Here is a 144,179-nt window from a genome sequence, read left to right on the forward strand (position 1 = left end):
TAATTCCGATGCAATTTCTGTGTTTCATCGTCAGTAAGAAGGTCCAAGGGATGCAGTAAACCTGGAGTGAGGCATCGGAATCTATAACTTGTGTCACAGGATTGGTTCAAAACATAGACAGTAAGAAGAGTCAGTCTTCGTGTACTTAAGTCGGCATTTTGCCTTTTGTATTTAATTCCGATGCAATTGCTGTGTTTCATCGTCAATAACAAGGTCCATGGGATACAGTAAACCTGAAGTGAAGCATCGGAATCTATAACTAGTGTCACAGGAATGGTTCAAATCATAGTCAGTAAGAAGAGTCAGTCTTCTTGTACTCTACTCGGCATTGTGCCTTTTATATTTAATTCCGATGCAATTTCTGTGATTCATCGACAATAAGTAGGCCGAAGGATTACAGAAAACTGGAGTGAAGCATCGGACTCTATAACTAGTGTCACAGAAATGGTTCAAAACATAGACAGTAGAAGAGTCAGTCTTCTTGTACTTTAGTCGGCATTGTGCCTGTTGGATTTAATTCCGAAACAAAATCTGTGTTTCATCGTCAATAAGAAGGTCCAAGAGAAACAGTATACCTGAAGTGAAGCATCGGAATCTATGACTAGTGTCACAGGAATGGTTCAAAACATAGTCAGTAAGAAGAGTCAGTCTTCTTGTCCTTAAGTCGGCATTGCGCCTTTTGTATTTAATTCCGATCCAATTTCTGTGTTTCATCGGCAATAAGATCAGAGGGATACAGTAAATCTGAAGTGAAGCTTCGGAATCTATAACTAGTGTCACAGGAATGGTTCAAAACATAGACAGTAGGAAGAATCAGTCTTCTTGTACTTAAGTCGGCATTGTGCCTTTTGTAATTAATTCCGATGCAATTTCTGTGTTTCATCGACAACAAGAAGGTCAGAGCGATACAGTAAACTTGAAGTGAAGCATCGGAATCCAAAACTAATGTCACAGGAATGGTTCAAAACATAGACAGTAGGAAGAGTCAGTCTTCTTGTACTTAAGTCGGCATTGTGCATTTTGTATTTAATTCCGATGCAATTTCTGTGTTTCATCGTCAATAAGAAAGTCAGAGGGATACAGTAAACCAGATGTGAAGCATCAGAATCAATAACTAGTGTCACAGGAATGGTTCAAAACATAGTCAGTAAGAAGATTCAGTCTTCTTGTACTTAAGTCGGCATTGTGCCTTTTGTATTTAATTCTGATGCAATTTCTGTGTTTCATCGTCAATAAGAAGGTCCAAGGGATATAGTAAACCTCAAGTGAAGCATCGGAATCTATAACTAGTGTCACAGGAATGGTTCAAAACATAGACAGTAAGAGGAGTCAGTCTTCTTGTACTTAAGTCGACATTGTGCCATTTCTATTTAATTCCGATGCAATTTCCGTGTTTCATCGTCAATAGGAAGGTCCAAGGGATACAGTAAACCTGAGGTGAAGCATCGGATTCTATAGCTAGTGTCACAGGAATGGTTCAAACATAGGCAGTAAGAAGAGTCAGTCTTCTTGCCCTTAAGTCGGCATAGTGCCTTTTATATTTAATTCCGATGCAATTTCTGTGTTTCATCGTCAATAAGAAGGTCCAAGGGATACAGTAAACCTGGAGTGTAGCATCGGAATCTATAACTAGTGTCACAGGAATGGTTCAAAACATAGACAGTAAGAAGAGTCAGTCTTCTTGTACATAAGTCGGCATTGTGCCTTTTCTATTTAATTCCGATGCAATTTGTGTGTTTCATCGTCAATAAGAACGTCCAAGGGATACAGTAAACCTGGAGTGATGCATCGGAATCTATAACTAGTGTCACAGGAATGGTTCAAAACATAGACAGTAAGAAGAGTCAGTCTTCTTGTACTTAAGTCGACATTCTGCCATTTCTATTTAATTCCGATACAATTTCCGTGTTTCATCGTCAAGAAGATGGTCCAAGGGATATAGTAAACCTGAGGTGAAGCATCGGAATCTATAGCTAGTGTCACAGGAATGGTTAAAACATAGGCAGTAAGATGAGTCAGTCTTCTTGCACTTAAGTCGGCATAGTGCCTTTTGTATTTAATTCCGATGCAATTTCTGTGTTTCATCGTCAATAAGAAGGTCCAAGGGATACAGTAAACCTGGAGTGTAGCATCGGAATGTATAACTAGTGTCACAGGAATGGTTCAAAACATTGACAGTAAGAAGAGTCAATCTTCGTATACTTAAGTCGGCATTTTGCATTTTGTATTTAATTCCGATGCAATTTCGGTGTTTCATCGTCAATAAGAAGTTCCAAGGGATACAGTAAACCTGAAATGAAGCATCGGAATCTATAACTAGTGTCACAGGAATGATTCAAAACATAGTCAGTAAGAAGAGTCTGTCTTCTTGTACTTAATTCGGCATTGTGCCTTCGTATAGAATTCCGATGCAATTTCTGTGTTTCACCGTCTATTAGAAGGTCAGAGGGATACACAAAACCTGAAGTGAAGGATCGGAGTCTATAACTAGTGTCACAGGAATGGTTCAAACATTGACAGTAAGAAGAGTCAGACTTCATGTTCTTAAATCGGCATTGTGCCTTTTGTATTTAATCCCGATGCAATTTCTGTGTTTCATCGTCAATAAGAAGGTGAGAGGCATACTGTAAACCTAAAGTGAAGCATCGGAATCTATAACTAGTGTCACAGGAATGGTTAAAACATAGTCTGTAAGAAGAGTCAGTCCTCTTGTACTTAATTGGGCATTGTGCCTTTCGTATTGAATTCCGATGCAATTTCTGTGTTTCACCGTCATTAAGAAGGTCAGAGGGATACAGTAAACCTGAAGTGAAGCATCGGAATCTATAACTAGTGTCACAGGAATGGTTCAAACATAGACAGTAAGAAGAGTCAGTCTTCTTGTACTTAAGGCGGCATTGTGCCTTTTGTATTTAATTCCGATGCAATTTCTGTGTTTCATCGTCAATAAGAAGGTCAGAGGTATACAGTAAAAAGGAAGTGAAGCATCGGAACCTATAACTAGTGTCACAGGAATGGTTCAAAACGTAGACAGTAAAAAGAGTCAGTCCTCTTGTACTTAAGTCGGCATTGTGCCTTTTGTATTTAATCCCGATGCAATTTCTGTGTTTCATCGTCAATAAGAAGGTCAGAGGGATACAGTAAACGTGAAGTGAAGCATCGGACTCCATAACTAGTGTCACAGAAATGGATCAAAACATAGACAGTAGGAAGAGTCAGTCTTTTTATACTTAAGTCGGCATTGTGCCTTTTGTATTTAATTCCGATGCAATTTCTGTGTTTCATCATCAATTATAAGGTCCAAGGAAAACAGTAAACCTGAAGTGAAGCATCGGAATCTATAACTAGTGTCACAGGAATGGTTCAAACATAGACAGTACGAAGGGTCAGTCTTCACGTACATAAGTCGGCATTGTAGCTTTTGTATTTAATTCCGATGCCATTTCTGTGTTACATCGTCAATGAGAAGGTCAGAGGGATACAGTAAACCTGAAGTGAAGCATCGGAATCTATAACTAGTGTCACAGGAATGGTTCAAACATAGACAGTAAGAAGAGTCAGTCCTCTTGTACTTAAGTCGGCATTGTGCCTTTTTTATTTCATTCCGATGCAATTTCTGTGTTTCATCGGCAATAAGGTCAGAGGGATACAGTAAACCTGAAGTGAAGCATCGGAATCTATAACTAGTGTCACAGCAATGGTTCAAAACATAGACAGTAGGAAGAGTCAGTCTTCTTGTACTTCAGTCGGCATTGTGCATTTTGTATTTAATTCCGATGCAATTTCTGTGTTTCATCGTCAATAATAAGGTCAGAGGGATACAGTAAACCTGAAGTTAAGCATCGGAATCAAATCTAGTTTCACAGGAATGGTTCAAAGCATAGTCAGTAAGAAGAGTCAGTCTTCTTGTACTTAAGTCGGCATTGTGCCTTTTCTATTTAATTCCGATGCAATTTCTGTGTTTCATCGTCAATAAGAAGGTCCAAGTGATACAGTAAAATAGGAGTGAAGCATCGGAATCTATAACTAGTGTCACAGGAATGGTTCAAAACATAGACGGTAAGAAGAGTCAGACTTCTAATACTTAAGTCGACATTGTACCTTTTCTATTTAATTCCGAAGCAATTTCTGTGTTTGATCGTCAATAAGAAGGTCTGAGGGATACAATAAACCTGAAGTGAAGCATCGGAATCTATAACTAGTGTCACAGGAATGGTTCAAAACAAAGTCAGTAAGAAGAGTCAGTCATGTTGTCCTTAAGTCGTCATTGTGCCTTTTGTATTTAATTCCGATGCTATTTCTGTGTTTCATCGTCAATAAGATGGTCCAAGGGATACAGTATACCTGGAGTGAAGCATCGGAATCTATAAATAGTGTCACAGGAATGGTTCAAAGCATAGTCAGTAAGAAGAGTCAGTCTTCTGGTCTTAAGGCGGCATTGTGCCTTTTGTATTGAATTACGATGCAATTGCAGTGTTTCATCGTCAATAAGATGGTTCAAGGGATACAGTAAACCTGAAGTGAAGCATCGGAATCCATAACTAGTGTCACAGGAATTTTTCGAAACATAGACAGTAGGAAGAGTCAGTGTTCTTGTACTTAAGTCGGCATTGTGCCTTTTGTATTTAGTTCCGATGCAATTTCTGTTTTTCATCGTCAATAAGAAGGTCCAAGGGATACAGTAAACCTGGAGTGAAGCATCGGAATCTATAACTAGTGTCACAGGAATGCTTCAAAACATAGACAGTAAGAAAAGTCAGTCTTCGTGTACTCAAGTCGGCATTGTGCCTTTTGTATTTCATTCCGATGCAATTTCTGTGATTCATCGTCAATTAGAAGGTCCAAGGGATACAGTAAACCTAAAGTGAAGCATCGGACTCCATAACTAGTGTCACAGAAATGGATCAAACATAGACAGTAGGAAGAGTCAGTCTTTTTATACTTAAGTCGGCATTGTGCCTTTTTTATTTAATTCCGATGCAATTTCTGTGTTTCATCGGCAATATGGTCAGAGGGATACAGTAAACCTGAAGTGAAGAATCGGAATCTATAACTAGTGTCACAGCAACGGTTCAAAACATAGACAGTAGGAAGAGTCAGTCTTCTTGTACTTCAGGCGGCATTGTGCCTTTTGTATTTAATTCCGATGCAATTTATGTGTTTCATCGTCAATAATAAGGTCAGAGGGATACACTAAACCTGAAGTAAAGCATCGGAATCAAAACTAGTTTTCACAGGAATGGTTCAAAGCATAGTCAGTAAGAAGAGTCAGTCTTCTTGTACTTAAGTCGGCATTGTGCCTTTTCTATATAATTCCGATGCAATTTCTGTGTTTCATCGTCAATAAGAAGGTCCAAGTGATACAGTAAAATTGGAGTGAAGCATCGGAATCTATAACTAGTGTCACAGGAATGGTTCAAAACATAGACGGTAAGAAGAGTCAGACTTCTTATACTTAAGTCGACATTGTGCCTTTTCTATTTAATTCCGAAGCTATTTGTGTGTTTGATCGTCAATAAGAAGGTCAGAGGGATACAATAAACCTGAAGTGAAGCATCGGAATCTAACACTATTGTCACAGGAATGGTTCAAAACAAAGTCAGTCTTGTTGTCCTTAAGTCGTCATATTGCATTTTGTATTTAATTCCGATGCAATTTCTGTGTTTCATCGTCAATAAGATGGTACAAGGGATACAGTATACCTGGAGTGAAGCATCGGAATCTATAAATAGTGTCACAGGAATGGTTCAAAGCATAGTCAGTAAGAAGAGTCAGTCTTCTTGTCCTTAAGGCGGCATTGTGCCTTTTTTATTTAATTACGATGCAATTGCTGTGTTTCATCGGCAATAAGGTCAGAGGGATACAGTAAGCCTGAAGTGAAGCATCGGAATCTATAACTAGTGTCACAGGAATGGTTCAAAACATTGACAGTAGAAAGAGTCAGTCTTCTTGTACATAAGTCGGCATTTTGCCTCTTGTATTTAATTCCGATGCAATTTCTGTGTTTCATCGTCAATAAGAAGGTCAGAGGGATACAGTAAACCTGAAGTGAAGCATCGGATTCTAAAACTAATGTCACAGGAATGGTTCAAACATAGACAGTAGGAACAGTCAGTCTTCTTGTACTTAAGTCGGCATTGTGCCTTTTGTAATTAATTCCGATGCAATTTCTGTGTTTCATCGTCTACAAGAAGGTCAGAGGGATTGAGTAAACCTGAAGTGAAGCAACGGAATCCATAACTAGTGTCACGGGAATGTTTCAAATCATTGTCAATAAGAAGAGTCGGTCTTCATGTACTTAAGTCGGCATTGTGCTTTTTGTATTTAATTCCGATGAAATTTCTGTGTTTCATCGTCAATAAGATGGTTCAAGGGATACAGTAAACCTGAAGTGAAGCATCGGAATCCATAACTAGTGTCACAGGAATTTTTCGAAACATAGACAGTAGGAGGAGTCAGTGTTCTTGTACTTAAGTCGGCATTGTGCCTTCTCTATTAAATTCCGATGCAATTTCTGTGTTACATCGTCAATAAGAAGGTCAGAGGGATACAGTAAACCTGAAGTGAAGCATCGGAATCTATAACTAGTGTCACAGGAATGGTTCAAAACATAGTCAGTAAGAAGAGTCAGTCTTCTTGTACTTAATTCGGCATTTAGCCTTTCTTATTGAATTCCGATGCAATTTATGTGCTTCACCGTCAATAAGAAGGTCAGAGGGATACAGTAAACCTGAAGTGAAGCATCGGAATCTATAACTAGTCTCACAGGAATGGTTCAAACGTAGACAGTAAGAAGAGTCAGTCTTCATGTACGTAAGTCGGCATTGTGCCTTTTGTATATAATTCCGATGCAATTTCTGTGTTTCATCGTCAATATGAAGGTCAGAGGTATACAGTAAACCGGAAGTGAAGCACCGGAATCTATAACTAGTGTCACAGGAATGGTTCAAAACATAGTCAGTAAGAAGAGTCAGTCTTCTTGTCCTTAAGTCGGCATTGTGCCTTTAGTATTTAATTCCGATTCAATTTCTGTGTTTCATCGTCAATAAGTAGGTCCAAGGGATACAGTAAACCTGGAGTGAAGCATCGGAATCTATAATTAGAGTCACAGTAGTGGTTCAAAACATAGACAGTAAGAAGAGTCAGTCATCATGTACTTATTTCGGGATTGTGCCTTTTGTATTTAGTTCCGATGCAATTTCTGTTTTTCATCGTCAATAAGAAGGTCCAAGGGATACAGTAAACCCGGAGTGAAGCATCGGAATCTATAACTAGTGTCACAGGAATGGTTCAAAGCATAGACAGTAAGAAAAGTCAGTCTTCGTGTACTTAAGTCGGCATTTTGCCTTTTGTATTTACTTCCGATGCAATTTCTGTGTTTCATCGTCAATAAGAAATTCCAAGGTTTACAGTAAACCTGAGGTGAAGCATCGGAATCTATAACTAGTGTCACAGGAATGGTTCAAAACAGAGTCAGTAAGAAGAGTCAGTCTTCTTGTACTTAAGTCGGCATTGTACCTTTTCTATTTAATTCTGATGCAATTTCTGTGTTTCATCGTCAATAAGAAGGTCCAATGGATACAATAAACCTGGAGAGAAGCATCGAAATCTATAACTAGTGTCACAGGAATGGTTCAAAACGTAGACAGTAAGAAGAGTCAGACTTCTTGTACTTAAGTCGACATTGTGCCTTTTCTATTTAATTCCGATGCAATTTCTGTGTTTCATTGTCAATAAGAAGGTCAGAGGGATACAATAAACCTGAAGCTAAGCATCGGAATCTGTAACTAGTGTCACAGGAATGGTTCAAAACAAAGTCAGTTAGAAGAGTCAGTCTTCTTGTCCTTAAGTCGGCATTGTGCCATTTACATTTAATTCCGATGCAATTTCTGTGTTTCATCGACAGTAAGAAGGTCCAAGGGATACAGTAAACCTGGAGTGAAGCATCGGAATCTATAACTAGTGTCACATGATTGGTTCAAAACATAGACAGTAAGAAGAGTCAGTCTTCGTGTACTTAAGTCGGCATTTTGCCTTTTGTATATAATTCCGATGCAATTGCTGTGTTTCATCGTCAATAACAAGGTCCATGGGATACAGTAAATCTGAAGTGAAGCATCGGAATCTATAACTTGTGTCACGGGAATGGTTCAAAACATAGTCATTAAGAACAGTCAGTCTTCTTGTACTTTACTCGGCATTGTGCCTTTTATATTTAATTCCGATGCAATTTCTGTGATTCATCGTCAATAAGAAGGCCCAAGGGTTACAGAAAACTGGAGGAACCGTCGGACTCTATAACTAGTGTCACAGAAATGGTTCCAAACATAGACAGTAGAAGAGTCAGTCTTCTTGTACTTAAGTCGGCATTGTCCCTTTTGTATTTAATTCCGATGCAATTTCTGTGTTTCATCGTCAACAAGAAGGTCCAAGAGAAACAGTATACCTGAAGTGAAGCATCGCAATCTATAACTAGTGTCACAGGAATGGTTCAAAGCATAGTCAGTAAGAAGAGTCAGTCTTCTTGTCCTTAAGTCGGCATTGTGCCTTTTGTATTTAATTCCGATCCAATTTCTGTGTTTCATCGGCAATGAGGTCAGAGGGATACAGTAAACTTGAAGTGAAGCTTCAGAATCTATAACTAGTGTCACAGGAATGGTTCAAAACATAGACAGTAGGAAAAATCAGTCTTCTTGTACTTAAGTCGGCATTGTGCCTTTTGTAATTAATTCCGATGCAATTTCTGTGTTTCATCGACAATAAGAAGGTCAGAGCGATACAGTAAACTTGAAGTGAAGCACCAGAATCCCAAACTAATGTCACAGGAATGGTTCAAAACATAGACAGTAGGAAGAGACAGCCTTCTTGTACTTAAGTCGGCATTGTGCCTTTTGTATTTAATTCCGATGCAATTTCTGTATTTCATCGTCAATAAGAAAGTCAGAGGGATACAGTAAACCAGATGTGAAGCATCAGAATCAATAACTAGTGTCACAGGAATGGTTCAAAACATAGTCAGTAAGAAGATTCAGTCTTCTTGTATTTAAGTCGGCTTTGTGCCTTTTGTATTTAATTCTGATGAAATTTCTGTGTTTCATCGTCAATAAGAAGGTCCAAGGGATACAGTAAACCTGCAGTGAAGCATCGGAATCTATAAGAAGTGTCACAGGGACGGTACAAAGCATAGACAGTAAGATGAGTCAGTATTCTTGTACTTAAGTCGGCATTGTGCTTTTTGTATTTATTTCCGATGCAATTTCTGTGTTTCATCGTCAACAAGAAGGTCCAAGGGATACAGTAAACCTCAAGTGAAGCATCGGAATCTATAACTAGTGTCACAGGAATGGTTGAAATCAAAGTCAGTAGTAAGAGTCGGTCTTCATGTACTTAAGTCGGCATTGTGCCTTTTAGTATGTAATTCCGATGCAATTTCAGTGAATCATCGTCAATAAGAAGGTAGAAGGGATACAGTAGACCTGAAGTGAAGCATCGGTATCCATAACTAGTGTCACAGGAATGGTTCAAACATAGACAGTAGGAAGAGTCAGTCTTCTTTTACTTAAGTCGGCATTGTGCCTTTTCTATTTAATTCCGGTGCAATATCTGTGTTTCATCGTCAATAAGAAGGTCCAAGGCATACAGTAAACCTGAAGTGAAGCATCGGAATCTATAACTAGTGTCACAGGAATGGTTCAAAACATAGCCAGTAAGAAGAGTCAGTCTTCTTGTACTTAAGTCGGTATTGTGCCTTTTGTATTTAACTCCGATGCAATTTCTGTGATGCATCGTCAATAAGAAGGTCAGAGGGACACAATAAACCTGGAGTGAAGCATCGGAATCTATAACTAGTGTCACTGGAATGGTTCAAAATATACACAGTAAGAAGAGTCAGTCTTCTTGTACTTAAGTCGGCATTGTGCCTTTTGTATTTAATTCCGATGAAATATCTGTGTTTCATCGTCAATAAGACGGTCCCAGGGATACAGTAAACCTTAAGTGAAGCATCAGAATCTATAACTAGTGTCACAAGAATGGTTAAAATCATAGACAGTAGGAAGGGTCAGTCTTCTTGTACTTAAGTCGGCATTGTGCCTTTCGTATTTAATTCCGTTGCAATTTCTGTGTTTCATCGTCAATAAGATGGTCCAAGGGATACGGCAAACCTGGAGTGAAGCATCGGAATCTATAACTAGTGTCACAGGAATGGTTCAAAACATAGACAGTAAGAGGAGTCAGTCTTCTTGTGCTTAAGTCGTGTTTGTGCCATTTCTATTTAATTCCGATGCAATTTCTGTGTTTTATCGTCTATAAGAAGGTCAGAGGGATACACAAAACCTGAAGTGAAGCATCGGAATCTATAACTAGTGTCACAGGAATGGTTCAAACATTGACAGTAAGAGGAGTCAGTCTTCATGTACTTAAATCGGCATTGTGCCTTTTGTATTTAATCCCGATGCAATTTCTGTGTTTCATCGTCAATAAGAAGGTCAGAGGGATACAGTAAACCGGAAGTGAAGCATCGGAATCTATAACTAGTGTCACAGGAATGGTTCAAAACATAGTCAGTAAGTAGAGTCAGTTTTCTTGTGGTTAAGTCGGCATTGTGCCTTTTGTATTTAATTCCGATGCAATTTTGTGTTTCATCGTCAATAAGAATGTCCAAGGAATACAGTAAACCTGAAGTGAAGCATCGGAATCTATAACTAGTGTCACAGGAATGGTTCAAATCATTGTCAATAAGAAGGGTCGGTCCTCATGTACTTAAGTCGGCATTGTGCCATTTGTATTTAATTCCGATGCAATTTCTGTGTTTCATCGTCAATAAGAAAGTACAAGGGATACAGAAACCTGTAGTGAAGCATCGGAATCTATAACTAGTGTCACAGGAACGATTCAAAACATAGACAGAAAGGAAGAGTCAGTGTTCTTGTACTTAAGTCGGCATTGTGCCTTTTGTATTTAATTCCGATGCAATTTCTGGGTTTCATCGTCAATAACAAGGTCCAAGGGATACAGTAAACCTGAAGTGAATCATTGGGATCTACAACTAGTGTCACAGGATTGGTTCAAGCATAGACAGTAAGAAGAGTCAGTCTTCTTGTACTTAAATCCCCATTGTGCCTTTTCTATTTAATACCGATGCAATATCTGTGTTTCATCGTCAATAAGAAGGTCAGAGGCATACTGTAAACCTAAAGTGAAGCATCGGAATCTATAACTAGTGTCACAGGAATGGTTCAAAACATAGTCAGTAAGAAGAGTCAGTCCTCTTGTACTTAATTGGGCATTGTGCCTTTCGTATTGAATTCCGATGCAATTTCTGTGTTTCATCGTCATTAAGAAGGTCAGAGGGATACAGTAAACCTGAAGTGAAGCATCGGAATCTATAACTAGTGTCACAGGAATGGTTCAAACATAGACAGTAAGAAGAGTCAGTCTTCTTGTACTTAAGTCGGCATTGTGCCTTTTGAATTTAATTCCGATGCAATTTCTGTGTTTCATCGTCAATAAGAAGGTCAGAGGGATACAGTAAAAAGAAAGTGAAGCATCGGAACCTATAGCTAGTGTCACAGGAATGGTTCAAAACGTAGACAGTAAAAAGAGTCAGTCTTCTTGTACTTAAGTCGGCATTGTGCCTTTTGTATTCAATTCCGATGCAATTTCTGTGTTTCATCGTCAATAAGAAGGTCCAAGGGACACAGTAAACCTGAAGTGAAGCATCGGAATCTATAACTAGTGTCACCGGAATGGTTCAAAACATAGACAGTGAGAAGAGTCAATCTTCTTGTACTTACGTCGGCATTGTGCATTTTGTATTTCATTCCGATGCAATTTCTGTGATTCATCGTCAATAAGAAAGTCCAAGGGATACAGTAAACCTGAAGTGAAGCATCGGACTTCATAACTAGTGTCACAGAAATGGATCAAAACATAGACAGTAGGAAGAGTCAGTCTTTTTATACTTAAGTCGGCATTGTGCCTTTTGTATTAAATTCCTATGCAATTTCTGTGTTTCATCATCAATAAGAAGGTCCAAGGGAAACAGTAAACCTGAAGTGAAGCAGCGGAATCTATAACTAGTGTCACTTTAATGGTTCAAAGCATAGACAGTGCGAAGAGTCAGTCTTCATGTACATATGTCGGCATTGTAGCTTTTGTATTTAATTCCGATGAAATTTCTATGTTACATCGTCAATAAGAAGGTCAGAGGGATACAGTAAACCTGAAGTGAAGCATCGGAATCTATAACTGGTGTCACAGGAATGGTTCAAAACATAGTCAGTAAGAAGAGTCAGTCTTCCTGTCCTTAAGTCGGCATTGTGCCTTTTTTATTTAATTCCGATGCAATTTCTGTGATTCATTGGCAATAGGGTCAGAGGGATACAGTAAACCTGAAGTGAAGCATCGGAATCTATAACTAGTGTCACAGCAATGGTTCAAAACATAGACAGAAGGAAGAGTCAGTCTTCTTGTACTTCAGTCGGCATTGTGCCTTTTGTATTTAATTCCGATGCAATTTCTGTGTTTCATCGTCAATAATAAGGTCAGAGGGATACAGTAAACCTGAAGTGAAGCATCGGAATCAATACTAGTATCACAGGAATGGTTCAAAACATAGTCAGTTAGAAGAGTCAGTCTTCTTGTACTTAAGTCGGCATTGTGCCCTTTTTATTTAATTCCGATGCAATTTCTGTGTTTCATCGTCAATAAGAAGGTCCAAGTGATACAGTAAAATTGGAGTTAAGCATCGGAATCTATAACTAGTGTCACAGGATTGGCTCAAAACATAGACAGTAAGAAGAGTCAGTCTTCTTGTACTTAAGTCGACATTGTGCCTTTTCTATTTAATACCGATGCAATTTCTGTGTTTCATCGTCAATAAGAAGGTCAGAGGGATACAGTAAACCTGAAGTGAAGCATCGGAATCTATAACTAGTGTCACAGGAATGGTTCAAAACATAGTCAGTAAGAAGAGTCTGTCTTCTTGTACTTAATTCGGCATTGTGCCTTCGTATAGAATTCCGATGCAATTTCTGTGTTTCACCGTCTATTAGAAGGTCAGAGGGATACACAAAACCTGAAGTGAAGGATCGGAATCTATAACTAGCGTCACAGGAATGGTTCAAACATTGACAGTAAGAAGAGTCAGTCTTCATGTTCTTAAATCGGCATTGTGCCTTTTCTATTTAATCCCGATGCAATTTCTGTGTTTCATCGTCAATAAGAAGGTGAGAGGCATACTGTAAACCTAAAGTGAAGCATCGGAATCTATAACTAGTGTCACAGGAATGGTTAAAACATAGTCTGTAAGAAGAGTCGGTCCTCTTGTACTTAATTGGGCATTGTGCCTTTCGTATTGAATTCCGATGCAATTTCTGTGTTTCACCGTCATTAAGAAGGTCAGAGGGATACAGTAAACCTGAAGTGAAGCATCGGAATCTATAACTAGTGTCACAGGAATGGTTCAAACATAGACAGTAAGAAGAGTCAGTCTTCTTGTACTTAAGTCGGCATTGTGCCTTTCGTTTTAATTCCGATGCAATTTCTGTGTTTCATCGTCAATAAGAAGGTCAGAGGGATACAGTAAAAAGGAAGTGAAGCATCGGAACCTATAACTAGTGTCACAGGAATGGTTCAAAACGTAGACAGTAAAAAGAGTCAGTCTTCTTGTACTTAAGTCGGCATTGTGCCTTTTGTATTTAATCCCGATACAATTTCTGTGTTTCATCGTCAATAAGAAGGTCAGAGGGATACAGTAAACCTGAAGTGAAGCATCGGAGTCCATAACTAGTGTCACAGAAATGGATCAAAACATAGACAGTAGGAAGAGTCAGTCTGTTTATACTTAAGTCGGCATTGTGCCTTATGTATTTAATTCCGATGCAATTTCTGTGTTTCATCATCAATAATATGGTCCAAGGAAAACAGTAAACCTGAAGTGAAGCATCGGAATCTATAACTAGTGTCACAGGAATGGTTCAAACATAGACAGTACGAAGGGTCAGTCTTCATGTACATAAGTCGGCATTCTAGCATTTGTATTTAATTCCGATGCAATTTCTGTGTTACATCGTCAATGAGAAGGTCAGAGGGATACAGTAAACCTGAAGTGAAGCAACGGAATTTATAACTAGTGTCACAGGAATGGTTCAAACATAGACAGTAAGAAGAGTCAGTCCTCTTGTACTTAAGTCGGCATTGTGCCTTTTTTAATTAATTCCGATGCAATTTCAGTGTTTCATCGGCAATAAGGTCAGAGGGATACAGTAAACCTGAAGTGAAGCATCAGAATCTATAACTAGTGTCACAGCAATGGTTCAAAACATAGACAGTAGGAAGAGTCAGTCTTCTTGTACTTCAGTCGGCATTGTGCATTTTGTATTTAATTCCGATGCAATTTCTGTGTTTCATCGTCAATAATAAGGTCAGAGGGATACAGTAAACCTGAAGTTAAGCATCGGAATCAAATCTAGTTTCACAGGAATGGTTCAAAGCATAGTCAGTAAGAAGAGTCAGTCTTCTTGTACTTAAGTCGGCATAGTGCCTTTTCTATTTAATTCCGATGCAATTTCTGTGTTTCATCGTCAATAAGAAGGTCCAAGTGATACAGTAAAATAGGAGTGAAGCATCGGAATCTATAACTAGTGTCACAGCGATGGGTTCAAAACATAGACGGTAAGAAGAGTCAGACTTCTTATCCTTAAGTCGACATTGTACCTTTTCTATTTAATTCCGAAGCATTTTCTGAGTTTGATCGTCAATAAGATGGTCCAAGGGATACAGTATACCTGGAGTGAAGCATCGGAATCTATAAATAGTGTCACAGGAATGGTTCAAAGCATAGTCAGTAAGAAGAGTCAGTCTTCTTGTCCTTAAGGCGGCATTGTGCCTTTTGTATTTAATTACGATGCAATTGCTGTGTTTCATCGTCAATAACATGGTTCAAGGGATACAGTAAACCTGAAGTGAAGCATCGGAATCCATAACTAGTGTCACAGGAATTTTTCGAAACATAGACAGTAGGAAGAGTCAGTGTTCTTGTACTTAAGTCGGCATTGTGCCTTTAGTATTTAATTCCGATTCAATTTCTGTGTTTCATCGTCAATAAGAAGGTCCAAGGGATACAGTAAACCGGAAGTGAAGCATTTGAATCTATAATTAGAGTCACAGTAGTGGTTCAAATCATAGACAGTAAGAAGAGTCAGTCATCTTGTACTTATTTCGGGATTGTGCCTTTTGTATTTAGTTCCGATGCAATTTCTGTTTTTCATCGTCAATAAGAAGGTCCAAGGGATACAGTAAACCTGGAGTGAAGCATCGGAATCTATAACTAGTGTCACAGGAATGGTTCAAAACATAGACAGTAAGAAAAGTCAGTCTTCGTGTACTCAAGTCGGCATTGTGCCTTTTGTATTTCATTCCGATGCAATTTCTATGAATCATCGTCAATAAGAAGGTCCAAGGGATACAGTAAACCTGAAGTGAAGCATCGGACTCCATAACTAGTGTCACAGAAATGGATCAAAGCATAGACAGTAGGAAGAGTCAGTCTTTTTATACTTAAGTCGGCATTGTGCCTTTTTTATTTAATTCCGATGCAATTTCTGTGTTTCCTCGGCAATAAGGTCAGAGGGATACAGTAAACCTGAAGTGAAGCATCGGAATCTATAACTAGTGTCACAGCAACGGTTCAAAACATAGACAGTAGGAAGAGTCAGTCTTCTTGTACTTCAGTCGGCATTGTGCCTTTTGTATTTAATTCCGATGCAATTTCTGTGTTTCATCGTCAATAATAAGGTCAGAGGGATACACTAAACCTGAAGCAAAGCATCGGAATCAAAACTAGTTTCACAGGAATGGTTCAAAGCATAGTCAGTAAGAAGAGTCAGTCTTCTTGTACTTAAGTCGGCATTGTGCCTTTTCTATATAATTCCGATGCAATTTCTGTGTTTCATCGTCAATAAGAAGGTCCAAGTGATACAGTAAAATTGGAGTGAAGCATCGGAATCTATAACTAGTGTCACAGGAATGGTTCAAAACATAGACGGTAAGAAGAGTCAGACTTCTTATACTTAAGTCGACATTGTGCCTTTTCTATTTAATTCCGAAGCTATTTCTGTGTTTGATCGTCAATAAGAAGGTCAGAGGGATACAATAAACCTGAAGTGAAGCATCGGAATCTATAACTAGTGTCACAGGAATGGTTCAAAACAAAGTCAGTGAGAAGAGTCAGTCATGTTGTCCTTAAGTCATCATTGTGCCTTTTGTATTTAATTCCGATGCAATTTCTGTGTTTCATCGTCAATAAGATGGTCCAAGGGATACAGTATACCTGCAGTGAAGCATCGGAATCTATAAATAGTGTCACAGGAATGGTTCAAAGCATAGTCAGTAAGAAGAGTCAGTCTTCTTGTCCTTAAGGCGGCATTGTGCCTTTTGTATTTAATTACGATGCAATTGCTGTGTTTCATCGGCAATAATGTCAGAGGGATTCAGTAAACCTGAAGTGAAGCATCGGAATCTATAACTAGTGTCACAGGAATGGTTCAAAACATTGACAGTAGGAAGAGTCAGTCTTCTTGTACTTAAGTCGGCATCTTGCCTTTTGTATTTAATTCCGATGCAATTTCTGTGTTTCATCGTCAATAGGAAGGTCAGAGGCATACAGTAAACCTGAAGTGAAGCATCGGATTCTAAAACTAATGTCACAGGAATGGTTCAAACATAGACAGTAGGAACAGTCAGTCTTCTTGTACTTAAGTCGGCATTGTGCCTTTTGTAATTAATTCCGATGCAATTTCTGTGTTTCATCGTCTACAAGAAGGTCAGAGGGATTGAGTAAACCTGAAGTGAAGCAACGCAATCCATAACTAGTGTCACGGGAATGTTTCAAATCATTGTCAATAAGAAGAGTCGGTCTTCATGTACTTAAGTCGGCATTGTGCCTTTTGTATTTAATTCCGATGAAATTTCTGTGTTTCATCGTCAATAAGAAGGTCAGAGGGATACAGTAAACCTGAAGTGAAGCATCGGAATCTATAACTAGTGTCACAGGAATGGTTCAAAACATAGTCAGTAAGAAGAGTCAGTCTTCTTGTACTTAATTCGGCATTTAGCCTTTCGTATTGAATTCCGATGCAATTTATGTGCTTCACCGTCAATAAGAAGGTCAGAGGGATACAGTAAACCTGAAGTGAAGCATCGGAATCTATAACTAGTGTCACAGGAATGGTTCAAACGTAGACAGTAAGAAGAGTCAGTCTTCATGTACCTAAATCGGCATTGTGCCTTTTGTATATAATTCCGATGCAATTTCTGTGTTTCATCGTCAATATGAAGGTCAGAGGTATACAGTAAACCGGAATTGAAGCATCGGAATCTATAACTAGTGTCACAGGAATGGTTCAAAACATAGTCAGTAAGAAGAGTCAGTCTTCTTGTCCTTAAGTCGGCATTGTGCCCTTTAGTATTTAATTCCGATTCAATTTCTGTGTTTCATCGTCAATAAGAAGGTCCAAGGATACAGTAAACCTGGAGTGAAGCATCGGAATCTATAACTAGTGTCACAGGAATGGTTCAAAACATAGTCAGTAAGAAGAGTCAGTCTTCTTGTACTTAAGTCGGCATTGTACATTTTCTATTTAATTCTGATGCAATTTCTGTGTTTCATCGTCAATAAGAAGGTCCAAGGGATACAATAAACCTGGAGAGAAGCATCGAAATCTATAACTAGTGTCACAGGAATGGTTCAAAACGTAGACTGTAAGAAGAGTCAGACTTCTTGTACTTAAGTCGACATTGTGCCTTTTGTATTTAATTCCGATGCACTTTCTGTGTTTCATCGTCAACAAGAAGGTCCAGGAGAAACAGTATAACTGAAGTGAAGCATCGCAATCTATAACTAGTGTCACAGGAATGGTTCAAAACATAGACAGTAGGAAGAATCAGTCTTCTTGTACTTAAGTCGGCATTGTGCCTTTTGTAATTAATTCCGATGCAATTTCTGTGTTTCATCGACAATAAGAAGGTCAGAGCGATACAGTAAACTTGAAGTGAAGCATCGGAATCTATAACTAGTGTCACAGGAATAGTTCAAATCAAAGTCAGTAGTAAGTGTCGGTCTTCATGTACTTAAGTCGGCATTGTGCCTTTTAATATGTAATTCCGATGCAATTTCAGTGTTTCATCGTCAATAAGAAGGTAGAAGGGATACAGTAGACCTGAAGTGAAGCATCGGTATCCATAACTAGTGTCACAGGAATGGTTCAAACATAGACAGTAGGAAGAGTCAGTCTTCTTTTACTTAAGTCGGCATTGTGAGTTTTCTATTTAATTCCGATGCAATATCTGCGTTTCATCGTCAATAAGAAGGTCCAAGGCATACAGTAAACCTGAAGTGAAGCATCGGAATCTATAACTAGTGTCACAGGAATGGTTCATAACATAGCCAGTAAGAAGAGTCAGTCTTCTTGTACTTAAGTCGGCATTGTGCCTTTTGTATTTAATTCCGATGAAATTTCTGTGTTTCATCGTCAATAAGAAGGTCCCAGGGATACAGTAAACCTTAAGTGAAGCATCAGAATCTATAACTAGTGTCACAAGAATGGTTTAAAATCATAGACAGTAGGAAGGGTCAGTCTTCTTGTACTTAAGTCGGCATTGTGCCTTTCGTATTTAATTCCGATGCAATTTCTGTGTTTCATCGTCAATACGATGGTCCAAGGGATACGGCAAAACTGGAGTGAAGCATCGGAATCTATAACTAGTGTCACAGGAATGGTTCAAAACATAGACAGTAAGAGGAGTCAGTCTTCTTGTGCTTAAGTCGTCTTTGTGCCATTTCTATTTAATTCCGATGCAATTTCTGTGTTTCATCGTCAATAAGAAGGTCAGAGGGATACAATAAACCTGAAGTGAAGCATCAGAATCTATAACTAGTGTCACAGGAATGGTTCAAAACAAAGTCAGTAAGAAGAGTCAGTCTTCTTGTCCTTAAGTCGGCATTGTGCCTTTTGTATTTAATTCCGATGAAATTTCTGTGTTTCGTCGTCAATAAGAAGGTCCAAGGGATACAGTAAAACCTGCAGTGTATCATCGGAATCTATAACTAGTGTCACAGGAATGGTTCAAAACATAGACAGTAAGAAAAGTCAGTCTTCGTGTACTTAAGTCGGCATTTAGCTTTTTGTATTTACTTCTGATGCAATTTCTGTGTTTCATCGTCAATAACAAGGTGCAAGGGATACAGTAAACCTGGAGTGAAGCATCGGAACCTGTAACTAGTGTCAATGGAATGGTTCAAAACATAGTCAGTAAGAAGAGGTCAGTCTTCTTGTACTTAAGTCGGCATTGTGCCTTTTGTATTTAATTTCGATGCAATTTCTGTGTTTCAACGCCAATAAAAAGGTCGGAGGGATACAGTAAACCTGAAGTGAAGCATCGGAATCTATAGCTAGTGTCACAGGAATGGTACAAAACATAGACAGTAGGAAGAGTCAGTCTTCTTGTACGTAAGTCGGCATTGTGCCTTTTTGTATTTAATTCCGATGCAATTTCTGTGTTTCATCGTCAAAAAGATGGTCCAAGGTAAACAGTAAAACTAAGGTGAAGCGTCGGAATCTATAACTAGTTTCTCAGGAATGGTTCAAAACATAGTCAGTAAGAGGAGTCAGCCTTCTTGTACTTAAGTCTTCATTGTGCCTTTTCCATTTAATTCCGATGCTAATTCTGTGTTTCATCGTCAATAAGAAGGTCCAAGGGATACAGTAAACCTGGAGAGAAGCATCGGAATCTATAACTAGTGTCACAGGAATGGTTCAAAACGTAGACAGTAAGAAAAGTCAGACTTCTTGTACTTATGTCGACATTGTGCCTTTTCTATTTAATTCCGATGCAATTTCTGTGTTTCATTGTCAATAAGAAGGTCAGAGGGATACAATAAACCTAAAGTGAAGCATCCGAATCTATAACTAGTGTCAGAGGAATGGTTCAAAACAAAGTCAGTAAGAAGAGTCAGTCTTCTTGTCCTTAAGTCGGCATTGTGCCATTTGCATTTATTTCCGATGCAATTTCGGTGTTTCATCGTCAGTAAGAAGGTCAGAGGGATACAGTAAACCTGAAGTGAAGCATCGGATTCTAAAACTAATGTCACAGGAATGGTTCAAAACATAGACAGTAGGAACAGTCAGTCTACTTGTACTTAAGTCGGCATTGTGCCTTTTGTAATTAATTCCGATGCAATTTCTGTGTTTCATCGTCTACAAGAAGGTCAGAGGGATTGAGTAAACCTGAAGTGAAGCAACGGAATCCATAACTAGTGTCACGGGAATGTTTCAAAACATTGTCAATAAGAAGAGTCGGTCTTCATGTACTTAAGTCGGCATTGTGCCTTTTGTATTTAATTCCGATGAAATTTCTGTGTTTTATCGTCAATAAGATGGTTCAAGGGATACAGTAATTCTGAAGTGAAGCATCGGAATCCATAACTAGTGTCACAGGAATTTTTCAAAACATAGACAGTAGGAAGAGTCAGTGTTCTTGTACTTAAGTCGGCATTGTGCCTTTTGTATTTAATTCCGATGCAATTTCTGTGTCTCATCGTCAATAAGAAGGTCCAAGGGATACAGTAAACCTGCAGTGTATCATCGGAATCTATAACTAGTGTCACAGGAATGGTTCAAAACATAGACAGTAAGAAAAGTCAGTCTTCGTGTACTTAAGTCGGCATTTAGCCTTTTGTATTTACTTCCGATGCAATTTCTGTGTTTCATCGTCAATAAGAATTTCCAAGGTTTACAGTAAACCTGAGGTGAAGCATCGGAATCTATAACTAGTGTCACAGGAATGGTTCAAAACATAGTCAGTAAGTAGAGTCACTCTTCTTGCACTTAAGTCGGCATTGTACCTTTTCTATTTAATTCTGATGCAATTTCTGTGTTTCATCGTCAATAAGAAGGTCCAAGGGATACAATAAACCTGGAGAGAAGCATCGAAACCTATAACTGGTGTCACAGGAATGGTTCAAAACGTAGACAGTAAGAAGAGTCAGACTTCTTGTACTTAAGTCGACATTGTGCCTTTTCCATTTAATTCCGATGCAATTTCTGTGTTTCATTGTCAATAAGAAGGTCAGAGGGATACAATAAACCTGAAGTGAAGCATCGGAATCTATAACTAGTGTCACAGGAATGGTTCAAAACAAAGTCAATAAGAAGAGTCAGTCTTCTTGTCCTTAAGTCGGCACTGTGCCACTTGCATTTAATTCCGATGCAATTTCTGTGTTTCATCGTCAGTAAGAAGGTCCAAGGGATGCAGTAAACCTGGAGTGAGGCATCGGAATCTATAACTTGTGTCACAGGATTGGTTCAAAACATAGACAGTAAGAAGAGTCAGTCTTCGTGTACTTAAGTCGGCATTTTGCCTTTTGTATTTAATTCCGATGCAATTGCTGTGTTTCATCGTCAATAACAAGGTCCATGGGATACAGTAAACCTGAAGTGAAGCATCGGAATCTATAACTAGTGTCACAGGAATGGTTCAAATCATAGTCAGTAAGAAGAGTCAGTCTTCTTGTACTCTACTCGGCATTGTGCCTTTTATATTTAATTCCGATGCAATTTCTGTGATTCATCGACAATAAGTAGGCCGAAGGGTTACAGAAAACTGGAGTGAAGCATCGGACTCTATAACTAGTGTCACAGAAATGGTTCAAAACATAGACAGTAGAAGAGTCAGTCTTCTTGTACTTAAGTCGGCATTGTGCCTGTTGGATTTAATTCCGAAACAAAATCTGTGTTTCATCGTCAATAAGAAGGTCCAAGAGAAACAGTATACCTGAAGTGAAGCATCGGAATCTATGACTAGTGTCACAGGAATGGTTCAAAACATAGTCAGTAAGAAGAGTCAGTCTTCTTGTCCTTAAGTCGGCATTGCGCCTTTTGTATTTAATTCCGATCCAATTTCTGTGTTTCATCGGCAATAAGATCAGAGGGATACAGTAAACCGGAAGTGAAGCTTCGGAATCTATAACTAGTGTCACAGGAATGGTTTCAAAACATAGACAGTAGGAAGAATCAGTATTCTTGTACTTAAGTCGGCATTGTGCCTTTTGTAATTAATTCCGATGCAATTTCTGTGTTTCATCGACAACAAGAAGGTCAGAGCGATACAGTAAACTTGAAGTGAAGCATCGGAATCCAAAACTAATGTCACAGGAATGGTTCAAAACATAGACAGTAGGAAGAGTCAGTCTTCTTGTACTTATGTCGGCATTGTGCATTTTGTATTTAATTCCGATGCAATTTCTGTGTTTCATCGTCAATAAGAAAGTCAGAGGGATACAGTAAACCAGATGTGAAGCATCAGAATCAATAACTAGTGTCACAGGAATGGTTCAAAACATAGTCAGTAAGAAGATTCAGTCTTCTTGTACTTAAGTCGGCATTGTGCCTTTTGTATTTAATTCTGATGCAATTTCTGTGTTTCATCGTCAATAAGAAGGTCCAAGGGATATAGTAAACCTCAAGTGAAGCATCGGAATCTATAACTAGTGTCACAGGAATGGTTCAAAACATAGACAGTAAGAGGAGTCAGTCTTCTTGTACTTAAGTCGACATTGTGCCATTTCTATTTAATTCCGATGCAATTTCCGTGTTTCATCGTCAATAGGAAGGTCCAAGGGATACAGTAAACCTGAGGTGAAGCATCGGATTCTATAGCTAGTGTCCCAGGAATGGTTCAAACATAGGCAGTAAGAAGAGTCAGTCTTCTTGCCCTTAAGTCGGCATAGTGCCTTTTATATTTAATTCCGATGCAATTTCTGTGTTTCATCGTCAATAAGAAGGTCCAAGGGATACAGTAAACCTGGAGTGTAGCATCGGAATCTATAACTAGTGTCACAGGAATGGTTCAAAACATAGACAGTAAGAAGAGTCAGTCTTCTTGTACATAAGTCGGCATTGTGCCTTTTCTATTTAATTCCGATGCAATTTGTGTGTTTCATCGTCAATAAGAACGTCCAAGGGATACAGTAAACCTGGAGTGATGCATCGGAATCTATAACTAGTGTCACAGGAATGGTTCAAAGCATAGACAGTAAGAAGAGTCAGTCTTCTTGTACTTAAGTCGACATTCTGCCATTTCTATTTAATTCCGATACAATTTCCGTGTTTCATCGTCAATAAGATGGTCCAAGGGATACAGTAAACCTGAGGTGAAGCATCGGAATCTATAGCTAGTGTCACAGGAATGGTAAAAACATAGGCAGTAAGATGAGTCAGTCTTCTTGCACTTAAGTCGGCATAGTGCCTTTTGTATTTAATTCCGATGCAATTTCTGTGTTTCATCGTCAATAAAAAGGTCCAAGGGATACAGTAAACCTGGAGTGTAGCATCGGAATCTATAACTAGTGTCACAGGAATGGTTCAAAACATAGACAGTAAGAAGAGTCAATCTTCGTATACTTAAGTCGGCATTTTGCATTTTGTATTTAATTCCGATGCAATTTCGGTGTTTCATCGTCAATAAGAAGTTCCAAGGGATACAGTAAACCTGAAATGAAGCATCGGAATCTATAACTAGTGTCACAGGAATGGTTCAAAACATAGTCAGTAAGATGAGTCAGTCTTCTTGTACTTAAGTCGGCATTGTGTCTTTTGTATTTAATTCCGATGCAATTTCTGTGTTTCGTCATCAATAAAAAGGTCGGAGGGATACAGTAAACCTGAAGTGAGGCATCGGAATCCAAAACTAGTGTCACAGGAATGGTACAAAACATAGACAGTAGGAAGAGTCAGTCTTCTTGTACGTAAGTCGGCATTGTGCCTTTTGTATTTAATTCCGATGCAATTTCTGTGTTTCATCGTCAAAAAGATGGTCCAAGGTAAACAGTAAAACTAAGGTGAAGCGTCGGAATCTATAACTAGTTTCTCAGGAATGGTTCAAAACATAGTCAGTAAGAGGAGTCAGCCTTCTTCTACTTAAGTCTTCATTGTGCCTTTTCCATTTCATTCCGATGCTAATTCTGTGTTTCATCGTCAATAAGAAGGTCCAAGGGATACAATAAACCTGGAGAGAAGCATCGGAATCTATAACTAGTGTCACAGGAATGGTTCAAAACGTAGACAGTAAGAAAAGTCAGACTTCTTGTACTTATGTCGACATTGTGCCTTTTCTATTTAATTTCGATGCAATTTCTGTGTTTCATTGTCAATAAGAAGGTCAGAGGGACACAATAAACCTAAAGTGAAGCATCCGAATCTATAACTAGTGTCAGAGGAATGGTTCAAAACAAAGTCAGTAAGAAGAGTCAGTCTTCTTGTCCTTAAGTCGGCATTGTGCCATTTGCATTTAATTCCGATGCAATTTCTGTGGTTCATCGTCAGTAAGAAGGTCAGAGGGATACAGTAAACCTGAAGTGAAGCATCGGATTCTAAAACTAATGTCACAGGAATGGTTCAAAACATAGACAGATAGACAGTAGGAACAGTCAGTCTACTTGTACTTAAGTCGGCATTGTGCCTTTTGTAATTAATTCCGATGCAATTTCTGTGTTTCATCGTCTACAAGAAGGTCAGAGGGATTGAGTAAACCTGAAGTGAAGCAACGGAATCCATAACTAGTGTCACGGGAATGTTTCAAATCATTGTCAATAAGAAGAGTCGGTCTTCATGTACTTAAGTCGGCATTGTGCCTTTTGTATTTAATTCCGATGAAATTTCTGTGTTTTATCGTCAATAAGATGGTTCTAGAGATACAGTAATTCTGAAGTGAAGCATCGGAATCCATAACTAGTGTCACAGGAATTTTTCAAAACATAGACAGTAGGAAGAGTCAGTGTTCTAGTACTTAAGTCGGCATTGTGCCTTTTGTATTTAATTCCGATGCAATTTCTGTGTCTCATCGTCAATAAGAAGGTCCAAGGGATACAGTAAACCAGAAGTGAAGTCATCGGAATCTACAACTAGTGTCACAGGATTGGTTCAAGACATAGACAGTAAGAAGAGTCAGTCTTCTTGTACTTAAGTCGGCATTGTGCCTTTTCTATTTAATTCCGATGCAATTTCTGTGTTTCATCGTCAATAAGAAGGTCAGAGGGATACAGTAAACCTGAAGTGAAGCATCGGAATCTATAACTAGTGTCACAGGAATGGTTCAAAACATAGTCAGTAAGAAGAGTCAGTCTTCTTGTACTTAATTCGGCATTTAGCCTTTCGTATTGAATTCCGATGCAATTTATGTGCTTCACCGTCAATGAGAAGGTCAGAGGGATACAGTAAACCTGAAGTGAAGCATCGGTACCTATAAGTAGTGTCACAGGAATGGTTCAAACGTAGACAGCAAGAAGAGTCAGTCTTCATGTACCTAAGACGGCATTGGTGCCTTTTGTATATAATTCCGATGCAATTTCTGTGTTTCATCGTCAATATGAAGGTCAGAGGTTTACAGTAAACCGGAAGTGAAGCATCGGAATCGATAACTAGTGTCACAGGAATGGTTCAAAACATAGTCAGTAAGAAGAGTCAGTCTTCTTGTCCTTAAGTTGGCATTGTGCCTTTAGTATTTAATTCCGATTCAATTTCTGTGTTTCATCGTCAATAAGAAGGTCCAAGGGATACAGTAAACCTGGAGTGAAGCATCGGAATCTATAATTAGAGTCACAGTAGTGGTTCAAAACATAGACAGTAAGAAAAGTCAGTCTTCGTGTACTTAAGTCGGCATTTAGCCTTTTGTATTTACTTCCGATGCAATTTCTGTGTTTCATCGTCAATAACAAATTCCAAGGTTTACAGTAAAACCTGAGGTGAAGCATCGGAATCTATAACTAGTGTCACAGGAATGGTTCAAAACATAGTCAGTAAGAAGAGTCAGTCTTCTTGTACTTAAGTCGGCATTGTACCTTTTCTATTTAATTCTGATGCAATTTCTGTGTTTCATCGTCAATAAGAAGGTCCAAGGGATACAATAAACCTGGAGAGAAGCATCGAAACCTATAACTGGTGTCACAGGAATGGTTCAAAACGTAGACAGTAAGAAGAGTCAGACTTCTTGTACTTAAGTCGACATTGTGCCTTTTCTATTTAATTCCGATGCAATTTCTGTGTTTCATTGTCAATAAGAAGGTCAGAGGGATACAATAAACCTGAAGTGAAGCATCGGAATCTATAACTAGTGTCACAGGAATGGTTCAAAACAAAGTCAATAAGAAGAGTCAGTCTTCTTGTCCTTAAGTCAGCACTGTGCCATTTGCATTTAATTCCGATGCAATTTCTGTGTTTCATCGTCAGTAAGAAGGTCCAAGGGATGCAGTAAACCTGGAGTGAGGCATCGGAATCTATAACTTGTGTCACAGGATTGGTTCAAAACATAGACAGTAAGAAGAGTCAGTCTTCGTGTACTTAAGTCGCCATTTTGCCTTTTGTATTTAATTCCGATGCAATTGCTGTGTTTCATCGTCAATAACAAGGTCCATGGGATACAGTAAACCTGAAGTGAAGCATCGGAATCTATAACTAGTGTCACAGGAATGGTTCAAATCATAGTCAGTAAGAAGAGTCAGTCTTCTTGTACTCTACTCGGCATTGTGCCTTTTATATTTAATTCCAATGCAATTTCTGTGATTCATCGACAATAAGTAGGCCGAAGGGTTACAGAAAACTGGAGTGAAGCATCGGACTCTATAAACTAGTGTCACAGAATGGTTCAAACATAGTCAGTAAGAAGAGTCAGTCTTCTTGTCCTTAAGACGGCATTGCGCCTTTTGTATTTAATTCCAATCCAATTTCTGTGTTTTCATCGGCAATAAGATCAGAGGGATACAGTAAACCTGAAGTGAAGCTTCGGAATCTATAACTAGTGTCACAGGAATGGTTCAAAACATAGACAGTAGGAAGAATCAGTCTTCTTGTACTTAAGTCGGCATTGTGCCTTTTGTAATTAATTCCGATGCAATTTCTGTGTTTCATCGACAACAAGAAGGTCAGAGCGATACAGTAAACTTGAAGTGAAGCATCGGAATCCAAAACTAATGTCACAGGAATGGTTCAAAACATAGACAGTAGGAAGAGTCAGTCTTCTTGTACTTAAGTCGGCATTGTGCATTTTGTATTTAATTCCGATGCAATTTCTGTGTTTCATCGTCAATAAGAAAGTCAGAGGGATACAGTAAACCAGATGTGAAGCATCAGAATCAATAACTAGTGTCACAGGAATGGTTCAAAACATAGTCAGTAAGAAGATTCAGTCTTCTTGTACTTAAGTCGGCATTGTGCCTTTTGTATTTAATTCTGATGCAATTTCTGTGTTTCATCGTCAATAAGAAGGTCCAAGGGATATAGTAAACCTCAAGTGAAGCATCGGAATCTATAACTAGTGTCACAGGAATGGTTCAAATCATAGTCAGTAGTAAGAGTCGGTCTTCATGTACTTAAGTTGGCATTGCGCCTTTTAATATGTAATTCCGATGCAATTTCAGTGTTTCATCGTCAATAAGAAAGTAGAAGTGATACAGTAGACCTGAAGTGAAGCATCGGAATCTATAACTAGTGTCACAGGAATGGTTCATACATAGACAGTAGGAAGAGTCAGTCTTCTTGTACTTAAGTCGGCATTGTGCCTTTTCTATTTAATTCCGATGCAATTTGTGTGTTTCATCGTCAATAAAATGGTCCAAGGCATACAGTAAACCTGAAGTGAAGCATCGGAATCTATAACCAGTGTCACAGGAATGGTTCAAAACATAGCCAGTAAGAAGAGTCAGTCTTCTTGTACTTAAGTCGGCATTGTGCCTTTTCTATTTAATTCCGATGCAATTTGTGTGTTTCATCGTCATTAAGAAGGTCCAAGGGATACAGTAAACCTGGAGTGATGCATCGGAATCTATAACTAGTGTCACAGGAATGGTTCAAATCATAGACAGTTAGAGGAGTCAGTCTTCTTGTACTTAAGTCGACATTGTGCCATTTCTATTTAATTCCGATGCAATTTCCGTGTTTCATCGTCAATAGGAAGGTCCAAGGGATACAGTAAACCTGAGGTGAAACATCGGATTCTATAGCTAGTGTCACAGGAATGGTTCAAACATAGGCAGTAAGAAGAGTCAGTCTTCTTGCCCTTAAGTCGGCATAGTGCCTTTTATATTTAATTCCGATGCAATTTCTGTGTTTCATCGTCAATAAGAAGGTCCAAGGGATACAGTAAACCTGGAGTGTAGCATCGGAATCTATAACTAGAGTCACAGGAATGGTTCAAAACATAGACAGTAAGAAGAGTCAGTCTTCTTGTACTTAAGTCGGCATTGTGCCTTTTCTATTTAATTCCGATGCAATTTCGGTGTTTCTTCGTCAATAAGAACGTCCAAGGGACACAGTAAACCTGGAGTGATGCATCGGAGACTATAACTAGTGTCACAGGAATGGTTCAAAACATAGACAGTAAGAAGAGTCAGTCTTCTTGTACTTAAGTCGACATTCTGCCATTTCTATTTAATTCCGATACAATTTCCGTGTTTCATCGTCAATACGATGGTCCAAGGGATACAGTAAACCTGAGGTGAAGCATCGGAATCTATAGCTAGTGTCACAGGAATGGTTAAAACATAGGCAGTAAGAAGAGTCAGTCTTCTTGCACTTAAGTCGGCATAGTGCCTTTTGTATTTAATTCCGATGCAATTTCTGTGTTTCATCGTCAATAAGAAGGTCCAAGGGATACAGTAAACCTGGAGTGTAGCATCGGAATCTATAACTAGTGTCACAGGAATGGTTCAAAACATAGACAGTAAGAAGAGTCAATCTTCGTATACTTAAGTCGGCATTTTGCATTTTGTATTTAATTCCGATGCAATTTCGGTGTTTCATCGTCAATAAGAAGTTCCAAGGGATACAGTAAACCTGAAATGAAGCATCGGAATCTATAACTAGTGTCACAGGAATGGTTCAAAACATAGCCAGTAAGAAGAGTCAGTCTTCTTGTACTTAAGTCGGTATTGTACGTTTTCTAATTAATTCCGATGCAATTTCCGTGTTTCATCGTCAATAAGAAGGTCCATGGGAAACTGTATACCTGAGGTGAAGCATCGGAATCTATAGCTAGTGTCACAGGAATGGTTCAAAACATAGGCAGTAAGAAGAGTCAGTCTTTTTGCCCTTAAGTCGGCATAGTGCCTTTTGTATTTAATTCCGATGCAAGTTCTGTGTTTCATCGTCAATAACAAGGTCCAAGGGATACAGTAAACCTGGAGTGAAGCATCGGAATCTATAACTAGTGTCACAGGAATCGTTCAAAACGTAGACAGTAAGAAGAGTCAGACTTCTTGTACTTAAGTCGACATTGTGCCTTTTCTATTTAATTCCGATGCAATTTCTGTGTTTCATTGTCAATAAGAAGGTCAGAGGGATACAATACACCTGAAGTAAAGCATCGGAATCTATAACTAGTGTCACAGGAATGGTTCAAACATACACAGTAAGAAGAGTCAGTCTTCTTGTACTTAAGTCGGCATTGTGCCTTTTTTATTTAATTCCGATGCAATTTCTGCGTTTCATCGGCAATAAGGTCAGAGGGATACAGTGAACCTGAAGTGAAGCATCGGAATCTATAACTAGTGTCACAGTAATGGTTCAAAACATAGACAGTAGGAAGAGTCAGTCTTCTTGTACTTCAGTCGGCATTGTGCCTTTTGTATTTAATTCCGATGCAATTTCTGTGTTTCTACGTCAATAATAAGGTCAGAGGGATACAGTAAACCTGAAGTAAAGCATCGTAATCAAAACTAGTTTCACAGGAATGGTTCAAAGCATAGTCAGTAAGAAGAGTCAGTCTTCTTGTACTTAAGTCGGCATTGTGCCTTTTCTATATAATTCCGATGCAATTTCTGTGTTTCATCGTCAATAAGAAGGTCCAAGTGATACAGAAAAATTTGAGTGAAGCATCGGAATCTATAACTAGTGTCACAGGAATGGTTCAAAACATTGACAGTAGGAAGAGTCAGTCTTCTTGTACTTAAGTCGGCATTTTGCCTTTTATATTTAATTCCGATGCAATTTCTGTGTTTCATCGTCAATAAGAAGGTCAGAGGGATACAGTTAACCTGAAGTGAAGCATCGGATTCTAAAACTAATGTCACAGGAATGGTTCAAAGATAGACAGTAGGAACAGTCAGTCTTCTTGTACTTAAGTCGCATTGTGCCTTTTGTAATTAATTCCGATGCAATTTCTGTGTTTCATCGTCTATAAGAAGGTCAGAGGGATTGAGTATACCTGAAGTGAAGCAACGGAATCCATAACTAGTGTCACGGGAATGTTTCAAATCATTGTCAATAAGAAGAGTCGGTCTTCATGTACTTAAGTCGGCATTGTGCTTTTTGTATTTAATTCCGATGAAATTTCTGTGTTTCATCGTCAATAAGATGGTTCAAGGGATACAGTAAACCTGAAGTGAAGCATCGGAATCCATAACTAGTGACACAGGAATTTTTCGAAACGTAGACAGTAGGAAGAGTCAGTGTTCTTGAACTTAAGTCGGCATTGTGCCTTTTCTATTAAATTCCGATGCAATTTCTGTGTTTCATCGTCAATAAGAAGGTCCAAGTGATACAGTAAAATTGGAGTGAAGCATCGGAATCTATAACTAGTGTCACAGGAATGGTTCAAAACATAGACGGTAAGAAGAGTCAGACTTCTTATACTTAAGTCGACATTGTGCCTTTTCTATTTAATTCCGAAGCTATTTCTGTGTTTGATCGTGAACAAGAAGGTCAGAGGGATACAATAAACCTGAAGTGAAGCATCGGAATCTATAACTAGTGTCACAGGAATGGTTCAAAACAAAGTCAGTGAGAAGAGTCAGTCATGTTGTCCTTAAGTCGTCATTGTGCCTTTTGTATTTAATTCCGATGCAATTTCTGTGTTTCATCGTCAATAAGATGGTCTAAGTGATACAGTATATCTGGAGTGAAGCATCGGAATCTATAAATAGTGTCACAGGAATGGTTCAAAGCATAGTCAGTAAGAAGAGTCAGTCTTCTTGTCCTTAAGGCGGCATTGTGCCTTTTGTATTTAATTACGATGCAATTTCTGTGTTTCATCGGCATAAGGTCAGAGGGATACAGTAAACCTGAAGTGAAGCATCGGAATGTATAACTAGTGTCACAGGAATGGTTCAAAACATTGACAGTAGGAAGAGTCTGTCTTCTTGTACTTAAGTCGGCATTTTGCCTTTTGTATTTAATTCCGATGCAATTTCTGTGTTTCATCGTCAATAAGAAGGTCAGAGGGATACAGTAAACCTGAAGTGAAGCATCGGATTCTAAAACTAATGTCACAGGAATGGTTCAAACATAGACAGTAGGAACAGTCAGTCATCTTGTACTTAAGTCGGCATTGTGCCTTTTGTAATTAATTCCGATGCAATTTCTGTGTTTCATCGTCTACAAGAAGGTCAGAGGGATTAAGTAAACCTGAAGTGAAGCAACGGAATCCATAACTAGTGTCACGGGGATGTTTCAAATCATTGTCAATAAGAAGAGTCGGTCTTCATGTACTTAAGTCGGCAGTGTCCTTTTGTATTTAATTCCGATGAAATTTCTGTGTTTCATCGTCAATAAGATGGTTCAAGGGATACAGTAAACCTGAAGTGAAGCATCGGAATCCATAACTAGTGTCACAGGAATTTTTCGAAACGTAGACAGTAGGAAGAGTCAGTGTTCTTGTACTTAAGTCGGCATTGTGCCTTTTCTATTAAATTCCGATGCAATTTCTGTGCTTCATCGTCAATAAGAAGGTCAGAGGGATACAGTAAACCTGAAGTGAAGCATCTGAATCTATAACTAGTGTCACAGGAATGGTTCAAAGCATAGTCAGTAAGAAGAGTCAGTCTTCTTGTACTTAATTCGGCATTTAGCCTTTCGTATTGAATTCCGATGCAATTTATGTGCTTCACCGTCAATAAGAAGGTCAGAGGGATACAGTATACCTGAAGTGAAGCATCGGAATCTATAACTAGTGTCACAGGAATGGTTCAAACGTAGACAGTAAGAAGAGTCAGTCTTCATGTACCTAAGTCGGCATTGTGCCTTTTGTATATAATTCCAATGCAATTTCTGTGTTTCATCGTCAATAAGAAGGTCCAAGGGATACAGTAAACCTGGAGTGAAGCATCGGAATCTATAATTAGAGTCACAGTAGTGGTTCAAAACATAGACAGTAAGAAGAGTCAGTCATCTTGTATTTATTTCGGGATTGTGCCTTTTGTATTTAGTTCCGATGCAATTTCTGTTTTTCAATGTCAATAAGAAGGTCCAAGGGATACAGTAAACCTGGAGTGAAGCATCGGAATCTATAACTAGTGTCACAGGAATGGTTCAAAACATAGACAGTAAGAAAAGTCAGTCTTCGTGTACTAAAGTCGGCATTTAGCCTTTTCTATTTACTTCCGATGCAATTTCTGTGTTTCATCGTCAATAAGAAATTCCAAGGTTTACAGTAAACCTGAGGTGAAGCATCGGAATCTATAACTAGTGTCACAGGAATGGTTCAAAACATAGTCAGTAAGAAGAGTCAGTCTTCTTGTACTTAAGTCGGCATTGTACCTTTTCTATTTAAGTCTGATGCAATTTCTGTGTTTCATCGTCAATAAGAAGGTCCAAGGGATACAATAAACCTGGAGAGAAGCATCGAAATCTATAACTAGTGTCACAGGAATGCTTCAAAACGTAGACAGTAAGAAGCGTCAGACTTCTTGTGCTTAAGTCGACATTGTGCCTTTTCTATTTAATGCCGATGCAATTTCTGTGTTTCATTGTCAATAAGAAGGTCAGGGGGATACAATAAACCTGAAGCTAAGCAACGGAATCTATAACTAGTGTCACAGGAATGGTTCAAAACAAAGTCAGTTAGAAGAGTCAGTCTTCTTGTCCTTAAGTCGGCATTGTGCCATTTACATTTAATTCCGATGCAACTACTGTGTTTCACCGACAGTAAGAAGGTCCAAGGGATACAGTAAACCTGGAGTGAAGCATCGGAATCTATAACTAGTGTCACAGGATTGGTTCAAAACATAGACAGTAAGAAGAGTCAGTCTTCGTGTACTTTAGTCGGCATTTTGCCTTTTGTATATAATTCCGATGCAATTGCTGTGTTTCATCGTCAATAACAAGGTCCATGGGATACAGTAAATCTGAAGTGAAGCATCGGAATCTATAACTAGTGTCACGGGAATGGTTCAAAACATAGTCAGTAAGAACAGTCAGTCTTCTTGTACTTTACTCGGCATTGTGCCTTTTATATTTAATTCCGATGCAATTTCTGTGATTCATCGTCAATAAGAAGGCCCAAGGGTTACAGAAAACTGGAGTGAACCGTCGGACTCTATAACTAGTGTCACAGATATGGTTCAAAACATAGACAGTAGAAGAGTCAGTCTTCTTGTACTTAAGTCGGCATTGTGCCTTTTGTATTTAATTCCGATGCAATTTCTGTATTTCACCGTCAACAAGAAGGTCCAAGAGAAACAGTATACCTAAAGTGAAGCATCGGAATCTATAACTAGTGTCACAGGAATGGTTCAAACATAGTCAGTAAGAAGAGTCAGTCTTCTTGTCCATAAGTCGGCATTGTGCCTTTTGTATTTAATTCCGATGCAATTTCAGTGTTTCATCGTCAATTAGAAGGTCCAAGGGATACAGTAAACCTCAAGTGAAGCATCGGAATCTATAACTAGTGTCACAGGAATGGTTCAAATCATAGTCAGTAGTAAGAGTCGGTCTTCATGTACTTAAGTCGGCATTGTGCCTTTTAATATGTAATTCCGATGCAATTTCAGTGTCTCATCGTCAATAAGAAGGTAGAAGGGATACAGTAGACCTGAAGTGAAGCATCGGAATCCATAACTAGTGTCACAGGAATGGTTCAAACATAGACAGTAGGAAGAGTCAGTCTTCTTTTACTTAAGTCGGCATTGTGCCTTTTCTATTTAATTCCGATGCAATTTCTGTGTTTCATCGACAATAAGAAGGTCCAAGGCATACAGTAAACCTGAAGTGAAGCATCGGAATCTATAGCTAGTGTCACAGGAATGGTTCAAATCATAGACAGTAGGAAGAGTCAGTCTTCTTGTACTTAAGTCGGCATTGTGTTTTTGTATTTAATTCCGATGCAATTTCTGTGTTTCGTCAGCAATAAAAATGTCAGAGGGATACAGTAAACCTGAAGTGAGGCATCGGAATCCAAAACTAGTGTCACAGGAATGTTTCAAAATATAGACAGTAGGAAGAGTCAGTCTTCTTGTACGTAAGTCGGCATTGTGCCTTTTGTATTTAATTCCGATGCAATTTCTGTGTTTCATCGTCAAAAAGATGGTCCAAGGTATACAGTAAAACTAAGGTGAAGCGTCGGAATCTATAACTAGTTTCTCAGGAATGGTTCAAAACATAGTCAGTAAGAGGAGTCAGTCTTCTTGTACTTAAGTCTTCATTGTGCCTTTTCCATTTAATTCCGATGCTAATTCTGTGTTTCATCGTCAATAAGAAGGTCCAAGGGATACAGTAAACCTGGAGAGAAGCATCGGAATCTATAACTAGTGTCACAGGAATGGTTCAAAACGTAGACAGTAAGAAGAGTCAGACTTCTTGTACTTAAGTCGACATTGTGCCTTTTCTATTTAATTCCGATGCAATTTCTGTGTTTCATCGTCAATATGAAGGTCATAGGTATACAGTAAACCGGAAGTGAAGCATCGGAATCTATAACTAGTGTCACAGGAATGGTTCAAAACATATTCAGTAAGAAGAGTCAGTCTTCTTGTCCTTAAGTCGGCATTGTGACTTTAGTATTTAATTCCGATTCAATTTCTGTGTTTCATCGTCAATAAGAAGGTCCAAGGGATACAGTAAACCTGGAGTGAAGCATCGGAATCTATAACTAGTGTCACAGGAATGGTTCAAAACATAGACAGTAAGAAAAGTCAGTCTTCGTGTACTTAAGTCGGCATTTAGCCTTTTGTATTTACTTCCGATGCAATTTCTGTGTTTCATCGTCAATAAGAGATTCCAAGGTTTACAGTAAACCTGAGGTGAAGCATCGGAATCTATAACTAGTGTCACAGGAATGGTTCAAAACATAGTCAGTAAGAAGAGTCAGTCTTCTTGTACTTAAGACGGCATTGTACCTTTTCTATTTAATTCTGATGCAATTTCTGTGTTTCATCGTCAATACGAAGGTCCAAGGGATACAATAAATCTGGAGAGAGGCATCGAAACCTATAACTAGTGTCACAGGAATGGTTCAAAACGTAGACAGTAAGAAGAGTCAGACTTCTTGTACTTAAGTCGACATTGTGCCTTTTCTATTTAATTCCGATGCAATTCCTGTGTTTCATTGTCAATAAGAAGGTCAGAGGGATACAATAAACCTGAAGTGAAGCATCGGAATCTATAACTAGTGTCACAGGAATGGTTCAAAACAAAGTCAGTAAGAAGAGTCAGTCTTCTTGTCCTTAAGTCGGCATTGTGCCATTTGCATTTAATTCCGATGCAATTTCTGTGTTTCATCGTCAGAAAGAAGGTCCAAGGGATGCAGTAAACCTGGAGTGAGGCATCGGAATCTATAACTAGTGTCACAGGATTGGTTCAAAACATAGACAGTAAGAAGAGTCAGTCTTCGTGTACTTAAGTCGGCATTTTGCCTTTTGTATTTAATTCCGATGCAATTGCTGTGTTTCATCGTCAATAACAAGGTCCATGGGATACAGTAAACCTGAAGTGAAGCATCGGAATCTATAACTAGTGTCACAGGAATGGTTCAAAACATAGTCAGTAGGAAGAGTCAGTCTTCTTGTACTTTACTCGGCATTGTGCCTTTTATATTTAATTCCGATGCAATTTCTGTGATTCATCGTCAATAAGTAGGCCGAAGGGTTACAGAAAACTGGAGTGAAGCATCGGACTCTATAACTAGTGTCACAGAAATGGTTCAAAACGTAGACAGTAGAAGAGTCAGTCTTCTTGTACTTAAGTCGGCATTGTGCCTGTTGTATTTAATTCCGATGCAAAATCTGTGTTTCATCGTCAATAAGAAGGTAGAAGTGATACAGTAGACCTGAAGTGAAGCATCGGAATCTATAACTAGTGTCACAGGAATGGTTCAAACATAGACAGTAGGAAGAGACAGTCTTCTTGTACTTAAGTCGGCATTGTGCCTTTTCTATTTAATTCTGATGCAATTTCTGTGTTTCATCGTCAATAAGAAGGTCCAAGGCATACAGTAAACCTGAAGTGAAGCATCGGAATCCATAACTAGTGTCACAGGAATTTTTCGAAACGTAGACAGTAGGAAGAGTCAGTGTTCTTGTACTTAAGTCGGCATTGTGCCTTTTCTATTAAATTCCGATGCAATTTCTGTGCTTCATCGTCAATAAGAAGGTCAGAGGGATACAGTAAACCTGAAGTGAAGCATCTGAATCTATAACTAGTGTCACAGGAATGGTTCAAAGCATAGTCAGTAAGAAGAGTCAGTCTTCTTGTACTTAATTCGGCATTTAGCCTTTCGTATTGAATTCCGATGCAATTTATGTGCTTCACCGTCAATAAGAAGGTCAGAGGGATACAGTATACCTGAAGTGAAGCATCGGAATCTATAACTAGTGTCACAGGAATGGTTCAAACGTAGACAGTAAGAAGAGTCAGTCTTCATGTACCTAAGTCGGCATTGTGCCTTTTGTATATAATTCCAATGCAATTTCTGTGTTTCATCGTCAATAAGAAGGTCCAAGGGATACAGTAAACCTGGAGTGAAGCATCGGAATCTATAATTAGAGTCACAGTAGTGGTTCAAAACATAGACAGTAAGAAGAGTCAGTCATCTTGTATTTATTTCGGGATTGTGCCTTTTGTATTTAGTTCCGATGCAATTTCTGTTTTTCAATGTCAATAAGAAGGTCCAAGGGATACAGTAAACCTGGAGTGAAGCATCGGAATCTATAACTAGTGTCACAGGAATGGTTCAAAACATAGACAGTAAGAAAAGTCAGTCTTCGTGTACTAAAGTCGGCATTTAGCCTTTTCTATTTACTTCCGATGCAATTTCTGTGTTTCATCGTCAATAAGAAATTCCAAGGTTTACAGTAAACCTGAGGTGAAGCATCGGAATCTATAACTAGTGTCACAGGAATGGTTCAAAACATAGTCAGTAAGAAGAGTCAGTCTTCTTGTACTTAAGTCGGCATTGTACCTTTTCTATTTAAGTCTGATGCAATTTCTGTGTTTCATCGTCAATAAGAAGGTCCAAGGGATACAATAAACCTGGAGAGAAGCATCGAAATCTATAACTAGTGTCACAGGAATGCTTCAAAACGTAGACAGTAAGAAGCGTCAGACTTCTTGTGCTTAAGTCGACATTGTGCCTTTTCTATTTAATGCCGATGCAATTTCTGTGTTTCATTGTCAATAAGAAGGTCAGGGGGATACAATAAACCTGAAGCTAAGCAACGGAATCTATAACTAGTGTCACAGGAATGGTTCAAAACAAAGTCAGTTAGAAGAGTCAGTCTTCTTGTCCTTAAGTCGGCATTGTGCCATTTACATTTAATTCCGATGCAACTACTGTGTTTCACCGACAGTAAGAAGGTCCAAGGGATACAGTAAACCTGGAGTGAAGCATCGGAATCTATAACTAGTGTCACAGGATTGGTTCAAAACATAGACAGTAAGAAGAGTCAGTCTTCGTGTACTTTAGTCGGCATTTTGCCTTTTGTATATAATTCCGATGCAATTGCTGTGTTTCATCGTCAATAACAAGGTCCATGGGATACAGTAAATCTGAAGTGAAGCATCGGAATCTATAACTAGTGTCACGGGAATGGTTCAAAACATAGTCAGTAAGAACAGTCAGTCTTCTTGTACTTTACTCGGCATTGTGCCTTTTATATTTAATTCCGATGCAATTTCTGTGATTCATCGTCAATAAGAAGGCCCAAGGGTTACAGAAAACTGGAGTGAACCGTCGGACTCTATAACTAGTGTCACAGATATGGTTCAAAACATAGACAGTAGAAGAGTCAGTCTTCTTGTACTTAAGTCGGCATTGTGCCTTTTGTATTTAATTCCGATGCAATTTCTGTATTTCACCGTCAACAAGAAGGTCCAAGAGAAACAGTATACCTAAAGTGAAGCATCGGAATCTATAACTAGTGTCACAGGAATGGTTCAAACATAGTCAGTAAGAAGAGTCAGTCTTCTTGTCCATAAGTCGGCATTGTGCCTTTTGTATTTAATTCCGATGCAATTTCAGTGTTTCATCGTCAATTAGAAGGTCCAAGGGATACAGTAAACCTCAAGTGAAGCATCGGAATCTATAACTAGTGTCACAGGAATGGTTCAAATCATAGTCAGTAGTAAGAGTCGGTCTTCATGTACTTAAGTCGGCATTGTGCCTTTTAATATGTAATTCCGATGCAATTTCAGTGTCTCATCGTCAATAAGAAGGTAGAAGGGATACAGTAGACCTGAAGTGAAGCATCGGAATCCATAACTAGTGTCACAGGAATGGTTCAAACATAGACAGTAGGAAGAGTCAGTCTTCTTTTACTTAAGTCGGCATTGTGCCTTTTCTATTTAATTCCGATGCAATTTCTGTGTTTCATCGACAATAAGAAGGTCCAAGGCATACAGTAAACCTGAAGTGAAGCATCGGAATCTATAGCTAGTGTCACAGGAATGGTTCAAATCATAGACAGTAGGAAGAGTCAGTCTTCTTGTACTTAAGTCGGCATTGTGTTTTTGTATTTAATTCCGATGCAATTTCTGTGTTTCGTCAGCAATAAAAATGTCAGAGGGATACAGTAAACCTGAAGTGAGGCATCGGAATCCAAAACTAGTGTCACAGGAATGTTTCAAAATATAGACAGTAGGAAGAGTCAGTCTTCTTGTACGTAAGTCGGCATTGTGCCTTTTGTATTTAATTCCGATGCAATTTCTGTGTTTCATCGTCAAAAAGATGGTCCAAGGTATACAGTAAAACTAAGGTGAAGCGTCGGAATCTATAACTAGTTTCTCAGGAATGGTTCAAAACATAGTCAGTAAGAGGAGTCAGTCTTCTTGTACTTAAGTCTTCATTGTGCCTTTTCCATTTAATTCCGATGCTAATTCTGTGTTTCATCGTCAATAAGAAGGTCCAAGGGATACAGTAAACCTGGAGAGAAGCATCGGAATCTATAACTAGTGTCACAGGAATGGTTCAAAACGTAGACAGTAAGAAGAGTCAGACTTCTTGTACTTAAGTCGACATTGTGCCTTTTCTATTTAATTCCGATGCAATTTCTGTGTTTCATCGTCAATATGAAGGTCATAGGTATACAGTAAACCGGAAGTGAAGCATCGGAATCTATAACTAGTGTCACAGGAATGGTTCAAAACATATTCAGTAAGAAGAGTCAGTCTTCTTGTCCTTAAGTCGGCATTGTGACTTTAGTATTTAATTCCGATTCAATTTCTGTGTTTCATCGTCAATAAGAAGGTCCAAGGGATACAGTAAACCTGGAGTGAAGCATCGGAATCTATAACTAGTGTCACAGGAATGGTTCAAAACATAGACAGTAAGAAAAGTCAGTCTTCGTGTACTTAAGTCGGCATTTAGCCTTTTGTATTTACTTCCGATGCAATTTCTGTGTTTCATCGTCAATAAGAGATTCCAAGGTTTACAGTAAACCTGAGGTGAAGCATCGGAATCTATAACTAGTGTCACAGGAATGGTTCAAAACATAGTCAGTAAGAAGAGTCAGTCTTCTTGTACTTAAGACGGCATTGTACCTTTTCTATTTAATTCTGATGCAATTTCTGTGTTTCATCGTCAATACGAAGGTCCAAGGGATACAATAAATCTGGAGAGAGGCATCGAAACCTATAACTAGTGTCACAGGAATGGTTCAAAACGTAGACAGTAAGAAGAGTCAGACTTCTTGTACTTAAGTCGACATTGTGCCTTTTCTATTTAATTCCGATGCAATTCCTGTGTTTCATTGTCAATAAGAAGGTCAGAGGGATACAATAAACCTGAAGTGAAGCATCGGAATCTATAACTAGTGTCACAGGAATGGTTCAAAACAAAGTCAGTAAGAAGAGTCAGTCTTCTTGTCCTTAAGTCGGCATTGTGCCATTTGCATTTAATTCCGATGCAATTTCTGTGTTTCATCGTCAGAAAGAAGGTCCAAGGGATGCAGTAAACCTGGAGTGAGGCATCGGAATCTATAACTAGTGTCACAGGATTGGTTCAAAACATAGACAGTAAGAAGAGTCAGTCTTCGTGTACTTAAGTCGGCATTTTGCCTTTTGTATTTAATTCCGATGCAATTGCTGTGTTTCATCGTCAATAACAAGGTCCATGGGATACAGTAAACCTGAAGTGAAGCATCGGAATCTATAACTAGTGTCACAGGAATGGTTCAAAACATAGTCAGTAGGAAGAGTCAGTCTTCTTGTACTTTACTCGGCATTGTGCCTTTTATATTTAATTCCGATGCAATTTCTGTGATTCATCGTCAATAAGTAGGCCGAAGGGTTACAGAAAACTGGAGTGAAGCATCGGACTCTATAACTAGTGTCACAGAAATGGTTCAAAACGTAGACAGTAGAAGAGTCAGTCTTCTTGTACTTAAGTCGGCATTGTGCCTGTTGTATTTAATTCCGATGCAAAATCTGTGTTTCATCGTCAATAAGAAGGTAGAAGTGATACAGTAGACCTGAAGTGAAGCATCGGAATCTATAACTAGTGTCACAGGAATGGTTCAAACATAGACAGTAGGAAGAGACAGTCTTCTTGTACTTAAGTCGGCATTGTGCCTTTTCTATTTAATTCTGATGCAATTTCTGTGTTTCATCGTCAATAAGAAGGTCCAAGGCATACAGTAAAGCTGAAGTGAAGCATCGGAATCTATAACCAGTGTCACAGGAATGGTTCAAAACATAGACAGTAAGAAGAGTCAGACTTCTTGTACATAAGTCGACTTTGTGCCTTTTCTATTTAATTCCGATGCAATTTCTGTGATGCATCGTCAATAAGAAGGTCAGAGGGATACAATAAACCTGGAGTGAAGCATCGGAATCTATAACTAGTGTCACAGGAATGGTTCAAAACATAGACAGTAAGAAAAGTCAGTCTTCGTGTACTTAAGTCGGCATTTAGCCTTTTGTATTTACTTCCGATGCAATTTCTGTGTTTCATCGTCAATAAGAGATTCCAAGGTTTACAGTAAACCTGAGGTGAAGCATCGGAATCTATAACTAGTGTCACAGGAATGGTTCAAAACATAGTCAGTAAGAAGAGTCAGTCTTCTTGTACTTAAGACGGCATTGTACCTTTTCTATTTAATTCTGATGCAATTTCTGTGTTTCATCGTCAATACGAAGGTCCAAGGGATACAATAAATCTGGAGAGAGGCATCGAAACCTATAACTAGTGTCACAGGAATGGTTCAAAACGTAGACAGTAAGAAGAGTCAGACTTCTTGTACTTAAGTCGACATTGTGCCTTTTCTATTTAATTCCGATGCAATTCCTGTGTTTCATTGTCAATAAGAAGGTCAGAGGGATACAATAAACCTGAAGTGAAGCATCGGAATCTATAACTAGTGTCACAGGAATGGTTCAAAACAAAGTCAGTAAGAAGAGTCAGTCTTCTTGTCCTTAAGTCGGCATTGTGCCATTTGCATTTAATTCCGATGCAATTTCTGTGTTTCATCGTCAGAAAGAAGGTCCAAGGGATGCAGTAAACCTGGAGTGAGGCATCGGAATCTATAACTAGTGTCACAGGATTGGTTCAAAACATAGACAGTAAGAAGAGTCAGTCTTCGTGTACTTAAGTCGGCATTTTGCCTTTTGTATTTAATTCCGATGCAATTGCTGTGTTTCATCGTCAATAACAAGGTCCATGGGATACAGTAAACCTGAAGTGAAGCATCGGAATCTATAACTAGTGTCACAGGAATGGTTCAAAACATAGTCAGTAGGAAGAGTCAGTCTTCTTGTACTTTACTCGGCATTGTGCCTTTTATATTTAATTCCGATGCAATTTCTGTGATTCATCGTCAATAAGTAGGCCGAAGGGTTACAGAAAACTGGAGTGAAGCATCGGACTCTATAACTAGTGTCACAGAAATGGTTCAAAACGTAGACAGTAGAAGAGTCAGTCTTCTTGTACTTAAGTCGGCATTGTGCCTGTTGTATTTAATTCCGATGCAAAATCTGTGTTTCATCGTCAATAAGAAGGTAGAAGTGATACAGTAGACCTGAAGTGAAGCATCGGAATCTATAACTAGTGTCACAGGAATGGTTCAAACATAGACAGTAGGAAGAGACAGTCTTCTTGTACTTAAGTCGGCATTGTGCCTTTTCTATTTAATTCTGATGCAATTTCTGTGTTTCATCGTCAATAAGAAGGTCCAAGGCATACAGTAAAGCTGAAGTGAAGCATCGGAATCTATAACCAGTGTCACAGGAATGGTTCAAAACATAGACAGTAAGAAGAGTCAGACTTCTTGTACATAAGTCGACTTTGTGCCTTTTCTATTTAATTCCGATGCAATTTCTGTGATGCATCGTCAATAAGAAGGTCAGAGGGATACAATAAACCTGGAGTGAAGCATCGGAATCTATAACTAGTGTCACTGGAATGGTTCAAAATATAGACAGTAAGAAGAGTCAGTCTTCTTGTACTTAAGTCGGCATTGTGCCTTTTTTATTTAATTCCGATGCAATTTCTGTGTTTCATCGTCAATAAGAAGGTCCAAAGCATACAGTAAACGTGAAGTGAAGCATCGGAACCTATAACCAGTGTCACAGGAATGGTTCAAAACATAGCCAGTAAGAAGAGTCAGTCTTCTTGTACTTAAGTCGGCATTGTGCCTTTTCTATTTAATTCCGATGCAATTTGTGTGTTTCATCGACAATAAGAACGTCCAAGGGATACAGTAAACCTGGAGTGATGCATCGGAATCTATAACTAGTGTCACAGGAATGGTTCAAAACATAGACAGTAAGAAGAGTCAGTCTTCTTGTACTTAAGACGACATTGTGCCATTTCTATTTAATTCCGATGCAATTTCCGTGTTTCATCGTCAATAAGATGGTCCAAGGGATACAGTAAACCTGAGGTGAAGCATCGGAATCTATAGCTAGTGTCACAGGAATGGTTAAAACATAGGCAGTAAGAAGAGTCAGTCTTCTTGCACTTAAGTCGGCATAGTGCCTTTTGTATTTAATTCCGATGCAATGTCTGTGTTTCATCGTCAATAAGGAGGTCCAAGGGATACAGTAAACCTGGAGTGTAGTATCGGAATCTATAACTAGTGTCACAGGAATGGTTAAAACATAGACAGTAAGAAGAGTCAATCTTCGTATACTTAAGTCGGCATTATGCCTTTTGTATTTAATTCAGATGCAATTTCGGTGTTTCATCGTCAATAAGAGGTTCCAAGGGATACAGTAAACCTGAGGTGAATCATCGGAATCTATAACTAGTGACACAGGAATGGTTCAAAACATAGTCAGTAAGAAGAGTCAGTCTTCTTGTACTTAAGTCGGCATTGTACGTTTTCTAATTAATTCCGATGCAATTTCCGTGTTTCATCGTCAATAAGAAGGTCCAAGGGATACAGTAAACGTGAGGTGAAGCATCGGAATCTATAGCTAGTGTCACAGGAATGGTTGAAAACATAGGCAGTAAGAAGAGTCAGTCTTTTTGCCCTTAAGTCGGCATAGTGCATTTTGTATTTAATTCCGATGCAATTTCTGTGTTTCATCGTCAATAACAAGGTCCAAGGGATACAGTAAACCTGGAGTGAAGCATCGGAATCTATAACTAGTGTCACAGGAATCGTTCAAAACGTAGACAGTAAGAAGAGTCAGACTTCTTGTACTTAAGTCGACATTGTGCCTTTTCTATTTAATTCCGATGCAATTTCTGTGTTTTATTGTCAATAAGAAGGTCAGAGGGATACAATAAACCTGAAGTGAAGCATCGGAATCTATAATTAGTGTCACAGGAATGGTTCAAAACAAAGTCAGTAAGAAGAGTCAGTCTTTTTGTCCTTAAGTCGGCGTTGTGCCATTTGCATTTAATTCCGATGCAATTTCTGTGTTTCATCGTCAGTAAGAAGGTCCAAGGGATACAGTAAACCTATAGTGAAGCATCGGAAACTATAACTAGTGTCACAGGATTGGTTCAAAACATAGACAGTAAGAAGAGTCGGTCTTCATGTACTTAAGTCGGCATGATGCCTTTTAATATGTAATTCCGATGCATTTTCAGTGTTTCATCGTCAATAAGAAGGTAGAAGTGATACAGTAGACCTGAAATGAAGCATCGGAATCTATAACTATTGTCACAGGAATGGTTCAAACATAGACAGTAGGAAGAGTCAGTCTTCTTGTACTTAAGTCGGCATTGTGCCTTTTCTGTTTAATTCCGATGCAATTTCTGTTTTTCATCGTCAATAAGAAGGTCCAAGGCATTCAGTAAATCTGAAGTGAAGCTTCGGAATCTATAACCAGTGTCACAGGAATGGTTCAAAACATAGCCAGTAAGAAGAGTCAGTCTTCTTGTACTTAAGTCGGCATTGTGCCTTTTCTATTTAATTGCGATGCAATTTGTGTGTTTCATCGTCAATAAGAAGGTCCAAGGGATACAGTAAACCTGGAGTGATGCATCGGAATCTTTAACTAGTGTCACAGGAATGGTTCAAAGCATAGACAGTAAGAAGAGTCAGTCTTCTTGTACTTAAGTCGACATTGTGCCATTTCTATTTAATTCCGATGCAATTACCGTGTTTCTTCGTCAATAAGAATGTCCAAGGGATACAGTAAACCTGAGGTGCAGCATCGGAATCTATAGCTAGTGTCACAGGAATAGTTCAAAACATAGGCAGTAAGAAGAGTCAGTCTTCTTGCCCTTAAATCGGCATAGTGCCTTTTGTATTTAATTCCGATGCAATTTCTGTGTTTCATCGTCAATAAGAAGGTCCAAGGGATACAGTAAACCTGGGGTGTAGCATTGGAATCTATAACTAGTGTCACAGGAATGGTTCAAAACATAGACAGTAAGAAGAGTCAATCTTTGTATACTTAAGTCGGCATTTTGCCTTTTGTATTTAATTCCGATGCAATTTCGGTGTTTCATCGTCAATACGAAGTTCCAAGGGATACAGTAAACCTGAGGAGAAGCATCGGAATCTATAACTAGTGTCACAGGAATGGTTCAAAACATAGTCAGTAAGAAGAGTCAGTCCTCTTGTACTTAAGTCGGCATTGTACCCTTTCTAATTAATTCCGATGCAATTTCGGTGTTTCATCGTCAATAAGAAGGTCCAAGGGATACAGTAAACCTGAGGTGAAGCTTCGGAATCTATAGCTAGTGTCACAGGAATGGTTCAAAGTATAGGCAGTAAGAAGAGTCAGTCTTCTTGCCCTTAAGTCGGCATAGTGCCATTTGTATTTAATTCCGATGCAATTTCTGTGTTTCATCGTCAATAACAAGGTCCAAGGGATACAGTAAACCTGGAGTGAAGCATCGGAATCTATAACTAGTGTCACAGGAATGGTTCAAAACATAGACAGTAAGAAGAGTCAGACTTCTTGTACATAAGTCGAGTTTGTGCCTTTTCTATTTAATTCCGATGCAAATTCTGTGATGCACCGTCAATAAGAAGGTCAGAGGGATACAATAAACCTGGAGTGAAGCATCGGAATATATAACTAGTGTCACTGGAATGGTTCAAAATGTAGACAGTAAGAAGAGTCAGTCTTCTTGTCCTTAAGTCGACTTTGTGCCATTTCAATTTAATTCCGATGCAATTTCTGTGTTTCATCGTCAATAAGAAGGTCAGAGGGATACAATAAACCTGAAGTGAAGCATCAGAATCTATAACTAGTGTCACAGAAATGGTTTAAAACAAAGTCAGTAAGAAGAGTCAGTCTTCTTGTCCTTAAATCGGCATTGTGCTTTTTGTATTTAATTCCGATGAAATCTCTGTGTTTCATCGTCAATAAGATGGTCCAAGGGATACAGTAAACCTGCAGTGTATCATCGGAATCTATAACTAGTGTCACAGGAATGGTTCAAAACATAGACAGTAAGAAAAGTCAGTCTTCGTGTACTTAAGTCGGCATTTATCCTTTTGTATTTACTTCCGATGCAATTTCTGTGTTTCATCGTCAATAAGAAATTCCAAGGTTTACAGTAAACCTGAGGTGAAGCATCGGAATCTATAACTAGTGTCACAGGAATGGTTCAAAACATAGTCAGTAAGAAGAGTCAGTCTTCTTGTACTTAAGTCGGCATTGAACCTTTTCTATTTAATTCTGTTGCAATTTCTGTGTTTCATCGTCAATAACAAGGTCCAAGGGATACAGTAAACCTGGAGTGAAGCATCGCAATCTGTAACTATTGTCAATGGAATGGTTCAAAACATAGACAGTAAGAAGAGTCAGTCTTCTTGTACTTAAGTCGGCATTGTGTCTTTTGTATTTAATTATGATGCAATTTCTGTGTTTCGTCATCAATAAGAAGGTCAGAGGGATACAGTAAACCTGAAGTGAGGCATCAGAATCCAAAACTAGTGTCACAGGAATGGTTGAAAACATAGACAGTAGAAAGAGTCAGTCTTCTTGTACGTAAGTCGGCATTGTGCCTTTTGTATTTAATTCCGATGCAATTTCTGTGTTTCATCGTCAAAAAGATCGTCCAAGGTATACAGTAAAACTAAAGTGAAGCATCGGAATCTATAATTAGTTTCACAGGAATGGCTCAAAACATAGTCAGTAAGAAGAGTCAGTCTTCTTGTACTTAAGTCTTCATTGTGCCTTTTCAATTTAATTCCGATGCTAATTCTGTGTTTCATCGTCAATAAGAAGGTCCAAGGGACACAGTAAACCTGGACAGAAGCATCGAAATCTATAACTAGTGTCACGGGAATGGTTCAAAACGTAGACAGTAAGAAGAGTCAGACTTCTTGTACTTAAGTCGACATTGTGCCTTTTCTATTTAATTCCGATGCAATTTCTGTGTTTCATTGTCAATAAGAAGGTCAGAGGGATAGAATAAACCTAAAGTGAAGCATCGGAATCTATAACTAGTGTCACAGGAATGGTTCAAAACAAAGTCAGTAAGAAGAGTCAGTCTTCTTGTCCTTAAGTCGGCATTGTGCCATTTGCATTTAATTCCGATGCAATTTCTGTGTTTCGTCGTCAGTAAGAAGGTCCAAGCGATACAGTAAACCTGGAGTGAAGCATCGGAATCTATAACTAGTATCACAGGAATGGTTCAAAACATAGTCAGTAGATGAGGCAGTCTTCTTGTACTTTACTCGGCATTGTGCCTTTTATATTTAATTCCGATGCAATTTCTGTGATTTATCGTCAATAAGAAGGCCCAAAGGTTACAGAAGACTGGAGTGAAACATCGGACTCTATAACTAGTGTCACTGAAATGGTTCAAAACATAGACAGTAGACGAGGCGGTCTTCTTGTACTTAAGTCGGCATTGTGCCTTTTGTATTTAATTCCGATGCAATTTCTGTGTTTCATCGTCAATAAGAAGGTCCCAGAGAAACAGTATACCTGAAGTGAAACATCGGAATCGATAACTAGTGTCACAGGAATGGTTCAAAACATAGACAGTAGGAAGAATCAGTCTTCTTGTACTTAAGTCGGCATTGTGCCTTTTGTAATTAATTCCGATGCAATTTCTGTGTTTCATCGACAATAAGAAGGTCAGAGCGATACAGTAAGTTTGAAGTGAAGCATCGGAATCCAAAACTAATGTCACAGGAATGGTTCAAACATAGACAGTAGGAAGAGTCAGTCTTCTTGTACTTAAGTCGGCATTGTGCCTTTTGTATTTAATTCCGATGCAATTTCTGTGTTTCATCGTCAATACGAAAGTCAGAGGGATACAATAAACCAGATGAGAAGCATCAGAAACAATAACTAGTGTCACAGGAATGATTCAAACATAGTCAGTAAGAAGATTCAGTCTTCTTGTACTTAAGTCGGCATTGTGCCTTTTGTATTTAATTCTGATGCAATTTCTTTGTTTCATCGTCAATAAGAAGGTCCAAGGGATACATTAAACCTGCAGTGAAGCATCGGAATCTATAAGTAGTGTCACAGGGACGGTACAAAGCATAGACAGTAAGATGAGTCAGTATTCTTGTACTTAAGTCGGCATTGTGCTTTTTGTATTTATTTCCGATGCAATTTCTGTGTTTCATCGTCAATAAGAAGGTCCAAGGGATACAGTAAACCTCAAGTGAAGCATCAGAATCTATAATTAGTGTCACAGGAATGGTTCAAATCATAGTCAGTAGTAAGAGTCGGTCTTCATGTACTTAAGTCGGAATTGTGCCTTTTAATATGTAATTCCGATGCAATTTCAGTGTTTCATCGTCAATAAGAAGTTAGAAGGGATACAGTAGACCTGAAGTGAAGCATCGGAATCTATAACTAGTGTCACATGAATGGTTCAAACATAGACAGTAGGAAGAGTCAGTCTTCTTGTACTTAAGTCGGCATTGTGCCTTTTCTATTTAATTCCGATGCAATTTCTGTGTTTCATCGTCAATAAGAAGGTCCAAGGGATACAGTAAACCTGGAGTGAAGCATCGGAAACTATAGCTAGTGCCACAGGAATGGTTCAAAACATTGACAGTAAGTAGAGTCAGTCTTCTTGTACTTACGTCGCCATTGTGGCTTTTCTATTTAATTCCGATGCAATTTCTGTGTTTCATCGCCAATAAGAAGGTCCAAGGGATACAGTAAACCTGGAGTGTATCATCGGACTCTATAACTAGTGTCACAGGAACAGTTCAAAACATAGACAGTAAGAAGAGTCAGTCTTCGTGTACTTAAGTCGGCATTTTGCCTTTTGTATTTAATTCCGATGCAATTTCTGTGTTTCATCGTCAATAAGAAGGTCCAAGGGATACGTCAATAGGAAGGTCCAAGGGATACAGTAAACCTGAGGTGAAGCATCGGAATCTATAACTAGTTTCACAATAATGGTTCAAAACATAGTCAGTAAGAAGAGTCAGTCATCTTGTACTTAAGTTGGCATTGTGCCTTTTGTATTTAATTCCGATGCAATTTCTGTGTTTCATCGTCAATAAGAATGTCCAAGGGATACAGTAAACCTGTAGTGTAGCATCGGAATCTACAACGAGTGTCACAGGAATGGTTCAAACATAGTCAGTAAGAAGAGTCAGTCTTCTTGTAGTTAAGACGGCATTGTGCCTTTTCTATTTAATTTCGATGAAATTTCTGTGTTTCATCGTCAATAAGAAGGTCCAAGGGATACAGTAAACCTAGAGTGAAGCATCGGAAACTATAACTAGTGTCACAGGAAAGTTTCAAAACATAGACAGTAAGAAGAGTCAGTCTTCTTGTACTTAAGTCGGCATAGTGCCTTATCTATTTAATTCCGATGCAATTTGTGTGTTTCATCGTCAATAAGAAGGTCCAAGGGATACAGTAAACCTGGAGTCAACCATCGGAATCTATAACTAGTGTCAATGGTATGGTTCAAAACATAGACAGTAAGAAGAGTCAGTGTTCCTGAACTTAAGGCGGCATTGTGCCTTTTGTATTTAATTCCGATGCAATTTCTGTGTTTCATCGTCAATAAGAGGGTCAGAGGGATACACTAAACCTGAAGTGAAGCATCTGAATTCATAACTAGTGTCACAGGAATGGTTCAAAGCATAGTCAGAAAGGAGAGTCAGTCTTCTTGTACTTAAGTCGGCAGTGTTCCTTTTGTATTTAATTCCGATGCAATTTCTGTGTTTCATCGACAATAGGAAGGTCCAAGGGATACGTCAATAGGAAGGTCCAAGGGATACAGTAAACCTGAGGTGAAGCATCGGAATCTATAACTAGTTTCACAATAATGGTTCAAAACATAGTCAGTAAGAAGAGTCAGTCATCTTGTACTTAAGTTGGCATTGTGCCTTTTGTATTTAATTCCGATGCAATTTCTGTGTTTCATCGTCAATAAGAATGTCCAAGGGATACAGTAAACCTGTAGTGTAGCATCGGAATCTACAACGAGTGTCACAGGAATGGTTCAAACATAGTCAGTAAGAAGAGTCAGTCTTCTTGTAGTTAAGACGGCATTGTGCCTTTTCTATTTAATTTCGATGAAATTTCTGTGTTTCATCGTCAATAAGAAGGTCCAAGGGATACAGTAAACCTGGAGTGAAGCATCGGAAACTATAACTAGTGTCACAGGAAAGTTTCAAAACATAGACAGTAAGAAGAGTCAGTCTTCTTGTACTTACGTCGGCATAGTGCCTTTTCTATTTAATTCCGATGCAATTTGTGTGTTTCATCGTCAATAAGAAGGTCCAAGGGATACAGTAAACCTGGAGTGTAGCATCGGAATCTATAGCTAGTGTCACAGGAATGGTTAAAAGCATAGACAGTAAGAAGAGTCAGTCTTCGTGTACTTAAGTCGGCACTGTGCCTTTTGTATTTAATTCCGATGCAATTTCTGTGTTTTATCGTCAATAAGAAGGTCCAAGGCATACAGTAAACCTGAGGTGAAGCATCGGTATCTATAACTAGTGTCACAGGAATGGTTCAAAACATAGACAGTAAGAAGAGTCAGTCTCCTTGTTCTTAATTCTGCACTGTGCGTTTTGTATTTAATTCCGATGCAATTTCTGTGTTTCATCGTCAAGAAGAATGTCCAAGGGATACAGTAATCCTGAAGTGTAGCATCGGAATTTATAACTAGTGTCACAGGAATGGTTCAAAACATAGTCAGTAAGAAGAGTCAGTCTTCTTGTACTTAAGTCGGCATTGTAGCTTTTCTATTTAAGTCCGATGCAATTTCTGTGTTTCATCGTCAATAAGAAGGTCCAAGGGATACAGTAAACCTGGAGCGTAGCATCGGAATCTATAACTAGTGTCACAGGAATAGTTCAAAACATAGACAGTAAGAAGAGTCAGCCTTCGTATACTTAAGTCAGCTTTTTGCCTTTTGTATTTAATTCCGATGCAATTTCTGTGTTTCATCGTCAATATGAAGGTCCAAGGGATACAGTAAACCTGAGGTGAAGCACCGGAATCTATAACTAGTGTCACAGGAATGGTTCAAAACATAGTCAGTAAGAAGATTCAGTCTTCTTGTACTTAAGTCGGCATTGTACCTTTTGTATTTAATTCCGATGCAATTTCTGTGTTTCATCATCAATAAGAAGGTCCAAGGGATACAGTGAACTTGGAGTGAAGCATCGGAATCTATAACTAGTGTCAATGGAATATTTCAAAACATAGACAGTAAGAAGAGTCAGTCTCATTGTACTTAATTCTGCACTGTGCCTTTTGTATTTAATTCCGATGCAATTTCTGTGTTTCATCGTCAATAAGAATGTCCAAGGGATACAGTGAACCTGAAGTGTAGCATCGGAATTTATAACTAGTGTCACACGAATGGTTCATAACATAGTCAGTAAGAAGAGTCAGTCTTCTTGAACTTAATTCGGCATTGTGCCTTTTCTATTTAATTCCGATGCAATTTCTGTGTTTAATCGTCAATAAGAAGGACCAAGGGATACAGTAAACCTGGAGTGAAGCATCGGAGTCTATAACTAGTGTCACAGGACTGGTTCAAAATTAGACAGTAAGAAGAGTCAGTCTTCTTGAACTCAATTCGGCATTGTGCCATTTGTATACAATTCCGATGCAATTTCTGTGTTTCATCGCCTATAAGAAGGTCAGAGGGATACAGTAAACCTGAAGTGATGCATCGGTATCCATAACTAGTGTCACAGGAATGGTTCAAAACATAGTCAGTAAGAAGAGTCAGTCTTCTTGTACTTAAGTCGGCATTGTGCCTTTTGTATTTAATTCCGATGCAATTTCTGTGTTTCATCTTCAATAAGAAGGTCCAAGGGATACAGAAAACCTGGAGAGAAGCATCGGAATCTGTAACTAGTATCACAGGAATGGTTCAAATCATAGACTGTAAGAAGAGTCAGTCTTCGTGCAATTCAGTCGGCATTTTGCCTTTTGTATTTAATTCCGATGCAATTTTTGTGTTTCATAGTCAATAAGAACGTCCAAGGGATACAGTGAACCTGAAGTGAAGCATCGGGATATATAACTAGTGTCACAGGAATCGTTCAAATCATAGTCAGTACGAAGAGTCAGTCTTCTTGTACTTAAGTCGGCATAGTGCCTTCTCTATTTAATTCCGATGCAATTTGTGAGTTTCATCGTCAATAAGAAGGTCCAAGGGATACAGTAAACCTGGAGTGAAGCATCGGAATCTATAACTAGTGTCAATGGTATGGTTCAAAACATGGACGGTAAGAAGCGTCAGTCTTTTTGTACTTAAGTCGGCATTGTGCCTTTTGGATTTAATTACGATGCAATGTCTGTGTTTCATCGTCATTAAGAACGTGAGAGGGATACAGTAAACCTGAAGTGAAGCATCGGATTCTATAGCTAGTGTCACAGGAATAGTTCAAAACATAGTCAGTAAGAAGAGTCAGTCTTCTTGTACTTAAGTTGGCATTGTGCCTTTTCTATTTAATTCCGATGCAATTTCTGTGTTTCATCGTCAATAAGAATGTCAGAGGGATACAGTAATCCTGAAGGGAAGCATCGGAATCTATAACTAGTGTCACAGGAATGGTTCAAAACATAGTCAGTAAGAAGAGTCAGTCTTCTTGTAGTTAAGACGGCATTGTGCCTTTTCTATTTAATTGCGATGCAATTTCTGTTTTTCATCGTCAATAAGAAGGTCCAAGGGATACAGTAAACCTGGAGTGAAGCATCGGAAACTATAACTAGTGTCACAGGAATGGTTCAAAACATAGACAGTAAGAAGAGTCAGTCATCTTGTACTTACGTCGGCATAGTGCCTTTTCTATTTAACTCCGATGCAATTTCTGTGTTTTATCGTCAATAAGAAGGTCCAAGGCATACAGTAAACCTGAGGTGAAGCATCGGAATCTATAACTAGTGTCACAGGAATGGTTCAAAACATTGTCAGTAAGAAGAGTCAGTCTTCTTGTACCTAAGTCGGCATTGTGCCTTTTCTATTTAATTCCGATGCAATTTCTGTGTTTGATCGTCAATAAGAAGGACCAAGGGATACAGTAAACCTGGAGTGAAGCATCGGAGTCTATAACTAGTGTCACAGGACTGGTTCAAAAATAGACAGTAAGAAGAGTCAGTCATTAGAACTTAAGTCGGCATTGTGCCTTTTGTATTCAATTCCGATGCAATTTCTGTGTTTCATCGTCAATAAGGTCAGAGGGATACAATAAACCTGAAGTGAAGCATCGGAATCCATAACTAGTGTCACAGGAATGGTTCAAAACATAGTCAGTAAGAAGAGTCAGTCTTCTTGTACTTAAGTCGGCATTGTGCATTTTGTATTTAATTCCGATGCAATTTCTGTGTTTCATCGACAATAGGAAGGTCCAAGGGATACGTCAATAGGAAGGTCCAAGGGATACAGTAAACCTGAGGTGAAGCATCGGAATCTATAACTAGTTTCACAATAATGGTTCAAAACATAGTCAGTAAGAAGAGTCAGTCATCTTGTACTTAAGTTGGCATTGTGCCTTTTGTATTTAATTCCGATGCAATTTCTGTGTTTCATCGTCAATAAGAATGTCCAAGGGATACAGTAAACCTGTAGTGTAGCATCGGAATCTACAACGAGTGTCACAGGAATGGTTCAAACATAGTCAGTAAGAAGAGTCAGTCTTCTTGTAGTTAAGACGGCATTGTGCCTTTTCTATTTAATTTCGATGAAATTTCTGTGTTTCATCGTCAATAAGAAGGTCCAAGGGATACAGTAAACCTGGAGTGAAGCATCGGAAACTATAACTAGTGTCACAGGAAAGTTTCAAAACATAGACAGTAAGAAGAGTCAGTCTTCTTGTACTTACGTCGGCATAGTGCCTTTTCTATTTAATTCCGATGCAATTTGTGTGTTTCATCGTCAATAAGAAGGTCCAAGGGATACAGTAAACCTGGAGTGTAGCATCGGAATCTATAGCTAGTGTCACAGGAATGGTTAAAAGCATAGACAGTAAGAAGAGTCAGTCTTCGTGTACTTAAGTCGGCACTGTGCCTTTTGTATTTAATTCCGATGCAATTTCTGTGTTTTATCGTCAATAAGAAGGTCCAAGGCATACAGTAAACCTGAGGTGAAGCATCGGTATCTATAACTAGTGTCACAGGAATGGTTCAAAACATAGACAGTAAGAAGAGTCAGTCTCCTTGTTCTTAATTCTGCACTGTGCGTTTTGTATTTAATTCCGATGCAATTTCTGTGTTTCATCGTCAAGAAGAATGTCCAAGGGATACAGTAATCCTGAAGTGTAGCATCGGAATTTATAACTAGTGTCACAGGAATGGTTCAAAACATAGTCAGTAAGAAGAGTCAGTTTTCTTGTACTTAAGTCGGCATTGTGCCATTTCGATTTAATTCCGATGCAATTTCTGTGTTTAATCGTCAATAAGAAGGGCCAAGGGATACAGTAAACCTGAGGTGAAGCATCGGAATCTATAACTAGTGTCACAGGAATGGTTTAAAACATAGTCAGTAAGAAGATTCAGTCTTCCTGTACTTAAGTCGGCATTGTAGCTTTTCTATTTAAGTCCGATGCAATTTCTGTGTTTCATCGTCAATAACAAGTTCAAAGGGATACAGTAAACCTGGAGTGAAGCATCGGAATCTATAACTAGTGTCAATGGAATGGTTCAGAACATAGACAGTAAGAAGAGTCAGTCTTCTTGTACTTAAGTCGGCATTGTGCCTTTTGTATTTAATTCCGATGCAGTGTCTGTGTTTCATCGTCAATAAGAAGGTCAGAGGGGTACAGTAAACCTGAAGTGAAGCATCGGAATCTATAGCTAGTGTCACAGGAATGGTTCAAAACATAGTCAGTAAGAAGAGTCAGTCTTCTTGTCCTTAAGTCGTCATTGTGCCTTTTGTATTTAGTACCGATGCAATTTCTGTGTTTCATCATCAATAAGAAGGTCCAAGGGATACAGTAAACTTGGAGTGAAGCATCGGAATCTATAACTAGTGTCAATGGAATATTTCAAAACATAGACAGTAAGAAGAGTCAGTCTCCTTGTACTTAATTCTGCACTGTGCTTTTGTATTTAATTCCGATGCAATTTGTGTGTTTCATCGTCAATAAGAATGTCCAAGGGATACAGTGAACCTGAAGTGTAGCATCGGAATTTATAACTAGTGTCACACGAATGGTTCATAACATGGTCAGTAAGAAGAGTCAGTCTTCTTGTACTTAAGTCGGCATTGTGCCTTTTCTATTTAATTCCGATGCAATTTCTGTGTTTAATCGTCAATAAGAAGGACCAAGGGATACAGTCAACCTGAAGTGAAGCATCGGAATCCATAACTAGTGTCACAGGAATGGTTCAAAACATAGTCAGCAAGAAGAGTCAGTCTTCTTGTACTTAAGTCGGCATTGTGCCTTTTGTATTTAATTCCGATGCAATTTCTGTGTTTCATCGTCAATAAGAAGGTCCAAGGGATACAGAAAACCTCGAGTGAAGCATCGGAATCTGTAACTAGTGTCACAGGAATGGTTCAAATCATAGACTGTAAGAAGAGTCAGTCTTCGTGCACTTCAGCCGGCATTTTGCCTTTTGTATTCAATTCCGATGCAATTTTTGTGTTTCATAGTCAATAAGAAGGTCCAAGGGATACAGTAAACCTGGAGTGAAGCATCGGAGTCTATAACTAGTGTCACAGGACTGGTTCAAAAATAGAGAGTAAGAAGAGTCAGTCTTCTTGAACTTAATTCGGCATTGTGCCTTTTGTATTCAATTCCGATGCAATTTCTGTGTTTCATCGTCAATAAGAAGGTCCAAGGGATACAGTAAACCTGGAGCGTAGCATCGGAATCTATAACTAGTGTCACAGGAATAGTTCAAAACATAGACAGTAAGAAGAGTCAGCCTTCGTATACTTAAGTCAGCTTTTTGCCTTTTGTATTTAATTCCGATGCAATTTCTGTGTTTCATCGTCAATATGAAGGTCCAAGGGATACAGTAAACCTGAGGTGAAGCACCGGAATCTATAACTAGTGTCACAGGAATGGTTCAAAACATAGTCAGTAAGAAGATTCAGTCTTCTTGTACTTAAGTCGGCATTGTACCTTTTGTATTTAATTCCGATGCAATTTCTGTGTTTCATCATCAATAAGAAGGCCCAAGGGATACAGTGAACTTGGAGTGAAGCATCGGAATCTATAACTAGTGTCAATGGAATATTTCAAAACATAGACAGTAAGAAGAGTCAGTCTCATTGTACTTAATTCTGCACTGTGCCTTTTGTATTTAATTCCGATGCAATTTCTGTGTTTCATCGTCAATAAGAATGTCCAAGGGATACAGTGAACCTGAAGTGTAGCATCGGAATTTATAACTAGTGTCACACGAATGGTTCATAACATAGTCAGTAAGAAGAGTCAGTCTTCTTGTACTTAAGTCGGCATTGTGCCTTTTCTATTTAATTCCGATGCAATTTCTGTGTTTAATCGTCAATAAGAAGGACCAAGGGATACAGTAAACCTGGAGTGAAGCATCGGAGTCTATAACTAGTGTCACAGGACTGGTTCAAAATTAGACAGTAAGAAGAGTCAGTCTTCTTGAACTCAATTCGGCATTGTGCCATTTGTATACAATTCCGATGCAATTTCTGTGTTTCATCGCCTATAAGAAGGTCAGAGGGATACAGTAAACCTGAAGTGAAGCATCGGTATCCATAACTAGTGTCACAGGAATGGTTCAAAACATAGTCAGTAAGAAGAGTCAGTCTTCTTGTACTTAAGTCGGCATAGTGCCTTCTCTATTTAATTCCGATGCAATTTGTGTGTTTCATCGTCAATAAGAAGGTCCAAGGGATACAGTAAACCTGGAGTGAAGCATCGGAATCTATAACTAGTGTCAATGGTATGGTTCAAAACATGGACGGTAAGAAGCGTCAGTCATTTTGTACTTAAGTCGGCATTGTGCCTTTTGGATTTAATTACGATGCAATGTCTGTGTTTCATCGTCATTAAGAAGGTGAGAGGGATACAGTAAACCTGAAGTGAAGCATCGGATTCTATAGCTAGTGTCACAGGAATAGTTCAAAACATAGTCAGTAAGAAGAGTCAGTCTTCTTGTACTTAAGTTGGCATTGTGCCTTTTCTATTTAATTCCGATGCAATTTCTGTGTTTCATCGTCAATAAAAATGTCAGAGGGATACAGTAATCCTGAAGGGAAGCATCGGAATCTATAACTAGTGTCACAGGAATGGTTCAAAACATAGTCAGTAAGAAGAGTCAGTCTTCTTGTAGTTAAGACGGCATTGTGCCTTTTCTATTTAATTGCGATGCAATTTCTGTTTTTCATCGTCAATAAGAAGGTCCAAGGGATACAGTAAACCTGGAGTGAAGCATCGGAAACTATAACTAGTGTCACAGGAATGGTTCAAAACATAGACAGTAAGAAGAGTCAGTCATCTTGTACTTACGTCGGCATAGTGCCTTTTCTATTTAACTCCGATGCAATTTCTGTGTTTTATCGTCAATAAGAAGGTCCAAGGCATACAGTAAACCTGAGGTGAAGCATCGGAATCTATAACTAGTTGTCACAGGAATGGTTCAAAACATTGTCAGTAAGAAGAGTCAGTCTTCTTGTACCTAAGTCGGCATTGTGCCTTTTCTATTTAATTCCGATGCAATTTCTGTGTTTGATCGTCAATAAGAAGGACCAAGGGATACAGTAAACCTGGAGTGAAGCATCGGAGTCTATAACTAGTGTCACAGGACTGGTTCAAAAATAGACAGTAAGAAGAGTCAGTCATTAGAACTTAAGTCGGCATTGTGCCTTTTGTATTCAATTCCGATGCAATTTCTATGTTTCATCGTCAATAAGGTCAGAGGGATACAATAAACCTGAAGTGAAGCATCGGAATCCATAACTAGTGTCACAGGAATGGTTCAAAACATAGTCAGTAAGAAGAGTCAGTCTTCTTGTACTTAAGTCGGCATTGTGCATTTTGTATTTAATTCCGATGCAATTTTCTGTGTTTCATCGTCAATAAGAAGGTCCAAGGGATACAGTAAACCTGGAGTGAAGCATCGGGATCTGTAACTAGTGTCACAGGAATCGTTCAAAACATAGTCAGTAAGAAGAGTCAGTCTTCTTGTCCTTAAGTCGTCATTGTGCCTTTTGTATTCAATTCCGATGCAATTTCTGTGTTTCATCGTCAATAAGAAGGTCCAAGGGATACAGTAAACCTGGAGTGTAGCATCGGAATCTATAACTAGTGTCACAGGAATAGTTCAAAACATAGACAGTAAGAAGAGTCAGTCTTCGTGTACTTAAGTTGGCATTTTGCCTTTCGTATTTAATTCCGATGCAATTTCTGTGTTTCATCGTCAGTAAGAAGGTCCAAGGGATACAGTAAACCTGAGGTGAAGCATCGCAATCTATAACTAGTGTCACAGGAATGGTTCAAAACATAGTCAGTAAGAAGATTCAGTCTTCTTGTACTTAAGTCGGCATTGTACCTTTTCTATTTAATTCCGATGCAATTTCTGTGTTTCATCGTCAATATCAAGTTCCAAGGGATACAGTAAACCTGGAGTGAAGCATCGGAATCTAAAACTAGTGTCAATGGAATGGTTCAAAACATAGACATTAAGAAGAGTAAGTCTTCTTGTACTTAAATCGGCATTGTGCCTTTTGTATTTAATTCCGATGCAGTTTCTGTGTTTCATCGTCAATAAGAAGGTCAGAGGGGTACAGTAAACCTGAAGTGAAGCATCGGAATCTATAGCTAGTGTCACAGGAATGGTTCAAAACATAGTCAGTAAGAAGAGTCAGTCTTCTTGTACTTAAGTCGTCATTGTGCCTTTTGTATTTAATTCCGATGCTATTTCTGTGTTTCATCATCAATAAGAAGGTCCAAGGGATACAATAAACCTGGAGTGAAGCTTTGGAATCTATAACTACTGTCACAGGAATGGTTCAAAAGATAGACAGTAAGAAGAGTCAGTCTCCTTGTACTTAATTCTGCACTGTGCCTTTTGTATTTAATTCCTATGCAATTTCTGTGTTTCATCGTCAAGAAGAAGGACCAAGGGATACAGTAAACCTGGAGTGAAGCATCGGAGTCTATAACTAGTGTCAAAGGATTGGTTCAAAAATAGACAGTAAGAAGTGTCAGTCTTCTTGAACATAATTCGGCATTGTGCCTTCTGTATTTAATTCCGATGCAATTTCTGTGTTTCATCGTCAATAAGCAGGTCAGAGGGATACAGTAAACCTGAAGTGAAGCATCGGAATCCATAACTAGTGTCACAGGAATGGTTCAAACATAGTCAGTAAGAGGAGTTAGTCTTCTTGTACTTAAGTCGGCATTGTGCCTTTTGTATTTAATTCCGATGCAATTTCTGTGTTTCATCGTCAATAAGAAGGTCAGAGGGATACACTAAACCTGAAGTGAAGCATCGGAATTCATAACTAGTGTCACAGGAATGGTTCAAAGCATAGTCAGAAAGGAGAGTCAGTCTTCCTGTACTTAAGTCGGCATTGTGTCTTTTGTATTTAATTCCGATGCAATTTCTGTGTTTCATCGTCAATAGGAAGGTCCAAGGGATACAGTAAACCTGAGGTGAAGCATCGGAATCTATAACTAGTTTCACAGGAATGGTTCAAAACATAGTCAGTAAGAAGAGTCAGTCTTCTTGTACTTAAGTTGGCATTGTGCCTTTTCTATATAATTCCGATGCAATTTCTGTGTTTCATCGTCAATAAGAAGGTCCAAGGGATACAGGAAACCTGGAGTGAAGCATCGGAAACTATAACTAGTGTCACAGGAATGGTTCAAAACATAGACAGTAAGAAGAGTCAGTCTTCTTGTACTTACGTCGGCATAGTGCCTTTTCTATTTAATTCCGATGCAATTTGTGTGTTTCATCGTCAATAAGAAGGTCCAAGGGATACAGTAAACCTGGAGTGTAGCATCGGAATCTATAACTAGTGTCACAGGAATGGTTCAAAGCATAGACAGTAAGAAGAGTCAGTCTTCGTGTACTTAAGTCGGCATTTTGCCTTTTGTATTTAATTCCGATTCAATTTCTGTGTTTTATCGTCAATAAGAAGGTCCAAGCCATACAGTAAACCTGAGGTGAAGCATCGGAATCTATAACTAGTGTCACAGGAATGGTTCAAAACATAGACAGTAAGAAGAGTCAGTCTCCTTGTACTTAATTCTGCACTGTGCCTTTTGTATTTAATTCCGATGCAATTCCTTTGTTTCATCGTCAATAAGAATGTCCAAGGGATACAGTAAACCTGAAGTGTTGCATCGGAATTTACAACTAGTGTCACAGGAATGGTTCAAAACATAGTCAGTAAGATGAGTCAGTCTTCTTGTACTTAAGTCGGCATTGTGCCATTTCTATTTAATTCCGATGCAATTTCTGTGTTTAATCGTCAATAAGAAGGACCAAGGGATACAGTAAACCTGGAGTGATGCATCGGAGTCTATAACTAGTGTCGCAGGACTGGTTCAAAAATAGACAGTAAGAAGAGTCAGTCTTCTTGAACATAATTCGGCATTGTGCGTTTGGATTCAATTCCGATGCAATTTCTGTGTTTCATCGTCAATAAGAAGGTCCAAGGGATACAGTAAACATGGAGTGTAGCATCGGAATCTATAACTAGTGTCACAGGAATAGTTCAAAACATAGACAGTAAGAAGAGTCAGTCTTCGTGTACTTAAGTCGGCATTTTGCCTTTTCTATTTAATTCCGATGCAATTTCTGTGTTTCATCGTCAATAAGAAGGTCCAAGGGATACAGTAAACCTGAGGTGAAGCATCGGAATCTATAACTAGTGTCACAGGAATGGTTCAAAACATAGTCAGTAAGAAGATTCAGTCTCGTTGTACTTAAGTCGGCATTGTACCTTTTCTATTTAATTCCGATGCAATTTCTGTGTTCAATCGTCAATAACAAGTTCCAAAGGATACAGTAAACCTGGAGTGAAGCATCGGAATCTATAACTAGTGTCAATGGAACGGTTCAAAACACAGACAGTAACAAGAGTGAGTCATCTTGTACTTAAGTCGGCATTGTGCCTTTTGTATTTAATTCCGATGCAGTTTCTGTGTTTCATCGGCAATAAGAAGGTCAGAGGGGTACAGTAAACCTGAAGTGAAGCATCGGAACCTATAGCTAGTGTCACAGGAATGGTTCAAAACATAGACAGTAAGAAGAGTCAGTCTCCTTGTACTTAATTCTGCATGTGCCTTTTGTATTTAATTCCGATGCAATTTCTGTGTTTCATCGTCAATAAGAAGGACCAGGGGATACAGTAAACCGGGAGTGAAGCATCGGAGTCTATAACTAGTGTCAAAGGACTGGTTCAAAAATAGACAGTAAGAAGAGTCAGTCTTCTTGAACTTAATTCGGCATTGTGCCTTCTGTATTTAATTCTGATGCAATTTCTGTGTTTCATCGTCAATAAGAAGGTAAGAGGGATACAGTAAACCTGAAGTGAAGAATCGGAATCCATAACTAGTGTCACAGGAATGGTTCAAAACATAGTCAGTAAGAAGAAATAGTCTTCTTGTACTTAAGTAGGCATTGTGCCTTTTGTATCTAAATCCGATGCAATATCTGTGTTTCTTCGTCAATAGGAAGGTCCAAGGGATACAGTAAACCTGGATGGAAACATCGGAATCTGTAACTAGTGTCACAGGAATGGTTCAAATCATAGACAGTAAGAAGAGTCAGTCTTCGTGTACTTAAGTCGGCATAGTGCCTTATCTATTTAATTCCGATGCAATTTGTGTGTTTCATCGTCAATAAGAAGGTCCAAGGGATACAGTAAACCTGAAGTGAAGCATCGGGATCTGTAACTGGTGGTACAGGAATCGTTCAAAACATAGTCAGTAAGAAGAGTCAGTCTTCTTGTACTTAAGTCGGCATAGTGCCTTATCTATTTAATTCCGATGCAATTTGTGTGTTTCATCGTCAATAAGAAGGTCCAAGGGATACAGTAAACCTGGAATCAAGCATCGGAATCTATAACTAGTGTCAATGGTATGGTTCAAAACATAGACAGTAAGAAGAGTCAGTGTTCTTGTACTTAAGTCGGCATTGTGCCTTTTGCATTTAATTCCGATGCAATTTCTGTGTTTCATCGTCAATAAGAAGGTCAGAGGGATACACTAAACCTGAAATGAAGCATCGGAATTCATAACTAGTGTCACAGGAATGGTTCAAAGCATAGTCAGAAAGGAGAGTCAGTCTTCTTGTACTTAAGTCGGCATTGTGCCTTTTGTATTTAATTCCGATGGAATTTCTGTGTTTCATCGTCAATAAGAAGGTCCAAGGGATACAGTAAACCTGGAATCAAGCATCGGAATCTATAACTAGTGTCAATGGTATGGTTCAAAACATAGACAGTAAGAAGAGTCAGTGTTCTTGTACTTAAGTCGGCATTGTGCCTTTTGCATTTAATTCCGATGCAATTTCTGTGTTTCATCGTCAATAAGAAGGTCAGAGGGATACACTAAACCTGAAATGAAGCATCGGAATTCATAACTAGTGTCACAGGAATGGTTCAAAGCATAGTCAGAAAGGAGAGTCAGTCTTCCTGTACTTAAGTCGGCATTGTGTCTTTTGTATTTAATTCCGATGCAATTTCTGTGTTTCATCGTCAATAGGAAGGTCCAAGGGATACAGTAAACCTGAGGTGAAGCATCGGAATCTATAACTAGTTTCACAGGAATGGTTCAAAACATAGTCAGTAAGAAGAGTCAGTCTTCTTGTACTTAAGTTGGCATTGTGCCTTTTCTATATAATTCCGATGCAATTTCTGTGTTTCATCGTCAATAAGAAGGTCCAAGGGATATAGGAAACCTGGAGTGAAGCATCGGAAACTATAACTAGTGTCACAGGAATGGTTCAAAACATAGACAGTAAGAAGAATCAGTCTTCTTGTACTTACGTCGGCATAGTGCCTTTTCTATTTAATTCCGATGCAATTTGTGTGTTTCATCGTCAATAAGAAGGTCCAAGGGATACAGTAAACCTGGAGTGTAGCATCGGAATCTATAACTAGTGTCACAGGAATGGTTCAAAGCATAGACAGTAAGAAGAGTCAGTCTTCGTGTACTTAAGTCGGCATTTTGCCTTTTGTATTTAATTCCGATTCAATTTCTGTGTTTTATCGTCAATACGAAGGTCCAAGCCATACAGTAAACCTGAGGTGAAGCATCGGAATCTATAACTAGTGTCACAGGAATGGTTCAAAACATAGACAGTAAGAAGAGTCAGTCTCCTTGTACTTAATTCTGCACTGTGCCTTTTGTATTTAATTCCGATGCAATTCCTTTGTTTCATCGTCAATAAGAATGTCCAAGGGATACAGTAAACCTGAAGTGTTGCATCGGAATTTACAACTAGTGTCACAGGAATGGTTCAAAACATAGTCAGTAAGATGAGTCAGTCTTCTTGTACTTAAGTCGGCATTGTGCCATTTCTATTTAATTCCGATGCAATTTCTGTGTTTAATCGTCAATAAGAAGGACCAAGGGATACAGTAAACCTGGAGTGATGCATCGGAGTCTATAACTAGTGTCACAGGACTGGTTCAAAAATAGACAGTAAGAAGAGTCAGTCTTCTTGAACATAATTCGGCATTGTGCGTTTGTATTCAATTCCGATGCAATTTCTGTGTTTCATCGTCAATAAGAAGGTCCAAGGGATACAGTAAACATGGAGTGTAGCATCGGAATCTATAACTAGTGTCACAGGAATAGTTCAAAGCATAGACAGTAAGAAGAGTCAGTCTTCGTGTACTTAAGTCGGCATTTTGCCTTTTCTATTTAATTCCGATGCAATTTCTGTGTTTCATCGTCAATAAGAAGGTCCAAGGGATACAGTAAACCTGAGGTGAAGCATCGGAATCTATAACTAGTGTCACAGGAATGGTTCAAAACATAGTCAGTAAGAAGATTCAGTCTCGTTGTACTTAAGTCGGCATTGTACCTTTTCTATTTCATTCCGATGCAATTTCTGTGTTCAATCGTCAATAACAAGTTCCAAAGGATACAGTAAACCTGGAGTGAAGCATCGGAATCTATAACTAGTGTCAATGGAACGGTTCAAAACACAGACAGTAACAAGAGTGAGTCTTCTTGTACTTAAGTCGGCATTGTGCCTTTTGTATTTAATTCCGATGCAGTTTCTGTGTTTCATCGGCAATAAGAAGGTCAGAGAGGTACAGTAAACCTGAAGTGAAGCATCGGAATCTATAGCTAGTGTCACAGGAATGGTTCAAAACATAGACAGTAAGAAGAGTCAGTCTCCTTGTACTTAATTCTGCACTGTGCCTTTTGTATTTAATTCCGATGCAATTTCTGTGTTTCATCGTCAATAAGAAGGACCAGGGGATACAGTAAACCGGGAGTGAAGCATCGGAGTCTATAACTAGTGTCAAAGGACTGGTTCAAAAATAGACAGTAAGAAGGGTCAGTCTTCTTGAACTTAATTCGGCATTGTGCCTTCTGTATTTAATTCCGATGCAATTTCTGTGTTTCATCGTCAATAAGAAGGTAAGAGGGATACAGTAAACCTGAAGTGAAGAATCGGAATCCATAACTAGTGTCACAGGAATGGTTCAAATCATAGACAGTAAGAAGAGTCAGTCTTCGTGTACTTAAGTCGGCATAGTGCCTTATCTATTTAATTCCGATGCAATTTGTGTGTTTCATCGTCAATAAGAAGGTCCAAGGGATACAGTAAACCTGAAGTGAAGCATCGGGATCTGTAACTGGTGGTACAGGAATCGTTCAAAACATAGTCAGTAAGAAGAGTCAGTCTTCTTGTACTTAAGTCGGCATAGTGCCTTATCTATTTAATTCCGATGCAATTTGTGTGTTTCATCGTCAATAAGAAGGTCCAAGGGATACAGTAAACCTGGAATCAAGCATCGGAATCTATAACTAGTGTCAATGGTATGGTTCAAAACATAGACAGTAAGAAGAGTCAGTGTTCTTGTACTTAAGTCGGCATTGTGCCTTTTGCATTTAATTCCGATGCAATTTCTGTGTTTCATCGTCAATACGAAGGTCAGAGGGATACACTAAACCTGAAATGAAGCATCGGAATTCATAACTAGTGTCACAGGAATGGTTCAAAGCATAGTCAGAAAGGAGAGTCAGTCTTCTTGTACTTAAGTCGGCATTGTGCCTTTTGTATTTAATTCCGATGGAATTTCTGTGTTTCATCGTCAATAAGAAGGTCCAAGGGATACAGTAAACCTGAGGTGAAGCATCGGAATCTATAACTAGTTTCACAGGAATGGTTCAAAACATAGTCAGTAAGAAGAGTCAGTCTTCTTGTACTTAAGTTGGCATTGTGCCTTTTCTATTTAATTCCGATGCAATTTCTGTCTTTCACCGTCAATAAGAAGGTCAGACGGATACAGTAATCCTGAAGGGAAGCATCGGAATCTATAACTACTGTCACAGGAATGGTTCAAAACATAGTCAGTAAGAAGAGTCAGTCTTCTTGCAGTTAAGAAGGCATTGTGCCTTTTCTATTTAATTTCGATGCAATTTCTGTGTTTCATCGTCAATACGAAGGTCCAAGGGATACAGTAAACCTGGAGTGAGGCATCGGAAACTATAACTAGTGTCACAGGAATGGTTCGAAACATAGACAGTAAGAAGAGTCAGTCTTCTTGTACTTACGTCGCCATAGTGCCTTTTCTATTTAATTCCGATGCAATTGGTGTGTTTCATCGTCAATAAGAAGCTCCAAGGGATACAGTAAACCTGGAGTGTAGCATCGGAATCTATAACTAGTGTCACAGGAATGGTTCAAAGCATAGACAGTAAGAAGAGTCAGTCTTCGTGTACTTAAGTTGGCATTTTGCCTTTTGTATTTAATTCCGATGCAATTTCTGTGTTTTATCGTCAATAAGAAGGTCCAAGGCATACAGTAAACCTGAGGTGAAGCATCAGAATCTATAACTAGTGTCACAGGAATGGTTCAAAGCATAGTCAGTAAGAAGGTTCAGTCTTCTTGTACTTAAGTCGGCATTGTACCTTTTCTATTTAATTCCGATGCAATTTCTGTGTTTCATCGTCAATAACAAAACATAGTCAGTAAGAAGATTCAGTCTTCTTGTACTTAAGTCGGCATTCTACCTTTTCTATTTAATTCCGATGCAATTTCTGTGTTTCATCGTCAATAACAAGTTCCAAGGGATACAGTAAACCTGGAGTGAAGCATCTGAATCTATAACTAGTGTCAATGGAATGGTTCAAAACATAGACAGTAAGAAGAGTCAGTCTTCTTGTACTTAAGTCGGCATTGTGCCTTTTGTATTTAATTCCGATGCAGTTTCTGTGTTTCATCGTCAATAAGAAGGTCCGAGGTGTACAGTAAACCTGAAGTGAAGCATCGGAATCTATAGCTAGTGTCACAGGAATGGTTCAAAACATAGTCAGTGAGAAGATTCAGTCTTCTTGTCCTTAAGTCGTCATTGTGCCATTTGTATTTAATTCCGATGCAATTTCTGTGTTTCATCATCAATAAGAAGGTCCAAGGGATACAGTAAACCTGGAGTGAAGCATCGGAATCTATAACTAGTGTCACAGCAATGGTTCAAAACATAGACAGTAAGAAGAGTCAGTCTCCTTGTACTTAATTCTGCACTGTGCCTTTTGTATTTAATTCCGATGCAATTTCTGTGTTTCATCGTCAATAAGAAGGACCAAGGGATACAGTAAACCTGGAGTGAAGCATCGGAGTCTATAACTAGTGTCAAAGGACTGGTTCAAAAATAGACAGTAAGAAGAGGCAGTCTTCTTGAACATAATTCGGCATTGTGCCCTCTGTATTTAATTCCGATGCAATTTCTGTGTTTCATCGTCAATAGAAAGGTCCAAGGGATACAGTAAACCTGGAGGCAAACATTGGAATTTGTAACTAGTGTCACAGGAATGGTTCAAATCATATACAGTAAGAAGAGTCAGTCTTCGTGTACTTCAGTCGGCATTTTGCCTTTTGTATTTAATTCCGATGCAATTTCTGTGTTTCATCGTCAATAAGAAGGTCCAAGGTATACAGTAAACCTGAAGTGAAGCATCGGGATCTGTAACTAGTGTCACAGGAATCGTTCAAACATAGTCAGTAAGAAGAGTCAGTCTTCTTGTACTTAAGTCGGCATAGTGCCTTATCTATTTAATTCCGATGCAATTTGTGTGTTTCATCGTCAATAAGAAGGTCCTAGGGATACAGTAAACCAGGAGTCAAGCATCGATATCTATAACTAGTGTCAATGGTATGGTTCAAAACATAGACAGTAAGAAGAGTCAGTGTTCTTGTACTTGAGTCGGCATTGTGCCTTTTGTATTTAATTCCGGTGCAATTTCTGTGTTTCATCGTCAATAAGAAGGTCAGACGGATACAGTAATCCTGAAGGGAAGCATCGGAATCTATAACTACTGTCACAGGAATGGTTCAAAACATAGTCAGTAAGAAGAGTCAGTCTTCTTGCAGTTAAGACGGCATTGTGCCTTTTCTATTTAATTTCGATGCAATTTCTGTGTTTTATCGTCAATACGAAGGTCCAAGGGATACAGTAAACCTGGAGTGAAGCATCGGAAACTATAACTAGTGTCACAGGAATGGTTCGAAACATAGACAGTAAGAAGAGTCAGTCTTCTTGTACTTACGTCGGCATAGTGCCTTTTCTATTTAATTCCGATGCAATTTGTGTGTTTCATCGTCAATAAGAAGCTCCAAGGGATACAGTAAACCTGGAGTGTAGCATCGGAATCTATAACTAGTGTCACAGGAATGGTTCAAAGCATAGACAGTAAGAAGAGTCAGTCTTCGTGTACTTAAGTTGGCATTTTGCCTTTTGTATTTAATTCCGATGCAATTTCTGTGTTTTATCGTCAATAAGAAAGTCCAAGGCATACAGTAAACCTGAGGTGAAGCATCGGAATCTATAACTAGTGTCACAGGAATGGTTCAAAGCATAGTCAGTAAGAAGATTCAGTCTTCTTGTACTTAAGTCGGCATTGTACCTTTTCTATTTAATTCCGATGCAATTTCTGTGTTTCATCGTCAATAACAAAACATAGTCAGTAAGAAGATTCAGTCTTCTTGTACTTAAGTCGGCATTGTACCTTTTCTATTTAATTCCGATGCAATTTCTGTGTTTCGTCGTCAATAACAAGTTCCAAGGGATACAGTAAACCTGGAGTGAAGCATCTGAATCTATAACTAGTGTCAATGGAATGGTTCAAAACATAGACAGTAAGAAGAGTCAGTCTTCTTGTACTTAAGTCGGCATTGTGCCTTTTGTATTTAATTCCGATGCAGTTTCTGTGTTTCATCGTCAATAAGAAGGTCCGAGGGGTACAGTAAACCTGAAGTGAAGCATCGGAATCTATAGCTAGTGTCACAGGAATGGTTCAAAACATAGTCAGTAAGAAGATTCAGTCTTCTTGTCCTTAAGTCGTCATTGTGCCTTTTGTATTTAATTCCGATGCAATTTCTGTGTTTCATCATCAATAAGAAGGTCCAAGGGATACAGTAAACCTGGAGTGAAGCATCGGAATCTATAACTAGTGTCACAGGAATGGTTCAAAACATAGGCAGTAAGAAGAGTCAGTCTCCTTGTACTTAATTCTGCACTGTGCCTTTTGTATTTAATTCCGATGCAATTTCTGTGTGTCATCGTCAATAAGAAGGACCAAGGGATACAGTAAACCTGGAGTGAAGCATCGGAGTCTATAACTAGTGTCAAAGGACTGGTTCAAAAATAGACAGTAAGAAGAGGCAGTCTTCTTGAACTTAATTCGGCATTGTGCCCTCTGTATTTAATTCCGATGCAATTTCTGTGTTTCATCGTCAATAAGAAGGTCAGAGGGATACAGTAAACCTGAAGTGAAGCATCAGAATCTATAACTAGTGTCACAGAAATGGTTTAAAACAAAGTCTGTAAGAAGAGTCAGTCTTCTTGTCCTTAAATCGGCATTGTGCTTTTTGTATTTAATTCCGATGATATCTCTGTGTTTCATCGTCAATAAGATGGTCCAAGGGATACAGTAAACCTGCAGTGTATCATCGGAATCTATAACTAGTGTCACAGGAATGGTTCAAAACATAGACAGTAAGAAGAGTCAGTCTTCGTGTACTTCAGTCGGCATTTTGCCTTTTGTATTTAATTCCGATGCAATTTCTGTGTTTCATCGTCAATAAGAAGGTCCAAGGTATACAGTAAACCTGAAGTGAAGCATCGGGATCTGTAACTAGTGTCACAGGAATCGTTCAAACATAGTCAGTAAGAAGAGTCAGTCTTCTTGTACTTAAGTCGGCATAGTGCCTTATCTATTTAATTCCGATGCATTTGTGTGTTTCATCGTCAATAAGAAGGTCCTAGGGATACAGTAAACCAGGAGTCAAGCATCGAAATCTATAACTAGTGCCAATGGTATGGTTCAAAACATAGACAGTAAGAAGAGTCAGTGTTCTTGTACTTGAGTCGGCATTGTGCCTTTTGTATTTAATTCTGGTGCAATTTCTGTGTTTCATCGTCAATAAGAAGGTCAGAGGGATACACTAAACCTGAAAAGAAGCATCGGAATTCATAACTAGTGTCACAGGAATGGTTCAAAGCATAGTCAGAAAGGAGAGTCAGTCTTCTTGTACTTAAGTCGGCATTGTGCCTTTTGTATTTCATTCCGATGGAATTTCTGTGTTTCATCGTCAATAGGAAGGTCCAAGGGATACAGTAAACCTGAGGTGAAGCATCGGAATCTATAACTAGTTTCACAGGAATGGTTCAAAACATAGTCAGTAAGAAGAGTCAGTCTTCTTGTACTTATGTTGGCATTGTGCCTTTTCTATTTAATTCCGATGCAATTTCTGTGTTTCATCGTCAATAAGAAGGTCAGAGGGATACAGTAATCCTGAAGGGAAGCATCGGAATCTATAACTAGTGTCACAGGAATGGTTCAAAACATAGTCAGTAAGAAGAGTCAGTCTTCTTGTAGTTAAGACGGCATTGTGCAATTTCTATTTAATTTCGATGCAATTTCTGTGTTTCATCGTCAATAAGAAGGTCCAAGGGATACAGTAAACCTGGAGTGAAGCATCGGAAACTATAACTAGTGTCACAGGAATGGTTCGAAACATAGACAGTAAGAAGAGTCAGTCTTCTTGTACTTACGTCGGCATAGTGCCATTTCTATTTCATTCCGATGCAATTTGTGTGTTTCATCGTCAATAAGGAGGTCCAAGGGATACAGTAAACCTGGAGTGTAGCATCGGAATCTATAACTAGTGTCACAGGAATGGTTCAAAGCATAGACAGTAAGAAGAGTCAGTCTTCGTGTACTTAAGTCGGCATTTTGCCTTTTGTATTTAAATCCGATGCAATTTCTGTGTTTTATCGTCAATGAGAAGGTCCAAGGCATACAGTAAACCTGAGGTGAAGCATCTGAATCTATAACTAGTGTCACAGGAATGGTTCAAAACATAGTTAGTAAGAAGAGTCAGTCTTCTTGTACTTAAGTTGGCATTCTGCCTTTTCTATTTAATTCCGATGCAATTTCTGTGTTTCATCGTCAATAAGAAGGTCAGAGGGATACAGTAATCCTGAAGGGTAGCATCGGAATCTATAACTAGTGTCACAGGAATGGTTCAAAACATAGTCAGTAAGAAGAGTCAGTCTTCTTGTACTTAAGTTTGCATTCTGCCTTTTCTATTTAATTCCGATGCAATTTCTGTGTTTCATCGTCAATAAGAAGGTCAGAGGGATACAGTAATCCTGAAGGGTAGCATCGGAATCTATAACTAGTGTCACAGGAATGGTTCAAAACATAGTCAGTAAGAAGAGTCAGTCTTCTTGTAGTTAAGACGGCATTGTGCCTTTTCTATTTAATTTCGATGCAATTTCTGTGTCTCATCGTCAATAAGAAGGTCCAAGGGATACAGTAAACTTGGAGTGAAGCATCGGTTTCTATAACTAGTGTCAATGGAATATTTCAAAACATAGACAGTAAGAAGAGTCAGTCTCCTTGTACTTAATTCTGCACTGTGCTTTTGTATTTAATTCCGATGAAATTTCTGTGTTTCATCGTCAATAAGAATGTCCAAGGGATACAGGAACCTGAAGTGTAGCATCGGAATTTATAACTAGTGTCACACGAATGGTTCATAACATAGTCAGTAAGAAGAGTCAGTCTTCTTGTACTTAAGTCGGCATTGTGCCTTTTGTATTTAATTCCGATGCAATTTCTGTGTTTCATCGTCAATAAGAAGGTCCAAGGGATACAGAAAACCTCGAGTGAAGCATCGGAATCTGTAACTAGTGTCACAGGAATGGTTCAAATCATAGACTGTAAGAAGAGTCAGTCTTCGTGCACTTCAGTCGGCATTTTGCCTTTTGTATTCAATTCGGATGCAATTTTTGTGTTTCATAGTCAATAAGAAGGTCCAAGGGATACAGTGAACCTGAAGTGAAGCATCGGGATAAATAACTAGTGTCACAGGAATCGTTCAAATCATAGTCAGTACGAAGAGTCAGTGTTCTTGTACTTAAGTCGGCATAGTGCCTTTTCTATTTAATTCCGATGCAATTTGTGTGTTTCATCGTCAATAAGAAGGTCCAAGGGATGCAGTAAACCTGGAGTGAAGCATCGGAATCTATAACTAGTGTCAATGGTATGGTTCAAAACATGGACCGTAAGAAGAGTCAGTCTTCTTGTACTTAAGTCGGCATTGTGCCTTTTGGATTTAATTACGATGCAATGTCTGTGTTTCATCGTCAATAAGAAGGTCCAAGGGATACAGTAAACCTGGAGTGTAGCATCGGAATCTATAGCTAGTGTCACAGGAATGGTTCAAAACATAGTCAGTAAGAAGAGTCAGTCTTCTTGTACTGAAGTCGGCATTGTGCCATTTCTATTTAATTCCGATGCAATTTCTGTGTTTAATCGTCAATAAGAAGGACCAAGGGATACAGTAAACCTGGAGTGAAGCATCGGAGTCTATAACTAGTGTCACAGGACTGGTTCAAAAATAGACAGTAAGAAGAGTCAGTCTTCGTGTACTTCAGTCGGCATTTTGCCTTTTGTATTTAATTCCGATGCAATTTCTGTGTTTCATCGTCAATAGGAAGGTCCAAGGGATACAGTAAACCTGAGGTGAAGCATCGGAATCTATAACTAGTTTCACAGGAATGGTTCAAAACATAGTCAGTATGAAGAGTCAGTCTTCTTGTACTTAAGTCGGCATAGTGCCTTATCTATTTAATTCCGATGCAATTTCTGTGTTTCATCGTCAATAAGAAGGTCAGAGGGATACAGTAATCCTGAAGGGAAGCATCGGAATCTATAACTAGTGTCACAGGAATGGTTCAAAACATAGTCAGTAAGAAGAGTCAGTCTTCTTGTAGTTAAGACGGCATTGTGCAATTTCTATTTAATTTCGATGCAATTTCTGTGTTTCATCGTCAATAAGAAGGTCCAAGGGATACAGTAAACCTGGAGTGAAGCATCGGAAACAATAACTAGTGTCACAGGAATGGTTCGAAACATAGACCGTAAGAAGAGTCAGTCTTCTTGTACTTACGTCGGCATAGTGCCTTTTCTATTTAATTCCGATGCAATTTGTGTGTTTCATCGTCAATAAGGAGGTCCAAGGGATACAGTAAACCTGGAGTGTAGCATCGGAATCTATAACTAGTGTCACAGGAATGGTTCAAAGCATAGACAGTAAGAAGAGTCAGTCTTCGTGTACTTAAGTCGGCATTTTGCCTTTTGTATTAAAATCCGATGCAATTTCTGTGTTTTATCGTCAATGAGAAGGTCCAAGGCATACAGTAAACCTGAGGTGAAGCATCTGAATCTATAACTAGTGTCACAGGAATGGTTCAAAACATAGTCAGTAAGAAGAGTCAGTCTTCTTGTACTTAAGTTGGCATTCTGCCTTTTCTATTTAATTCCGATGCAATTTCTGTGTTTCATCGTCAATAAGAAGGTCAGAGGGATACAGTAATCCTGAAGGGTAGCATCGGAATCTATAACTAGTGTCACAGGAATGGTTCAAAACATAGTCAGTAAGAAGAGTCAGTCTTCTTGTACTTAAGTTTGCATTCTGCCTTTTCTATTTAATTCCGATGCAATTTCTGTGTTTCATCGTCAATAAGAAGGTCAGAGGGATACAGTAATCCTGAAGGGTAGCATCGGATTCTATAACTAGTGTCACAGGAATGGTTCAAAACATAGTCAGTAAGAAGAGTCAGTCTTCTTGTAGTTAAGACGGCATTGTGCCTTTTCTATTTAATTTCGATGCAATTTCTGTGTCTCATCGTCAATAAGAAGGTCCAAGGGATACAGTAAACTTGGAGTGAAGCATCGGAATCTATAACTAGTGTCAATGGAATATTTCAAAACATAGACAGTAAGAAGAGTCAGTCTCCTTGTACTTAATTCTGCACTGTGCTTTTGTATTTAATTCCGATGCAATTTCTGTGTTTCATCGTCAATAAGAATGTCCAAGGGATACAGTGAACCTGAAGTGTAGCATCGGAATTTATAACTAGTGTCACACGAATGGTTCATAACATAGTCAGTAAGAAGAGTCAGTCTTCTTGTACTTAAGTCGGCATTGTGCCTTTCCTATTTAATTCCGATGCAATTTCTGTGTTTAATCGTCAATAAGAAGGACCAAGGGATACAGTAAACCTGAAGTGAAGCATCGGAATCCATAACTAGTGTCAAGGGTATGGTTCAAAACATGGACGGTAAGAAGAGTCAGTCTTCTTGTACTTAAGTCGGCATTGTGCCTTTTGGATTTAATTACGATGCAATGTCTGTGTTTCATCGTCAATAAGAAGGTCCAAGGGACACAAAAAACCTGGAGTGTAGCATCGGAATCTATAGCTAGTGTCACAGGAATGGTTCAAAACATAGTCAGTAAGAAGAGTCAGTCTTCTTGTACTGAAGTCGGCATTGTGCCATTTCTATTTAATTCCGATGCAATTTCTGTGTTTAATCGTCAATAAGAAGGACCAAGGGATACAGTAAACCTGGAGTGAAGCATCGGAGTCTATAACTAGTGTCACAGGACTGGTTCAAAAATAGACAGTAAGAAGAGTCAGTCTTCTTGAACTTAATTCGGCATTGTGCCTTTTGTATTCAATTCCGATGCAATTTCTGTGTTTCATCGTCAATAAGAAGGTCCAAGGGATACAGAAAACCTGGAGCGTAGCATCGGAATCTATAACTAGTGTCACAGGAATAGTTCAAAACATAGACAGTAAGAAGAGTCAGCCTTCGTGTACTTAAGTCAGCTTTTTGCCTTTTGTATTTAATTTCGATGCAATTTCTGTGTTTCATCGTCAATAAGAAGGTCCAAGGGATACAGAAAACCTGGAGTGAAGCATCGGAATCTGTAACTAGTATCACAGGAATGGTTCAAATCATAGACTGTAAGAAGAGTCAGTCTTCGTGCAATTCAGTCGGCATTTTGCCTTTTGTATTTAATTCCGATGGAATTTTTGTGTTTCATAGTCAATAAGAACGTCCAAGGGATACAGTGAACCTGAAGTGAAGCATCGGGATATATAACTAGTGTCACAGGAATCGTTCAAATCATAGTCAGTACGAAGAGTCAGTCTTCTAGTACTTAAGTCGGCATAGTGCCTTCTCTAATTAATTCCGATGCAATTTGTGTGTTTAATCGTCAATAAGAAGGACCAAGGGATACGGTAAACCTGGAGTGAAGCATCGGAGTCTATAACTAGTGTCACAGGACTGGTTCATAGACAGTAAGAAGAGTCAGTCATTAGAACTTAAGTCGGCATTGTGCCTTTTGTATTCAATTCCGATGCAATTTCTGTGTTTCATCGTCAATAAGAAGGTCAGAGGGATACAATAAACCTGAAGTGAAGCATCGGAATCCATAACTAGTGTCACAGGAATGGTTCAAAACATAGTCAGTAAGAAGAGTCAGTCTTCTTGTACTTAAGTCGGCATTGTGCCTTTTGTATTTAATTCCGATGCAATTTCTGTGTTTCATCGTCAATAAGAAGGTCCAAGGGATACAGTAAACCTGGAGTGAAGCATCGGGATCTGTAACTAGTGTCACAGGAATCGTTCAAAACATAGTCAGTAAGAAGATTCAGTCTTCTTGTACTTTAGTCGGCATTGTACCTTTTCTATTTAATTCCGATGCAATTTCTGTGTTTCATCGTCAATAACAAGTTCCAAGGGATACAGTAAACCTGGAGTGAAGCATCGGAATCTATAACTAGTGTCAATGGAATGGTTCAAAACATAGACATTAAGAAGAGTCAGTCTCCTTGTACTTAAATCGGCATTGTGCCTTTTGTATTTAATTCCGATGCAGTTTCTGTGTTTCATCGTCAATAAGAAGGTCAGAGGGGTACAGTAAACCTGGAGTGAAGCATCGGGATAAATAACTAGTGTCACAGGAATCGTTCAAATCATAGTCAGTACGAAGAGTCAGTGTTCTTGTACTTAAGTCGGCATAGTGCCTTTTCTATTTAATTCCGATGCAATTTGTGTGTTTCATCGTCAATAAGAAGGTCCAAGGGATGCAGTAAACCTGGAGTGAAGCATCGGAATCTATAACTAGTGGCAATGGTATGGTTCAAAACATGGACGGTAAGAAGAGTCAGTCTTCTTGTACTTAAGTCGGCATTGTGCCTTTTGGATTTAATTACGATGCAATGTCTGGGTTTCATCGTCAATAAGAAGGTCCAAGGGATACAGTAAACCTGGAGTGTAGCATCGGAATCTATAGCTAGTGTCACAGGAATGGTTCAAAACATAGTCAGTAAGAAGAGTCAGTCTTCTTGTACTGAAGTCGGCATTGTGCCATTTCTATTTAATTCCGATGCAATTTCTGTGTTTAATCGTCAATAAGAAGGACCAAGGGATACAGTTAACCTGGAGTGAAGCATCGGAGTCTATAACTAGTGTCACAGGACTGGTTCAAAAATAGACAGTAAGAAGAGTCAGTCTTCGTGTACTTCAGTCGGCATTTTGCCTTTTGTATTTAATTCCGATGCAATTTCTGTGTTTCATCGTCAATAGGAAGGTCCAAGGGATACAGTAAACCTGAGGTGAAGCATCGGAAACTTTAACTAGTTTCACAGGAATGGTTCAAACCATAGTCAGTAAGAAGAGTCAGTCTCCTTGTACTTAAGTCGGCATAGTGCCTTATCTATTTAATTCCGATGCAATTTCTGTGTTTCATCGTCAATAAGAAGGTCAGAGGGATACAGTAATCCTGAAGGGAAGCATCGGAATCTATAACTAGTGTCACAGGAATGGTTCAAAACATAGTCAGTAAGAAGAGTCAGTCTTCTTGTAGTTAAGACGGCATTGTGCAATTTCTATTTAATTTCGATGCAATTTCTGTGTTTCATCGTCAATAAGAAGGTCCAAGGGATACAGTAAACCTGGAGTGAAGCATCGGAAACAATAACTAGTGTCACAGGAATGGTTCGAAACATAGACAGTAAGAAGAGTCAGTCTTCTTGTACTTACGTCGGCATAGTGGCTTTTCTATTTAATTCCGATGCAATTTGTGTGTTTCATCGTCAATAAGGAGGTCCAAGGGATTCAGTAAATCTGGAGTGTAGCATCGGAATCTATAACTAGTGTCACAGGAATGGTTCAAAGCATAGACAGTAAGAAGAGTCAGTCTTCGTGTACTTAAGTCGGCATTTTGCCTTTTGTATTTAAATCCGATGCAATTTCTGTGTTTTATCGTCAAAGAGAAGGTCCAAGGCATACAGTAAACCTGAGGTGAAGCATCTGAATCTATAACTAGTGTCACAGGAATGGTTCAAATCATAGTCAGTAAGAAGAGTCAGTCTTCTTGTACTTAAGTTGGCATTCTGCATTTTCTATTTAATTCCGATGCAATTTCTGTGTTTCATCGTCAATAAGAAGGGCAGAGGGATACAGTAATCCTGAAGGGTAGCATCGGAATCTATAACTAGTGTCACAGGAATGGTTCAAAACATAGTCAGTAAGAAGAGTCAGTCTTCTTGTACTTAAGTTGGCATTCTGCCTTTTCTATTTAATTCCGATGCAATTTCTGTGTTTCATCGTCAATAAGAAGGTCAGAGGGATACAGTAATCCTGAAGGGTAGCATCGGAATCTATAACTAGTGTCACAGGAATGGTTCAAAACATAGTCAGTAAGAAGAGTCAGTCTTCTTGTAGTTCAGACGGCATTGTGCCTTTTCTATTTAATTTCGATGCAATTTCTGTGTCTCATCGTCAATAAGAAGGTCCAAGGGATACAGTAAACTTGGAGTGAAGCATCGGAATCTATAACTAGTGTCAATGGAATATTTCAAAACATAGACAGTAAGAAGAGTCAGTCTCCTTGTACTTAATTCTGCACTGTGCTTTTGTATTTAATTCCGATGCAATTTCTGTGTTTCATCGTCAATAAGAATGTCCAAGGGATACAGTGAACCTGAAGTGAAGCATCGGGATAAATAACTAGTGTCACAGGAATCGTTCAAATCATAGTCAGTACGAAGAGTCAGTCTTCTTGTACTTAAGTCGGCATAGTGCCTTTTCTATTTAATTCCGATGCAATTTGTGTGTTTCATCGTCAATAAGAAGGTCCAAGGGATACAGTAAACCTGGAGTGAAGCATCGGAATCTATAACTAGTGTCAAGGGTATGGTTCAAAACATGGACGGTAAGAAGAGTCAGTCTTCTTGTACTTAAGTCGGCATTGTGCCTTTTGGATTTAATTACGATGCAATGTCTGTGTTTCATCGTCAATAAAAAGGTCCAAGGGATACAGTAAACCTGGAGTGTAGCATCGGAATCTATAGCTAGTGTCACAGGAATGGTTCAAAACATAGTCAGTAAGAAGAGTCAGTCTTCTTGTACTGAAGTCGGCATTGTGCCATTTCTATTTAATTCCGATGCAATTTCTGTGTTTAATCGTCAATAAGAAGGACCAAGGGATACAGTAAACCTGGAGTGAAGCATCGGAGTCTATAACAAGTGTCACAGGACTGGTTCAAAAATAGACAGTAAGAAGAGTCAGTCTTCTTGAACTTAATTCGGAATTGTGCCTTTTGTATTCAATTTCGATGCAATTTCTGTGTTTCATCGTCAATAAGAAGGTCCAAGGGATACAGTAAACCTGGAGCGTAGCATCGGAATCTATAACTAGTGTCACAGGAATAGTTCAAAACATAGACAGTAAGAAGAGTCAGCCTTCGTGTACTTAAGTCAGCTTTTTGCCTTTTGTATTTAATTCCGATGCAATTTCTGTGTTTCATCGTCAATAAGAAGGTCCAAGTGATACAGTAAACCTGAGGTGAAGCATCGGAATCTATAACTAGTGTCACAGGAATGGTTCAAAACATAGTCAGTAAGAAGATTCAGTCTTCTTGTACTTAAGTTGGCATTGTACCTTTTGTATTTAATTCCGATGCAATTTCTGTGTTTCATCATCAATAAGAAGGTCCAAGGGATACAGTGAACTTGGAGTGAAGCATCGGAATCTATAACTAGTGTCAATGGAATATTTCAAAACATAGACAGTAAGAAGAGTCAGTCTCCTTGTACTTAATTCTGCACTGTGCATTTTGTATTTAATTCCGATGCAATTTCTGTGTTTCATCGTCAATAAGAATGTCCAAGGGATACAGTGAACCTGAAGTGTAGCATCGGAATTTATAACTAGTGTCACACGAATGGTTCATAACATAGTCAGTAAGAAGAGTCAGTCTTCTTGTACTTAAGTCGGCATTGTGCCTTTTCTATTTAATTCCGATGCAATTTCTGTGTTTAATCGTCAATAAGAAGGACCAAGGGATACAGTAAACCTGGAGTGAAGCATCGGAGTCTATAACTAGTGTCACAGGACTGGTTCAAAATTAGACAGTAAGAAGAGTCAGTCTTCTTGAACTTAATTCGGCATTGTGCCATTTGTATACAATTCCGATGCAATTTCTGTGTTTCATCGCCAATAAGGTCAGAGGGATACAGTAAACCTGAAGTGAAGGATCGGTATCCATACCTAGTGTCACAGGAATGGTTCAAAACATAGTCAGTAAGAAGAGTGAGTCTTCTTGTACTTAAGTAGGCATTGTGCCTTTTGTATTTAATTCCGATGCAATTTCTGTGTTTCATCGTCAATAAGAAGGTCCAAGGGATACAGAAAACCTGGAGTGAAGCATCGGAATCTGTAACTAGTATCACAGGAATGGTTCAAATCATAGACTGTAAGAAGAGTCAATCTTCGTGCAATTCAGTCGGCATTTTGCCTTTTGTATTTAATTCCGATGCAATTTTTGTGTTTCATAGTCAATAAGAACGTCCAAGGGATACAGTGAACCTGAAGTGAATTATCGGGATATATAACTAGTGTCACAGGAATCGTTCAAATCATAGTCAGTACGAAGAGTCAGTCTTCTTGTACTTAAGTCGGCATAGTGCCTTCTCTATTTAATTCCGATGCAATTTGTGTGTTTCATCGTCAATAAGAAGGTCCAAGGGATACAGTAAACCTGGAGTGAAGCATCGGAATCTATAACTAGTGTCAATGGTATGGTTCAAAACATGGACGGTAAGAAGAGTCAGTCTTCTTGTACTTAAGTCGGCATTGTGCCTTTTCTATTTAATTCCGATGCAATTTCTGTGTTTCATCGTCAATAACAAGGTCCAAGGGGTACAGTAAACCTGGAGTGAAGCATCGGAATCTATAACTAGTGTCAATGGAATATTTCAAAACAGAGACAGTAAGAAGAGTCAGTCTCCTTGTACTTAATTCTGCACTGTGCCTTTTGTATTTAATTCCGATGCAATTTCTGTGTTTCATCGTCAATAAGAATGTCCAAGGGATACAGTAAACCTGAAGTGTAGCATCGGAATTTATAACTAGTGTCACAGGAGCGGTTCAAAACATAGTCAGTAAGAAGAGTCAGTCTTCTTGTACCTAAGTCGGCATTGAGCCTTTTCTATTTAATTCCGATGCAATTTCTGTGTTTAATCATCAATAAGAAGGACCAAGGGATACGGTAAACCTGGAGTGAAGCATCGGAGTCTATAACTAGTGTCACAGGACTGGTTCATAGACAGTAAGAAGAGTCAGTCATTAGAACTTAAGTCGGCATTGTGCCTTTTGTATTCAATTCCGATGCAATTTCTGTGTTTCATCGTCCATAAGAAGGTCAGAGGCATACAATAAACCTGAAGTGAAGCATCGGAATCCATAACTAGTGTCACAGGAATGGTTCAAAACATAGTCAGTAAGAAGAGTCAGTCTTCTTGTACTTAAGTCGGCATTGTGCCTTTTGTATTTAATTCCGATGCAATTTCTGTGTTTCATCGTCAATAAGAAGGTCCAAGGGATACAGTAAACCTGGAGTGAAGCATCGGGATCTGTAACTAGTGTCACAGGAATCGTTCAAAACATAGTCAGTAAGAAGAGTCAGTCTTCTTGTCCTTAAGTCGTCATTGTGCCTTTTGTATTCAATTCCGATGCAATTTCTGTGTTTCATCGTCAATAAGAAGGTCCAAGGGATACAGTAAACCTGGAGTGTAGCATCGGAATCTATAACTAGTGTCACAGGAATAGTTCAAAACATAGACAGTAAGAAGAGTCAGTCTTCGTATACTTAAGTCGGCATTTTCCTTTTGTATTTAATTCCGATGCAATTTCTGTGTTTCATCATCAATAAGAAGGTCCAAGGGATACAGTAAACCTGAGGTAAAGCATCGCAATCTGTAACTAGTGTCACAGGAATGGTTCAAAACATAGTCAGTAAGAAGATTCAGTCTTCTTGTACTTAAGTCGGCATTGTACCTTTTCTATTTAATTCCGATGCAATTTCTGTGTTTCATCGTCAATAACCAGTTCCAAGGGATACAGTAAACCTGGAGTGAAGCATCGGAATCTATAACTAGTGTCAATGGAATGGTTCAAAACATAGACATTAAGAAGAGTCAGTCTCCTTGTACTTAAATCGGCATTGTGCCTTTTGTATTTAATTCCGATGCAGTTTCTGTGTTTCATCGTCAATAAGAAGGTCAGAGGGGTACAGTAAACCTGAAGTGAAGCATCGGAATCTATAGCTAGTGTCACAGGAATGGTTCAAAACATAGTCAGTAAGAAGAGTCAGTCTTCTTGTACTTAAGTCGTCATTGTGCCTTTTGTATTTAATTCCGATGCTATTTCTGTGTTTCATCATCAATAAGAAGGTCCAAGGGATACAGTAAACCTGGAGTGAAGCTTTGGAATCTATAACTACTGTCACAGGAATGGTTCAAAAGATAGACAGTAAGAAGAGTCAGTCTCCTTGTACTTAATTCTGCACTGTGCCTTTTGTATTTAATTCCTATGCAATTTCTGTGTTTCATCGTCAAGAAGAAGGACCAAGGGATACAGTAAACCTGGAGTGAAGCATCGGAGTCTATAACTAGTGTCAAAGGACTGGTTCAAAAATAGACAGTAAGAAGAGTCAGTCTTCTTGAACTTAATTCGGCATTGTGCCTTCTGTATTTAATTCCGATGCAATTTCTGTGTTTCATCGTCAATAAGGAGGTCAGAGGGATACAGTAAACCTGAAGTGAAGCATCGGAATCCATAACTAGTGTCACAGGAATAGTTCAAACATAGTCAGTAAGAGGAGTTAGTCTTCTTGTACTTAAGTCGGCATTGTGCCTTTTGTATTTCATTCCGATGCAATTTCTGTGTTTCATCGTCAATAAGAAGGTCAGAGGGATACACTAAGCCTGAAGTGAAGCATCGGAATTCATAACTAGTGTCACAGGAATGGTTCAAAGCATAGTCAGAAAGGAGAGTCAGTCTTCCTGTACTTAAGTCGGCATTGTGCCTTTTGTTTTTAATTCCGATGCAATTTCTGTGTTTCATCGTCAATTGGAAGGTCCAAGGGATACAGTAAACCTGAGGTGAAGCATCGGAATCTATAACTAGTTTCACAGGAATGGTTCAAAACATAGACAGTAAGAAGAGTCAGTCTTCTTGTACTTACGTCGGCATAGTGCCTTTTCTATTTAATTCCGATGCAATTTGTGTGTTTCATCGTCAATAAGAAGGTCCAAGGGATACAGTAAGCCTGGAGTGTAGCATCGGAATCTATAACTAGTGTCACAGGAATAGTTCAAAACATAGACAGTAAGAAGAGTCAGTCTTCGTGTACTTAAGTCGGCATTTTGCCTTTTGTATTTAATTCCGATGCAATTTCCGTGTTTCATCGTCAATAAGAAGGTCCAAGGGATACAGTAAACCTGAGGTGAAGCATCGGAATCTATAACTAGTGTCACAGGAATGGTTCAAAACATAGTCAGTAAGAAGATTCAGTCTTGTTGTACTTAAGTCGGCATTGTACCTTTTCTATTTAATTCCGATGCAATTTCTGTGTTCAATCGTCAATAACAAGTTCCAAGGGATACAGTAAACCTGGAGTGAAGCATCGGAATCTATAACTAGTGTCAATGGAACGGTTCAAAACACAGACAGTAACAAGAGTCAGTCTTCTTGTACTTAAGTCGGCATTGTGCATTTTGTATTTAATTCCGATGCAGTTTCTGTGTTTCATCGTCAATAAGAAGGTCAGAGGGGTACAGTAAACCTGAAGTGAAGCATCGGAATCTATAGCTAGTGTCACAGGAATGGTTCAAAACATAGTCAGTAAGAAGAGTCAGTCTTCTTGACCTTAAGTCGTCATTGTGCCTTTTGTATTTAATTCCGGTGCAATTTCTGTGTTTCATCATCAATAAGAAGGTCCAAGGGATACAGTAAACCTGGAGTGAAGCATCGGAATCTATAACTAGTGTCACAGGAATGGTTCAAAACATAGACAGTAAGAAGAGTCAGTCTCCTTGTACTTAATTCTGCACTGTGCCTTTTGTATTTAATTCCGATGCAATTTCTGTGTTTCATCGTCAATAAGAAGGACCAGGGGATATAGTAAACCGGGAGTGAAGCATCGGAGTCTATAACTAGTGTCAAAGAACTGGTTCAAAAATAGACAGTAAGAAGAGTCAGTCTTCTTGAACTTAATTCGGCATTGTGCCTTCTGTATTTAATTCCGATGCAATTTCTGTGTTTCATCGTCAATAAGAAGGTAAGAGGGATACAGTAAACCTGAAGTGAAGAATCGGAATCCATAACTAGTGTCACAGGAATGGTTCAAAACATAGTCAGTAAGAAGAGTTAGTCTTCTTGTACTTAAGTCGGCATTGTGCCTTTTGTATCTAAATCCGATGCAGTTTCTGTGTTTCTTCGTCAATAGGAAGGTCCAAGGGATACAGCAAACCTGGATGGAAACATCGGAATCTGTAACTAGTGTCACAGGAATGGTTCAAATCATAGACAGTAAGAAGAGTCAGTCTTCGTGTACTTCAGTCGGCATTTTGCCTTTTGTATTTAATTCCGATGAAATTTCTGTGTTTCATCGTCAATAAGAAGGTCCAAGGGATACAGTAAACCTGAAGTGAAGCATCGGGATCTGTAACTGGTGTCACAGGAATCGTTCAAAACATAGTCAGTAAGAAGAGTCAGTCCTCTTGTACTTAAGTCGGCATAGTGCCTTTTCTATTTAATTCCGATGCAATTTGTGTGTTTCATCGTCAATAAGAAGGTCCAAGGGATACAGTAAACCTGGAGTCAAGCATCGGAATCTATAACTAGTGTCAATGGTATGGTTCAAAACATAGACAGTAAGAAGAGTCAGTGTTCTTGTACTTAAGTCGGCATTGTGCCTTTTGCATTTAATTCCGATGCAATTTCTGTGTTTCATCGTCAATAAGAATGTCAGAGGGATACACTAAACCTGAAATGAAGCATCGGAATTCATAACTAGTGTCACAGGAATGGTTCAAAACATAGTCAGAAAGGAGAGTCAGTCTTCTTGTACTTAAGTCGGCATTGTGTCTTTTGTATCTAATTCCGATGGAATTTCTGTGTTTCATCGTCAATAAGAAGGTCCAAGGGATACAGTAAACCTGAAGTGAAGCATCGGAATCTATAGCTAGTGTCACAGGAATGGTTCAAAACATAGTCAGTAAGAAGAGTCAGTCTTCTTGTACTTAAGTCGTCATTGTGCCTTTTGTATTTAATTCCGATGCTATTCCTGTGTTTCATCATCAATAAGAAGGTCCAAGGGATACAGTAAACCTGGAGTGAAGCTTTGGAATCTATAACTACTGTCACAGGAATGGTTCAAAAGATAGACAGTAAGAAGAGTCAGTCTCCTTGTACTTAATTCTGCACTGTGCCTTTTGTATTTAATTCCTATGCAATTTCTGTGTTTCAGCGTCAAGAAGAAGGACCAAGGGATACAGTAAACCTGGAGTGAAGCATCGGAGTCTATAACTAGTGTCAAAGGACTGGTTCAAAAATAGACAGTAAGAAGAGTCAGTCTTCTTGAACTTAATTCGGCATTGTGCCTTCTGTATTTAATTCCGATGCAATTTCTGTGTTTCATCGTCAATAAGGAGGTCAGAGGGATACAGTAAACCTGAAGTGAAGCATCGGAATCCATAACTAGTGTCACAGGAATAGTTCAAACATAGTCAGTAAGAGGAGTTAGTCTTCTTGTACTTAAGTCGGCATTGTGCCTTTTGTATTTAATTCCGATGCAATTTCTGTGTTTCATCGTCAATAAGAAGGTCAGAGGGATACACTAAACCTGAAGTGAAGCATCGGAATTCATAACTAGTGTCACAGGATTGGTTCAAAGCATAGTCAGAAAGGAGAGTCAGTCTTCCTGTACTTAAGTCGGCATTGTGCCTTTTGTATTTAATTCCGATGCAATTTCTGTGTTTCATCGTCAATAGGAAGGTCCAAGGGATACAGTAAACCTGAGGTGAAGCATCGGAATCTATAACTAGTTTCAGAGGAATGGTTCAAAACATAGTCAGTAAGAAGAGTCAGTCTTCTTGTACTTAAGTTGGCATTGTGCCTTTTCTATATAATTCCGATGCAATTTCTGTGTTTCATCGTCAATAAGAAGGTCAGAGGGATACAGTAATCCTGAAGGGTAGCATCGGAATCTATATCAAGTGTCACAGGAATGGTTCAAAACATAGTCAGTAAGAAGAGTCAGTCTTCTTGTAGTTAAGACGGCATTGTGCCTTTTCTATTTAATTTCGATGCAATTTCTGTGTCTCATCGTCAATAAGAAGGTCCAAGGGATACAGTAAACCTGGAGTGAAGCATCGGAAACTATAACTAGTGTCACAGGAATGGTTCAAAGCATAGACAGTAAGAAGAGTCAGTCTTCTTGTACTTACGTCGGCATAGTGCCTTTTCTATTTAATTCCGATGCAATTTGTGTGTTTCATCGTCAATAAGAAGGTCCAAGGGATACAGTAAACCTGGAGTGTAGCATCGGAATCTATAACTATTGTCACAGGAATAGTTCAAAACATAGACAGTAAGAAGAGTCAGTCTTCGTGTACTTAAGTCGGCATTTTGCCTTTTGTATTTAATTCCGATGCAATTTCTGTGTTTCATTGTCAATAAGAAGGTCCAAGGGATACAGTAAACCTGAGGTGAAGCATCGGAATCTATAACTAGTGTCACAGGAATGGTTCAAAACATAGTCAGTAAGAAGATTCAGTCTTGTTGTACTTAAGTCGGCATTGTACCTTTTCTATTTAATTCCGATGCAATTTCTGTGTTCAATCGTCAATAACAAGTTCCAAGGGATACAGTAAACCAGGAGTGAAGCATCGGAATCTATAACTAGTGTCAATGGAACGGTTCAAAACACAGACAGTAACAAGAGTCAGTCTTCTTGTACTTAAGTCGGCATTGTGCCTTTTGTATTTAATTCCGATGCAGTTTCTGTGTTTCATCGTCAATAAGAAGGTCAGAGGGGTACAGTAAACCTGAAGTGAAGCATCGGAATCTATAGCTAGTGTAACAGGAATGGTTCAAAACATAGTCAGTAAGAAGAGTCAGTCTTCTTGACCTTAAGTCGTCATTGTGCCTTTTGTATTTAATTCCGGTGCAATTTCTGTGTTTCATCATCAATAAGAAGGTTCAAGGCATACAGTAAACCTGGAGTGAAGCATCGGAATCTATAACTAGTGTCACAGGAATGGTTCAAAACATAGACAGTAAGAAGAGTCAGTCTCCTTGTACTTAATTCTGCACTGTGCCTTTTGTATTTAATTCCGATGCAATTTCTGTGTTTCATCGTCAATAAGAAGGTCCAAGGGATACAGTAAACCTGGAGTGTAGCATCGGAATCTATAGCTAGTGTCACAGGAATGGTTCAAAACATAGTCAGTAAGAAGAGTCAGTCTTCTTGTACTGAAGTCGGCATTGTGCCATTTCTATTTAATTCCGATGCAATTTCTGTGTTTAATCGTCAATAAGAAGGACCAAGGGATACAGTAAACCTGGAGTGAAGCATCGGAGTCTATAACAAGTGTCACAGGACTGGTTCAAAAATAGACAGTAAGAAGAGTCAGTCTTCTTGAACTTAATTCGGCATTGTGCCTTTTGTATTCAATTCCGATGCAATTTCTGTGTTTCATCGTCAATAAGAAGGTCCAAGGGATACAGTAAACCTGGAGCGTAGCATCGGAATCTATAACTAGTGTCACAGGAATAGTTCAAAACATAGACAGTAAGAAGAGTCAGCCTTCGTGTACTTAAGTCAGCTTTTTGCCTTTTGTATTTAATTCCGATGCAATTTCTGTGTTTCATCGTCAATAAGAAGGTCCAAGTGATACAGTAAACCTGAGGTGAAGCATCGGAATCTATAACTAGTGTCACAGGAATGGTTCAAAACATAGTCAGTAAGAAGATTCAGTCTTCTTGTACTTAAGTTGGCATTGTACCTTTTGTATTTAATTCCGATGCAATTTCTGTGTTTCATCATCAATAAGAAGGTCCAAGGGATACAGTGAACTTGGAGTGAAGCATCGGAATCTATAACTAGTGTCAATGGAATATTTCAAAACATAGACAGTAAGAAGAGTCAGTCTCCTTGTACTTAATTCTGCACTGTGCATTTTGTATTTAATTCCGATGCAATTTCTGTGTTTCATCGTCAATAAGAATGTCCAAGGGATACAGTGAACCTGAAGTGTAGCATCGGAATTTATAACTAGTGTCACACGAATGGTTCATAACATAGTCAGTAAGAAGAGTCAGTCTTCTTGTACTTAAGTCGGCATTGTGCCTTTTCTATTTAATTCCGATGCAATTTCTGTGTTTAATCGTCAATAAGAAGGACCAAGGGATACAGTAAACCTGGAGTGAAGCATCGGAGTCTATAACTAGTGTCACAGGACTGGTTCAAAATTAGACAGTAAGAAGAGTCAGTCTTCTTGAACTTAATTCGGCATTGTGCCATTTGTATACAATTCCGATGCAATTTCTGTGTTTCATCGCCAATAAGGTCAGAGGGATACAGTAAACCTGAAGTGAAGGATCGGTATCCATACCTAGTGTCACAGGAATGGTTCAAAACATAGTCAGTAAGAAGAGTGAGTCTTCTTGTACTTAAGTAGGCATTGTGCCTTTTGTATTTAATTCCGATGCAATTTCTGTGTTTCATCGTCAATAAGAAGGTCCAAGGGATACAGAAAACCTGGAGTGAAGCATCGGAATCTGTAACTAGTATCACAGGAATGGTTCAAATCATAGACTGTAAGAAGAGTCAATCTTCGTGCAATTCAGTCGGCATTTTGCCTTTTGTATTTAATTCCGATGCAATTTTTGTGTTTCATAGTCAATAAGAACGTCCAAGGGATACAGTGAACCTGAAGTGAAGCATCGGGATATATAACTAGTGTCACAGGAATCGTTCAAATCATAGTCAGTACGAAGAGTCAGTCTTCTTGTACTTAAGTCGGCATAGTGCCTTCTCTATTTAATTCCGATGCAATTTGTGTGTTTCATCGTCAATAAGAAGGTCCAAGGGATACAGTAAACCTGGAGTGAAGCATCGGAATCTATAACTAGTGTCAATGGTATGGTTCAAAACATGGACGGTAAGAAGAGTCAGTCTTCTTGTACTTAAGTCGGCATTGTGCCTTTTCTATTTAATTCCGATGCAATTTCTGTGTTTCATCGTCAATAACAAGGTCCAAGGGGTACAGTAAACCTGGAGTGAAGCATCGGAATCTATAACTAGTGTCAATGGAATATTTCAAAACAGAGACAGTAAGAAGAGTCAGTCTCCTTGTACTTAATTCTGCACTGTGCCTTTTGTATTTAATTCCGATGCAATTTCTGTGTTTCATCGTCAATAAGAATGTCCAAGGGATACAGTAAACCTGAAGTGTAGCATCGGAATTTATAACTAGTGTCACAGGAGCGGTTCAAAACATAGTCAGTAAGAAGAGTCAGTCTTCTTGTACCTAAGTCGGCATTGAGCCTTTTCTATTTAATTCCGATGCAATTTCTGTGTTTAATCGTCAATAAGAAGGACCAAGGGATACGGTAAACCTGGAGTGAAGCATCGGAGTCTATAACTAGTGTCACAGGACTGGTTCATAGACAGTAAGAAGAGTCAGTCATTAGAACTTAAGTCGGCATTGTGCCTTTTGTATTCAATTCCGATGCAATTTCTGTGTTTCATCGTCCATAAGAAGGTCAGAGGCATACAATAAACCTGAAGTGAAGCATCGGAATCCATAACTAGTGTCACAGGAATGGTTCAAAACATAGTCAGTAAGAAGAGTCAGTCTTCTTGTACTTAAGTCGGCATTGTGCCTTTTGTATTTAATTCCGATGCAATTTCTGTGTTTCATCGTCAATAAGAAGGTCCAAGGGATACAGTAAACCTGGAGTGAAGCATCGGGATCTGTAACTAGTGTCACAGGAATCGTTCAAAACATAGTCAGTAAGAAGAGTCAGTCTTCTTGTCCTTAAGTCGTCATTGTGCCTTTTGTATTCAATTCCGATGCAATTTCTGTGTTTCATCGTCAATAAGAAGGTCCAAGGGATACAGTAAACCTGGAGTGTAGCATCGCAATCTATAACTAGTGTCACAGGAATAGTTCAAAACATAGACAGTAAGAAGAGTCAGTCTTCGTATACTTAAGTCGGCATTTTGCCTTTTGTATTTAATTCCGATGCAATTTCTGTGTTTCATCATCAATAAGAAGGTCCAAGGGATACAGTAAACCTGAGGTAAAGCATCGCAATCTGTAACTAGTGTCACAGGAATGGTTCAAAACATAGTCAGTAAGAAGATTCAGTCTTCTTGTACTTAAGTCGGCATTGTACCTTTTCTATTTAATTCCGATGCAATTTCTGTGTTTCATCGTCAATAACCAGTTCCAAGGGATACAGTAAACCTGGAGTGAAGCATCGGAATCTATAACTAGTGTCAATGGAATGGTTCAAAACATAGACATTAAGAAGAGTCAGTCTCCTTGTACTTAAATCGGCATTGTGCCTTTTGTATTTAATTCCGATGCAGTTTCTGTGTTTCATCGTCAATAAGAAGGTCAGAGGGGTACAGTAAACCTGAAGTGAAGCATCGGAATCTATAGCTAGTGTCACAGGAATGGTTCAAAACATAGTCAGTAAGAAGAGTCAGTCTTCTTGTACTTAAGTCGTCATTGTGCCTTTTGTATTTAATTCCGATGCTATTTCTGTGTTTCATCATCAATAAGATGGTCCAAGGGATACAGTAAACCTGGAGTGAAGCTTTGGAATCTATAACTACTGTCACAGGAATGGTTCAAAAGATAGACAGTAAGAAGAGTCAGTCTCCTTGTACTTAATTCTGCACTGTGCCTTTTGTATTTAATTCCTATGCAATTTCTGTGTTTCATCGTCAAGAAGAAGGACCAAGGGATACAGTAAACCTGGAGTGAAGCATCGGAGTCTATAACTAGTGTCAAAGGACTGGTTCAAAAATAGACAGTAAGAAGAGTCAGTCTTCTTGAACTTAATTCGGCATTGTGCCTTCTGTATTTAATTCCGATGCAATTTCTGTGTTTCATCGTCAATAAGGAGGTCAGAGGGATACAGTAAACCTGAAGTGAAGCATCGGAATCCATAACTAGTGTCACAGGAATAGTTCAAACATAGTCAGTAAGAGGAGTTAGTCTTCTTGTACTTAAGTCGGCATTGTGCCTTTTGTATTTCATTCCGATGCAATTTCTGTGTTTCATCGTCAATAAGAAGGTCAGAGGGATACACTAAGCCTGAAGTGAAGCATCGGAATTCATAACTAGTGTCACAGGAATGGTTCAAAGCATAGTCAGAAAGGAGAGTCAGTCTTCCTGTACTTAAGTCGGCATTGTGCCTTTTGTTTTTAATTCCGATGCAATTTCTGTGTTTCATCGTCAATTGTAAGGTCCAAGGGATACAGTAAACCTGAGGTGAAGCATCGGAATCTATAACTAGTTTCACAGGAATGGTTCAAATCATAGACAGTAAGAAGAGTCAGTCTTCTTGTACTTACGTCGGCATAGTGCCTTTTCTATTTAATTCCGATGCAATTTGTGTGTTTCATCGTCAATAAGAAGGTCCAAGGGATACAGTAAACCTGGAGTGTAGCATCGGAATCTATAACTAGTGTCACAGGAATAGTTCAAAACATAGACAGTAAGAAGAGTCAGTCTTCGTGTACTTAAGTCGGCATTTTGCCTTTTGTATTTAATTCCGATGCAATTTCCGTGTTTCATCGTCAATAAGAAGGTCCAAGGGATACAGTAAACCTGAGGTGAAGCATCGGAATCTATAACTAGTGTCACAGGAATGGTTCAAAACATAGTCAGTAAGAAGATTCAGTCTTGTTGTACTTAAGTCGGCATTGTACCTTTTCTATTTAATTCCGATGCAATTTCTGTGTTCAATCGTCAATAACAAGTTCCAAGGGATACAGTAAACCTGGAGTGAAGCATCGGAATCTATAACTAGTGTCAATGGAACGGTTCAAAACACAGACAGTAACAAGAGTCAGTCTTCTTGTACTTAAGTCGGCATTGTGCATTTTGTATTTAATTCCGATGCAGTTTCTGTGTTTCATCGTCAATAAGAAGGTCAGAGGGGTACAGTAAACCTGAAGTGAAGCATCGGAATCTATAGCTAGTGTCACAGGAATGGTTCAAAACATAGTCAGTAAGAAGAGTCAGTCTTCTTGACCTTAAGTCGTCATTGTGCCTTTTGTATTTAATTCCGGTGCAATTTCTGTGTTTCATCATCAATAAGAAGGTCCAAGGGATACAGTAAACCTGGAGTGAAGCATCGGAATCTATAACTAGTGTCACAGGAATGGTTCAAAACATAGACAGTAAGAAGAGTCAGTCTCCTTGTACTTAATTCTGCACTGTGCCTTTTGTATTTAATTCCGATGCAATTTCTGTGTTTCGTCGTCAATAAGAAGGACCAGGGGATATAGTAAACCGGGAGTGAAGCATCGGAGTCTATAACTAGTGTCAAAGGACTGGTTCAAAAATAGACAGTAAGAAGAGTCAGTCTTCTTGAACTTAATTCGGCATTGTGCCTTCTGTATTTAATTCCGATGCAATTTCTGTGTTTCATCGTCAATAAGAAGGTAAGAGGGATACAGTAAACCTGAAGTGAAGAATCGGAATCCATAACTAGTGTCACAGGAATGGTTCAAAACATAGTCAGTAAGAAGAGTTAGTCTTCTTGTACTTAAGTCGGCATTGTGCCTTTTGTATCTAAATCCGATGCAGTTTCTGTGTTTCTTCGTCAATAGGAAGGTCCAAGGGATACAGCAAACCTGGATGGAAACATCGGAATCTGTAACTAGTGTCACAGGAATGGTTCAAATCATAGACAGTAAGAAGAGTCAGTCTTCGTGTACTTCAGTCGGCATTTTGCCTTTTGTATTTAATTCCGATGAAATTTCTGTGTTTCATCGTCAATAAGAAGGTCCAAGTGATACAGTAAACCTGAAGTGAAGCATCGGGATCTGTAACTGGTGTCACAGGAATCGTTCAAAACATAGTCAGTAAGAAGAGTCAGTCCTCTTGTACTTAAGTCGGCATAGTGCCTTTTCTATTTAATTCCGATGCAATTTGTGTGTTTCATCGTCAATAAGAAGGTCCAAGGGATACAGTAAACCTGGAGTCAAGCATCGGAATCTATAACTAGTGTCAATGGTATGGTTCAAAACATAGACAGTAAGAAGAGTCAGTGTTCTTGTACTTAAGTCGGCATTGTGCCTTTTGCATTTAATTCCGATGCAATTTCTGTGTTTCATCGTCAATAAGAATGTCAGAGGGATACACTAAACCTGAAATGAAGCATCGGAATTCATAACTAGTGTCACAGGAATGGTTCAAAACATAGTCAGAAAGGAGAGTCAGTCTTCTTGTACTTAAGTCGGCATTGTGTCTTTTGTATCTAATTCCGATGGAATTTCTGTGTTTCATCGTCAATAAGAAGGTCCAAGGGATACAGTAAACCTGAAGTGAAGCATCGGAATCTATAGCTAGTGTCACAGGAATGGTTCAAAACATAGTCAGTAAGAAGAGTCAGTCTTCTTGTACTTAAGTCGTCATTGTGCCTTTTGTATTTAATTCCGATGCTATTCCTGTGTTTCATCATCAATAAGAAGGTCCAAGGGATACAGTAAACCTGGAGTGAAGCTTTGGAATCTATAACTACTGTCACAGGAATGGTTCAAAAGATAGACAGTAAGAAGAGTCAGTCTCCTTGTACTTAATTCTGCACTGTGCCTTTTGTATTTAATTCCTATGCAATTTCTGTGTTTCAGCGTCAAGAAGAAGGACCAAGGGATACAGTAAACCTGGAGTGAAGCATCGGAGTCTATAACTAGTGTCAAAGGACTGGTTCAAAAATAGACAGTAAGAAGAGTCAGTCTTCTTGAACTTAATTCGGCATTGTGCCTTCTGTATTTAATTCCGATGCAATTTCTGTGTTTCATCGTCAATAAGGAGGTCAGAGGGATACAGTAAACCTGAAGTGAAGCATCGGAATCCATAACTAGTGTCACAGGAATAGTTCAAACATAGTCAGTAAGAGGAGTTAGTCTTCTTGTACTTAAGTCGGCATTGTGCCTTTTGTATTTAATTCCGATGCAATTTCTGTGTTTCATCGTCAATAAGAAGGTCAGAGGGATACACTAAACCTGAAGTGAAGCATCGGAATTCATAACTAGTGTCACAGGATTGGTTCAAAGCATAGTCAGAAAGGAGAGTCAGTCTTCCTGTACTTAAGTCGGCATTGTGCCTTTTGTATTTAATTCCGATGCAATTTCTGTGTTTCATCGTCAATAGGAAGGTCCAAGGGATACAGTAAACCTGAGGTGAAGCATCGGAATCTATAACTAGTTTCAGAGGAATGGTTCAAAACATAGTCAGTAAGAAGAGTCAGTCTTCTTGTACTTAAGTTGGCATTGTGCCTTTTCTATATAATTCCGATGCAATTTCTGTGTTTCATCGTCAATAAGAAGGTCAGAGGGATACAGTAATCCTGAAGGGTAGCATCGGAATCTATATCAAGTGTCACAGGAATGGTTCAAAACATAGTCAGTAAGAAGAGTCAGTCTTCTTGTAGTTAAGACGGCATTGTGCCTTTTCTATTTAATTTCGATGCAATTTCTGTGTCTCATCGTCAATAAGAAGGTCCAAGGGATACAGTAAACCTGGAGTGAAGCATCGGAAACTATAACTAGTGTCACAGGAATGGTTCAAAGCATAGACAGTAAGTAGAGTCAGTCTTCTTGTACTTACGTCGGCATAGTGCCTTTTCTATTTAATTCCGATGCAATTTGTGTGTTTCATCGTCAATAAGAAGGTCCAAGGGATACAGTAAACCTGGAGTGTAGCATCGGAATCTATAACTATTGTCACAGGAATAGTTCAAAACATAGACAGTAAGAAGAGTCAGTCTTCGTGTACTTAAGTCGGCATTTTGCCTTTTGTATTTAATTCCGATGCAATTTCTGTGTTTCATTGTCAATAAGAAGGTCCAAGGGATACAGTAAACCTGAGGTGAAGCATCGGAATCTATAACTAGTGTCACAGGAATGGTTCAAAACATAGTCAGTAAGAAGATTCAGTCTTGTTGTACTTAAGTCGGCATTGTAATTTTTCTATTTAATTCCGATGCAATTTCTGTGTTCAATCGTCAATAACAAGTTCCAAGGGATACAGTAAACCAGGAGTGAAGCATCGGAATCTATAACTAGTGTCAATGGAACGGTTCAAAACACAGACAGTAACAAGAGTCAGTCTTCTTGTACTTAAGTCGGCATTGTGCCTTTTGTATTTAATTCCGATGCAGTTTCTGTGTTTCATCGTCAATAAGAAGGTCAGAGGGGTACAGTAAACCTGAAGTGAAGCATCGGAATCTATAGCTAGTGTAACAGGAATGGTTCAAAACATAGTCAGTAAGAAGAGTCAGTCTTCTTGACCTTAAGTCGTCATTGTGCCTTTTGTATTTAATTCCGGTGCAATTTCTGTGTTTCATCATCAATAAGAAGGTTCAAGGCATACAGTAAACCTGGAGTGAAGCATCGGAATCTATAACTAGTGTCACAGGAATGGTTCAAAACATAGACAGTAAGAAGAGTCAGTCTCCTTGTACTTAATTCTGCACTGTGCCTTTTGTATTTAATTCCGATGCAATTTCTGTGTTTCATCGTCAATAAGAAGGACCAATGGATACAGTAAACCGGGAGTGAAGCATCGGAGTCTATAACTAGTGTCAAAGGACTGGTTCAAAAATAGACAGTAAGAAGAGTCAGTCTTCTTGAACTTAATTCGGCATTGTGCCTTTTGTATTTAATTCCGATGCAATTTCTGTGTTTCATCGTCAATAAGAAGGTAAGAGGGATACAGTAAACCTGAAGTGAAGAATCGGAATCCATAACTAGTGTCACAGGAATGGTTCAAAACATAGTCAGTAAGAAGAGTTAGTCTTCTTGTACTTAAGTCGGCATTGTGCCTTTTGTACCTACATCCGATGCAATTTCTGTGTTTCTTCGTCAATAGGAAGGTCCAAGGGATACAGTAAACCTGGATGGAAACATCGGAATCTGTAACTAGTGTCACAGGAATGGTTCAAATCATAGACAGTAAGAAGAGTCAGTCTTCGTGTACTTCAGTCGGCATTTTGCCTTTTGTATTTAATTCCGATGCATATTCTGTGTTTCATCGTCAATAAGAAGGTCCAAGGGATACAGTAAACCTGAAGTGAAGCATCGGGATCTGTAACTGGTGTCACAGGAATCGTTCAAAACATAGTCAGTAAGAAGAGTCAGCCTTCTTGTACTTAAGTCGGCATAGTGCCTTATCTATTTAATTCCGATGCAATTTGTGTGTTTCATCGTCAATAAGAAGGTCCAAGGGATACAGTAAACCTGGAGTCAAGCATCGGAATCTATAACTAGTGTCAATGGTATGGTTCAAAACATAGACAGTAAAAAGAGTCAGTGTTCTTCTACTTAAGTCGGCATTGTGTCTTTTGCATTTAATTCCGATGCAATTTCTGTGTTTCATCGTCAATAAGAAGGTCAGAGGGATACACTAAACCTGAAATGAAGCATCGGAATTCATAACTAGTGTCACAGGATCGGTTCAAAGCATAGTCAGAAAGGAGAGTCAGTCTTCTTGTACTTAAGTCGGCATTGTGCCTCTTGTATTTAATTCCGATGGAATTTCTGTGTTTCATCGTCAATAAGAAGGTCCAAGGGATACAGTTACCCTGAAGTGAAGCATCGGAATCTATAGCTAGTGTCACAGGAATGGTTCAAAACATAGTCAGTAAGAAGAGTCAGTCTTCTTGTACTTAAGTCGTCATTGTGCCTTTTGTATTTAATTCCGATGCTATTTCTGTGTTTCATCATCAATAAGAAGGTCCAAGGGATACAGTAAACCTGGAGTGAAGCTTTGGAATCTATAACTACTGTCACAGGAATGGTTCAAAAGATAGACAGTAAGAAGAGTCAGTCTCCTTGTACTTAATTCTGCACTGTGCCTTTTGTATTTAATTCCTATGCAATTTCTGTGTTTCATCGTCAAGAAGAAGGACCAAGGGATACAGTAAACCTGGAGTGAAGCATCGGAGTCTATAACTGGTGTCAAAGGACTGGTTCAAAAATAGACAGTAAGAAGAGTCAGTCTTCTTGAACTTCATTCGGCATTGTGCCTTCTGTATTTAATTCCGATGCAATTTCTGTGTTTCATCGTCAATAAGGAGGTCAGAGGGATACAGTAAACCTGAAGTGAAGCATCGGAATCCATAACTAGTGTCACAGGAATAGTTCAAACATAGTCCGTAAGAGGAGTTAGTCTTCTTGTACTTAAGTCGGCATTGTGCCTTTTGTATTTAATTCCGATGCAATTTCTGTGTTTCATCGTCAATAAGAAGGTCAGAGGGATACACTAAACCTGAAGTGAAGCATCGGAATTCATAACTAGTGTCACAGGAATGGTTCAAAGCATAGTCAGAAAGGAGAGTCAGTCTTCCTGTACTTAAGTCTGCATTGTGCCTTTTGTATTTAATTCCGATGCAATTTCTGTGTTTCATCGTCAATAGGAAGGTCCAAGGGATACAGTAAACCTGAGGTGAAGCATCGGAATCTATAACTAGTTTCACAGGAATGGTTCAAAACATAGTCAGTAAGAAGAGTCAGTCTTCTTGTACTTAAGTTGGCATTGTGCCTTTTCTATATAATTCCGATGCAATTTCTGTGTTTCATCGTCAATAAGAATGTCAGAGGGATACAGTAATCCTGAAGAGTAGCATCGGAATCTATAACTAGTGTCACAGGAATGGTTCAAAACATAGTCAGTAAGAAGAGTCAGTCTTCTTGTAGTTAAGACGGCATTGTGCCTTTTCTATTTAATTTCGATGCAATTTCTGTGTCTCATCGTCAATAAGAAGGTCCAAGGGATACAGTAAACCTGGAGTGAAGCATCGGAAACTATAACTAGTGTCACAGGAATGGTTCAAAACATAGACAGTAAGAAGAGTCAGTCTTCTTGTACTTACGTCGGCATAGTGCCTTTTCTATTTAATTCCGATGCAATTTGTGTGTTTCATCGTCAATAAGAAGGTCCAAGGGATACAGTAAACCTGGAGTGTAGCATCGGAATCTATAACTAGTGTCACAGGAATAGTTCAAAACATAGACAGTAAGAAGAGTCAGTCTTCGTGTACTTAAGTCGGCATTTTGCCTTTTGTATTTAATTCCGATGCAATTTCTGTGTTTCATCGTCAATAAGAAGGTCCAAGGGATACAGTAAACCTGAGGTGAAGCATCGGAATCTATAACTAGTGTCACAGGAATGGTTTAAAACATAGTCAGTAAGAAGATTCAGTCTTGTTGTACTTAAGTCGGCATTGTACCTTTTCTGTTTAATTCCGATGCAATTTCTGTGTTCAATCGTCAATAACAAGTTCCAAGGCATACAGTAAACCAGGAGTGAAGCATCGGAATCTATAACTAGTGTCAATGGAACGGTTCAAAACACAGACAGTAACAAGAGTCAGTCTTCTTTTACTTAAGTCGGCATTGTGCCTTTTGTATTTAATTCCGATGCAGTTTCTGTGTTTCATCGTCAATAAGAAGGTCAGAGGGGTACAGTAAACCTGAAGTGAAGCATCGGAATCTATAGCTAGTGTCACAGGAATGGTTCAAAACCTAGTCAGTAAGAAGAGTCAGTCTTCTTGAACTTAAGTCGTCATTGTGCCTTTTGTATTTAATTCCGGTGCAATTTCTGTGTTTCATCATCAATAAGAAGGTCCAAGGGATACAGTAAACCTGGAGTGAAGCATCGGAATCTATAACTAGTGTCACAGGAATGGTTCAAAACATAGACAGTAAGAAGAGTCAGTCTCCTTGTACTTAATTCTGCACTGTGCCTTTTGTATTTAATTCCGATGCAATTTCTGTGTTTCATCGTCAATAAGAAGGACCAATGGATACAGTAAACCGGGAGTGAAGCATCGGAGTCTATAACTAGTGTCAAAGGACTGGTTCAAAAATAGACAGTAAGAAGAGACAGTCTTCTTGAACTTAATTCGGCATTGTGCCTTCTGTATTTAATTCCGATGCAATTTCTGTGTTTCATCGTCAATAAGAAGGTAAGAGGGATACAGTAAACCTGAAGTGAAGAATCGGAATCCATAACTAGTGTCACAGGAATGGTTCAAAACATAGTCAGTAAGAAGAGTTAGTCTTCTTGTACTTAAGTCGGCATTGTGCCTTTTGTATCTAAATCCGATGCAATTTCTGTGTTTCTTCGTCAATAGGAAGGTCCAAGGGATACAGTAAACCTGGATGGAAACATCGGAATCTGTAACTAGTGTCACAGGAATGGTTCAAATCATAGACAGTAAGAAGAGTCAGTCTTCGTGTACTTCAGTCGGCATTTTGCCTTTTGCATTTAATTCCGATGCAATTTCTGTGTTTCATCGTCAATAAGAAGGTCCAAGGGATACAGTAAACCTGAAGTGAAGCATCGGGATCTGTAACTGGTGTCACAGGAATCGTTCAAAACATAGTCAGTAAGAAGAGCCAGTCTTCTTGTACTTAAGTCGGCATAGTGCCTTATCTATTTAATTCCGATGCAATTTGTGTGTTTCATCGTCAATAAGAAGGTCCAAGGGATACAGTAAACCTGGAGTCAAGCATCGGAATCTATAACTAGTGTCAATGGTATGGTTCAAAACATAGACAGTAAGAAGAGTCAGTGTTCTTGCACTTAAGTCGGCATTGTGCCTTTTGCATTTAATTCCGATGCAATTTCTGTGTTTCATCGTCAATAAGAAGGTCAGAGGGATACACTAAACCTGAAATGAAGCATCGGAATTCATAACTAGTGTCACAGGATCGGTTCAAAGCATAGTCAGAAAGGAGAGTCAGTCTTCTTGTACTTAAGTCGGCATTGTGCCTTTTGTATTTAATTCCGATGGAATTTCTGTGTTTCATCGTCAATAAGAAGGTCCAAGGGATACAGTAAACCTGAGGTGAAGCATCGGAATCTATAACTAGTTTCACAGGAATGGTTCAAAAGATAGTGAGTAAGAACAGTCAGTCTTCTTGTACTTAAGTTGGCATTGTGCCTTTTCTATTTAATTCCGATGCAATTTCTGTGTTTCATCGTCAATAAGAAGGTCAGACGGATACAGTAATCCTGAAGGGAAGCATCGGAATCTATAACTACTGTCACAGGAATGGTTCAAAACATAGTCAGTAAGAAGAGTCAGTCTTCTTGCAGTTAAGACGGCATTGTGCCTTTCCTATTTAATTTCGATGCAATTTCTGTGTTTCATCGTCAATACGAAGGTCCAAGGGATACAGTAAACCTGGAGTGAAGCATCGGAAACTATAACTAGTGTCACAGGAATGGTTCGAAACATAGACAGTAAGAAGAGTCAGTCTTCTTGTACTTACGTCGGCATAGTGCCTTTTCTATTTAATTCCGATGCAATTTGTGTGTTTCATCGTCAATAAGAAGCTCCAAGGGATACAGTAAACCTGGAGTGTAGCATCGGAATCTATAACTAGTGTCACAGGAATGGTTCAAAGCATAGACAGTAAGAAGAGTCAGTCTTCGTGTACTTAACTTGGCATTTTGCCTTTTGTATTTAATTCCGATGCAATTTCTGTGTTTTATCGTCAATAAGAAGGTCCAAGGCATACAGTAAACCTGAGGTAAAGCATCGGAATCTATAACTAGTGTCACAGGAATGGTTCAAAACATAGTCAGTAAGAAGATTCAGTCTTCTTGTACTTATGTCGGCATTGTACCTTTTCTATTTAATTCCGATGCAATTTCTGTGTTTCATCGTCAATAACAAAACATAGTCAGTAAGAAGAATCAGTCTTCTTGTACTTAAGTCGGCATTGTACCTTTTCTATTTAATTCCGACGCAATTTCTGTGTTTCATCGTCAATAACAAGTTCCAAGGGATACAGTAAACCTGGAGTGAAGCATCTGAATCTATAACTAGTGTCAATGGAATGGTTCAAAACATAGACAGTAAGAAGAGTCAGTCTTCTTGTACTTAAGTCGGCATTGTGCCTTTTGTATCTAATTCCGATGCAGTTTCTGTGTTTCATCGTCAATAAGAAGGTCCGAGGGGTACAGTAAACCTGAAGTGAAGCATCGGAATCTATAGCTAGTGTCACAGGAATGGTTCAAAACATAGTCAGTAAGAAGATTCAGTCTTCTTGTCCTTAAGTCGTCATTGTGCCTTTTGTATCTAAATCCGATGCAATTTCTGTGTTTCATCGTCAATAGGAAGGTCCAAGGGATACAGTAAACCTGGATGGAAACATCGGAATCTGTAACTAGTGTCACAGGAATGGTTCAAATCATAGACAGTAAGAATAGTCAGTCTTCGTGTACTTCAGTCGGCATTTTGCCTTTTGTATTTAATTCCGATGCAATTTCTGTGTTTCATCGTCAATAAGAAGGTCCAAGGGATACAGTAAACCTGAAGTGAAGCATCGGGATCTGTAACTGGTGTCACAGGAATCGTTCAAAACATAGTCAGTAAGAATAGTCAGTCTTCTTGTACTTAAGTCGGCATAGTGCCTTATCTATTTAATTCCGATGCAATTTGTGTGTTTAATCGTCAATAAGAAGGTCCAAGGGATACAGTAAACCTGGAGTCAAGCATCGGAATCTATAACTAGTGACAATGGTATGGTTCCAAACATAGACAGTAAGAAGAGTCAGTGTTCTCGTACTTAAGTCGGCATTGTGCCTTTTGTATTTAATTCCGATGCAATTTCTGTGTTTCATCGTCAATAAGAAGGTCAGAGGGATACTCTAAACCTGAAATGAAGCATCGGAATTCATAACTAGTGTCACAGGAATGGTTCAAAGCATTGTCAGAAAGGAGAGTCAGTCTTCTTGTACTTAAGTCGGCATTGTGCCTTTTGTATTTAATTCCGATGGAATTTCTGTGTTTCATCGTCAATAAGAAGGTCCAAGGGATACAGTAAACCTGAGATGAAGCATCGGAATCTATAACTAGTTTCACAGGAATGGTTCAAAACATAGTCAGTAAGAAGAGTCAGTCTTCTTGTACTTAAGTTGGCATTGTGCCTTTTCTATTTAATTCCGATGCAATTTCTGTGTTTCATCGTCAATAAGAAGGTCAGACGGATACAGTAATCCTGAAGGGAAGCATCGGAATCTATAACTAGTGTCACAGGAATGGTTCAAAACATAGTCAGTAAGAAGAGTCAGTCTTCTTGCAGTTAAGACGGCATTGTGCCTTTTCTATTTAATTTCGATGCAATTTCTGTGTTTCATCGTCAATAAGAAGGTCCAAGGGATACAGTAAACCTGGAGTGAAGCATCGGAAACTATAACTAGTGTCACAGGAATGGTTCGAAACATAGACAGTAAGAAGAGTCAGTCTTCTTGTACTTACGTCGGCATAGTGCCTTTTCTATTTAATTCCGATGCAATTTGTGTGTTTCATCGTCAATAAGAAGCTCCAAGGCATACAGTAAACCTGGGGTGAAGCATCGGAATCTATAACTAGGGTCACAGGAATGGTTCAAAACATAGTCAGTAAGAAGATTCAGTCTTCTTGTACTTAAGTCGGCATTGTACCTTTTCTATTTAATTCCGATGCAATTTCTGTGTTTCATCGTCAATAACAAAACATAGTCAGTAAGAAGATTCATTCTTCCTGTACTTAAGTCGGCGTTGTACATTTTCTATTTAATTCCGATGCAATTTCTGTGTTTCATCGTCAGTAACAAGTTCCAAGGGATACAGTAAACCTGGAGTGAAGCGTCGGAATCTATAACTAGTGTCACAGGAATGGTTCAAAGCATAGACAGTAAGAAGAGTCAGTCTTCGTGTACTTAAGTCGGCATTTTGCCTTTTGTATTTAATTCCGATGCAATTTCTGTGTTTTATCGTCAATAAGAAGGTCCAAGGCATACAGTAAACCTGAGGTGAAGCATCTGAATCTATAACTAGTGTCACAGGAATGGTTCAAACATAGACAGTAAGAGGAGTCAGTCTCCTGGTACTAAATTCTGTACTGTGCCTTTTGTATTTAATTCCGATACAATTTCTGTGTTTCATCCTCAATATGAATGTCCAAGGGATACAGAAAACCTGAAGTGTAGCATCGGAATTTATAACTAGTGTCACATTAATGGTTCAAAACATAGTCAGTAAGAAGAGTCAGTCTTCTTGTACTTAAGTCGGCATTGTGCCATTTCTACTTAATTCCGATGCAATTTCTGTGTTTAATCGTCAATAAGAAGGACCAAGGGATACAGTAAACCTGGAGTGAAGCATCGGAGTCTATAACTAGTGTTACAGGACTGGTTCAAAACATAGTCAGTAAGAAGAGTTTGTCTTCTTGTACTTAAGTCGGCATTGTGCATTTTGTATTTAATTCCGATGCAATTTCTGTGTTTCATCGTCAATAGAAAGGTCCAAGGGATACAGTAAACCTGGAGGCAAACATCGGAATCTGTAACTAGTGTCACAGGAATGGTTCAAATCATAGACAGTAAGAAGAGTCAGTCTTCTTGTACTTAAGTCGGCATAGTGCCTTATCTATTTAATTCCGATGCAATTTGTGTGTTTCATCGTCAATAAGAAGGTCCTAGGGATACAGTAAACCTGGAGTCAAGCATCGGAATCTATAACTAGTGTCAATGGTATGGTTCAAAACATAGACAGTAAGAAGAGTCAGTGTTCTTGTACTTGAGTCGGCATTGTGCCTTTTGTATTTAATTCCGGTGCAATTTCTGTGTTTCATCGTCAATAAGAAGGTCAGAGGGATACACTAAACCTGAAATGAAGCATCGGAATTCATAACTAGTGTCACAGGAATGGTTCAAAGCATAGTCAGAAAGAAGAGTCGGTCTTCTAGTACTTAAGTCGGCATTGTGCCTTTTGTATTTCATTCCGATGGAATTTCTGTGTTTCATCGTCAATAGGAAGGTCCAAGGGATACAGTAAACCTGAGGTGAAGCATCGGAATCTATAAGTAGTTTCACAGGAATGGTTCAAAACATAGTCAGTAAGAAGAGTCAGTCTTCTTGTACTTAAGTTGGCATTGTGCCTTTTCTATTTAATTCCGATGCAATTTCTGTGTTTCATCGTCAATAAGAAGGTCAGAGGGATACAGTAATCCTGAAGGGAAGCATCGGAATCTATAGCTAGTGTCACAGGAATGGTTCAAAACATAGTCAGTAAGAAGAGTCAGTCTTCTTGTCCTTAAGTCGTCATTGTGCCTTTTGTACTTAATTCCGATGCAGTTTCTGTGTTTCATCATCAACAAGAAGGTCCAAGGGATACAGTAAACTTGGAGTGAAGCATCGGAAACTATAACTAGTGTCACAGGAATGGTTCAAACCATAGACAGTAAGAAGAGTCAGTCTCCTTGTACTTAATTCTGCACTGTGCCTTTTGTATTTAATTCCGATGTAATTTCTGTGTTTCATCGTCAATAAGAAGGACCAAGGGATACAGTAAACGTGGAATGAAGCTTCGGAGTCTATAACTAGTGTCAAAGGACTGGTTCAAAAATAGACAGTAAGAAGGGTCAGTCTTCTTGAACTTAATTCGGCATTGTGCCTTCTGTATTTAATTCCGATGCAATTTCTGTGTTTCATCGTCAATAAGAAGGTCAGAGGGATACAGTAAACCTGAAGTGAAGCATCGGAATCCATAACTAGTGTCACAGGAATGGTTCAAAACATAGTCAGTAAGAAGAGTTAGTCTTCTTGTACTTAAGTCGGCATTGTGCCTTTTGTATTTAATTCCGATGCAATTTCTGTGTTTTAACGTCAATAAGAAGGTCCAAGGGATACAGTAAACCTGGAGGGAAACATCGGAATCTGTAACTAGTGTCACAGGAATGGTTCAAATCATAGACAGTAAGAAGAGTCAGTCTTCGTGTACTTCAGTCGGCATTTTGCCTTTTGTATTTAATTCCGATGCAATTTCTGTGTTTCATCGTCAATAAGAAGGTCCAAGTGATACAGTAAAATTGGAGTGAAGCATCGGAATCTATAACTAGTGTCACAGGAATGGTTCAAAACATAGACGGTAAGAAGAGTCAGTCTTCTTGTACTTAAGTCGGCATTGTGCCTTTTGTATTTAATTCCGATGGAATTTCTGTGTTTCATCGTCAATAAGAAGGTCCAAGGGATACAGTTACCCTGAAGTGAAGCATCGGAATCTATAGCTAGTGTCACAGGAATGGTTCAAAACATAGTCCGTAAGAAGAGTCAGTCTTCTTGTACTTAAGTCGTCATTGTGCCTTTTGTATTTAATTCCGATGCTATTTCTGTGTTTCATCATCAATAAGAAGGTCCAAGGGATACAGTAAACCTGGAGTGAAGCTTTGGAATCTATAACTACTGTCACAGGAATGGTTCAAAAGATAGACAGTAAGAAGAGTCAGTCTCCTTGTACTTAATTCTGCACTGTGCCTTTTGTATTTAATTCCTATGCAATTTCTGTGTTTCATCGTCAAGAAGAAGGACCAAGGGATACAGTAAACCTGGAGTGAAGCATCGGAGTCTATAACTGGTGTCAAAGGACTGGTTCAAAAATAGACAGTAAGAAGAGTCAGTCTTCTTGAACTTCATTCGGCATTGTGCCTTCTGTATTTAATTCCGATGCAATTTCTGTGTTTCATCGTCAATAAGGAGGTCAGAGGGATACAGTAAACCTGAAGTGAAGCATCGGAATCCATAACTAGTGTCACAGGAATAGTTCAAACATAGTCCGTAAGAGGAGTTAGTCTTCTTGTACTTAAGTCGGCATTGTGCCTTTTGTATTTAATTCCGATGCAATTTCTGTGTTTCATCGTCAATAAGAAGGTCAGAGGGATACACTAAACCTGAAGTGAAGCATCGGAATTCATAACTAGTGTCACAGGAATGGTTCAAAGCATAGTCAGAAAGGAGAGTCAGTCTTCCTGTACTTAAGTCGGCATTGTGCCTTTTGTATTTAATTCCGATGCAATTTCTGTGTTTCATCGTCAATAGGAAGGTCCAAGGGATACAGTAAACCTGAGGTGAAGCATCGGAATCTATAACTAGTTTCACAGGAATGGCTCAAAACATAGTCAGTAAGAAGAGTCAGTCTTCTTGTACTTAAGTTGGCATTGTGCCTTTTCTATATAATTCCGATGCAATTTCTGTGTTTCATCGTCAATAAGAAGGTCAGAGGGATACAGTAATCCTGAAGAGTAGCATCGGAATCTATAACTAGTGTCACAGGAATGGTTCAAAACATAGTCAGTAAGAAGAGTCAGTCTTCTTGTAGTTAAGACGGCATTGTGCCTTTTCTATTTAATTTCGATGCAATTTCTGTGTTTCATCGTCAATAAGAAGGTCAGAGGGATACACTAAACCTGAAGTGAAGCATCAGAATTCATAACTAGTGTCACAGGAATGGTTCAAAACATAGTCAGAAAGGAGAGTCAGTCTTCTTGTACTTACGTCGGCATAGTGCCTTTTCTATTTAATTCCGATGCAATTTGTGTGTTTCATCGTCAATAAGAAGGTCCAAGGGATACAGTAAACCTGGAGTGTAGCATCGGAATCTATAACTAGTGTCACAGGAATAGTTCAAAACATAGACAGTAAGAAGAATCAGTCTTCGTGTACTTAAGTCGGCATTTTGCCTTTTGTATTTAATTCCGATGCAATTTCTGTGTTTCATCGTCAATAAGAAGGTCCAAGGGATACAGTAAACCTGAGGTGAAGCATCGGAATCTATAACTAGTGTCACAGGAATGGTTCAAAACATAGTCAGTAAGAAGATTCAGTCTTGTTGTACTTAAGTCGGCATTGTACCTTTTCTGTTTAATTCCGATGCAATTTCTGTGTTCAATCGTCAATAACAAGTTCCAAGGGATACAGTAAACCAGGAGTGAAGCATCGGAATCTATAACTAGTGTCAATGGAACGGTTCAAAACACAGACAGTAACAAGAGTCAGTCTTCTTTTACTTAAGTCGGCATTGTGCCTTTTGTATTTAATTCCGATGCAGTTTCTGTGTTTCATCGTCAATAAGAAGGTCAGAGGGGTACAGTAAACCTGAAGTGAAGCATCGGAATCTATAGCTAGTGTCACAGGAATGGTTCAAAACCTAGTCAGTAAGAAGAGTCAGTCTTCTTGAACTTAAGTCGTCATTGTGCCTTTTGTATTTAATTCCGGTGCAATTTCTGTGTTTCATCATCAATAAGAAGGTCCAAGGGATACAGTAAACCTGGAGTGAACCATCGGAATCTATAACTAGTGTCACAGGAATGGTTCAAAACATAGACAGTAAGAAGAGTCAGTCTCCTTGTACTTAATTCTGCACTGTGCCTTTTGTATTTAATTCCGACGCAATTTCTGTGTTTCATCGTCAATAAGAAGGACCAATGGATACAGAAAACCGGGAGTGAAGCATCGGAGTCTATAACTAGTGTCAAAGGACTGGTTCAAAGATAGACAGTAAGAAGAGACAGTCTTCTTGAACTTAATTCGGCATTGTGCCTTCTGTATTTAATTCCGATGCAATTTCTGTGTTTCATCGTCAATAAGAAGGTAAGAGGGATACAGTAAACCTGAAGTGAAGAATCGGAATCCATAACTAGTGTCACAGGAATGGTTCAAAGCATAGTCAGTAAGAAGAGTTAGTCTTCTTGTACTTAAGTCGGCATTGTGCCTTTTGTATCTAAATCCGATGCAATTTCTGTGTTTCTTCGTCAATAGGAAGGTCCAAGGGATACAGTAAACCTGGATGGAAACATCGGAATCTGTAACTAGTGTCACAGGAATGGTTCAAATCATAGACAGTAAGAAGAGTCAGTCTTCGTGTACTTCAGTCGGCATTTTGCCTTTTGCATTTAATTCCGATGCAATTTGTGTGTTTCATCGTCAATAAGAAGGTCCAAGGGATACAGTAAACCTGGAGTCAAGCATCGGGATCTATAACTAGTGTCAATGGTATGGTTCAAAACATAGACAGTAAGAAGAGTCAGTGTTCTTGCACTTAAGTCGGCATTGTGCCTTTTGCATTTAATTCCGATGCAATTTCTGTGTTTCATCGTCAATAAGAAGGTCAGAGGGATACACTAAACCTGAAATGAAGCATCGGAATTCATAACTAGTGTCACAGGATCGGTTCAAAGCATAGTCAGAAAGGAGAGTCAGTCTTCTTGTACTTAAGTCGGCATTGTGCCTTTTGTATTTAATTCCGATGGAATTTCTGTGTTTCATCGTCAATAAGAAGGTCCAAGGGATACAGTAAACCTGAGGTGAAGCATCGGAATCTATAACTAGTTTCACAGGAATGGTTCAAAAGATAGTGAGTAAGAACAGTCAGTCTTCTTGTACTTAAGTTGGCATTGTGCCTTTTCTATTTAATTCCGATGCAATTTCTGTGTTTCATCCTCAATAAGAAGGTCAGACGGATACAGTAATCCTGAAGGGAAGCATCGGAATCTATAACTACTGTCACAGGAATGGTTCAAAACATAGTCAGTAAGAAGAGTCAGTCTTCTTGCAGTTAAGACGGCATTGTGCCTTTCCTATTTAATTTCGATGCAATTTCTGTGTTTCATCGTCAATACGAAGGTCCAAGGGATACAGTAAACCTGGAGTGAAGCATCGGAAACTATAACTAGTGTCACAGGAATGGTTCGAAACATAGACAGTAAGAAGAGTCAGTCTTCTTGTACTTACGTCGGCATAGTGCCTTTTCTATTTAATTCCGATGCAATTTGTGTGTTTCATCGTCAATAAGAAGCTCCAAGGGATACAGTAAACCTGGAGTGTAGCATCGGAATCTATAACTAGTGTCACAGGAATGGTTCAAAGCATAGACAGTAAGAAGAGTCAGTCTTCGTGTACTTAACTTGGCATTTTGCCTTTTGTATTTAATTCCGATGCAATTTCTGTGTTTTATCGTCAATAAGAAGGTCCAAGGCATACAGTAAACCTGAGGTAAAGCATCGGAATCTATAACTAGTGTCACAGGAATGGTTCAAAACATAGTCAGTAAGAAGATTCAGTCTTCTTGTACTTATGTCGGCATTGTACCTTTTCTATTTAATTCCGATGCAATTTCTGTGTTTCATCGTCAATAACAAAACATAGTCAGTAAGAAGAATCAGTCTTCTTGTACTTAAGTCGGCATTGTACCTTTTCTATTTAATTCCGACGCAATTTCTGTGTTTCATCGTCAATAACAAGTTCCAAGGGATACAGTAAACCTGGAGTGAAGCATCTGAATCTATAACTAGTGTCAATGGAATGGTTCAAAACATAGACAGTAAGAAGAGTCAGTCTTCTTGTACTTAAGTCGGCATTGTGCCTTTTGTATTTAATTCCGATGCAGTTTCTGTGTTTCATCGTCAATAAGAAGGTCCGAGGGGTACAGTAAACCTGAAGTGAAGCATCGGAATCTATAGCTAGTGTCACAGGAATGGTTCAAAACATAGTCAGTAAGAAGATTCAGTCTTCTTGTCCTTAAGTCGTCATTGTGCCTTTTGTATCTAAATCCGATGCAATTTCTGTGTTTCATCGTCAATAGGAAGGTCCAAGGGATACAGTAAACCTGGATGGAAACATCGGAATCTGTAACTAGTGTCACAGGAATGGTTCAAATCATAGACAGTAAGAATAGTCAGTCTTCGTGTACTTCAGTCGGCATTTTGCCTTTTGTATTTAATTCCGATGCAATTTCTGTGTTTCATCATCAATAAGAAGGTCCAAGGGATACAGTAAACCTGAAGTGAAGCATCGGGATCTGTAACTGGTGTCACAGGAATCGTTCAAAACATAGTCAGTAAGAATAGTCAGTCTTCTTGTACTTAAGTCGGCATAGTGCCTTATCTATTTAATTCCGATGCAATTTGTGTGTTTCATCGTCAATAAGAAGGTCCAAGGGATACAGTAAACCTGGAGTCAAGCATCGGAATCTATAACTAGTGACAATGGTATGGTTCCAAACATAGACAGTAAGAAGAGTCAGTGTTCTCGTACTTAAGTCGGCATTGTGCCTTTTGTATTTAATTCCGATGCAATTTCTGTGTTTCATCGTCAATAAGAAGGTCAGAGGGATACACTAAACCTGAAATGAAGCATCGGAATTCATAACTAGTGTCACAGGAATGGTTCAAAGCATAGTCAGAAAGGAGAGTCAGTCTTCTTGTACTTAAGTCGGCATTGTGCCTTTTGTATTTAATTCCGATGGAATTTCTGTGTTTCATCGTCAATAAGAAGGTCCAAGGGATACAGTAAACCTGAGATGAAGCATCGGAATCTATAACTAGTTTCACAGGAATGGTTCAAAACATAGTCAGTAAGAAGAGTCAGTCTTCTTGTACTTAAGTTGGCATTGTGCCTTTTCTATTTAATTCCGATGCAATTTCTGTGTTTCATCGTCAATAAGAAGGTCAGACGGATACAGTAATCCTGAAGGGAAGCATCGGAATCTATAACTAGTGTCACAGGAATGGTTCAAAACATAGTCAGTAAGAAGAGTCAGTCTTCTTGCAGTTAAGACGGCATTGTGCCTTTTCTATTTAATTTCGATGCAATTTCTGTGTTTCATCGTCAATAAGAAGGTCCAAGGGATACAGTAAACCTGGAGTGAAGCATCGGAAACTATAACTAGTGTCACAGGAATGGTTCGAAACATAGACAGTAAGAAGAGTCAGTCTTCTTGTACTTACGTCGGCATAGTGCCTTTTCTATTTAATTCCGATGCAATTTGTGTGTTTCATCGTCAATAAGAAGCTCCAAGGCATACAGTAAACCTGGGGTGAAGTATCGGAATCTATAACTAGGGTCACAGGAATGGTTCAAAACATAGTCAGTAAGAAGATTCAGTCTTCTTGTACTTAAGTCGGCATTGTACCTTTTCTATTTAATTCCGATGCAATTTCTGTGTTTCATCGTCAATGACAAAACATAGTCAGTAAGAAGATTCATTCTTCTTGTACTTAAGTCGGCGTTGTACATTTTCTATTTAATTCCGATGCAATTTCTGTGTTTCATCGTCAGTAACAAGTTCCAAGGGATACAGTAAACCTGGAGTGAAGCGTCGGAATCTATAACTAGTGTCACAGGAATGGTTCAAAGCATAGACAGTAAGAAGAGTCAGTCTTCGTGTACTTAAGTCGGCATTTTGCCTTTTGTATTTAATTCCGATGCAATTTCTGTGTTTTATCGTCAATAAGAAGGTCCAAGGCATACAGTAAACCTGAGGTGAAGCATCTGAATCTATAACTAGTGTCACAGGAATGGTTCAAACATAGACAGTAAGAGGAGTCAGTCTCCTGGTACTAAATTCTGTACTGTGCCTTTTGTATTTAATTCCGATACAATTTCTGTGTTTCATCCTCAATATGAATGTCCAAGGGATACAGAAAACCTGAAGTGTAGCATCGGAATTTATAACTAGTGTCACATTAATGGTTCAAAACATAGTCAGTAAGAAGAGTCAGTCTTCTTGTACTTAAGTCGGCATTGTGCCATTTCTACTTAATTCCGATGCAATTTCTGTGTTTAATCGTCAATAAGAAGGACCAAGGGATACAGTAAACCTGGAGTGAAGCATCGGAGTCTATAACTAGTGTTACAGGACTGGTTCAAAACATAGTCAGTAAGAAGAGTTAGTCTTCTTGTACTTAAGTCGGCATTGTGCATTTTGTATTTAATTCCGATGCAATTTCTGTGTTTCATCGTCAATAGAAAGGTCCAAGGGATACAGTAAACCTGGAGGCAAACATCGGAATCTGTAACTAGTGTCACAGGAATGGTTCAAATCATAGACAGTAAGAAGAGTCAGTCTTCTTGTACTTAAGTCGGCATAGTGCCTTATCTATTTAATTCCGATGCAATTTGTGTGTTTCATCGTCAATAAGAAGGTCCTAGGGATACAGTAAACCTGGAGTCAAGCATCGGAATCTATAACTAGTGTCAATGGTATGGTTCAAAACATAGACAGTAAGAAGAGTCAGTGTTCTTGTACTTGAGTCGGCATTGTGCCTTTTGTATTTAATTCCGGTGCAATTTCTGTGTTTCATCGTCAATAAGAAGGTCAGAGGGATACACTAAACCTGAAATGAAGCATCGGAATTCATAACTAGTGTCACAGGAATGGTTCAAAGCATAGTCAGAAAGGAGAGTCGGTCTTCTAGTACTTAAGTCGGCATTGTGCCTTTTGTATTTCATTCCGATGGAATTTCTGTGTTTCATCGTCAATAGGAAGGTCCAAGGGATACAGTAAACCTGAGGTGAAGCATCGGAATCCATAAGTAGTTTCACAGGAATGGTTCAAAACATAGTCAGTAAGAAGAGTCAGTCTTCTTGTACTTAAGTTGGCATTGTGCCTTTTCTATTTAATTCCGATGCAATTTCCGTGTTTCATCGTCAATAAGAAGGTCAGAGGGATACAGTAATCCTGAAGGGAAGCATCGGAATCTATAACTAGTGTCACAGGAATGGTTCAAAACATAGTCAGTAAGAAGAGTCAGTCTTCTTGTAGTTAAGACGGCATTGTGACTCTTCTATTTAATTTCGATGCAATTTCTGTGTTTCATCGTCAATAAGAAGGTCCAAGGGATACAGTAAACCTGGAGTGAAGCATCGGAAGCTATAACTAGTGTCACAGGAATGGTTCGAAACATAGACAGTAAGAAGAGTCAGTCTTCTTGTACTTACGTCGGCATAGTGCCTTTTCTATTTAATTCCGATGCAATTTGTGTGTTTCATCGTCAATAAGGAGGTCCAAGGGATACAGTAAACCTGGAGTTTAGCATCGGAATCTAAAACTAGTGTCACAGGAATGGTTCAAAGCATAGACAGTAAGAAGAGTCAGTCTTCGTGTACTTAAGTCGGCATTTTGCCTTTTGTATTTAATTCCGATGCAATTTCTGTGTTTCATCGTCAATAAGAAGGTCCAAGGCATACAGTAAACCTGAGGTGAAGCATCAGAATCTATAACTAGTGTCGCAGGAATGGTTCAAAACATAGACAGTAAGAGGAGTCAGTCTCCTGGTACTTAATTCTGCACTGTGCCTTTTGTATTTAATTCCGATACAATTTCTGTGTTTCATCCTCAATAAGAATGTCCAAGGGATACAGAAAACCTGAAGTGTAGCATCGGAATTTATAACTAGTGTCACATTAATGGTTCAAAACATAGTCAGTAAGAAGAGTCAGTCTTCTTGTACTTAAGTCGGCATTGTGCCATTTCTATTTAATTCCGATGCAATTTCTGTGTTTAATCGTCAATAAGAAGGACCAAGGGATACAGTAAACCAGGAGTGAAGCATCGGAGTCTATAACTAGTGTTACAGGACTGGTTCAAAAAGAGACAGTAAGAAGAGTCAGTCTTCTTGAACTTAATTCGGCATTGTGCCTTTTGTATTCAATTCCGATGCAATTTCTGTGTTTCATCGTCAATAAGAAGGTCCAAGGGATACAGAAAAACCTGGAGTGTAGCATCGGAATCTATAACTAGTGCCACAGGAATAGTTCAAAACATAGACAGTAAGAAGAGTCAGTCTTCGTGTACTTAAGTCGGCATTTTGCCTTTTGTATTTAATTCCGATGCAATTTCTGTGTTTCATCGTCAATAAGATGGTCAGAGGGGTACAGTAAACCTGAAGTGAAGCATCGGAATCTATAGCTAGTGTCACAGGAATGGTTCAAAACATAGTCAGTAAGAAGAGTCAGTCTTCTTGTCCTTAAGTCGTCATTGTGCCTTTTGTACTTAATTCCGATGCAGTTTCTGTGTTTCATCATCAACAAGAAGGTCCAAGGGATACAGTAAACTTGGAGTGAAGCATCGGAAACTATAACTAGTGCCACAGGAATGGTTCAAACCATAGACAGTAAGAAGAGTCAGTCTCCTTGTACTTAATTCTGCACTGTGCCTTTTGTATTTAATTCCGATGTAATTTCTGTGTTTCATCGTCAATAAGAAGGACCAAGGGATACAGTAAACGTGGAGTGAAGCTTCGGAGTCTATAACTAGTGTCAAAGGACTGGTTCAAAAATAGACAGTAAGAAGGGTCAGTCTTCTTGAACTTAATTCGGCATTGTGCCTTCTGTATTTAATTCCGATGCAATTTCTGTGTTTCATCGTCAATAAGAAGGTCAGAGGGATACAGTAAACCTGAAGTGAAGCATCGGAATCCATAACTAGTGTCACAGGAATGGTTCAAATCATAGTCAGTAAGAAGAGTTAGTCTTCTTGTACTTAAGTCGGCATTGTGCCTTTTGTATTTAATTCCGATGCAATTTCTGTGTTTTAACGTCAATAAGAAGGTCCAAGGGATACAGTAAACCTGGAGGGAAACATCGGAATCTGTAACTAGTGTCACAGGAATGGTTCAAATCATAGACAGTAAGAAGAGTCAGTCTTCGTGTACTTCAGTCAGCATTTTGCCTTTTGTATTTAATTCCGATGCAATTTCTGTGTTTCATCGTCAATAAGAAGGTCCAAGGGATACAGTAAACCTGAAGTGAAGCATCGGGATCTGTAACTAGTGTCACAGGAATCGTTCAAAACATAGTCAGTAAGAAGAGTCAGTCTTCTTGTACTTAAGTCGGCATAGTGCCTTATCTATTTAATTCCGATGCAATTTCTGTGTTTCATCGTCAATAAGAAGGTCCAAGGGATACAGTAAACCTGGAGTCAAGCATCGGAATCTATAACTAGTGTCAATGGTATGGTTCAAAACATAGACAGTAAGAAGAGTCAGTCTTCTTGTACTTAAGTCAGCATTGTGCCTTTTTTATTTAATTCCGATGCAATTTCTGTGTTTCATCGTCAATAAGAAGGTCAGAGGGATACACTAAACCTGAAGTGAAGCATCAGAATTCATAACTAGTGTCACAGGAATGGTTCAAAACATAGTCAGAAAGGAGAGTCAGTCTTCTTGTACTTAAGTCGGCATTGTGCCTTTTGTATTAATTTCCGATGCAATTTCTGTGTTTCATCGTCAATAAGAAGGTCCAAGGGATACAGTAAACCTGGAGGGAAGCATCGGAAACCATAACTAGTGTCACAGGAATGGTTCAAATCATAGACAGTAAGAAGAGTCAGTCTTCTTGTACTTGCGTCGGCATAGTGCTTTTTCTATTTAATTCCGATGCAATTTGTGTGTTTCAACGTCAATAAGAAGGTCCAAGGGACACAGTAAACCTGGAGTGTAGCATCGGAATCTATAACTAGTGTCACAGGAATGGTTCAAAACATAGACAGTAAGAAGAGTCAGTCTTCGTGTACTTAAGTCGGCATTTTGCCTTTTTTATTTAGTTCCGATGCAATTTCTGTGTTTTATCGTCAATAAGAAGGTCCAAGGCATACAGTAAACCTGAGGTGAAGCATCGGAATCTATAAGTAGCGTCACAGGAATGGTTCAAAACATAGTCAGTAAGAAGAGTCAGTCTTCTTGTACTTAAGTCGGCATTGTACCTTTTCTATTTAATTCCGATGCAATTTCTGTGTTTCATCGTCAATAACAAGGTCCAAGGGATACAGTAAACCTGAGGTGAAGCATCGGAATCTATAAGTAGCGTCACAGGAATGGTTCAAAACATAGTCAGTAAGAAGAGTCAGTCTTCTTGTACTTAAGTCGGCATTGTACCTTTTCTATTTAATTCCGATGCAATTTCTGTGTTTAATCGTCAATAAGAAGGACCAAGGGATACAGTAAACCAGGAGTGAAGCATCGGAGTCTATAACTAGTGTTACAGGACTGGTTCAAAAATAGACAGTAAGAAGAGTCAGTCTTCTTGAACTTAATTCGGCATTGTGCCTTTTGTATTCAATTCCGATGCAATTTCTGTGTTTCATCGTCAATAAGAAGGTCCAAGGGATACAGAAAAACCTGGAGTGTAGCATCGGAATCTATAACTAGTGCCACAGGAATAGTTCAAAACATAGACAGTAAGAAGAGTCAGTCTTCGTGTACTTAAGTCGGCATTTTGCCTTTTGTATTTAATTCCGATGCAATTTCTGTGTTTCATCGTCAATAAGAAGGTCAGAGGGGTACAGTAAACCTGAAGTGAAGCATCGGAATCTATAGCTAGTGTCACAGGAATGGTTCAAAACATAGTCAGTAAGAAGAGTCAGTCTTCTTGTCCTTAAGTCGTCATTGTGCCTTTTGTACTTAATTCCGATGCAGTTTCTGTGTTTCATCATCAACAAGAAGGTCCAAGGGATACAGTAAACTTGGAGTGAAGCATCGGAAACTATAACTAGTGTCACAGGAATGGTTCAAACCATAGACAGTAAGAAGAGTCAGTCTCCTTGTACTTAATTCTGCACTGTGCCTTTTGTATTTAATTCCGATGTAATTTCTGTAATTCATCGTCAATAAGAAGGACCAAGGGATACAGTAAACGTGGAGTGAAGCTTCGGAATCTATAACTAGTGTCAAAGGACTGGTTCAAAAATAGACAGTAAGAAGGGTCAGTCTTCTTGAACTTAATTCGGCATTGTGCCTTCTGTATTTAATTCCGATGCAATTTCTGTGTTTCATCGTCAATAAGAAGGTCAGAGGGATACAGTAAACCTGAAGTGAAGCATCGGAATCCATAACTAGTGTCACAGGAATGGTTCAAAACATAGTCAGTAAGAAGAGTTAGTCTTCTTGTACTTAAGTCGGCATTGTGCCTTTTGTATTTAATTCCGATGCAATTTCTGTATTTTATCGTCAATAAGAAGGTCCAAGGGATACAGTAAACCAGGAGGGAAACAACGGAATCTGTAACTAGTGTCACAGGAATGGTTCAAATCATAGACAGTAAGAAGAGTCAGTCTTCGTGTACTTCAGTCGGCATTTTGCCTTTTGTATTTAATTCCGATGCAATTTCTGTGTTTCATCGTCAATAAGAAGGTCCAAGGGATACAGTAAACCTATAGTGAAGCATCGGGATCTGTAACTAGTGTCACAGGAATCGTTCAAAACATAGTCAGTAAGAAGAGTCAGTCTTCTTGTACTTAAGTCGGCATAGTGCCTTTTCTATTTAATTCCGATGCAATTTCTGTGTTTCATCGTCAATAAGAAGGTCCAAGGGATACAGTAAACCTGGAGTCAAGCATCGGAATCTATAACTAGTGTCAATGGTATGGTTCAAAACATAGACAGTAAGAAGAGTCAGTCTTCTTGTACTTAAGTCAGCATTGTGCCTTTTGTATTTAATTCCGATGCAATTTCTGTGTTTCATCGTCAATAAGAAGGTCCAAGGGATGCAGTAAACCTGGAGTGAAGCATCGGAATCTACACCTAGTGTCAATGGAATGGTTCAAAGCATAGACTGTAAGAAGAGTCAGTCTTCTTGTACTTAAGTCGGCATTGTGCCTTTTGTATTGAATTCCGATGCAGTTTCTGTGTTTCATCGTCAATAAGAAGGTCAGAGGGGTACAGTAAACCTGAAGTGAAGCATCGGAATCTATAGCTAGTGTCACAGGAATGGTTCAAAACATAGTCAGTAAGAAGAGTCAGTCTTCTTGTCCTTAAGTCGTCATTGTGCCTTTTGTACTTAATTCCGATGCAGTTTCTGTGTTTCATCATCAACAAGAAGGTCCAAGGGATACAGTAAACTTGGAGTGAAGCATCGGAAACTATAACTAGTGTCACAGGAATGGTTCAAACCATAGACAGTAAGAAGAGTCAGTCTCCTTGTACTTAATTCTGCACTGTGCCTTTTGTATTTAATTCCGATGTTATTTCTGTGTTTCATCGTCAATAAGAAGGACCAAGGGATACAGTAAACGTGGAGTGAAGCTTCGGAATCTATAACTAGTGTCAAAGGACTGGTTCAAAAATAGACAGTAAGAAGGGTCAGTCTTCTTGAACTTAATTCGGCATTGTGCCTTCTGTATTTAATTCCGATGCAATTTCTGTGTTTCATCGTCAATAAGAAGGTCAGAGGGATACAGTAAACCTGGAGTCAAGCATCGGAATCTATAACTAGTGTCAATGGTATGGTTCAAAACATAGACAGTAAGAAGAGTCAGTCTTCTTGTACTTAAGTCAGCATTGTGCCTTTTTTATTTAATTCCGATGCAATTTCTGTGTTTCATCGTCAATAAGAAGGTCAGAGGGATACACTAAACCTGAAGTGAAGCATCAGAATTCATAACTAGTGTCACAGGAATGGTTCAAAACATAGTCAGAAAGGAGAGTCAGTCTTCTTGTACTTAAGTCGGCATTGTGCCTTTTGTATTAATTTCCGATGCAATTTCTGTGTTTAATCGTCAATAAGAAGGTCCAAGGGATACAGTAAACCTGGAGGGAAGCATCGGAAACCATAACTAGTGTCACAGGAATGGTTCAAATCATAGACAGTAAGAAGAGTCAGTCTTCTTGTACTTACGTCGGCATAGTGCTTTTTCTATTTAATTCCGATGCAATTTGTGAGTTTCAACGTCAATAAGAAGGTCCAAGGGACACAGTAAACCTGGAGTGTAGCATCGGAATCTATAACTAGTGTCACAGGAATGGTTCAAAACATAGACAGTAAGAAGAGTCAGTCTTCGTGTACTTAAGTCGGCATTTTGCCTTTTTTATTTAATTCCGATGCAATTTCTGTGTTTTATCGTCAATAAGAAGGTCCAAGGCATACAGTAAACCTGAGGTGAAGCATCGGAATCTATAAGTAGCGTCACAGGAATGGTTCAAAACATAGTCAGTAAGAAGAGTCAGTCTTCTTGTACTTAAGTCGGCATTGTACCTTTTCTATTTAATTCCGATGCAATTTCTGTGTTTCATCGTCAATAACAAGGTCCAAGGGATACAGTAAACCTGAGGTGAAGCATCGGAATCTATAAGTAGCGACACAGGAATGGTTCAAAACATAGTCAGTAAGAAGAGTCAGTCTTCTTGTACTTAAGTCGGCATTGTACCTTTACTATTTAATTCCGATGCAATTTCTGTGTTTCATCGTCAATAACAAGGTCCAAGGGATACAGTAAACCTGGAGTGAAGCATCGGAATCTATAACTAGTGTCAATGGAATATTTCAAAACATAGACAGTAAGAAGAGTCAGTCTCCTTGTTCTTAATTCTGCACTGTGAATTTTGTATTTAATATCGATGCAATTTCTGTGTTTCATCGTCAATAAGGATGTCCAAGGGATACAGTAAACCTGAAGTGTAGCATCGGAATTTATAACTAGTGCCACAGGAATGGTTCAAAACATAGTCAGTAAGAAGAGTCAGTCTTCTTGTACTTAAGTCGGCATTGTGCCTTTTCTATTTAATTCCGATGCAATTTCTGTGTTTAATCGTCAATAAGAAGGACCAAGGGATACAGTAAACCTGGAGTGAAGCATCGGAGTCCATAACTAGTGTCACAGGACTGGTTCTAAGATAGACAGTAAGAAGAGTCAGTCTTCTAGAACTTAATTCGGCATTGTGCCTTTTGTATTCAATTCCGATGCTATTTCTGTGTTTCATCGTCAATAAGAAGGTCAGAGGGATACAGTAAAACTGAAGTGATGCATCGGCATCCATAACTAGTGTCACAGGAATGGTTCAAAACATAGTCAGTAAGAAGAGTCAGTCTTCTTGTACTTAAGTCGGCATTGTGCCTTTTGTATTTAATTCCGATGCAATTTCTGTGTTTCATCGTCGATAAGAAGGCCCAAAGGACACAGTAAACCAGGAGTGAAGCATCGGAATCTGTAACTAGTGTCACAGGAATGGTTCAAACCATAGACTGTAAGAAGAGTCAGTCTTCGTGCACTTCAGTCGGCATTTTGCCTTTTGTATTTAATTCCGATGCAATTTTTGTGTTTCATAGTCAATACGAAGGTCCAAGGGATACAGTAAACCTGAAGTGAAGCATCGGGATCTATAACTAGTGTCACAGGAATCGTTCGAAACATAGTCAGTAAGAAGAGTCAGTCTTCTTGTACTTAAGTCGGCATAGTGCCTTTTCTATTTAATTCCGATGCAATTTGTGTGTTTCATCGTCAATAAGAAGGTCCAAGGGATACAGTAAACCTGGAGTGAAGCATCGGAATCTATAACTAGTGTCAATGGCATGGTTCAAAACATGGACGGTAAGAAGAGTCAGTCTTCTTGTACTTAAGTCGGCATTGTGCCTTTTGGATTTAATTACGATGCAATGTCTGTGTTTCATCGTCATTAAGAAGGTCAGAGGGATACAGTAAACCTGAAGTGAAGCATCGGAATCTATAGCTAGTGTCACAGGATTGGTTCAAAACATAGTCAGTAAGAAGAGTCAATCTTGTTGTCCTTAAGTCGGCATTGTGCCTTTTGTATTTAATTCCGATGCAATTTCTGTGTTTCATCGTCAATAAGAAGGTCCAAGGGATGCAGTAAACCAGGAGTGAAGCATCGGAATCTATAACTAGTGTCACAGAAATGGTTCAAAACATAGACAGTAAGAAGAGTCAGTCTTCTTGTACTTAATTCGGCATTGTGCCTTTTGTATTTAATTCCGATGCAATTTCTGTGTTTCATCGTCAATAGGAACGTCCAAGGGATACAGTAAATCTGAGGTAAAGCATCGGAATCTATAACTAGTTTCACAGGAATGGTTCAAATCATAGTCAGTAAGAAGAGTCAGTCTTCTTGTACTTAAGTTGGCATTGTGCCTTTTCTATTTAATTCCGATGCAATTTCAGTGTTTCATCGTCAATAAGAAGGTCAGAGGGATACAGTAATCCTGAAGGGAAGCATCGGAATCTATAACTAGTGTCACAGGAATGATTCAAAACATAGTCAGTAAGAAGAGTCAGTCTTCTTGTAGTTAAGACGGCATTGTGCCTTTTCTATTTAATTCCGATGCAATTTCTGTGTTTCATCGTCAATAAGAAGGTCCAAGGGATACAGTAAACCTGGAGTGAAGCATCGGAAACTGTAACTAGTGTCACAGGAATGGTTCAAAGCATAGACAGTAAGAAGAGTCAGTCTTCTTGTACTTACGTCGGCATAGTGCCTTTTCTATTTAATTCCGATGCAATTTGTGTGTTTCAACGTCAATAAGAAGGTCCAAGGGATACAGTAAACCTGGAGTGTAGCATCGGAATCTACAACTAGTGTCACAGGAATGGTTCAAAGCATAGACAATAAGAAGAGTCAGTCTTCGTGTACTTAAGTCGGCATTTTGCCTTTTTTATTTAATTCCGATGCAATTTCTGTGTTTTATCGTCAATAAGAAGGTCCAAGGGATACAGTAAACCTGGAGTGAAGCATCGGAATCTATAACTAGTGTCAATGGAATGGTTCAAAACACAGACAGTAACAAGAGTCAGTCTTCTTGTACTTAAGTCGGCATTGAGCCTTTTGTATTTAATTCCGATGCAGTTTCTGTGTTTCATCGTCAATAAGAAGGTCAGAGGGGTACAGTAAACCTGAAGTGAAGCATCGGAATCTATAGCTAGTGTCACAGGAATGGTTCAAAACATAGTCAGTAAAAAGAGTCAGTCTTCTTGACCTTAAGTCGTCATTGTGCCTTCTGTATTTAATTCCGATGCAATTTCTGTGTTTCATCATCAATAAGAAGGTCCAAGGGATACAGTTAACCCGGAGTGAAGCATCGGAATCTATAACTAGTGTCACAGGAATGGTTCAAAACATAGACAGTAAGAAGAGTCAGTCTCCTTGTACTTAATTCTGCACTGTGCCTTTTGTATTTAATTCCGATGCAATTTCTGTGTTTCATCGTCAATAAGAAGGACCAGGGGATACAGTAAACCTGGAGTGAAGCATCGGAGTTTATAACTAGTGTCAAAGGACTGGTTCAAAAATAGACAGTAAGAACAGTCAGTCTTCTTGAACTTAATTCGGCATTGTGCCTTCTGTATTTAATTCCGATGCAATTTCTGTGTTTCATCGTCAATAAGAAGGTCAGAGGGATACAGTAAACCTGAAGTGAAGCATCGGAATCCATAACCAGTAACACAGGAATGGTTCAAATCATAGTCAGTAAGAAGAGTAAGTCTTCATGTACTTAAGTCGGCATTGTGCCTGTTGTATTTAATTCAGATGCAATTTCTGTGTTTCATCGTCAATAGGAAGGACCAAGGGATACAGTAAACCTGGATGGAAACATCGGAATCTGTAACTAGTGTCACAGGAATGGTTCAAATCATAGACAGTAAGAAGAGTCAGTGTTCTTGCACTTAAGTCGGCATTGTGCCTTTTGTATTTAATTGCGATGCAATTTCTGTGTTTCATCGTCAATAAGAAGGTCAGAGGGATACACTAAACCTGAAATGAAGCATCGGAATTCATAACTAGTTTCACAGGAATGGTTCAAACATAGTCAGTAAGAAGAGTCAGTCTTCTTGTACTTAAGTTGGCATTGTGCCTTTTCTATTTAATTCCGATGCAATTTCTGTGTTTCATCGTCAATAAGAAGGTCAGAGGGATACAGTAATCCTGAAGGGAAGCATCGGAATCTATAACTAGTGTCACAGGAATGGTTCAAAACATAGTCAGTAAGAAGAGTCAGTCTTCTTGCAGTTAAGACGGCATTGTGCCTTTTCTATTTAATTTCGATGCAATTTCTGTGTTTCATCGACAATAAGAAGGTCCAAGGGGTACAGTAAACCTGGAGTGAAGCATCGGAAACTATAACTAGTGTCACAGGAATGGTTCGAAACATAGACAGTAAGAAGAGTCAGTCTTCTTGTACTTACGTCGGCATAGTGCCTTTTCTATTTAATTCCGATGCAATTTGTGTGTTTCATCGTCAATAAGAAGGTCCAAGGGATACAGTAAACCTGGAGTGTAGCATCGGAATCTATAACTAGTGTCACAGGAATGGTTCAAAGCATAGACAGTAAGAAGAGTCAGTCTTCGTGTACTTAAGTCGGCATTTTGCCTTTTGTATTTAATTCCGATGCAATTTCTGTGTTTTATCGTCAATAAGAAGGTCCAAGGCATACAGTAAACCTGAGGTGAAGCATCGGAATGTATAACTAGTGTCACAGGAATGGTTCAAAACATAGTCAGTAAGAAGATTCAGTCTTCTTGTACTTAAGTCGGCATTGTACCTTTTCTATTTAATTCCGATGCAATTTCTGTGTTTCATCGTCAATAACAAGTTCCAAGGGATACAGTTAACCTGGAGTGAAGCATCGGAATCTATAACTAGTGTCAATGGAATGGTTCAAATCATAGACAGTAAGAAGAGTCAGTCTTCTTGTACTTAAGTCGGCATTGTGCCTTTTGTATTTAATTCCGATGCAGTTTCTGTGTTTCATCGTCAATAAGAAGGTCAGAGGGGTACAGTAAACCTGAAGTGAAGCATCGGAATCTATAGCTAGTGTCACAGGAATGGTTCAAAACATAGTCAGTAAGCAGATTCAGTCTTCTTGTCCTTAAGTCGTCATTGTGCCTTTTGTATATAATTCCGATGCAATTACTGTGTTTCATCATCAATAAGAATGTCCAAGGGATACAGTAAACCTGGAGTGAAGCATCGGATTCTATAACTAGTGTCACAGGAATGGTTCAAAATATAGACAGCAAGAAGAGTCAGTCTCCTTGTTCTTAATTCTGCACTGTGCATTTTGTATTTAATTCCGATGCAATTTCTGTGTTTCATCGTCAATAAGAAGGACCAAGGGATACAGTAAACCTGGAGTGAAGCATCGGAGTCTATAACTAGTGTCAAAGGACTGGTTCAAAAATAGACAGTAAGAAGAGGCAGTCTTCTTGATCTTAATTCGGCATTGTGCCCTCTGTATTTAATTCCGATGCAATTTCTGTGTTTCATCGTCATTAAGAAGGTCAGAGGGATACAGTAAACCTGAAGTGAAGCATCGGAATCCATAACTAGTGTCACAGGAATGGTTCAAAGCATAGTCAGTAAGAAGAGTTAGTCTTCTTGTACTTAAGTCGGCATTGTGCATTTTGTATTTAATTCCGATGCAATTTCTGTGTTTCATCGTCAATAGAAAGGTCCAAGGGATACAGTAAACCTGGAGGCAAACATCGGAATCTGTAACTAGTGTCACAGGAATGGTTCAAATCATAGACAGTAAGAAGAGTCAGTCTTCGTGTACTTCAGTCGGCATTTAGCCTTTTGTATTTAATTCCGATGCAATTTCTGTGTTTAATCGTCATTAAGAAGGTCCAAGGGATACAGTAAACCTGAAGTGAAGCATCGGGATCTGTAACTAGTGTCACAGGAATCGTTCAAAGCATAGTCAGTAAGAAGAGTCAGTCTTCTTGTACGTAAGTCGGCATAGTGCCTTATCTATTTAATTCCGATGCAATTTGTGTGTTTCATCGTCAATAAGAAGGTCCAAGGGATACAGTAAACCTGATGTCAAGCATCGGAATCTATAACTAGTGTCAATGGTATGGTTCAAAACATAGACAGTAAGAAGAGTCAGTGTTCTTGTAGTTAAGTCGGCATTGTGCCTTTTGTATTTAATTCCGATGCAATTTCTGTGTTTCATCGTCAATAAGAAGGTCAGAGGGATACACTAAACCTGAAATGAAGCATCGGAATTCATAAATAGTGTCACAGGAATGGATCAAAGCATAGTCAGAAAGGAGAGTCAGTCTTCATGTACTCAAGTCGGCATTGTGCCTTTTGTATTTCATTCCGATGGTATTTCTGTGTTTCATCGTCAATAGGAAGGTCCAAGGGATACAGTAAACCTGAGGTGAAGCATCGGAATCTATAACTAGTTTCACAGGAATGGTTCAAAACATAGTCAGTAAGAAGAGTCAGTCTTCTTGTACTTAAGTTGGCATTGTGCCTTTTCTATTTAATTCCGATGCAATTTCTGTGTTTCATCGTCAATAGGAAGGTCAGAGGGATACAGTAATCCTGAAGGGAAGCATCGGAATCTATAACTAGTGTCACAGGAATGGTTCAAAACATAGTCAGTAAGAAGAGTCAGTCTTCTTGTAGTTAAGACGGCATTGTGCCTTTTCTATTTAATTTCGATGCAATTTCTGTGTTTCATCGTCAATAAGAAGGTCCAAGGGATACAGTAAACCTGAGGTGAAGCATCGGAATCTATAACTAGTGTCACAGGAATGGTTCAAAACATAGTCAGTAAGAAGAGTCAGTCTTCTTGTACTTAAGTCGGCATTGTGCCATTTCTATTTAATTCCGATGCAATTTCTGTGTTTAATCGTCAATAAGAAGGACCAAGGGATACAGTAAACCTGGAGTGAAGCATCGGAGTCTATAACTAGTGTTACAGGACTGGTTCAAAGATAGACAGTAAGAAGAGTCGGTCTTCTTGAACTTAATTCGGCATTGTGCCTTTTGTATTCAATTCCGATACAATTTTTGTGTTTCATCGTCAATAAGAAGGTCCAAGGGATACAGTAAACCTGGAGTGTAGCATCGGAATCCATAACTAGTGTCACAGGAATAGTTCAAAACATAGACAGTAAGAAGAGTCAGTCTTCGTGTACTTAAGTCGGCATTTTGCCTTTTGTATTTAATTCCGATGCAATTTCTGTGTTTCATCGTCAATAAGAAGGTCCAAGGGATACAGTAAACCTGAGGTGAAGCATAGGAATCTATAACTAGTGTCACAGGAATGGTTCAAAACATAGTCAGTAAGAAGATTAAGTCTTCTTGTACTTAAGTCGGCATTGTACCTTTTCTATTTAATTCCGATGCAATTTCTGTGTTTCATCGTCAATAACAAGTTCCAAGGGATACAGTAAACCTGGAGTGAAGCATCGGAATCTACACCTAGTGTCAATGGAATTGTTCATAACATGGACAGTAAGAAAGTCAGTCTTCTTGTACTTAAGTCGGCATTGTGCCTTTTGTATTTAATTATGATGCAATTTCTGTGTTTCATCATCAATAAGAAGGTCCAAGGGATACAGTAAACTTGGAGTGAAGCATCGGAATCTATAACTAGTGTCACAGGATTGGTTCAAAACATAGACAGTAAGAAGAGTCAGTCTCCTTGTACTTAATTCTGCACTGTGCATTTTGTATTTAATTCCGATGCAATTTCTGTGTTTCATCGTCAATAAGAAGGTCCAAGGGATACAGTAAACCAGAAGTGAAGCATCGGGATCTGTAACTAGTGTCACAGGAATCGTTCAAAACATAGTTAGTAAGAAGAGTCAGTCTTCTTGTACTTAAGTCGGCATAGTGCCTTATCTATTTAATTCCGATGCAATTTCTGTGTTTCATCGTCAATAACAAGTTCCAAGGGATACAATAAACCTGGAGTGAAGCATCAGAATCTATAACTAGTGTCAATGGAATGGTTCAAAACATAGACAGTAAGAAAAGTCAGTCTTCTTGTACTTAAGTCGGCATTGTGCCGTTTGTATTTAATTCCGATGCAGTTTCAATGTTTCATCGTCAAGAAGAAGGTCAGAGGGGTACAGTAAACCTGAAGTGGAGCATCGGAATCTATAGCTAGTGTCACAGGAATGGTTCAAAACATAGTCAGTAAGAAGAGTCAGTCTTCTTGTCCTTAAGTCGTCATTGTGCCTTTTGTATTTAATTCCGATGCAGTTTCTGTGTTTCATCATCAATAAGAAGGTCCAAGGGATACAGTAAACGTGGAGTGAAGCATCGGAGTCTATAACTAGTGTCAAAGGACTGGTTCAAAAATAGACAGTAAGAAGAGTCAGTCTTCTTGAACTTAATTCGGCATTGTGCCTTCTGTATTTAATTCCGATGCAAATTCTGTGTTTCATCGTCAATAAGAAGGTCAGAGGGATACAGTAAACCTGAAGTGAAGCATCGGAATCCATAACTAGTGTCACAGGAATGGTTCAAATCATAGACAGTAAGAAGAGTCATTCTCCTTGTACTTAATTCTGCACTGTGCCTTTTGTATTTAATTCCGATGCAATTTCTGTGTTTCATCGTCAATAAGAAGGACCAAGGGATACAGTAAACCTGGAGGGAAACATCGGAATCTGTAACTAGTGTCACAGGAAGGGGTCAAATCGTAGACAGTAAGAAGAGTCAGTCTTCGTGTACTTCAGTCGGCATTTTGCCTTTTGTATTTAATTCCGATGCAATTTCTGTGTTTCATCGTCAATAAGAAGGTCCAAGGGATACAGTACACCTGAAGTGAAGCATCGGGATCTGTAACTATTGTCACAGGAATCGTTCAAAACATAGTCAGTAAGAAGAGTCAGTCTTCTTGTACTTAAGTCGGCATAGTGCCTTATCTATTTAATTACGATGCAATTTCTGTGCTTCATCGTCAACAAGAAGGTCCAAGGGATACAGTAAACCTGGAGTCAAGCATCGGAATCTATAACTAGTGTCAATGGTATGGTTCAAAACATAGACAGTAAGAAGAGTCAGTCTTCCCGTACTTAAGTCGGCATTGTGCCTTTTGTATTTAATTCCGATGCAATTTCTGTGTTTCATCGTCAATAAGAAGGTCAGAGGGATACACTAAACCTGAAGTGAAGCATCGGAATTCATAACTAGTGTCACAGGAATGGTTCAAAGCATAGTCAGATAGGAGAGTCAGTCTTCTTGTACTTAAGTCGGCATTGTGCCTTTTGTATTTAATTCCGATGCAATTTCTGTGTTTCATCGTCAATAGGAACATCCAAGGGATACAGTAAATCTGAGGTGAAGCATCGGAATCTATAGCTAGTGTCACAGGTATGGTTCAAAACATAGTCAGTAAGAAGAGTCAATCTTGTTGTCCTTAAGTCGGCATTGTGCCTTTTGTATTTAATTCCGATGCAATTTCTGTGTTTCATCGTCAATAGGAACGTCCAAGGGATACAGTAAATCTGAGGTGAAGCATCGGAATCTATAACTCGTTTCACAGGAATGGTTCAAATCATAGTCAGTAAGAAGAGTCAGTCTTCTTGTACTTAAGTTGGCATTGTGCCTTTTCTATTTAATTCCGATGCAATTTCTGTGTTTCATCGTCAATAAGAAGGTCCAAGGGATACAGTAAACCTGGAGTGAAGCATCGGAAACTATAACTAGTGTCACAGGAATGGTTCAAAACATAGACAGTAAGAAGAGTCAGTCATCTTGTACTTACGTCGGCATAGTGCCTTTTCTATTTAATTCCGATGCAATTAGTGTGTTTCAACGTCAATAAGAAGATCCATGGGTTACAGTAAACCTGGAGTGTAGCATCGGAATCTATAACTAGTGTCACAGGAATGGTTCAAAACATAGACAGTAAGAAGAGTCAGTCTTCGTGTACTTAAGTCGGCATTTTGCCTTTTGTATCTAATTCCGATGCAATTTCTGTGTTTTATCGTCAATAAGAAGGTCCAAGGCATACAGTAAACCTGAGGTGAAGCATCGGAATCTATAAGTAGTGTCACAGGAATGGTTCAAAGCATAGTCAGTAAGAAGAGTCAGTCTTCTTGTACTTAAGTCTGCATTGTACATTTTCTATTTAATTCCGATGCAATTTCTGTGTTTCATCGTCAATAACAAGGTCCAAGGGATACAGTAAACCTGGAGTGAAGCATCGGAATCTATAACTAGTGTGAATGGAATATTTCAAAACATAGACAGTAAGATGAGTCAGTCTCCTTTTACTTACTTCTGCACTGTGCCTTTTGTATTTAATTCCGATGCAATTTCTGTGTTTCATCGTCACTAAGAATGTCCAAGGGATACAGTAAACCTGGAGCGAAGCATCGGAATCTATAACTAGTGTCACAGGAATGGTTCAAATCATAGACTGTAAGAAGAGTCAGTCTTCGTGCACTTCAGTCGGCATTTTGCCTTTTGTATTTAATTCCGATGCAATTTTTGTGTTTCATAGTCAATAAGAAGGTCCAAGGGATACAGTAAACCTGGAGTGAAGCTTCGGAAACTATAACTAGTGTCACAGGAATGGTTCAAAACATAGACAGAAAGAAGAGTCAGTCTACGTGTACTTAAGTCGGCATTTTGCCTTTTTTATTTAATTCCGATGCAATTTTTGTGTTTCATAGTCAATAAGAAGGTCCAAGGGATACAGTAAACCTGAAGTGAAGCATCGGGATCTATAACTAGTGTCACAGGAATCGTTCAAAACATAGTCAGTAAGAAGAGCCAGTCTTCTTGTATTTAAGTCGGCATAGTGCCTTTTCCATTTAATTCCGATGCAGTTTGTGTGTTTCATCGTCAATAAGAAGGTCCAAGGGATACAGTAAACCTGCAGTGAAGCATCGGAATCTATAACTAGAGTCAATGGTATGGTTCAAATCATGGACGGTAAGAAGAGTCAGCCTTCTTGTACTTAAGTCGGCATTGTGCCTTTTGGATTTAATTACGATGCAATTTCTGTGTTTCATCGTCAATAAGAAGGTCCAAGGGATACAGTAAACCTGGAGTGAAGCTTCGGAAACTATAACTAGTGTCACAGGAATGGTTCAAAACATAGACAGAAAGAAGAGTCAGTCTACGTGTACTTAAGTCGGCATTTTGCCTTTTTTATTTAATTCCGATGCAATTTTTGTGTTTCATAGTCAATAAGAAGTCCAAGGGATACAGTAAACCTGAAGTGAAGCATCGGGATCTATAACTAGTGTCACAGGAATCGTTCAAAACATAGACAGTAAGAAGAGTCAGTCTTATTGTACTTAATTCGGCACTGTGCCTTTTGTATTTAATTCCGATGCAATTTCTGTGTTTCATCGTCAATAACAAGGTCCAAGGGATACAGTAAACCTCAAGTGAAGCATCGGAATTTATAACTAGTGTCACAGGAATGGTTCAAACATAGTCAGTAGGAAGAGTCGGTCTTCATGTACTTAAGTCGGCATTGTGCCTTTTGTATTTAACTCCGATGCATTTTCTGTGTTTCATCGTCAATAAGAAGGTCCAAGGGATACAGTAAACCTGAGGTGAAGCATCGGAATCCATAACTAGTGTCACAGGAATGGTTCAAAACATAGTCAGTAAGAAGATTCTGTCTTCTTGTACTTAAGTCGGCATTGTACCTTTTCTATTTAATTCCGATGCAATTTCTGTGTTTCATCGTCAATAACAAGTTCCAATGGATACAGTAAACCTGGAGTGAAGCATCGGAATCTACACCTAGTGTCAATGGAATGGTTCAATTCATAGACAGTATGAAGAGTCAGTCTTCTTGTACTTAAGTCGGCATTGTGCATTTTGTATTTAATTCCGATGCAGTTTCTGTGTTTCATCGTCAATAAGAAGGTCAGAGGGGTACAGTAAACCTGAAGTGAAGCATCAGAATCTATAGCTAGTGTCACAGGAATGGTTCAAAACATAGTCAGTAAGAAGAGTCAGTCTTCTTGTCCTTAAGTCGTCATTGTGCCTTTTGTATTTAATTATGATGCAAGTTCTGTGTTTCATCATCAATAAGAAGGTCCAAGGGATACAGTAAACTTGGAGTGAAGCATCGGAATCTATAACTAGTGTCAAAGGACTGGTTAAAAATAGACAGTAAGAAGAGTCAGTCTTCTTGAACTTAATTCGGCATTGTGCATTCTGTATTTAATTCCGATGCAATTTCTGTGTTTCTTCGTCAATAAGAAGGTCAGAGGGATACAGTAAACCTGAAGTGAAGCATCGGAATCCATAACTAGTGTCACAGGAATGGTTCAAAACATAGTCAGTAAGAAGAGTTGGTCTTCTTGTACTTAAGTCGGCATTGTACCTTTTGTATTTAATTCCGATGCAATCTCTGTGTTTCATCGTCAATAAGAAGGTCCAAGGGATACAGTAAACCTGAAGGGAAACATCGGAATCTGTAACTAGTGTAACAGGAATGGTTCAAATCATAGACAGTATGAAGAGTCAGTCTTCGTGTACTTCAGTCGGCATTTTGCCTTTTGTATTTAATTCCGATGCAATTTCTGTGTTTCATCGTCAATAAGAAGGTCCAAGGGATATAGTAAACCTGAAGTGAAGCATCGGTATCTGTAAGTAGTGTCACAGGAATCGTTCAAGACATAGTCAGTAACAAGACTCAGTCTTCTTGTACTTAAGTCGGCATAGTGCCTTATCTATTTAATTCCGATGCAATTTCTGTGTTTCATCGTCAATAACATGTTCCAAGGGATACAGTAAACCTGGAGTGAAGCATCGGAATCTATAACTAGTGTCAATGGAATGGTTCAAAACATAGACAGTAAGAAGAGTCAGTCTTCTTGTACTTAGGTCGGCATTGTGCCGCTTGTATTTAATTGCGATGCAGTTTCTGTGTTTCATCGTCAATAAGAGGGTCAGAGGGGTACAGTAAACCTGAAGTGAAGCATCGGAATCTATAGCTAGTGTCACTGGAATGGTTCAAAACATAGTCAGTAAGAAGAGTCAGTCTTCTTGTCCTTAAGTCGTCATTGTGCCTTTTGTATTTAATTCCGATGCAGTTTCTGTGTTTCATCATCAATAAGAAGGTCCAAGGGATACAGTAAACTAGGAGTGAAGCATCGGAAACTATAACTAGTGTCACAGGAAAGGTTCAAAACATAGACAGTAAGAAGAGTCAGTCTCCTTGTACTTAATTCTGCACTGTGCCTTTTGTATTTAATTCCGATGCAATTTCTGTGTTTCATCGTCAATAAGAAGGACCAAGGGATACAGTAAACGTGGAGTGAAGCATCGGAGTCTATAACTAGTGTCAATGAACTGGTTCAAAACACAGTCAGTAAGAAGAGTCAGTCTTCTTGTAGTTATGACGGCATTGTGCCTTTTCTATTTAATTCCGATGCAATTTCTGTGTTTCATCGTCAATAAGAAGGTCCAAGGGATACAGTAAACCTGGAGTGAAGCATCGGAAACTATAACTAGTGTCACGGGATTGGTTCAAAACATAGACAGTAAGAAGAGTCAGTCTTCTTGTACTTACGTCGGCATAGTGCCTTTTCTATTTATTCCGATGCAATTTGTGTGTTTCAACGTCAATAAGAACGTCCAAGGGATACCGTAAACCTGGAGTGTAGCATCGGAATCTATAACTAGTGTCACAGGAATGGTTCAAAACATAGACAGTAAGAAGAGTCAGTCTTCGTGTACTTAAGTCGGCATTTTGCCTTTTTTATTTAATTCCGATGCAAATTCTGTGTTTTATCGTCAATAAGAAGGTCCAAGGCATACAGTAAACCTGAGGTGAAGCATCGGAATCTATAAGTAGCGTCACAGTAATGGTTCAAAACATAGTCAGTAAGAAGAGTCAGTCTTCTTGTACTTAATTCGGCATTGTACCTTTTCTATTTAATTCCGATGCAATATCTGTGTTTCATCGTCAATAACAAGGTCCAAGGGATACAGTAAACCCGGAGTGAAGCATCGGAATCTATAACTAGTGTCAATGGAATATTTCAAAACATAGACAGTAAGAAGAGTCAGTCTCCTTGTACTTAATTCTGCACTGTGCCTTTTGTATTTAATTCCGATGCAATTTCTGTGTTTCATCGTCTATAAGAATGTCCAAGGGATACAGTAGACCTGAAGTGTAGCATCGGAATTTATAACTAGTGTCACAGGAATGGTTCAAAACATAGTCAGTAAGAAGAGTCAGTCTTCTTGTACTTAAGTCGGCATTGTGCCTTTTCTATTTAATTCCGATGCAATTTCTGTGTTTAATCGTCAATAACAAGGACCAAGGGATACAGTAAACCTGGAGTGAAGCATCGGAGTCTATAGCTAGTGTCACAGGACTGGTTCAAAAATAGACAGTAAGAAGAGTCAGTCTTCTAGAACTTAATTCGGCATTGTGCCTTTTGTATTCAATTCCGATGCAATTTCTGTGTTTCATCGTCAATAAGAAGGTCAGAGGGATACAGTGAACCTGAAGTGAAGCATCGGTATCCATAACTAGTGTCACAGGAATGGTTCAAAACATATGCAGTAAGAAGAGTCAGTCTTCTTGTACTTAAGTCGGCATTGTGCCTTTTGTATTTAATTCCGATGCAATTTCTGTGTTTCATCGTCAATAAGAAGGTCCAAGGGACACAGTAAACCTGGAGTGAAGCATCGGAATCCGTAACTAGTGTCACAGGAATGGTTCAAATCATAGACTGTAAGAAGAGTCAGTCTTCGTGCACTTCAGTCGGCATTTTGCCTTTTGTATTTAATTCCTATGCAATTTTTGTGTTTCATAGTCAATAAGAAGGTCCAAGGGATACAGTAAACCTGAAGTGAAGCATCGGGATCTATAACTAGTGTCAGAGGAATCGTTCAAAACATAGTCAGTAAGAAGAGTCAGTCTTCTTGTACTTAAGTCGGCATAGTGCCTTTTCTATTTAATTCCGATGCAATTTGTGTGTTTCATCGTCAATAAGAAGGTCCAAGGGATACAGTAAACCTGGAGTGAAGCATCGGAATCTATAACTAGTGTCAATGGTATGGTTCAAAACATAAACGGTAAGAAGAGTCAGTCTTCTTGTACTTAAGTCGGCATTGTGCCTTTTGGATTTAATTACGATGCAATGTCTGTGTTTCATCGTCATTAAGAAGGTCAGAGGGATACAGTAAACCTCAAGTGAAGCATCGGAATCTATAGCTAGTGTCACAGGAATGGTTCAAAACGTAGTCAGTAAGAAGAGTCAATCTTGTTGTCCTTAAGTCAGCATTGTGCCTTTTGTATTTAATTCCGATGCAATTTCTTTGTTTCATCGTCAATACGAAGGTCCAAGGGATGCAGTAAACCAGGAGTGAAGCATCGGAATCTATAATTAGTGTCACAGAAATGGTTCAAAACATAGACAGTAAGAAGAGTCAGCCTTCTTGTACTTAATTCGGCATTGTGCCTTTTGTATTTAATTCCGATGCAATTTCTGTGTTTCATCGTCAATAGGAACGTCCAAGGGATACAGTAAATCTGAGGTGAAGCATCGGAATCTATAACTAGTTTCACAGGTATGGTTCAAATCATAGTCAGTAAGAAGAGTCAGTCTTCTTGTACTTAAGTTGGCATTGTGCCTTTTCTATTTAATTCCGATGCAATTTCTGTGTTTCATCGTCAATAAGAAGGTCAGAGGGATACAGTAATCCTGAAGGGAAGCATCGGAATCTATAACTAGTGTCACAGGAATGGTTCAAAACATAGTCAGTAAGAAGAGTCAGCCTTCTTGTAGTTAAGACGGCATTGTGCCTTTTCTATTAAATTCCGATGCAATTTCTGTGTTTCATCGTCAATAAGAAGGTCCAAGGGATACAGTAAAACTGGAGTGACGCATCGGAAACTATAACTAGTGTCACAGGAATGGTTCAAAACATAGACAGTAAGAAGAGTCAGTCTTCTTGTACTTACGTAGGCATAGTGCCTTTTCTATTTAATTCCGATGCAATTTGTGTGTTTCAACGTCAATAAGAAGGTTCAAGGGATATAGTAAACCTGGAGTGTAGCATCGGAATCTATAACTAGTGTCACAGGAATGGTTCAAAACATAGACAGTAAGAAGAGTCAGTCTTCGTGTACTTAAGTCGGCATTTTGCCTATTTATTTAATTCCGATGCAATTTCTGTGTTTTATCGTCAATAAGAAGATCCAAGGCATACAGTAAACCTGAGGTGAAGCATCGGAATCTATAAGTAGTGTCATAGGAATGGTTCAAAACATAGTCTGTAAGAAGAGTCAGTTTTCTTGTACTTAAGTCGGCATTGTACCTTTTCTATTTAATTCCGATGCCATTTCTGTGTTTCATCGTCAATAACAAGGTCCAAGGGATACAGTAAACCTGGAGTGAAGCATCGGAATCTATAACTAGTGTGAATGGAATATTTCAAAACATAGACAGTAAGCAGAGTCAGTCTCCTTGTACTTAATTCTGCACTGTGCCTTTTGTATTTAATTCCAATGCAATTTCTGTGTTTCATCGTCAATAAGAATGTCCAAGGGATACAGTAAACCTGAAGTGTAGCATCGGAATTTATAACTAGTGTCACAGGAATGGTTCAAAACATAGTCAGTAAGAAGAGTCAGTCTTCTTGTACTTAAGTCGGCATTGTACCTTTTCTATTTAATTCCGATGCAATTTCTGTGTTTAATCGTCAATAAGAAGGACCAAGGGATACAGTAAAGGTGGAGTGAAACATCGGAGTCTATAACTAGTGTCACAGGACTGGTTCAAAAATAGACAGTAAGAAGAGTCAGTCTTCTAGAACTTAATTCGGCATTGTGCCTTTTGTATTCAATTCCGATGCAATTTCTGTGTTTCATCGTCAATAAGAAGGTCAGAGGGATACAGTAAACCTGAAGTGAAGCATCGGAATCCATAAATAGTGTCACAGGAATGGTTCAAAACACAGTCAGTAAGAAGAGTCAGTCTTCTTGTACTTAAGTCGGCATTGTGCCTTTTGTATTTAATTCCGATGTAATTTCTGTGTTTCATCGTCAATAAGAAGGTCCAAGGGACACAGTAAACCTGGAGTGAAGCATCGGAATCTGTAACTCGTGTCACAGGAATGGTTCAAATCATAGACTGTAAGATGAGTCAGTCTTCATGCACTTCAGTCGGCGTTTTGCCTTTTGTATTTAATTCCGATGCAATTTTTGTGTTTCATAGTCAATAAGAAGGTCCAAAAGATGCAGTAAACCTGAAGTGAAGCATCGGGATCTATAACTAGTGTCACAGGAATCGTTCAATACATAGTCAGTAAGAAGAGTCAGTCTTCTTGTCCTTAAGTCGGCATAGTGCCTTTTCTATTTAATTCCGATGCAATTTGTGTGTTTCATCGTCAGTAAGAAGGTCCAAGGGATGCAGTAAACCAGGAGTGAAGCATCGGAATCTATAACTAGTGTCACAGAAATGGTTCAAAACATAGTCAGTAAGAAGAGTCAGTCTTCTTGTACTTAAGTCGGCATTGTGCCTTTTCTATTTAATTCCGATGCAATTTCTGTGTTTAATCGTCAATAGGAAGGACCAAGGGATACAGTAAACCTTAAGTGAAGCATCGGCGTCTATAGCTAGTGTCACAGGACTGGTTCAAAAATAGACAGTAAGAAGAGTCAGTCTTCTAGAACTTAATTCGGCATTGTGCCTTTTGTATTCAATTCCGATGCAATTTCTGTGTTTCATCGTCAATAAGAAGGTCAGAGGGATACAGTAAACCTGAAGTGAAGCATCGGTATCCATAACTAGTGTCACAGGAATGGTTCAAAACATATGCAGTAAGAAGAGTCAGTCTTCTTGTACTTAAGTCGGCATTGTGCCTTTTGTATTTAATTCCGATGCAATTTCTGTGTTTCATCGTCAATAAGAAGGTCCAAGGGACACAGTAAACCTGGAGTGAAGCATCGGAATCCGTAACTAGTGTCACAGGAATGGTTCAAATCATAGACTGTAAGAAGAGTCAGTCTTCGTGCACTTCAGTCGGCATTTTGCCTTTTGTATTTAATTCCTATGCAATTTTTGTGTTTCATAGTCAATAAGAAGGTCCAAGGGATACAGTAAACCTGAAGTGAAGCATCGGGATCTATAACTAGTGTCAGAGGAATCGTTCAAAACATAGTCAGTAAGAAGAGTCAGTCTTCTTGTACTTAAGTCGGCATAGTGCCTTTTCTATTTAATTCCGATGCAATTTGTGGGTTTCATCGTCAATAAGAAGGTCCAAGGGATACAGTAAACCTGGAGTGAAGCATCGGAATCTATAACTAGTGTCAATGGTATGTGTCAAAACATAAACGGTAAGAAGAGTCAGTCTTCTTGTACTTAAGTCGGCATTGTGCCTTTTGGATTTAATTACGATGCAATGTCTGTGTTTCATCGTCATTAAGAAGGTCAGAGGGATACAGTAAACCTCAAGTGAAGCATCGGAATCTATAGCTAGTGTCACAGGAATCGTTCAAAACATAGACAGTAAGAAGAGTCAGTCTTATTGTACTTAATTCGGCATTGTGCCTTTTGTATTTAATTCCGATGCAATTTCTGTGTTTCATCGTCAATAACAAGGTCCAAGGGATACAGTAAACCTCAAGTGAAGCATCGGAATTTATAACTAGTGTCACAGGAATGGTTCAAACATAGTCAGTAGGAAGAGTCGGTCTTCATGTACTTAAGTCGGCATTGTGCCTTTTGTATTTAATTCCGATGCATTTTCTGTGTTTCATCGTCAATAAGAAGGTCCAAGGGATACAGTAAACCTGAGGTGAAGCATCGGAATCCATAACTAGTGTCACAGGAATGGTTCAAAACATAGTCAGTAAGAAGATTCTGTCTTCTTGTACTTAAGTCGGCATTGTACCTTTTCTATTTAATTCCGATGCAATTTCTGTGTTTCATCGTCAATAACAAGTTCCAATGGATACAGTAAACCTGGAGTGAAGCATCGGAATCTACACCTAGTGTCAATGGAATGGTTCAATTCATAGACAGTATGAAGAGTCAGTCTTCTTGTACTTAAGTCGGCATTGTGCATTTTGTATTTAATTCCGATGCAGTTTCTATGTTTCATCGTCAATAAGAAGGTCAGAGGGGTACAGTAAACCTGAAGTGAAGCATCAGAATCTATAGCTAGTGTCACAGGAATGGTTCAAAACATAGTCAGTAAGAAGAGTCAGTCTTCTTGTCCTTAAGTCGTCATTGTGCCTTTTGTATTTAATTATGATGCAAGTTCTGTGTTTCATCATCAATAAGAAGGTCCAAGGGATACAGTAAACTTGGAGTGAAGCATCGGAATCTATCACTAGTGTCAAAGGACTGGTTAAAAATAGACAGTAAGAAGAGTCAGTCTTATTGAACTTAATTCGGCATTGTGCATTCTGTATTTAATTCCGATGCAATTTCTGTGTTTCTTCGTCAATAAGAAGGTCAGAGGGATACAGTAACCCTGAAGTGAAGCATCGGAATCCATAACTAGTGTCACAGGAATGGTTCAAAACATAGTCAGTAAGAAGAGTTGGTCTTCTTGTACTTAAGTCAGCATTGTACCTTTTGTATTTAATTCCGATGCAATTTCTGTGTTTCATCGTCAATAAGAAGGTCCAAGGGATACAGTAAACCTGGAGGGAAACATCGGAATCTGTAACTAGTGTAACAGGAATGGTTCAAATCATAGACAGTATGAAGAGTCAGTCTTCGTGTACTTCAGTCGGCATTTTGCCTTTTGTATTTAATTCCGATGCAATTTCTGTGTTTCATCGTCAATAAGAAGGTCCAAGGGATACAGTAAACCTGAAGTGAAGCATCGGTATCTGTAAGTAGTGTCACAGGAATCGTTCAAGACATAGTCAGTAACAAGAGTCAGTCTTCTTGTACTTAAGTCGGCATAGTGCCTTATCTATTTAATTCCGATGCAATTTCTGTGTTTCATCGTCAATAACAAGTTCCAAGGGATACAGTAAACCTGGAGTGAAGCATCGGAATCTATAACTAGTGTCAATGGAATGGTTCAAAACATAGACAGTAAGAAGAGTCAGTCTTCTTGTACTTAGGTCGGCATTGTGCCGCTTGTATTTAATTCCGATTAAGTTTCTGTGTTTCATCGTCAATAAGAGGGTCAGAGGGGTACAGTAAACCTGAAGTGAAGCATCGGAATCTATAGCTAGTGTCACAGGAATGGTTCAAAACATAGTCAGTAAGAAGAGTCAGTCTTCTTGTCCTTAAGTCGTCATTGTGCCTTTTGTATTTAATTCCGATGCAGTTTCTGTGTTTCATCATCAATAAGAAGGTCCAAGGGATACAGTAAACTAGGAGTGAAGCATCGGAAACTATAACTAGTGTCACAGGAAAGGTTCAAAACATAGACAGTAAGAAGAGTCAGTCTCCTTGTACTTAATTCTGCACTGTGCCTTTTGTATTTAATTCCGATGCAATTTCTGTGTTTCATCGTCAATAAGAAGGACCAAGGGATACAGTAAACGTGGAGTGAAGCATCGGAGTCTATAACTAGTGTCAAGGAACTGGTTCAAAACATAGTCAGTAAGAAGAGTCAGTCTTCTTGTAGTTATGACGGCATTGTGCCTTTTCTATTTAATTCCGATGCAATTTCTGTGTTTCATCGTCAATAAGAAGGTCCAAGGGATACAGTAAACCTGGAGTGAAGCATCGGAAACTATAACTAGTGTCACGGGATTGGTTCAAAACATAGACAGTAAGAAGAGTCAGTCTTCATGTACTTACGTCGGCATAGTGCCTTTTCTATTTAATTCCGATGCAATTTGTGTGTTTCAACGTCAATAAGAAGGTCCAAGGGATACCGTAAACCTGGAGTGTAGCATCGGAATCTATAACTAGTGTCACAGGAATGGTTCAAAACATAGACAGTAAGAGGAGTCAGTCTTCGTGTACTTAAGTCGGCATTTTGCCTTTTTTATTTAATTCCGATGCAAATTCTGTGTTTTATCGTCAATAAGAAGGTCCAAGGCATACAGTAAACCTGAGGTGAAGCATCGGAATCTATAAGTAGCGTCACAGTAATGGTTCAAAACATAGTCAGTAAGAAGAGTCAGTCTTCTTGTACTTAATTCGGCATTGTACCTTTTCTATTTAATTCCGATGCAATATCTGTGTTTCATCGTCAATAACAAGGTCCAAGGGATACAGTAAACCCGGAGTGAAGCATCGGAATCTATAACTAGTGTCAATGGAATATTTCAAAACATAGACAGTAAGAAGAGTCAGTCTCCTTGTACTTAATTCTGCACTGTGCCTTTTGTATTTAATTCCGATGCAATTTCTGTGTTTCATCGTCTATAAGAATGTCCAAGGGATACAGTAGACCTGAAGTGTAGCATCGGAATTTATAACTAGTGTCACAGGAATGGTTCAAAACATAGTCAGTAAGAAGAGTCAGTCTTCTTGTACTTAAGTCGGCATTGTGCCTTTTCTATTTAATTCCGATGCAATTTCTGTGTTTAATCGTCAATAAGAAGGACCAAGGGATACAGTAAACCTGGAGTGAAGCATCGGAGTCTATAGCTAGTGTCACAGGACTGGTTCAAAAATAGACAGTAAGAAGAGTCAGTCTTCTAGAACTTAATTCGGCATTGTGCCTTTTGTATTCAATTCCGATGCAATTTCTGTGTTTCATCGTCAATAAGAAGGTCAGAGGGATACAGTGAACCTGAAGTGAAGCATCGGTATCCATAACTAGTGTCACAGGAATGGTTCAAAACATATGCAGTAAGAAGAGTCAGTCTTCTTGTACTTAAGTCGGCATTGTGCCTTTTGTATTTAATTCCGATGCAATTTCTGTGTTTCATCGTCAATAAGAAGGTCCAAGGGACACAGTAAACCTGGAGTGAAGCATCGGAATCCGTAACTAGTGTCACAGGAATGGTTCAAATCATAGACTGTAAGAAGAGTCAGTCTTCGTGCACTTCAGTCGGCATTTTGCCTTTTGTATTTAATTCCTATGCAATTTTTGTGTTTCATAGTCAATAAGAAGGTCCAAGGGATACAGTAAACCTGAAGTGAAGCATCGGGATCTATAACTAGTGTCAGAGGAATCGTTCAAAACATAGTCAGTAAGAAGAGTCAGTCTTCTTGTACTTAAGTCGGCATAGTGCCTTTTCTATTTAATTCCGATGCAATTTGTGTGTTTCATCGTCAATAAGAAGGTCCAAGGGATACAGTAAACCTGGAGTGAAGCATCGGAATCTATAACTAGTGTCAATGGTATGGTTCAAAACATAAACGGTAAGAAGAGTCAGTCTTCTTGTACTTAAGTCGGCATTGTGCCTTTTGGATTTAATTACGATGCAATGTCTGTGTTTCATCGTCATTAAGAAGGTCAGAGGGATACAGTAAACCTCAAGTGAAGCATCGGAATCTATAGCTAGTGTCACAGGAATGGTTCAAAACTTAGTCAGTAAGAAGAGTCAATCTTGTTGTCCTTAAGTCGGCATTGTGCCTTTTGTATTTAATTCCGATGCAATTTCTTTGTTTCATCGTCAATAAGAAGGTCCAAGGGATGCAGTAAACCAGGAGTGAAGCATCGGAATCTATAATTAGTGTCACAGAAATGGTTCAAAACATAGACAGTAAGAAGAGTCAGCCTTCTTGTACTTAATTCGGCATTGTGCCTTTTGTATTTAATTCCGATGCAATTTCTGTGTTTCATCGTCAATAGGAACGTCCAAGGGATACAGTAAATCTGAGGTGAAGCTTCGGAATCTATAACTAGTTTCACAGGTATGGTTCAAATCATAGTCAGTAAGAAGAGTCAGTGTTCTTGTACTTAAGTTGGCATTGTGCCTTTTCTGTTTAATTCCGATGCAATTTCTGTGTTTCATCGTCAATAAGAAGGTCAGAGGGATACAGTAATCCTGAAGGGAAGCATCGGAATCTATAACTAGTGTCACAGGAATGGTTCAAAACATAGTCAGTAAGAAGAGTCAGTCTTCTTGTAGTTAAGACGGCATTGTGCCTTTTCTATTAAATTCCGATGCAATTTCTGTGTTTCATCGTCAATAAGAAGGTCCAAGGGATACAGTAAAACTGGAGTGACGCATCGGAAACTATAACTAGTGTCACAGGAATGGTTCAAAACATAGACAGTAAGAAGAGTCAGTCTTCTTGTACTTACGTCGGCATAGTGCCTTTTCTATTTAATTCCGATGCAATTTGTGTGTTTCAACGTCAATAAGAAGGTTCAAGGGATACAGTAAACCTGGAGTGTAGCATCGGAATCTATAACTAGTGTCACAGGAATGGTTCAAAACATAGACAGTAAGAAGAGTCAGTCTTCGTGTACTTAAGTCGGCATTTTGCCTATTTATTTAATTCCGATGCAATTTCTGTGTTTTATCGTCAATAAGAAGATCCAAGGCATACAGTAAACCTGAGGTGAAGCATCGGAATCTATAAGTAGTGTCATAGGAATGGTTCAAAACATAGTCTGTAAGAAGAGTCAGTCTTCTTGTACTTAAGTCGGCATTGTACCTTTTCTATTTAATTCCGATGCCATTTCTGTGTTTCATCGTCAATAACAAGGTCCAAGGGATACAGTAAACCTGGAGTGAAGCATCGGAATCTATAACTAGTGTGAATGGAATATTTCAAAACATAGACAGTAAGAAGAGTCAGTCTCCTTGTACTTAATTCTGCACTGTGCCTTTTGTATTTAATTCCAATGCAATTTCTGTGTTTCATCGTCAATAAGAATGTCCAAGGGATACAGTAAACCTGAAGTGTAGCATCGGAATTTATAACTAGTGTCACAGGAATGGTTCAAAACATAGTCAGTAAGAAGAGTCAGTCTTCTTGTACTTAAGTCGGCATTGTACCTTTTCTATTTAATTCCGATGCAATTTCTGTGTTTAATCGTCAATAAGAAGGACCAAGGGATACAGTAAAGGTGGAGTGAAACATCGGCGTCTATAACTAGTGTCACAGGACTGGTTCAAAAATAGACAGTAAGAAGAGTCAGTCTTCTAGAACTTTATTCGGCATTGTGCCTTTTGTATTCCATTCCGATGCAATTTCTGTGTTTCATCGTCAATAAGAAGGTCAGAGGGATACAGTAAACCTGAAGTGAAGCATCGGAATCCATAACTAGTGTCACAGGAATGGTTCAAAACACAGTCAGTAAGAAGAGTCAGTCTTCTTGTACTTAAGTCGGCATTGTGCCTTTTGTATTTAATTCCGATGTAATTTCTGTGTTTCATCGTCAATAAGAAGGTCCAAGGGACACAGTAAACCTGGAGTGAAGCATCGGAATCTGTAACTCGTGTCACAGGAATGGTTCAAATCATAGACTGTAAGATGAGTCAGTCTTCATGCACTTCAGTCGGCGTTTTGCCTTTTGTATTTAATTCCGATGCAATTTTTGTGTTTCATAGTCAATAAGAAGGTCCAAAAGATGCAGTAAACCTGAAGTGAAGCATCGGGATCTATAACTAGTGTCACAGGAATCGTTCAAAACATAGTCAGTAAGAAGAGTCAGTCTTCTTGTCCTTAAGTCGGCATAGTGCCTTTTCTATTTAATTCCGATGCAATTTGTGTGTTTCATCGTCAGTAAGAAGGTCCAAGGGATGCAGTAAACCATGAGTGAAGCATCGGAATCTATAACTAGTGTCACAGAAATGGTTCAAAACATAGTCAGTAAGAAGAGTCAGTCTTCTTGTACTTAAGTCGGCATTGTGCCTTTTCTATTTAATTCCGATGCAATTTCTGTGTTTAATCGTCAATAGGAAGGACCAAGGGATACAGTAAACCTTAAGTGAAGCATCGGAGTCTATAGCTAGTGTCACAGGACTGGTTCAAAAATAGACAGTAAGAAGAGTCAGTCTTCTAGAACTTAATTCGGCATTGTGCCTTTTGTATTCAATTCCGATGCAATTTCTGTGTTTCATCGTCAATAAGAAGGTCAGAGGGATACAGTAAACCTGAAGTGAAGCATCGGTATCCATAACTAGTGTCACAGGAATGGTTCAAAACATATGCAGTAAGAAGAGTCAGTCTTCTTGTACTTAAGTCGGCATTGTGCCTTTTGTATTTAATTCCGATGCAATTTCTGTGTTTCATCGTCAATAAGAAGGTCCAAGGGACACAGTAAACCTGGAGTGAAGCATCGGAATCCGTAACTAGTGTCACAGGAATGGTTCAAATCATAGACTGTAAGAAGAGTCAGTCTTCGTGCACTTCAGTCGGCATTTTGCCTTTTGTATTAATTTCCTATGCAATTTTTGTGTTTCATAGTCAATAAGAAGGTCCAAGGGATACAGTAAACCTGAAGTGAAGCATCGGGATCTATAACTAGTGTCAGAGGAATCGTTCAAAACATAGTCAGTAAGAAGAGTCAGTCTTCTTGTACTTAAGTCGGCATAGTGCCTTTTCTATTTAATTCCGATGCAATTTGTGTGTTTCATCGTCAATAAGAAGGTCCAAGGGATACAGTAAACCAGGAGTGAAGCATCGGAATCTATAACTAGTGTCAATGGTATGGTTCAAAACATAAACGGTAAGAAGAGTCAGTCTTCTTGTACTTAAGTCGGCATTGTGCCTTTTGGATTTAATTACGATGCAATGTCTGTGTTTCATCGTCATTAAGAAGGTCAGAGGGATACAGTAAACCTCAAGTGAAGCATCGGAATCTATAGCTAGTGTCACAGGAATGGTTCAAAACATAGTCAGTAAGAAGAGTCAATCTTGTTGTCCTTAAGTCGGCATTGTGCCTTTTGTATTTAATTCCGATGCAATTTCTTTGTTTCATCGTCAATAAGAAGGTCCAAGGGATGCAGTAAACCAGGAGTGAAGCATCGGAATCTATAATTAGTGTCACAGAAATGGTTCAAAACATAGACAGTAAGAAGAGTCAGCCTTCTTGTACTTAATTCGGCATTGTGCCTTTTGTATTTAATTCCGATGCAATTTCTGTGTTTCATCGTCAATAGGAACGTCCAAGGGATACAGTAAATCTGAGGTGAAGCATCGGAATCTATAACTAGTTTCACAGGAATGGTTCAAATCATAGTCAGTAAGAAGAGTAAGTCTTCTTGTACTTAAGTTGGCATTGTGCCTTTTCTATTTAATTCCGATGCAATTTCTGTGTTTCATCGTCAATAAGAAGGTCAGAGGGATACAGTAATCCTCAAGGGAAGCTTCGGAATCTATAACTAGTGTCACAGGAATGGTTCAAAACATAGTCAGTAAGAAGAGTCAGTCTTCTTGTAGTTAAGACGGCATTGTGCCTTTTCTATTAAATTCCGATGCAATTTCTGTGTTTCATCGTCAATAAGAAGGTCCAAGGGATACAGTAAAACTGGAGTGAAGCATCGGAAACTATAACTAGTGTCACAGGAATGGTTCAAAACATAGACAGTAAGAAGAGTCAGTCTTCTTGTACTTACGTCGGCATAGTGCCTTTTCTATTTAATTCCGATGCAATTCGTGTGTTTCAACGTCAATAAGAAGGTTCAAGGGATACAGTAAACCTGGAGTGTAGCATCGGAATCTATAACTAGTGTCACAGGAATGGTTCAAAACATAGACAGTAAGAAGAGTCAGTCTTCGTGTACTTAAGTCGGCATTTTGCCTATTTATTTAATTCCGATGCAATTTCTGTGTTTTATCGTCAATAAGAAGATCCAAGGCATACAGTAAACCTGAGGTGAAGCATCGGAATCTATAAGTAGTGTCACAGGAATGGTTCAAAACATAGTCTGTAAGAAGAGTCAGTCTTCTTGTACTTAAGTCGGCATTGTACCTTTTCTATTTAATTCCGATGCCATTTCTGTGTTTCATCGTCAATAACAAGGTCCAAGGGATACAGTAAACCTGGAGTGAAGCATCGGAATCTATAACTAGTGT

The sequence above is a fragment of the Schistocerca piceifrons genome, unplaced genomic scaffold, assembly GCF_021461385.2.
Source record: "Schistocerca piceifrons isolate TAMUIC-IGC-003096 unplaced genomic scaffold, iqSchPice1.1 HiC_scaffold_2037, whole genome shotgun sequence".
Classification (NCBI taxonomy): Eukaryota; Metazoa; Arthropoda; class Insecta; order Orthoptera; family Acrididae; genus Schistocerca; species Schistocerca piceifrons.